This window comes from Xyrauchen texanus, chromosome 28, assembly GCF_025860055.1.
Source record: "Xyrauchen texanus isolate HMW12.3.18 chromosome 28, RBS_HiC_50CHRs, whole genome shotgun sequence".
In the NCBI taxonomy this organism is placed as follows: Eukaryota; Metazoa; Chordata; class Actinopteri; order Cypriniformes; family Catostomidae; genus Xyrauchen; species Xyrauchen texanus.
In genome coordinates this window covers 41,411,490-41,534,281 of record NC_068303.1, presented here as the reverse complement: position 1 = coordinate 41,534,281, position 122,792 = coordinate 41,411,490, and the positions used below count along the sequence as shown (strand labels likewise).

Genomic DNA, 122,792 nt, shown 5'->3' with positions numbered 1-122,792 from the left:
ACTATGTGAATGTGGAAATAGACAATTCTTCAAAAGTCTTGGGCAAGTATGGAAACAACAATGAAAGTTACAGTGACATTGGAGCTCAATTCACTGGATTTTCATTCCAGACTGATAACCATTACAGCATGGAACTGATATTTGCTCAAAAGCGCAAACCTGGGAGTGGACAGGCAAAATGCTTTTTGGAAATTGGCAAGAGAAAAGTAGTCAAGAGCAATAGTTGCCGAAACCGGGATCAAACCAGACACCTTTAGATCTTCAGTCTGACCCTCTCTTTTTTTTTTTTTTGTTTTTTTTTTTATTAATTTCTCTTCACATATACATTTGATTACATTAACAACCTCAATTACATGTTAAAAGTGCAATGTGGACAAAATACATATGTATCATTGGTAATTGCTTCCATGTTTAAGTTCTTGAAGCTTTTCTCATATGTACAAAACCAGTTCATCCTCTTTTGGCAGGTACAATTGCTTTTGTTTAAAAACACACATGACATTTTTGGTAAAAATTTTGTAAAATTCCCCCATCTTGTTCTCCAATTTAAAATAATTATGCAACATTTTCACATAATCTTCTACCATCTGTTTAAAAAGCACCCATAGATTTAGAGTAAAATCTCTGTTTCTTGCTACATTCCTTCTTTTCCATATTGCTTTTTTCGCCAGGATTAAAAACAAATTCACAAGCTTCCTATTTTCTTTGTTTTCTGTCATTCCCAGCATAAAAAATCTATTCCATTCATTGACCTCTTCATTTTCTCTTAATTCTTTGACAATTTCTTTCAGTTCATTAAAAAATGGGTTTAGCTTTTCACAGAATAAAAACAAATGTAAAATCCCTTCATCTTCTTTTTTGCAGACTTTACATTGGGCATTTATTTCTTTCTGCATTAAACACAATCTCATTTCTGTATAAATCACATTTTGTCTAATAAAATAATCTAAACATTCTAAATCCACATCCAACCATTTCCATGTTCTATTCTTCCAGATGTCTTTCTCTTCTATTCCATTAAAGTTCCTTAGCCAGACCTGGTTGGCCACAGGTTCTTTAAAAACTCTGCTTATAAAAAACTCATAAAACATTTTTACAGTGCACAAATTAAAATCCACCTTCTTATCTTTATATTTTAAAAACACCGTTATTTTCTTTTCTTTTTCTTCCTTCTTGTTAATCTCATCTAGCCATTGCCTCGGGATTGCTTTCTTGACATCTTCATACTGTTTCCTTAAAACCATCACATTAAAATCCTCCTTCTCCTCCTCCATCGCATCCATAATCACTTGGAGTGGCAAAAATCCCTCTTTCAACTCCCATAAAACATCCCTCACTTTTACAATCCCCACTTGTAGCCACTTCTTAAAATAGATATCTCGCTCATGTATCTTTATTTTGTCATTTAAAAACAGAGGCTGATTTAACCTGTTAACCTGCACCAGTGCGCAGTCGCACCGAAGAGTACCCCCCAGTTTAATGTTTATGAATAGATTTAACGTGAAAGAACATCATTAATCTTGGCAAACTATATATCATTTTAAAGGTGTAAGCCTCAAGCATCGATGATAGAGCTCTGTTTTTCGATGAAAAGCTTATAACGAATGTATTTCTTGCATTTATGTAAGCAATACAGATCAAACACTCGTAATCAAAAGCGGAGTACATACCAGTAGTGTCGTAATAACGAGCCACACACGCATCCACTGCTAAAAGTTCCAGATTGAATGGAAAGGTGAGGGTCCACTGAATAACATCCCATAGAGCATTTTTAGTCCAAAGAAACAATAACGTTGTAACATCGATGGTTATTCCTTTGTTTACATCGAGTTTCTTCAGGGTGAAGTATCATACTTGTCGGTTATGCAATACAATTATGCATAAAAACAGACTCCCGGTAGCCGAACGTTATATGGGTGTGTTGCTTAGAGTGTAATGAACAAATTAAGACCGCACACACACACACAAATACAAAGATAGGCAATATATAGGTCGAAATATCCAAACACTGCGGTCAGTTTTTTTGACGTCATGATATGCTGATCCTATTGTTTTGTCTTTACAATGAAAGCCAATGAAAGAACTGAAATGATATGACTGATAGAAAATGTAGCCAAGCAGTGCACGATTCCAACGATATCCGGGAAGTTTAAATTCCTCGCGAACAAGATGTTTTTTTATTTATTTGAATCAGCCACTAACCTGCGAATTAGGCTGTGACCACACCCCCGCCATTTGACAACAAACGAGCCATAGTAAAAAGACGGTTCCCCAGTCAACATCTGTTTTCGCGTCTTACTTACTGGACGGATTATCTCATCAAATGGATCGTCAAAAGAAGTTTTTTTCTGCTGAAGATGTTTTATTTGAGATCACTCGAAGCAGCGATGACGTAAATTGAGGAGTGAATACAGCGACGACGGTGATATGCTTGAGGACGGAAACATGGTCCAATTTTACATCGGTGAGTTGCTATGTAACATGCACACATTATACGTGTGTGTGTGTGAGAGAGAGAGAGAGAGAGAGAGAGAGAGAGAGAGTGTGTGTGTGTGTGTGTGTGTTTGTTTTCCCATTTGATTTATAAGGTAAATGCATTGTGGTCTGAAAAGATAAGGTACTGCACCTTATAAAACAATGGCTTGTCTGATGGCTGGCCATCAGTGTGATTGTTGATTCTATGTCTGACCATCCATATGAATGCTGTCTGTATCACTGGCCATCACCAGCCATTGAATGTTGAATGGGCGACTATCGGTATGAATAGTGTATATGATGACTAAAATAGCTTGCAGTACCCTTCATAACATTTGGTCATTAGGATGCTTTTTGAGGTATCCAAGGAGGCTTCTTGGTACCTGGACATAGTCTTGGAAAAAATATTGCAGAAATCTCATTTTTCATAATATCTTCCTCAAATGTGAAATATAAACTGATGAGACTTGTGGCTTTCAATCAATTGCCTAACTGGATTCCTCCAGGTTGGTTCATTTATTTTTTCATAAAATAATGAAATGTTACTTGCAGTACAAATTATCTTCAAGACACTTTAAATTCTATAAATGTTTGTCTGTGTAAGTTTTTTCAACTTTTACATTTGGGTAATAAACTCCAAAGTGTCTTCTTTTTAAATATGTCTAAATTGTGCATGTAGAGCAAATTGTTCAGTAACTACAATTATTTAATCCCTTCCCTCCCCTCTGGATTATAATCCACCTCTGTTAAAAAAAGCCTCCAAGCATTTAAAACCTCTTTATAAAACTGTGGAATCCCTTCTATCATCCAACTTTTCAACTTCATCCATAAAATGTTTTCCCCAAGGTTAAAATTCCCACATTTATTTAAATAAAAACCCATCAATTTCTTCCATTCAGCTCTATTCTTGTCCTCCAAATATTTCCTAACCACTTTTACTCTCATGCTTTTCATCTTTTGTTCCACATCAACTAAACCCATCCCTCCCTCTTCTGGTTTCCCTATCAGCGTATAATACGCTATCCTTGGAGGCTTTTTTTCCCATAAAAATTCCAAAATACTCTTTTTATTCTCTTAAAAACCCAGTTTGGTACTGACATCACATGTAACTTGTACCACGTCTTTGATAACATTAACATGTTTACAGTTAAGATTTTCCCTTTCAAACTTAAAAACCTATTTCTCCAAAAGATCAGTCTTCTTTCCATCCCTCCCAGCGTCTCTTCCCACATATTATCAACAGCTTCTTTCTCTTTCTTTGCTAAAATTGCTCCTAAAATCTTCATCTCTTGTACCTCTATGAACTTAACAACCCCGTTAAAACCTCTGTCCTTCCAAACTTCATGTATACTGTTTTTTCTTCGTTTATTTTTGCACCTGAGCCCTCGCAATAGCATTTAATTTTTTCCATCACTTCTTTAACACTTTCTCTATTTTCTACCACAATTGTCGTATCATCGGCATATTGGAATATTTTACTTAATTCTTCTTTTTCTCCGAATTGTATCCCCTTTATTCCATTTTCTCTGTTTATTAAAAGCCCTAGGGGTTCCGCCACCAAAGAATATAACTGCGCTGACAGTGGACACCCCTGTCTTATGGATCTTAAAACTTTAAAAGGTTGTGTTAAAAAACCATTACATTTTACTTTTGTTGACACATCACTGTATAAAGCTGAGATCCATTTTATAAAATTCCTTCCAAAACCAAATTGTTTTAAAACTCCCAATAAAAACCCCTGTTCCACTCTGTCAAAAGCCTTCTCAAAATCCATGCCTATTACGTATGCGCTCTTTCCTTTTTCTTTTATGTATCCCACTATATCTCTTATGCTGCTTGTGATGTCTGCTATGTCCCTCCCCTTTACTCCATAAGCCTGGTTAGTTTCTATTATGTTTGGCATGACATTTTTTAATCTGTTTGCTAAAACTTTGGCTAGAATTTTTAAATCTGTGTTTAACATTGTGATGGGCCTAAAATTCTTCAGTTCCTTTTTGTCTCCTTTTTTCTTATAGGTTATTTTCATTAAGCCTAGGCCCATTCTTGGATGTACCCTTTCTTTTTTGAAAACTTCTTCATAGATTTCTTTTAAAATTGTGCTTACTTTTTCTTTAAAAACCTTGTAAAACTCACTTCCAATACCATCTATTCCTGGGCTTTTCTTCACTCCTAACTGATTTATGGCCAGCATAATTTCTTCTGTTGATATTTCCCTTTCACAGTCCTTTTTATCACTCTCACTGACTTTTCTTGTTATCTGTTGTAATAAAATATTTCTTTTTCCATCATCTCCTCCTTCTGAGTTAAAGAGTTCTTCATAAAACGTGCTTATTTCCTTTAAAATCCCTTCTGTGCTTAAAATAACTTGGCCTTCTTTATTCTTAAGTTCTTTAATTCTTTCCGCCCTCCCCCTGCTTTTCTCAAAGTTAAAAAAAATCTGTTACATTTTTCCCCTTCCACCATATATTTGGCTTTACTTCTTAACATCGCCCCTTTGTATTTCTCTTCTTCTATTTTCTTTAACTTTTCTTCCACTTCGATTACTCTTTGCACGTTTACTTCATTTTTATTTAACTCCTCTCTTAACGTTCTTCTTATTTGTTCCTCCTTTGTTCTTTTCACCTTTTGTAACAATTTACAGTGGTTCATTGTATATTTCTTTATGTCATATTTCATGTTTTCCCACCATTGTCTTTTATCTTCTATGTACATCATGTCTTTTTTCCTTTCATCTAATATGTTTTCTATCTTTTCTTTAAAATGCTGGTCTTTTAAAACCTCAGTGTTTAATATCCATACCCCTGGTCCCTTCATTTCTTTTTAAAATCCATTCTCATTAATACCATTTTGTGATCACTTAAAGTCGTTTCTTTATAAAACACTCCCTCAATAAAACATTCCACATTCCTGGTGCTTAAAAAGTAGTCTATTCTAGTTTGACACATAAAATTCCCCACCAACTGTCTTCTTGAATATTCCTTCTTTTTTCCATTTCTCTCCCTCCACACATCAATCATGTTTTTCTCCTCCATCAATGACCTTAACTCCTTTCTACCCACATCCGATTTGAAAACAATTCCATTTGCCATGTCCATTTTACTAAAAACAGTGTTAAAATCCCCCGCAATCATTACCGTCTTCCATTTTTCCATTACTCCAGCTATAACATTAAAATATCTCTTCTTTTCAATTTGTTCATTTGGAGCATGTATGTTTACTAAAATAAAATCCTCTTCTTCCATCTTAATTTCTATTGCCATGCATTTCCCTTTTGTGTCATTATACATTAGTTTTGCCTTGATACCTCTGTCTTTTCTTATTAACACTGCCACTCCTCCTCCTATTTTCTCCTCTCCATTATTATAAAATAATTCCCCTTCCCATCGTCTTTTAAGATCCTCCATTGCATTTTCTTTCCAGTTTGTCTCTTGCAATAAAATCACATCTTCATCTCTGCACAGTTCCTTCACTTGTTCAAATTTCACATCATTCATTAACCCTCTAGCATTAAAAGTCACAATTTTCAGCACCATAAAATAAAGGATAAAAAAAAAAGCTTACAATCCCCATTTTATCAGTCTATGCCCTCGTCTTCCTTTTCACTTCCTCCACAGTCCTGTTTCTCCTCAGAGTTTTTTTTCCACACTTTATTTCTAGCTTTCTCTAAATTTGGTATTACCTTGTCTTTTCTTCTTCTTTTGTTGGTTGTTCCCGTAGTGTCGCCTTTGACAATGTTTTCATTTTCTTTGTCCCTTCTGTCCTCCTCACCAGTCTGTTCTTCCTCCTCTGGCTCTTCCATTTCCATTTGTCTAGTCTCATTTATATCCCTCTGTTCCTCGATTCCCTCGCTGTGCTGTGTTAGCTCAGTCTTTTCGATCTCGTTGTCATTGCCTATGCTTTCATTGTCCTCTCTTTGTGTCGCTCCAGCGTCCTCACTTTGCTCCTCTTTGTTGTCTGTCTCATGCATCTGCCCGCTCTCCCGCACTTCCTCCTGTTGTTGATTGCTGTACCAGCATTCACACTTGTCCAGTGCACGCTTGCAGTCCGGACACCTCACCACCTTGCAGTCCCTCGCGAAGTGGCCTGTTTCCTCACATTTAAAGCATTTGAAGTCCGGGCAGTCCTTCATCACATGCTCGGGGCTCATGCACAATCTGCAGGTTCTCACCTGTTGGCTATGAATCACCCTGAAGTATTGCAGACCCTCTCCCGTCTCGATCCTAGTGCTGTAGGGTAGGGAGACCACTTCTTTCGGGAACCGCACCTTCAGGAACCTCGTTCCATCCTCTATGTGGGTGCCATTGTAAACTCTTCACCTTATTTGCGAGATGGGAGTTACCCCCCATCCCTCCAGCTTCTGTAAAATTTCTCCGTCGTCCAGGTATGCGGGCAGATGCATGAAAGATACAACAAATTCTTTGTTATTTAGCTTTTTAATTTCACACATTTTTCCTTTAATCATCAATCCTTCATCCAGCTTTTCAATATCATCTTCCTTTTCAAATGTGATCTCATATTCTTTCATAATTTTGGGTCTTACCGCTAATATGCTTGTCACGTCCATCTTGTCTTTCAATGCTTGAATTATATCCTCTGCTTTACCTTCTTGCACCGCTGCCAAATCCATAACAACCGTTGCTTCTTTAGTGTAGGATCTTTTGTATCTCTTTTCAGGACCATCCTTTTCTCTTTGTTTTATTTCCAATCCTGTTTCCAGTTGACGCCCTGTTCCTCTTGCCAAGTCCATGTCTGTTGCCATTAATCCATCCATTTTTAAACAAAAATGGTAGAATAAACACAAAAAAAAAAAAAAAAAAAAAAAAACACACAATAACAGTGTTTCAACTCCCCCCAAACAGCATGTGCTGCTGGGAGGAATTACACAAACAAAAAAAGACTAAACACTGATTAAAATAAAACCTGATTTAAACACAAAACAAAAATAAACACACTGAGTGTTTGGTGACCCTCTCTCAACTGAGATATTTCGGCATTTCAGCTCGAATCTCATGGATTTACACCATGTCACTCTTTTTTACATAAGTGCATGGGGAAGTACTCATGGGCCTGGCGAGCAGGGTATTGCACATGACCCCCCCACGTACAGTATTTTTCTCTCATGCAAAGAATGTGAATGTGGAAATAGGCAATTCTTCAAAAGTCTTGGGCAAGTATGGAAACAACAATGAAAGTTACAGTGACATTGGAGCTCAATTCACTGGATTTACATTTCAGACTGAAAACCATTACAGCATGGAACTGATATTTGCTCAAAAGCGCAAACCTGGGAGTGGACAGGCAAATGCTTTTTGGAAATTGGTAAGAGAAAGGCACACTTTAGGACTTTTAATGGGAATTTCAACAGACAACCTCACAAGTGGGCACAAAAAGCAAAGGAGCTTCCTCTTAGATGTGAACTACAAGTTCTTCATTCCAAATGCATAGATCCCCTGTGACTAGAGAGCTTAATTGCTCTTTGGAAAGGAGTTGAAACAAAAGCAGTAAAGAGCGCTAGCTGCTGAAACTCAGGATCGTACCAGGGACTTTTGGACCTGCAGTCTAATGCTCTCCCAACTGAGCTATTTCGGCATATTCCTTAAAATCTCATGGATTTACACCATGTTCCTCTTTTTTACAGAAGTGCATGGGGAAGTACTCATGGGCCTGGCGAGCAGGGTATTGCAGCATGACCCACCCATGTACAGTATTTTTCTCTCATGCAACCTATGTGAAGGGGGAAATCGACAATTCTTCAAAAGTCTTGGGCAAGTATGGAAACAACAATGAAAGTTACAGTGACATTGGAGCTCAATTCACTGGATTTACATTCCAGACTGAAAACCATTACAGCATGGAACTGATATTTGCTCAAAAGCGCAAACCTGGGAGTGGACAGGCAAAATGCTTTTTGGAAATTGGTAAGAGAAAGGCACACTTTAGGACTTTTGATGGGAATTTCAACAGACAACCTAACAAGTGGGCACAAAAAGCAAAGGAGCTTCCTCTAAGATGTGAACTACAAGTTCTTCATTCCAAATGCATGGATCCCCTGTGACTAGAGAGTTTAATTGGTCTTTGGAAAGGAGTTGAAACAAAAGCAGTCAAGAGCGATAGCTGCCGAAACCCGGGATCGAAGCAGGGACCTTCAGTGTAAAGATCTCCAATCTGAGCTTTTTTGGCATCTTCACTTAAAATCTCATGGATTTACACTATGTCACTCTTTTTTTACATAAGTGCATGGGGAAGTACTCATGGACCTGGCGAGCAGGGTATTGCAGCATGACCCACCCACGTACAGTATTTTTCTCTCATGCAACCTATGTGAAGGGGGAAATCGACAATTCTTCAAAAGTCTTGGGCAAGTATGGAAACATCAATGAAGGTTACACTGACATTGGAGCTCAATTCACTGGATTTTCATTCCAGACTGATAACCATTACAGCATGGAACTGATATTTGCTCAAAAGCACAAACCTGGGAGTGGACAGACAAAATGCTTTTTGGAAATTGGCAAGAGAAAAGCAGTCAAGAGCTGCCGAAACCCGGGATCAAACCAGGGACCTTCAGATCTTTAGCCTAACACTCTCCCAATTGAGCTATTTCAGCATTTCCCTACAGAGCTCATGGATTTACACCATGTCACTCTTTTTTACAGAAGTGCATGGGGAAGTACTCATGGGCCTGGCGAGCAGGGTATTGCACATGACCCCCCCACGTACAGTATTTTTCTCTCATGCAAACTATGTGAATGTGGAAATAGACAATTCTTCAAAAGTCTTGGGCAAGTATGGAAACAACAATGAAAGTTACACTGACATTGGAGCTCAATTCATTGGATTTACATCCAAGACTGAAAACCATTACAGCATGGAACTGATATTTGCTCAAAAGCGCAAACCTGGGAGTGGACAGGCAAAATGCTTTTTGGAAATTGGTAAGAGAAAGGCACACTTTAGGACTTTTGATGGGAATTTCAACAGACAACCTAACAAGTGGGCACAAAAAGCAAAGGAGCTTCCTCTAAGATGCGAACTACAAGTTCTTCATTCCAAATGCATGGATCCCCTGTGACTAGAGAGTTTAATTGCTCTTTGGAAAGGAGTTGAAACAAAAGCAGTCAAGAGCGATAGCTGCCGAAACCCGGGATCAAACCAGGGACCTTCAGTGTAAAGATCTCCAATCTGAGCTTTTTTGGCATCTTCACTTAAAATCTCATGGATTTACACTATGTCACTCTTTTTTTACATAAGTGCATGGGGAAGTACTCATGGGCCTGGCGAGCAGGGTATTGCAGCATGACCCACCCACGTACAGTATTTTTCTCTCATGCAACCTATGTGAAGGGGGAAATCGACAATTCTTCAAATGTCTTGGGCAAGTATGGAAACAACAATGAAGGTTACACTGACATTGGAGCTCAATTCACTGGATTTTCATTCCAGACTGATAACCATTACAGCATGGAACTGATATTTGCTCAAAAGCACAAACCTGGGAGTGGATAGACAAAATGCTTTTTGGAAATTGGCAAGAGAAAAGTAGTCAAGAGCAATAGCTGCCAAAACCCAGGATCAAACCAGGGACCTTCAGATCTTCAGTCTAACGCTCTCCCAACTGAGCTATTTCGGAATTTCACTACAGAAGTTATGGATTTACACCATGTCACTCTTTTTTACAGAAGTTCATGGGGAAGTACTCATGGGCCTGGCGAGCAGGGTATTGCACATGACCCCCCACGTACAGTATTTTTCTCTCATGCAAACTATGTGAATGTGGAAATAGACAATTCTTCAAAAGTCTTGGGCAAGTATGGAAACAACAATGAAAGTTACAGTGACATTGGAGCTCAATTCACTGGATTTACATCCAAGACTGAAAACCATTACAGCATGGAACTGATATTTGCTCAAAAGCGCAAACCTGGGAGTGGACAGGCAAAATGCTTTTTGGAAATTGGTAAGAGAAAGGCACACTTTAGGACTTTTGATGGGAATTTCAACAGACAACCTCACAAGTGGGCACAAAAAGCAAAGGAGCTTCCTCTTAGATATGAACTACAAGTTCTTCATTCCAAATGCATAGATCCCCTGTGACTAGAGAGCTTAATTGCTCTTTGGAAAGGAGTTGAAACAAAAGCAGTAAAGAGCGATAGCTGCTGAAACCCGGGATCAAACCAGGGACCTTCTGATCTGCGGTTTAATGCTCTCCCAACTCAGCTATTTCGGCATCTTCGCTTAAAGTCTCATGGATTTACACCATGTCACTCTTTTTTACATAAGTGCATGGGGAAGTACTCATGGACCTGGCGAGCAGGGTATTGCAGCATGACCCACCCACGTACAGTCAAGTCAAGTCAAGTCAAGTGGTTTTTATTGTCGTTTCAACCATATACAGTTAGTACGGTACACAGCAAAACGAGACAACGTTCCTCCAGGACCATGGTGCTACATGAAAACAACAAAGGACCAACATAGGACCACATGAGACTACACAACGAAATAAAATACCTATATAAACTACCTATATATACCTATATAAAGTGCACGTGCAAACATGTGCAAAAAGTACAGGACAGTACAACAAATTACTGACAATGAACAGGACAATAGACAGTGCAGCGCCGACCAGTACTCAGTAGTGCAAAAAGATGACAGTTTCTAAAATGTAAACATAACATACTATGAGATAGTGTTCTATGCACATAGCAGTTATTGAGGTAGCAGACAGTTATAAAGTGACAGTAATTAAAGTGCAACTCAGGACACGTGTGTGTCAAACCAGTCTCTGAGTATTGAGGAGTCTGATGGCTTGGGGAAGAAGCTGTTACACAGTCTGGCCGTGAGGGCCCGAATGCTTCGGTACCTCTTGCCAGACGGGAGGAGGGTAAAGAGTTTGTGTGAGGGGTGTGTGGGGTCGTCCACAATGCTGGTTGCTTTATGGATACAGTGTTTTTTGTAAATGTCTTTGATGGAGGGAAGAGAGACCCCAATGATCTTCTCAGCTGTCCTCACTATCCTCTGCAGGGCTTTGCGGTCTGAAACGGTGCAAGTCCCAAACCAGGCAGTGATGCAGCTGCTCAGGATGCTCTCAATAGTCCCTCTATAGAATGTAGTGAGGATGGGGTTGGGAGATGTGCTTTCCTCAGCCTTCGAAGAAAGTAGAGACGCTGCTGGGCTTTCTTGGTGATAGAGCTGGTGTTGAGGGACCAGGTGAGGTTCTCCGCCAAGTGAACACCAAGGAATTTGGTGCTTTTGACGATCTCCACAGAGGAGCCGTCGATGTTCAGTGGAGTGTGTTCACCTTGTGCTCTCCTAAAGTCAACAACCATCTCTTTTGTTTTGTCGACATTCAGGGACAGGTTGTTGGCTCTACACCAGTTCGTCAGCCGCTGCACCTCCTCTCTGTATGCTGACTCGTTGTTCTTGCTGATGAGACCCACCACGGTCGTGTCATCGGCGAACTTGATGATGTGATTCGAGCTGTGCATTGCTGCACAGTCGTGAGTCAGCAGAGTGAACAGCAGTGGACTGAGCACACAGCCCTGGGGGCCCCAGTGCTCAGTGTGGTGGTGGTGGAGATGCTGTTCCCGATCCGGACTGACTGAGGTCTCCCAGTCAGGAAGTCCAGGATCCAGCTGCAGAGGGAGGTGTCCAGGCCCAGCAGGTTCAGCTTTCCAATCAGGTGCTGGGGAATGATTGTGTTGAATGCTGAGCTGAAATCTATGAACAGCATTCGAACGTATGAGTCCTTATTGTCTAGGTGGGTGAGGGCCAGATGGAGGGTTGTGGTGATGGCATCGTCCGTTGAACGGTTTGAACGATACGCAAACTGCAGTGGGTCTAGTGAGGGGGCAGCTGGGTCTTAATCTGCCTCATGACGAGCCTCTCGAAGCACTTCATGATGATGGGTGTAAGTGCGACGGGACGGTAGTCGTTGAGGCAGGACACTGAAGACTTCTTTGGCATGGGGATGATGGTGGTGGGCTTGAAGCACGTTGGAACAACGGCGCTGCTCAGAGAGATGTTGAAGATGTTGGTAAGAACATCTGCTAGCTGGTCTGCACATCCTCTGAGCACTCTGCCAGGAATGTTGTCTGGTCCAGCAGCCTTCCTTGGGTTGACTCTACGTAGAGTTTTCCTCACATCTGCCGTGGTAAGACAGAGCACCTGGTCGTTGGGAGGAGGGGTGGACTTCCTCGCCATCACGTCGTTCTGCACTTCAAACCGAGCGTAGAAGTCGTTCAGCGCATCTGGAAGGGAGGCATCTTTGTCACAGGCAACTGATGTTGTCCTGTAGTTGGTGATGGCCTGGATGCCCTGCCACATGCGCCGCGTGTCACCGCTGTCCTGGAAGTGACTGTGGATTCTCTGGGCGTGTGCGCGCTTTGCCTCTCTGATTGCCCGTGACAGTTTGGCCCTAGCTGTTCTTAGGGCTGCCTTATCACCTGCTCTGAAGGCGGAGTCTCGGACCTCAGCAGCGTGCGCACCTCCGCAGTCATCCACGGCTTCTGGTTGGGCGTGTGGTGATGGTCTTGAGAAAGTGACATCATCAATGCACTTGCTGATGTAGCTGGTCACTGCTGCTGTGTATTCCTCCAAGTTGGTAGAATCGCCATATGTTGCAGCCTCCCTGAACATGTGCCAGTCAGTACACTCAAAACAGTCCTGAAGAGCAGAGATGGCTCCTGCTGGCCAGGTTTTCACCTGCTTCTGAAGCGGTTTTGTGCGTCTGACGAGCGGTCTGTATGCTGGAATTAACATAACAGAGATGTGGTCTGAGTAGCCGAGGTGGGGGCGGGGCTCCGCTCGGCACGCGCCTGGGATGTTTGTGTAAACAAGATCAAGCCGTTCAGCCCTCTCGTTGCAAAGTCCACATACTGATGGAATTTAGGGAGCACTGTCTTGAGATTTGCATGGTTGAAATCTCCGGCGACAATAAACAGTCCGTCGGGGTGAGCGTTCTGCAGTTTGCTCATAGCCCCATACAGTTCACAGAGCTTCCTTAGCGTTAGCTTGGGGAATGTAAACTCGGTTATGCAAACAGTGGTGAATTCCCGTGGTAGATAAAAAGGTCTGCATCTAACAGTCACAAGCTCCAACAGCGATGAACAGTAACTAGAGACTAGCATAGAGTTCTTGCACCATTCCGTGTTGATATAAACACACAAGCCACCACCGCGAGTCTTACCGCAGAGAGCTGTATTTCTGTCGGCACGAAATGAGGCGAGCCCGTCTAGCTGAATGGCGGCATCCGGAACTCTGTCGCTGAGCCACGTCTCCGTGAAAACAAAGACGCAGCAGTCTCTAAACTCACGCTGCGTAGCCTGCTGGAGTCGGATATAGTCCAGTTTATTGTCCAGGAGCAAACATTTGAGAGCAGGATAGACGGGAGAGCCGGCCGGCTAGGGTTTGTTTTAGCCTAGCATAGACCCCGCCCTCTTTCCGCGCTTCGCTTTCGCGACACCGCTACGACGTCCTCTTCCCCGGCCACCGGCATCAGGCGACGCCGAGGGCTGGAGGCCTGGTCTCCGCAGCAAGCCGAGTACGCGTAGCGCCTCCTGCAGGTCATCATGCAGCTTGGTTTTTGCATGAGTCTTATATTTCAGTAGTGTCTGGCGATGGTAGACACGAACACCGGTTGCTCCGATGTCCATGTGTTGCAAAAGTCGGGCTTTTTTAACAAAAATAGCACCATTGTGGATCCGGAGTGGCCGCTGCGTGCTACCGCGCCGCCATCTTGGACCTAAGGTATTTAGGTCCAGTATTTTTCTCTCATGCAACCTATGTGAAGGGGGAAATCGACAATTCTTCAAAAGTCTTGGGCAAGTATGGAAACAACAATGAAGGTTAAACTGACATTGGAGCTCAATTCACTGGATTTTCATTCCAGACTGATAACCATTACAGCATGGAACTGATATTTGCTCAAAAGCGCAAACCTGGGAGTGGACAGGCAAAATGCTTTTTGGAAAATGGCAAGAGAAAGGCACACTTTAGGACTTTTGAAGGGAATTCAACAGACAACCTCTGTAGTTGGCACAAAAAGCAAAGGAGCTTCCTCTAAGATGTGAACTACAAGTTCTTCATTCCAAGACCAAAGTGCTAACATTGGATCCGCATGGATCCCCTTTGACTAGAGAGTTTAATTGCTCTTTGGAAAGGAGTTGAAACAAAAGCAGTCAAGAGCGATAGCGGCCGAAACCCGGGATCGAACCAGGGGCCTTCAGATCTTCAGATAGCACTCTTTTTTGCATAAGTGCATGGGGAAGTAATCATGGGCTTGGCGAGCAGGGTATTGCAGCATGACCCACCCACGTACAGTATTTTTCTCTCATGCAACCTATGTGAATGGGGAAATCGACAATTCTTCAAAAGTCTTGGGCAAGTATGGAAACAACAATGAAGGTTACACTGACATTGGAGCTCAATTCACTGGATTTTCATTCCAGACTGATAACCATTACAGCATGGAACTGATATTTGCTCAAAAGTGCAAACCTGGGAGTGGACAGGCAAAATGCTTTTGGAAAATGGCAAGAGAAAAGCAGTCAAGAGCAATAACTGCCGAAACCCGGAGCTCTAGATCTTCAGTCTAACGCTCTCCCAACTGAGCTATTTCAGCATTTCACTTAAAATCTCATGGATTTACACCATGTCACTCTTTTTGCATGAGTGCATGGGGACGTACTCATGGACCTGGCCAGCTGAGTATTGCAGCATGACCCATCCACGTACAGTATTTTTCTCTCATGCAACCTATGTGAATGGGGAAATAGACAATTCTTCAAAAGTCTTGGGCAAGTATGGAAACAACGATGAAGGTTACACTGACATTGGAGCTCAATTCACTGGATTTTCAGTCCAGACTGATAACCATTACAACATGGAACTGATATTTGCTCGAAAGCGCAAACCTGGGAGTGGACAGGCAAAATGCTTTTTGAAATTGGCAAGAGAAAGGCACACTTTAGGACTTTTGATGGGAATTTCAACAGACAACCTCACAAGTGGGCACAAAAAGAAAAGGAGCTTCTTCTAAGATGTGAACTACAAGTTCTTCATTCTAAGACCAAAGTGCTAACATTGCTCCATGGATCCCCTGTGACTAGAGAGTTTAATTGCTCTTTGGAAAGGAGTTGAAACAAAAGCAATCAAGAGCTGATAGCTGCCGAAAACGGGATCAAACCAGGGGCCTTCAGATCTTCAGGTGTCACTCTTTTTACATAAGTGCATGGGGAAGTACTCATGGGCCTGGCGAGCAGGGTATTGCACATGACCCCCATGTACAGTATTTTTCTCTCATGCAAACTATGTGAATGTGGAAATAGACAATTCTTCAAAAGTCTTGGGCAAGTATGGAAACAACAATGAAGGTTACACTGACATTGGAGCTCAATTCTCTGGATTTTCATTCCATTACAGCATGGAACTGATAGTTGCTCAAAAGCGCAAACCTGGGAGTGGACAGGCAAAATGCTTTTTGAAATTTCCAAGAGAAAAGTAGTCAAGAGCAATAGCTGCCAAAACGCAGGATTGAACCAGGGACCTTTAGATCTTCAGTCTAACGCGCTCCCAACTGAGTTATTTCGGCATTTAACTTCAGAACTCTTGGATTTACACCATGTCACTCTTTTTACATAAGTGCATGGGAAGTACTCATGGGCCTGGCGAGCAGGGTATTGCAGCATGACCCACCCACGTACAGTATTTTTCTCTCATGCAACCTATGTGAAGGGGAAATCGACAATTCTTCAAAAGTCTTGAGCAAGTATGGAAACAACAATGAAGGTTACAGTGACATTGGAGCTCAATTCACTGGATTTTCATTCCATTACAGCATGGAACTGATATTTGCTCAAAAGCGCAAACCTGGGAGTGGACAGGCAAAATGCTTTTTGAAATTGGCAAGAGAAAAGTAGTCAAGAGCAATAGCTGCCAAAACCCAGGATCTAACCAGGGACCTTTAGATCTTCAGTCTAACACTCTCCCAACTGAGCTATTTCAGCATTTCACTACAGAGGTCATGGATTTACACCATGTCACTCTTTTTTACAGAAGTGCATGGGGAAGTACTCATGGGCCTGGCGAGCAGGGTATTGCACATGACCCCCCCATGTACAGTATTTTTCTCTCATGCAAACTATGTGAATGTGGAAATAGACAATTCTTCAAAAGTCTTGGGCAAGTATGGAAACAACAATGAAGGTTACACTGACATTGGAGCTCAATTCTCTGGATTTTCATTCCATTACAGCATGGAACTGATAGTTGCTCAAAAGCGCAAACCTGGGAGTGGACAGGCAAAATGCTTTTTGGAAATTTCCAAGAGAAAAGTAGTCAAGAGCAATAGCTGCCAAAACGCAGGATTGAACCAGGGACCTTTAGATCTTCAGTCTAACGCTCTCCCAACTGAGTTATTTCGGCATTTAACTTCAGAACTCTTGGATTTACACCATGTCACTCTTTTTTACATAAGTGCATGGGAAGTACTCATGGGCCTGGCGAGGAGGGTATTGCAGCATGACCCACCCACGTACAGTATTTTTCTCTCATGCAACCTATGTGAAGGGGGAAATAGACAATTCTTCAAAAGTCTTGGGCAAGTATGGAAACAACAATGAAGGTTACAGCTGACATTGGAGCTCAATTCACTGGATTTTCATTCCAGACTGATAACCATTACAGCATGGAACTGATATTTGCTCAAAAGCGCAAACCTGGGAGTGGACAGGCAAAATGCTTTTTGAAATTGGCAAGAGAAAAGTAGTCAAGAGCAATAGCTGCCAAGAACCTGGATCTGAACCAGGGACCTTTAGATCTTCAATCTAACACTCTCCCAACTGAGCTATTTCAGCATTTCACTACAGAACTCATGGATTTACACCATGTCACTCTTTTTTACATAAGTGCATGGGGAAGTACTCGTGGGCCTGGCAGCAGGGTATTGCAGCATGACCCACCCACGTACAGTATTTTTCTCTCATGCAACCTATGTGAATGTGGAAATAGACAATTCTTCAAAAGTCTTGGGCAAGTATGGAAACAACAATGAAGGTTACAGTGACATTGGAGCTCAATTCACTGGATTTACATCAAGACTGAAAACCATTACAGCATGGAACTGATATTTGCTCAAAAGCACAAACCTGGGAGTGGACAGGCAAAATGCTTTTTGGAAATTGGCAAGAGAAAGGCACACTTTAGGACTTTTGATGGGAATTTCAACAGACAACCTAACAAGTGGGCACAAAAAGCAAAGGAGCTTCCTCTAAGATGTGAACTACAAGTTCTTCATTCCAAATGCATGGATCCCCTGTGACTAGAGAGTTTAATTGCTCTTTGGAAAGGAGTTGAAACAAAAGCAGTCAAGAGCAATAGCTGCCAAAACCCGGATTGAACCAGGGACCTTCAGATCTTAACAGATCTCCCAATCTGAGCTTTTTCGGCATCTTCACTTACAAATCTCATGGATTTACACTATGTCACTCTTTTTTTACATAAGTGCATGGGGAAGTACTCATGGACCTGGCAAGCAGGGTATTGCAGCATGACCCACCCACGTACAGTATTTTTCTCTCATGCAACCTATGTGAAGGGGGAAATCGACAATTCTTCAAAAGTCTTGGGCAAGTATGGAAACAACAATGAAAGTTACAGTGACATTGGAGCTCAATTCACTGGATTTACATCCAAGACTGAAAACCATTACAGCATGGAACTGATATTTGCTCAAAAGCGCAAACCTGGGAGTGGACAGGCAAAATGCTTTTTGGAAATTGGTAAGAGAAAGGCACACTTTAGGACTTTTGATGGGAATTTCAACAGACAACCTAACAAGTGGGCACAAAAAGCAAAGGAGCTTCCTCTAAGATGTGAACTACAAGTTCTTCATTCCAAATGCATGGATCCCCTGTGACTAGAGAGTTTAATTGCTCTTTGGAAAGGAGTTGAAACAAAAGCAGTCAAGAGCTGATAGCTGCTGAAAGCCAGGATTGAACCAGGGACCTTCAGATCTGTAGTCTAATGATCTCCAATCTGAGCTATTTCAGCATCTTCACTTAAAATCTCATGGATTTACACTATGTCACTCTTTTTTACATAAGTGCATGTGGAAGTACTCATGGACCTGGCAGGCAGGGTATTGCAGCATGACCCACCCACGTACAGTATTTTTCTCTCATGCAACCTATGTGAAGGGGGAAATAGACAATTCTTCAAAAGTCTTGGGCAAGTATGGAAACAACAATGAAGCGTTAAACCTGACAATGGACAGCTCAATTCACTGGATTTTCATTCCAGACTGATAACCATTACAGCATGGAACTGATATTTGCTCAAAGCGAAACCTGGGAGTGGACAGGCAAAATGCTTTTTGGAAATTGGCAAGAGAAAAGTAGTCAAGAGCAATAGCTGCCAAAACCCGGGAACGAACCAGGGACCTTCAGTGTAAAGATCTCCAATCTGAGCTTTTTTGGCATCTTCACTTAAAATCTCATGGATTTACACTATGTCACTCTTTTTTTACATAAGTGCATGGGGAAGTACTCATGGGCCTGGCGAGCAGGGTATTGCAGCATGACCCACCCACGTACAGTATTTTTCTCTCATGCAACCTATGTGAAGGGGGAAATCGACAATTCTTCAAAAGTCTTGGGCAAGTATGGAAACAACAATGAAGGTTACACTGACATTGGAGCTCAATTCACTGGATTTTCATTCCAGACTGATAACCATTACAGCATGGAACTGATATTTGCTCAAAAGCGCAAACCTAGGTGTGGACAGGCAAAATGCTTTTTGGAAATTGGCAAGAGAAAAGTAGTCAAGAGCAATAGTTGCCGTAACCCGGGATCGAACCAGGCACCTTTAGATCTTCAGTCTGACCCTCTCCCAACTGAGATACTTCGGCAGTCCATCTCAAAGCTCATGGATTTACACCATGTCACTCTTTTTTACAGAAGTGCATGGGGAAGTACTCATGGGCCTGGCGAGCAGGGTATTGCAGCATGACCCACCCACGTACAGTATTTTTCTCTCATGCAATCTATGTGAAGGGGGAAATCGACAATTCTTCAAAAGTCTTGGGCAAGTATGGAAACAACAATGAAGGTTACACTGACACTGGAGCTCAATTCTCTGGATTTTCATTCCATTACAGCATGGAACTGATAGTTGCTCAAAAGCGCAAACCTGTGAGTGGACAGGCAAAATGCTTTTTGGAAATTGGTAAGAGAAAGGCACACTTTAGGACTTTTGATGGGAATTTCAACAGACAACCTCACAAGTGGGCACAAAAAGCAAAGGAGCTTCCTCTAAGATGTGAACTACAAGTTCTTCATTCCAAATGCATGGATCCCCTGTGACTAGAGAGTTTAATTGCTCTTTGGAATGGAGTTGAAACAAAAGCAGTCAAGAGTGATAGCTTCTGAAACTCTGGATTGAACCAGGGACCTTCTGATCTGCAGTCTAATGCTCTCCCAACTCAGCTATTTCGGCATTTAACCTTGAAACTCATGGATTTACACCATGTCACTCTTTTTTACAGAAGTGCATGGGGAAGTACTCATGGGCCTGGCGAGCAGGGTATTGCACATGACCCCCCCATGTACAGTATTTTTCTCTCATGCAAACTATGTGAATGTGGAAATAGACAATTCTTCAAAAGTCTTGGGCAAGTATGGAAACAACAATGAAGGTTACACTGACATTGGAGCTCAATTCTCTGGATTTTCATTCCATTACAGCATGGAACTGATAGTTGCTCAAAAGCGCAAACCTGGGAGTGGACAGGCAAAATGCTTTTTGAAATTTCCAAGAGAAAAGTAGTCAAGATCAATAGCTGCCAAAACGCAGGATTGAACCAGGGACCTTTAGATCTTCAGTCTAACGCTCTCCCAACTGAGTTATTTCGGCATTTAACTTCAGAACTCTTGGATTTACACCATGTCACTCTTTTTTACATAAGTGCATGGGAAGTACTCATGGACCTGGCGAGCAGGGTATTGCAGCATGACCCACCCACGTACAGTATTTTTCTCTCATGCAACCTATGTGAAGGGGGAAATCGACAATTCTTCAAAAGTCTTGAGCAAGTATGGAAACAACAATGAAGGTTACAGTGACATTGGAGCTCAATTCACTGGATTTTCATTCCATTACAGCATGGAACTGATATTTGCTCAAAAGCGCAAACCTGGGAGTGGACAGGCAAAATGCTTTTGGAAATTGGCAAGAGAAAAGTAGTCAAGAGCAATAGCTGCCAAAACCCAGGATCTAACCAGGGACCTTTAGATCTTCAGTCTAACACTCTCCCAACTGAGCTATTTCAGCATTTCACTACAGAGGTCATGGATTTACACCATGTCACTCTTTTTTACATAAGTGCATGGGGAAGTACTCATGGGCCTGGCGAGCAGGGTATTGCAGCATGAGCCCCCCACGTACAGTATTTTTCTCTCATGCAAATTATGTGAATGTGGAAATAGACAATTCTTCAAAAGTCTTGGGCAAGTATGGAAACAACAATGAAAGTTACAGTGACATTGGAGCTCAATTCACTGGATTTACATCCAAGACTGAAAACCATTACAGCATGGAACTGATATTTGCTCAAAAGCGCAAACCTGGGAGTGGACAGGCAAAATGCTTTTTGGAAATTGGCAAGAGAAAGGCACACTTTAGGACTTTTGATGGGAATTTCAACAGACAACCTAACAAGTGGGCACAAAAAGCAAAGGAGCTTCCTCTAAGATGTGAACTACAAGTTCTTCATTCCAAATGCATGGATCCCCTGTGACTAGAGAGTTTAATTGCTCTTTGGAAAGGAGTTGAAACAAAAGCAGTCAAGAGCGATAGCTGCCGAAACCCGGGATTGAACCAGGGACCTTCAGTTTAAAGATCTCCAATCTGAGCTTTTTTGGCATCTTCACTTAAAATCTCATGGATTTACACTATGTCACTCTTTTTTTACATAAGTGCATGGGGAAGTACTCATGGACCTGGCAAGCAGGGTATTGCAGCATGACCCACCCACGTACAGTATTTTTCTCTCATGCAACCTATGTGAAGGGGGAAATCGACAATTCTTCAAAAGTCTTGGGCAAGTATGGAAACAACAATGAAAGTTACAGTGACATTGGAGCTCAATTCACTGGATTTACATCTAAGACTGAAAACCATTACAGCATGGAACTGATATTTGCTCAAAAGCGCAAACCTGGGAGTGGACAGGCAAAATGCTTTTTGGAAATTGGCAAGAGAAAGGCACACTTTAGGACTTTTGATGGGAATTTCAACAGACAACCTAACAAGTGGGCACAAAAAGCAAAGGAGCTTCCTCTAAGATGTGAACTACAAGTTCTTCATTCCAAATGCATGGATCCCCTGTGACTAGAGAGTTTAATTGCTCTTTGGAAAGGAGTTGAAACAAAAGCAGTCAAGAGCGATAGCTGCCAAAACCCGGGATTGAACCAGGGACCTTCAGTTTAAAGATCTCCAATCTGAGCTTTTTTGGCATCTTCACTTAAAATCTCATGGATTTACACTATGTCACTCTTTTTTTACATAAGTGCATGTGGAAGTACTCATGGACCTGGCAAGCAGGGTATTGCAGCATGACCCACCCACGTACAGTATTTTTCTCTCATGCAACCTATGTGAAGGGGGAAATCGACAATTCTTCAAAAGTCTTGGGCAAGTATGGAAACAACAATGAAGGTTACACTGACATTGGAGCTCAATTCACTGGATTTACATCCAAGACTGAAAACCATTACAGCATGGAACTGATATTTGCTCAAAAGCGCAAACCTGGGAGTGGACAGGCAAAATGCTTTTTGGAAATTGGTAAGAGAAAGGCACACTTTAGGACTTTTGATGGGAATTTCAACAGACAACCTCACAAGCGGGCACAAAAAGCAAAGGAGCTTCCTCTAAGATGTGAACTACAAGTTCTTCATTCCAAATGCATGGATCCCCTGTGACTAGAGAGTTTAATTGCTCTTTGGAAAGGAGGTGAAACAAAAGCAGTCAGAAGCGATAGCTGCTGAAAGTCAGGATCAAACCAGGGACCTTCAGATCTGCAGTCTAATGCTCTCCCAACTGAGCTATTTCAGCATTTCACTTAAAATCTCATGGATTTACACCATGTCACTCTTTTTTCATAAGTGCATGTGGAAGTACTCATGGGCCTGGCGAGCAGGGTATTGCAGCATGACCCACCCACGTACAGTATTTTTCTCTCATGCAACCTATGTGAATGTGGAAATAGACAATTCTTCAAAAGTCTTGGGCAAGTATGGAAACAACAATGAAGGTTAAACTGACATTGGAGCTCAATTCACTGGATTTTCATTCCAGACTGATAACCATTACAGCATGGAACTGATATTTGCTCAAAAGCGCAAAACTGGGAGTGGACAGGCAAAATGCTTTTTGGAAATTGGCAAGAGAAAGGCACACTTTAGGACTTTTGATGGGAATTTCAACAGATTCTTCAAAAGTCTTGGGCAAGTATGGAGGTCAACAACAATAAAGGTTCCACTGAGATTGGAGCTCAATTCACTGGATTTACATTCCAGATCGATAATCATTACAGCATGGAACTGATATTTGCTATAAAAGCGCAAACCTGGGGGGTTGTAAATAAAAGTGTGTTTGGACTATACTCATAGTGGGGCTGTCAAAAGGGCTGAGGAATTGTTATTTCTGTTACCCCTCCACATTATAAATCATCAAGTGTGACATACCTCCTACTGAAGAGAGCAAGATCTCAGTAAAAGTGTTGGGAAGCGTGACACTTTTGGCTAAATTAAGTTGTTTGTAGTCGGCTAGTGTGATGCCTGCTTTACAAAATAAGCTGCTATGTGGATGAGACTTTATGCCAGTTGTCAAAATCTGGCAAGATGTTGCTCTGCTAAAAACTGCATGATGGCTTTAAACAAGAAACAGAATCCCTGTCATCCCATTCAGCATGCAACAAATATATATATATAGTACTAATGTATTATATGGGTCATTCTCAAAATATAATGAGAAACATATACCTTGACTATTCAGCCATAAAAAAAACATTTCAAATACTCAAGAAACTCCATATAAATGGCATACTTTTTCTATAACCTTACATATATATTTTTTTAATTTTGTTTAGAAAATAGCAGTAAAAAAACCCACTCAATGAATTTCCTATTGGGATTTAACATTTTGTGCAACATTTTAAGTATCTTCACAGATTCCATGTTCACAGTGCGCAAAATCCTCACATTTGTCATTTTTACATGTTGGTGAAAATTTGTAATCCACACATTGGAACACAAGAAATCAACAGTTTTTTCTATAGGACTGAAAAACCATGTCTCTCTGTGTATATGTCTCATCATCATCATCTCTATCTGTGCAAAGTAGACTTGCTAACATGCATGTGCTCTTGTAAAGGGACAGAGTGCTAGTTTTATTCCCACTGTAACAAACACATTTTCTCTCAAGAATGATCTCTTTATCACTCACTAAGACGTAATAAACTTTGTTAAACCTCAGTTATACACGTGTCTGAAAATCACCAACTGCGCAATCTCCAAAATGTAAGTATACTTTTAATTAGGTAATGTTTCAAAACTTAAACATTAATTCGACATAATGCCATTTCATATGAGAAGCAAGATCACTATGGCTATTAGGCTGTTATTATCAGAGCTGTTCAGCTGCAGGTGAAGATGAGTATTTGAAACAGTCTACTTAATATCATCCTTATAAAACACCTGTTACGTGTCTCATGTTTTTGTTCTTTGTATATCAGTCAGTGTTGGTCTTGTTTGGGTTGTCTGATTTCATGTTATATACACATTGTTAATTCACAGATTAGGCCTAATATCTACCTAAACATTACACGTCACAACCGATTTAGTAGCAAGTCTGTTCTCTCAGCCAATAATCCAATCTTTAACTCAGTGAATAATCTTTGATCCTGTGTGTGAAAACACTACATATGGGCAAAAGTTGCATGACAGCATGACTAAACGGGTGACCCAAAACCCATCAACTCCTCCACAGAACTCTTGGCTTAAAAGCATGTGTGTAAATGGCAGGACGGCTGAGGTTAAAAACATTGTACTAAAAACAAAAGATATGTAAAAAAATATTTATCTTCTGACATATTTTAACATATTTCGGCTTTCATAAGCCATGATGGTAAAAACAGCTATTTGTCATTTTTGTGTCAGAGCCAGTAAAATCTGTAGAAAAAATCTTTAGCGTTGAGCCCTGTTTTATGGAGAAAATATTATTCACTATTGTTGTATATATACCAATATATTGGACTGCATTTGAATCCTCCACAAAGTGCATGCACATGTAAAGAATCAATGCCCATGTGCACTGAAAAGTGACAGCACATTATATTTTCACACGAGAACTTTCAACTGCAGTGCGATTCATAACAGACACATCATAATGACTAGTGAGACAAACTCAAAGGACGTGTGTCTTCATTTGCAAACATACCGTTACCAAACGCAAAGATGAAATGTATGTATCTCTGCAGCAAACATGCAGGTTTTTTATAGTTCCGTTCAGGCCTAGACAGAAGTGAAACTACAAAATGAACTAAAGAGAAAAGGCTTGTTATTCTCAAAACTTTATTAGGCGTTGATGACATTAAACCTTATGTGTTCCGTTCATTTTGACCTGGACAACTTTTTTTTCTTGCAGTATTGTATCTAATTGGAATAAAATTCCTTTGCTCACATCTAAAACACACAAAATTTGGACTACTTTCTTTACATTTTGTATTTTTATTTCACTTGTTGTCAAAAATGATAAGCCATTGGAAATGAATGGATTAGACTTCAATATAGAAATATTAAGTGTTCAGAAACATCCCAATCCTTTAGATGGAGTGGTGGTGGTCTAAAGCACATAACTGGTAATCAGGAGGTTGCTGGTTCATTCCACATTTATTCATTTGGCAGACGCTTTTATCCAAAGCGACTTACAAAAGAGGAAGAACATCAGCGAATCATCTTAGGGAGACAGTGGTACAAAAAGTGCCATACTACAAAGTTTCACTATCACCATAATAGTATACAAAACAGATTTAAGTGCAACAAGAAATGTAAATAATTTTTTTTTTTTAAGTGACCGGTTAAGTGCTTTTGGAAAAGATGTGTTTTTAGCCGTTTTTTGAAGATAGAGAGTGACTTAGCTTCCCGGATTGAGTTGGGAAGGTCATTCCCCACAGACACCACCATTGGGTCCTTGAGTAAGCCACTTAACTCCAGGTTGCTCTGTGGGGATTGTCCCTGTTATAAGTGCACTAAATTGCTTTGGAAAAAAAATGTCTGCCAAATGCATAAATGTAGATGAGCACATACTGTATGTGGAAGTCCTCTGACATGTGCACACACACACACACACACACACACACACACACAAATGTTCATTGTCTTTCCAGGTACACTCTTTGAAGAATATTTCAAGATCTATTTATCATGTTATGTTTTAGAAATAAATAAGGAAAAACATGACAAAAAGACATTCCAGTTCATTATATTTATGTGTGTCTGTGAGAATTTCATACACTAAAATTCACTGCAGTTTGACTTCAGTATGAAACACATTTGGTCATTGCATTCTGCAAATTCAGACTTTTCCAGTGATATATATAATACATGACAATCACATATTTTTTATGGTTTTTTTCAACTCTGCAATTTTATCACAATAATTATATTCAGATGAGAACAAAACAGTTTTTGTTTGTCAGCCAATTAAAGTGTTATTTAATAATTGGTAGGATCAGCTATATGCATTGTAAAGTCCAGATTCTAAACTTTAAAATGACAACTAACTTGTTCAGATCAAGCAAGTGGTTATTCATTTATGTGATTATTATTTATTGTTTTGTTTTATGTAGGACGTGGCCCCCACTAGCCCGGTATGAACACAGTTCAACACATTCTTCTATCAATAAAAATATATATTTAAAAAAAAATTCAAATAAGAAGTACAAAGTTGATAAAAAGGTCTAATGCAATATCTTGAGATAATATATGCAGAATAAGAGATTTATAAACAAAATGCGCCAAACACAATACAAAAGATAAATACTTTTGGAAAGTTGCCATGTAATGGGTTAGGGTTAAAGTCTGTCATTCTAGACTCAACATAAACTGGTTTAAAAAAGCTTTTCGCTAATTATTTTATGATGATTATTCATACAGCTTTTATGGCCTCATTAATTGACAGGCTACAAGGAAAATTTGTAATACTAAAAACATTTCACCAGAGGAGCATTTCAATTGAATGTGTGAAAGGTGATAAAAATTATATATATATATAAAAAAGAAATGTTTAAGGGGACCAAAGACATCCACTTTTACGCATTTGTATCTAAAATCAAAGTCAATGGACATGTTATGCATCAATCCCCCTTTACCAGACTAGTGTTTCCTACAGGAACTGTTCACAGTAAGTGTGCTTGTGATCCAACATGGTTTATAAAAAAAATCTACAAAAGATATAATTTTTTTTTTTTTTACAATTTAACAAAATAAAGAAATCCCCGTAAAATACAAATAGCGAAGAATTGACCCAGTAACTCTATGCTGACAAACACAGGCACCGTTCCACCTGCTAACAGCTCCCCTGTTTGTGAGAATATTGTTAAATTAACCTGTGTCCTTTTGAAGCATTTTGTCTTTTTTCTGCAAACTAAAACTTTCAAGCAGGAATTCAACGAGCCATTTCAGTCAGATGTGCGTTTATCTGCGCGAGGAGCGAGACTCCAGGATCTGGACCACCAGTCTGTTCTTAAGACTGCGGAGTTTGGTGCTGTAGTTCTCCTGCAGGACTGTGTTCAGACGCAGACGAAGACTGCGCAGACATGGTAAAGCATTGCAGTCCGGTACATTTAGAAGCACGTGGAAGAAGTCCTGCCAGAGATCGGCATGAACATTCCTGAGAGAGAGATGGATCAAAACATCTTTAGAACAGCAGGGGCAGTCTGTAATACTTGAACTTTTATATCAGCATGCGTATCGTGCATCTTATGTGCCTGTTCAAAGTTGTAACGGAAACTCAAGATAAAGTGACGCAGCATTAGCAAGCCATTGCACTTCGTTAATGTGCCATATTTCTACAATGCAAAAAGTGTAGGGCAAGACTTGATTTTAGCCATTGAGAATTGATTGTACTCTAAAAAGTGTTTTTACATGGCAGGTGGTTGAGGGGGAGGAGTTTCAGAGGTGAAGAAACTTTTGATCAAAGATTACAAAGACCACATGTGTTCCTGGAATCATGTACATCCCGGATGAATTGTTCACAATAACACAATAAGGAATGTGTATTTAGAAAGTACATGCCATTTATTTTTATTCACTTTAAAGTCAATATGGAAAGGTCAAATAATAATTCACTTACCTTTTGAAAACTCCATTTGTTTTCCAAACTCCTCCTTCATTTTTAACTTGCATGTACGTACCAAATATCATACAATAGACCGTTCCCGCAATGCCAAAGTAATCGGTCTGTTCGAAACAAAATAAAGAAAAATGACATTACAAAATTACATTTTAAACTGTTCAACCTCATTATGTGTATTGAGAATAAACGTGTACACACGGAGAAATGAGTTGTGGTAATCGTCTAATTTGTTTCAAGCATGTCACTTTTAATCAGTTAATTGGCAGCTCCGGTTTAAAGGCTTAACAATGTGAAATTATCGGTCTCAGTCACACTGCGCTATAAATGATCTGTTTTTCAAACTGACCTAAACATTCCATTTGGTGCATCCCTAAAAAGAATCCATTGTTAATATTCAGTGTTCGTTGTCTGGTGTGAAAGGGCTTTAACAGTATGTATCATCCAAGCAACAAACCTACACAAAAAGTGAACAAAATGGGCAAATAATTTCCACAATACACTGCATCCATCTCCAAATATTTGTTAAGGCTTAAAGGACGATGCATAATTTATTAGATTTTATGCCATTTGTGATTAAATACTGTTATGAACACAACTATACAAAGTGGCACAACATGTATGTACCATTGTACAAACTAGTATACAGTGAGTAAGCATGCTTGTGACGTGTGGTTGGGGATGATAGAATTGCTGCAGAGTTTGTTTTTTTTTTGTAGGTCAATGTTGGTGTTTATTAAAGCTGAAATGTGTAACTTCTTCTCTATTTTGTTGTTCAACTAACATTTTTTTATTGATTCATAGATATATAACAAAGAGAAACACAACATACTGTACATTGAATCAACATTTAACCCACACTATTACCCCTCTCCAATCACCAAACCCAAACCCGAGAGTCCCCCAATAATGCTAAATAACTGCCCCAATTCATATCAAACAAATCCCAAAACCACTGCCTTCTATATGACACCTCCTCGAAAGCTGCCACCCACTCCATCTCCGCACACCACTCTGGATATGAGGGCACTCCTGCTGACTTCCATTCCCTTAAAATAATTTGCTTGCCAATCAGAACACTGGTCAGAACCCAAACACAGTTTATCACCCATATTGATGACCGCCCCCTCGCCGAAATCACAGAGTCTGGGGGCAAAATTAAAATTGAGTCCCCAATACGTCAAACATGGATTGTGTCTCCATCTTCTGACTGGCAACGCCAACAGATGGGTGTGTCTTTAAAACTAAGCCTATACAGCCATGGCCAAAACTATTGGCAGTGACATAAATTTTGTGTTTTGCAAATTTTGCTGCTTCAGTATTTGTAGATAATTTTTTCACATGTTTCTATGGTATACTGGAAAACAATTATAAGTGTTTCATAAGTTTGAAAGGTTTTTATTGGCAAAAACACTCAATTTATGCAAAGACAATATTTACAGTGTTGATCCTTGTTTTTCATAACCTCTGCAATTCACTCTGGCATGCTGGATATCAGCTTCTGGGCCAAATCCTGACTGATGGCGATCCATTCTTGCCTTATAAGTACTCGGATTTGATCACAATATCTGGGCTTCTGTTTGTCCACTCGCCTTTTGTGGATTGACCACAGGTTCTCTATGGGATTAAGATCCGGGGATTTGCCTGGCCACGGATCCAAAATTTCAATGTAATGATCTCCGACCCACTTCATTATCACTCTTGCCTTGTGACATGGTGCTCCATCATGCTGGAAAATGCACGGGTCATCACCGAATTGCTCCTGGATCGTTGGGAGAAGTTGCTCTTGCAGGACGTTTGATACCATCCTTTATTCATGGCAGTGTTTTTGGGCAGAATTGTGAGAGAGCCCACTCCCTTGGATGAAAAGCAACCCCACACATGGATGGTCTCAGGATGCGTCACTGTTGGCTCGACACAGGACTCATGGTAGCGTTCACCTTTTCTTCTCTGGACTATCGATTTTCCAGATGTCCCAAACAGTCGGAAGGAGGCTTCAGAGAAAAAACTTTGCACCAGTCTTCTGCTGTCCAATCCTTGTACTTCCTACAGAATTTCAATCTCTCCTTGATGTTTTTCTTTGAGAGAAGTGGCTTCTTTGCTGGCCTTCTTGACACCAGGCCATTGTCCAAAAGTCCTCGCCTCACTGTGCGTGCAGATGCACTCACACAGACCTGCTGCCAATATTGAGCAAGTTCTGCACTGGTGGTGACACGGTTCAGTAGCTGTCTCCTCAGTAGGAGATGGTTTTGGCGCTTGCTGGACACTCTGGGATGTCCTGAAGCCTTCTTCACTGCAGTTGAACCTCTCTCCTTGAAGTTCTTGATGATCCGGTAAATGGTTCTTTCAGGTGCAATATTCTTTGCAGCAATATTCTTTTGCATGGAAGGCCATTTTGATAGAAATCGATAATGGCTGCACGTCTTTCTTTAGAGGTAACATTGCTAACAAGAACACAATGATTGGAAGCACTTCTTCTCTCTTTTATAGCAATCAGTCTGCTCTTTATTATCCCATCAGAATGATAGAGTGATTTCCTTCTCACTAGTACTCGTTCACACTTTCCCAAGTGCTGCTGATCTGATTAGTGAAATTATGTTAGCTGGTCATTTTGTGCCGGGACCAAAAAAACTGAAACAATGTGAATCAACACCACAACAACTGAAGCAGAAAACTTTGTGAAACACAATGTTTGTCACTGCCAATACTTTTGGCCATGGCTGTACAATCTAGAGGGGGACCAACAGAATCTATGTAAAATCTTGAATTGCATATGGTGCACCCTTGCATCTCTAGATGTAGACTTGATGTTTTTTTTTTAGAATCCTAGCCCACACTCCTTCCTCCAATATCAAATTTTAAATCTTTCTCCCATAATCTCTTGATAGAAGTTGAAGCTTCATCCCCCAGACTCTGAGGGGATGAAGCAGGGAGTAACACCTTTTCCAAAAGCAGTAATCACCACTCCCAGAGTATCTGCTGCTTTAGAGGGGTGTATGCTACTCCCAAAAATAGTACAGAGCAGCTGTTACTAGGCAGTACTCTGTCAGAGCCAAAGCTTCGGATTTAGACTAATTAACTCGATGAATGAATGAATAATTCTGTGGAGACAAGGCATAATGGGGTCGGAGACAAATAATTAAATATCATCAGCATAAAGCAAACTCTTATGTGCCATACCTCCTGCCAGCAGCCCTGGAAAATTATCTTCTCTTCTTATCACGGCTGCTGCTAATGGTCCCTGCCTGGTGCCCTTATCCAGAGTAAAATAATCTGAAATTAATCCATTTGTCTGTACTGCCGATAACGGGTGTCTATAAAGTATCTTAATCCATCCAATAAAAGTATTACCGAATCCGTACATTTCCAAAATCTTAAAAATATAATCCCATTCTACCATATCAAATGCCTTTTTGGCATTAGGTGAGATGGCAGCAACCGGAGTCTGATCATTCGCCACTGACCACATGATACTGATGAAAAGCCTAATGTTATCAGAAGAGCTGTGGCCTGAATAAACCCCACCTGATCTATATGTATAAGAGTTGTCATAACTTAATCAGTTATCCGCCATTTTTGACAATATTTTTACGTCTAGTTGGATCAGGAAAATTAGATGGTAACTCTTACACTCGCTTGAATCATTGTCCTTTTTAAGAATCAGTCTGATCCAGGCTCGTGTCATGGTTGGCGGAAGCTTTTCATTCTTTAATGATTCTTTATAAACTTCTAACAAAAGTGGAGCCAATTCTGTAGCATAAGATCTAAAAAATTCAGTGTCAAAACCATCAGGTCCCAGAGTCTTGCCTGTAGGTAGGGACTTAATTACCTCGCCAAGCACCTCCAATGTTATATCAGAATCAAGAGAATGTTTTTGTTCAGCTGACAGTTTAGGGAGTTCTAATGGTTCTGAAGATGTGGAACTATAGAACTCAGTATTTATTTAAAAGCCTTTTTAATATCAATGGCAGAGGTAAAAATTCCACCACCAGCAGATTTCACTGAGGGAATGGTAGAAAAAGACTCTCTCTGCTTTATATATCTAGCCAAAAGTGTCCCATCGTTGTCCCCCAACTCAAAGTATGACTGTCTTGCCCTGAATAGCCAAACCTTCTGTGACCAAAAAAGTATTATATCTGTATTTCAACCAGGTGAATTCTCTGAGGCCATCAGACCACATTCTGCAATTCAGCTCTGCCTCTGCACTTTTTAATATTCCCTTCCAACTCCACAAGTTCTCATGTTCTGGTAAATGAGGCACTGTATGATCTGACCCCTAAGAACCACCTTAAGTGCCTCCCAAGCCACGCCCACAGAGGATACTAAGGACCAGTTTGTCTCCATATGAACATTGATTTCTACCTTTAATATTCATTGGAATTCAGGATTTTGCAAAAGGCATACATTAAAAGGACAAACTATATGATCTATTTTTCTCCATATGTGAAAACAACTCTAAACTCAACAGACCGTGATCTGAGATTAATATGTTTCCAATTGAGCAATCAACAACAGATGAAATGAGGGACTTCGATAAAAAAAAAAACAATTATCATATATATACACATCTCCTACCCATCTCTCCAGCTTGCAAAAGACCCACTAGAGCCATATCATCAGCATATTTAAAAAGACTAAACACCTTATTTCAAATTGTAAACTCATTAATATACAAAGAAAAGAGTAACGGTGATAAAATTGCTCCTTGTGGGGCTCTTGTGTTTAAAATAATTGTTCCAGACTTGTTGCCATTAACAACCACTCTTTGTGGACGTTTAGAAAGATAATCTTTAATCCACCAAATAAATCCCCCGTTAATCCCCAAATCAATGAGGGCAAAAGGGACCTGCTCCCCACCAACTAATTCCTAATGTAGACAAGAACTGCTATAAATTCCTTCAGGACCTCCCGGATGCAAAGCAATGGAAGGCCACAGAGATCTATGAATACCTTAAGTTTGGAGGCCTTACATTAATATAAACTACAGCACATCCACTGCATTTCATGTAAAGTACAGTTTATGTTAATGTTGTTGACTGTTAAAACAGTCATCGATGACGTCGACGCGTTGTCCCAGCCTTAATCCCAACTCTGCACCCTTCACACTGCATGCTACCCACATCGCCAGTGGAAGACGTCTCTACTGCCGGACTGATGACCCGACTGTGTGGAACGTTACCTGTGGTCAGCTTGTGTCAAATAATATTATTTGTTTAATGATAAATAAGCATTATTTATCACAATTTTGCCAGAGCCATTAGGTGGTTCCCCATAAGCAGCATTCCCATACAATTTTCTCCCATTGCTATATTCAGTTCAACAGCATTGCATTTATTGGTTATTAGTTTATTATCCTTTAGCAGTGCATATTCATTATTAGCATTATTAATATGCATATCTATTGTTAATACATTTCATTAATTTTATTACAACTGTGTCTTCTTTGTGTTAATGACCAAAGACTCTACTAGTTGTCCAGACTCTCTCAAATCCTTCAGATAAATCAGCTGACCAACTCCCTCTAGTTTACATTCATTCTGAATTATTGAACAGCTCTTAAATTGTTAAGATAGTATTCTTAACTGGTGCCCCGTATTGCAAAGTGGGAGGGTTCTGATACATTCATAACCACACCTTAAGCGACACGTGATCAAAAATCATCACTGAACTGAGTAGCAACCACTAAAGTGCGCATTAACCCCGCACACGACAGCGCCAACAGGCGTCCATCCCTCTAAACTGAAACAGTCCATGAACAACTACGAGAGCCCCATGACAACTTTGCCGTGAAATTTCTTAAGTCCGGTGTTTCTATACATATTTTGTAAGACAGAATTGCACAACAGAAGATAATCTATAAAACAAACTCCAGCCAATTGGTGGAATAAACACGAAGAATGTGTAGATTAATCCACACTGTCCCAAAGGTGGGTTCCACCACAAAACAAACTCAAGCCTCTTGCAGAACCAGCACACACACACGCAAAAAAAAGCCCATTCCGATTCTTCAGACAGTCAAACGAATGTTCAGTGAGCCAGCCCATTCAACTGCTACATGAGTGCAACAAATTACCAATCACTCCAATGTCCTGCAAGAAATACTCCACAAAACAAACTACAACCAATAAGAGGCACAAGCACAAATAACGTGCAGATTCATCCACAACACTGTCCCGAAGGAGTGCTGCTACATAAAACAAACTCCAGCTGCTAGGCGGAACAAGCACAAAAAAAAAAAAAAGGCACTCAGCTTCCTCAGATATTCAAGTGGATGTTCAGTGAGACGGTTCACTTGGCTGCAACATGAGAACCACAAAATACTCCATTGACTTTATGAGGGATATTGCTTGCTGTGGACTTGTAAATCCTTTATGCCCTCCTTAGTATCTATTCTCAATTTGGCCAGGAACATCAGTGCAAAAGTGACCTTCCGTTAATGTAAGAGTTTCTCGCACTCCTTGAATCAATCACGTTTCTCTCGTCGAATTCGCAAAGTCTGGGAAAAAGAAAATACTGTGGTTCTTCCAAAAAAGGGTTCCTTCACTCCTCGCCTCATGTAACAAGATCTTTATTGGATAATCTCAGAACTTTGGCCAGAATTGATCGGGCCCGTCTCTGACACATGACTCTTGACTTTTTATAACCTTACATTTTGGGGAAACTGAATTTAAGACATTAAGACTTTAAAGATCCGAGGGAACCCTGGATGATTGTTACCTGATAGTTCCAAGGACGCACGCTCAGCATTTCCACACACTGGAAGCCTGATGTCATACATTTGGCAGTGAACACAGAGCCTTCTGGGAAGAGTGTCATATCAATGCTCTGACCCAGATCGATGAGAGCCAAACCATGCTGTAGATTATCCTGCTCAAAGCAGTCATTCTCCAGAAACCTGAATGTGAGAAGAACAGAAGAAAACTTGACTTTGTTGGAAATCATTTGGACTGCATCAGTCTGGGTCAAAGCAGACGTGCAATGATGGGCATATTCATATAATATAATCATAATGACCTGCAAAGGCAAAATGCAGTAGCTACATATTTTGTGATATTTGCCTTTGACTCTGAAATTGTGTCTCTTAGACTGTCTTCGATCTGTCCTGTGACAGGTAGATTAAGCTCATCTGTGCTCTGATTCAGAGAAACCGTGTGTGAAAACTGCAGCAACTACAGAATCTGCACTCTTAAAAATATGAGTTTGTAACACTCCACAAAATAATAAAGTAGAATATCACAAAATATGGGAACCAACGTCCCGTTACTATTAGGCTATGGAGTAGAAAAAAATATACTCAACACTGACGAATAAACAATCAACCCAAGTGTATTTACAAATCAAAATAATATTTACAATAATACAAGACAAGGTGTGTGTGTGTGTGTAAAAGTGGAATCCAGCGTGCACAGAGTTAATGACAGCGTTCAGATCAGCCTCACCGGGAATTTGTGTAGTCCGTGAGCAAGATCAAGTTAGAAGATGACTGGCTTATGTCCTCTGAAAAAAGTAATCCGGGCTGCGAGCCAAACGTAAATACTCCAAGAGGAACGGCGACCCCGCGCTTCCAGGTCAGTCAGCATCAATAATCCAATGAATGAATGAAAAGTTTTTTGTGAATGAGCGTACCCCTCCCGAAAACCGGCATACCGGTTCCTTAAATAGAAAGTCACAGTCTCTTCCTGTTTACGTGGCAGGTAATCACGTGACGCGAATACACGAGAAGTTCTCGCGTGAACAGCAATCGGAGACAAATACACAAGCGCTAAGGCAATAACAGAATACAGGGGAAAGCAATACCACTAATAGGCAATAATGACAAAACATAATTAGTTTTTTTGTCATAAACCTTATTTATAACTTCCCCTTATGTGGCCACGCTACAAGTTTAAACATAATTTTAAAGCCATTTTCCCTCAGTTTCAGTGTTGTGTTTTGCCCTCATGAGGCAGTATTACTGCATTAAATAGCATGTATATTGTGCACAGAATGTAATTTTTTTTTTATGTACAGAATACCCAGATGATCTACTACATTTGCCAATATGTGCATATACAACAGAATGTACTGCACATAATATAGGGCTGGGCCATATGGCTACAAATATAATATCTCAATATTTTTCAATATTTTCACATTGCTTCATTTTATATTGCCATCAAAATCATCGTGATAATTTGATATATGGCTCAGTCCTAACAGAATACTGTATACCACTAGCTTCGTTTCCATCCAACAAAGAAATCCTGAATGGAAACACTTGATATGCGAAATTTAATGCGCTAAGAGTAAGAGGAGAGTTTTGCATTAGTTAAAAAGTGCATTAAAGTGATTTAAACTGTTTATTCGCATGAGCGATGATGTTTCATGACATTTGTAAAGCGTGATGGCAATGTGCTCGTCAGATGGCATAGGTGGGCGAGAGCTCGATGTGACTGGCTCAACGAAAGCCCTGACCATAGCACAAAATTCTTTAAATGTAGCCCTGGTTAGTCGAAAGAGATTCACCCACTGATCGTCCGTAAAGTGGGTCCTCACAATCCACCAGAACTCTTTTGAGTTCAGGCGCTCCCAGGTATATGAAGGCTGTCGGCGAATGTGAATAGCCATTTGAGCCCTCATTATGTGAGCTATTGCACTTATTCTGCAAAGTCTCTTGGCAGCATTTAATATCGTAATGTACAATTTGTTTAATACAACTCTCCCCAAAGCAAAGGTCGTACAGATGCTCCATGACCAAAAGGCAAGCTCCCTCAAGATAATGCGCATTTACAGTTCATGGAATCGCGTGATGTTTAGCATTGTCTTGAACTTTCAGAAATGTGCATTAAAAATGCTAAACATGTTTACGGAAATGCAGCTACTAACTTGTCCTGGTTCATTTATCACACCGAAAAACAATTTTTAACATCTCTTCCATGACTGATTATTTGATCAAAGTACCTCTCTCCCAAAAGGAAATTGTCAGGTTTGATGTCAGCATGTATGATGTTTGCCTGGTGTAGCTGCTCGACCATGTGCAGTATGCAGACAGTGAAGTAGAGCACAAGGGGCTGAGGCATCACCTTTTCACTGCGGCTTTTATACAGATTAATAGCACTCTAGGAGGGGACGACAGGAAAACACATCAGTTTACTTTCACATTTACTTATTTTTTTCCAAAATATTATTTCAGAAAATTATTTGTCCATATCAAGTTTATTACTGCATAATAAAACTATTGATTAAATGTTTTTGTTGTTGTAAAAAGCAAAGTAAACTAAAATGAAACTAAAAACTAAAACGAGACAAAAAAAATATATATTTTTTTTAAAACTACCTAACGTAAATAACAAAACAAAATCCCATCTCAGAGGACTGGCATGCAAAGTCAGCATATATACAAATTCTGATTTTGATGCAGCTTTGGATTTGTGTTTCAAATTATGCATTATTGTCACGGTCCTGTCACTGTCAGTCTGGGTTTTGGTCTGACAGGACCGTGGCATTATCCGCCCATGTTTGCCTTTGTGTCGGTCTCATGTCCATGCGTTGTCTTGTGAGAACACGTGGCTTTGTTATCGTTTCTGTATCGCCGCGTGCTTCTCTGTCTTACATCACACCCCGCCTCATTGTTTGCTCATTATTGTTTCTTTGGTAACACCTGCCCTTTATTAACCTGCTTGATTTCTCTCCCTAGGCTCCTTTATGTTTGATGTCCAGTGCCAGTTCATCTTGTTATATAGTCGGCCCTGTATGTGTTTCCTGTAGTACAGTCGGTCATGATTTTCTGTTCCCTTCTGCCACAGCCTGGATAACCCTTTGTCCCCTTCGGGGTTGTTTATTTATTCTTCTCATGGGAGTTTTTTTTGGATAATGAAGTATTTTTGGTATTGAACTCTGCATTTGAGTCCTCATCTCTGCAACACCGTGACACATTGTAGCCACCTTAAACTTTGCTGTTAACATGAGTCAGACAGCTTGTTTTCGATCAGATGTGACCGAAAACTAGAGATGGGAGTCGCAAGGAATAGAACGATTCGGATTCTGAATTCTCTCAATGATTTTGATTCATGAACAGTTCTATTAACGATTCTTACTTTTGAGGAAGAAATATTTGGAAATAAGAAATGCAAGATTTATTGCATTTACTGCCCTCAACACTCTGATGCCAAACTAAGAGGTCATTTCAGATTTTGATAGAGCATACATAACAAATCAGAGATAAAATACAATCCTTGAAAAAGGCATGTTTAAACAGACATTTTAATTACTTTTCAAAAAGGCATAAATACAATCCAATAATTACTCTAGCTGTAACTATTAAAAATTCTAAACAAAACCAAAAAATTAAGAGACCTCTCCAAAAGCTTTCTTAAATCAGCATCTCTACATGTATGGCAGCCATTCCATTCAATCCCAGTGTCTGTTTAATTCAAACACAAGCACACCTCATTCTACTTAATGAGGTACTGATTATGTGATCACCTGAACCAAATCTTATTTAACGAGGAAAAGTATAAAAACCACTGCTGTGGTCTTCACTATCCTCTTGCAATAGGACCAGCTGGATGGCAAAAACAGTGCTAGCAGTACCTCCATATTAATAGGAATCAAAAAATAACTAAATCGACTATGCAAAAAAAAAAAAAAAAGTTCAATGAGGAAAAGAAGGGTTCAATACTGGCTTTACTAGCAGAGGGATACAGTGAGTGCAAGTTTGCTTCCATCCATAACATTTCAAAGACTCATAAGAACAAGATTAAGCAGCAGACATTGAGGACAACAAACCTAGAGACCGGCAGAGTGTGAAAACGACTCTCCACTGACAAGGATAAAGCATCAGTTAGCCGTGTATAAAGCAGGATAATGTACATTCAGACAGTTACAATCACACAAAAAAACCTTCACCCTGTCAGGGTTTATTGTGCGATAACAACCAACTGACTGTACATTATCCATCCATCCATGTTCTGTAGCCGCTTGTCCTATGTAGGGTCGGGGGAGGTGCTGGATCCTGTACATCATCACTTACCTTATATCAGTTACCAAACTAACTTTGGAAGCCCTAAAGTACTCAAACTAAATTAATTGAAAAACATCAACTAAAAGAAATATGATTTTTTTTTTTACTAAAACTAACATTCATAGTGAAAGCTTATGAAAATTAAACTGAAAATAAAATAGAAATAAAAACTAAATTAAAAACTAGTATAATGATGCCATAAACAGTAACTACAAAGTGGCACAATAAACACAGATTCCAAAATGAGTGATAAAAGAATACACTAGATGTAGACTCGATATTCTCACCAGTAGTGTGCCACAGTTGTGCAGCTCTCCGATGAGGACGCTGCCATTGGTGAAGAGGTGAGCAGTGAATATGGTGTTAAAGAGATGTCGTACACTGGGCTGCAGGCGGCCGTTCAACTGGCCGTCAATGTAAAACTCCCAAGGGTTCGCAGGCTTCTGCACCTGTGAAACACAAGAGGCCATTTAACGCATGTCATAATACAAAGCTGCTAGTATAGTATATTTTTCAATATTCTAGTATGTTTTTATATATCAAAATACTTATATGAGTTTCTAGGCCTTTGTGTGAGCCAGGAGAGAGCATATGAGGTTACTAAAAGTGTTGATGCTGCAGAGAACACAAAGAATGGTATACAACCTTGAAATACAGGATGTACTTATTTAATCAGTTATTATATGAATGGTGTCTTGTATTTTTGCAGCTGGTGTTTTGCTGTTTTTGTTAATTAGTAGTATTCTGACATATATCCTTGATGTATTTCCTTTATGCTGACACGTATCTCTAAAATATATGGTGTGTCTCATTAAAATACAGGATGCACTTCTTACGAAAACACTTTTAATAAGTTAGATATCTTTGGTATGATATGTTTCTGGCATGGTGTTTTACCTTGATGAGTTAAATATCTTTGGAGCTTGTATTTTCTTTCATTAATCAAATGATACTGTGTATGAACAAACAAGGCTGCCTCATTATGAGGGTACACTGAAATGTAGGGCAAAGGTAAAAGGTATGTGATGGGGACATGGCTGTTTGTATCATACACAGGTGTTTCTAAAATTGATGCACTCTTACCATGAACTATGACATATGTCAAAAATAAGTGGAGTTACCAGTTGATGTATGTTTTTTTAAAAAAATAATTAGATGGGGGATTTTCCACCAATATTTAATTAGTGAGGAAAATAGAACATATTGGTGGCGAAGGAAAGAGACAAGAGTAATTATTCTATTGGTCAGAGATAATGGGCAAGAAGATAACAAAAAGGTATATAACTGAGAACTCAGGAGGATAGAGTCAGAACAATCAGCTGACTGGTCTCATGTTTGTTGGTGATCAATAAACTACAACTTTGGCATCTGGAACTCAAGACTCTGAAAGTTTTCTTCAACTTAGAGAAACTCATCGCAATATTCCACGACACTAGTCACTCTGTTTTTACTTACACAGCAAGCATACGGTTTCTAGAACTAGAAAAAGCCCATGAAGTTAAAGGTGATGTTTGATCATTTTCAGTGTAAAAATACTTACTGATATCTCAGCTTCAGAGACAAATCCAAGTAAAGATATCATAGGTTAATTTCTCTAGAGGCTAACACTTTAGCTTAAGCCTAGTCACACCAAGCACACATTTTCACCACGACAAGCCATTCAACTGAAAGGCCTTGTTCACAATGTGTAAATTCACAGCAACAAATTGATGATCATTTTTGTTTCCTTGCTCGTCAACAAAAATGTACAGACATTTCATAAGTGAATTTCATTCACTTATGAAAACTTTTCGCAGTGCTGACAAAACGTCATGTCACGCTCGGTGTATAATGTTAAGAAACTTTGCACCTCACCTTCAGGAAGAGTTTTTGTGTGGTCATGAGGTTGGTGGCCTGGTATACTGTTGCAAAAGCCCCCTGTCCAAGCACAAAGTCCACTCGCAGTGACTCTCCCGCTGAGGGTGAAAGATGAAGATATAAAAATGATGAGGTATCATTCATGTCTGTGGCACAATCTGTGTGGGAGTTTAATACGAAGGGTTAGGGGTTTATCTCTAACGTTAAAGGAATAGTTCACCCAAACATGACAATTCTGTCATCATTATTTCACCTTAATGTCGTCTCAAACTCATGAAGACTTTATTTCTTCTGCAGAACACAAAGAAATGTTGATGGCAATATGTGGTGTTTATATCCATATAATGCAAGTCAATGGGGTCCGACATTTTCAAGCTCCAATAAAGACATCAAGGCATCATAAAATGAATCCATGTGACTCCAGTGGTTTAATTCATGTCTTCTGATGGGATTAGATCGGTTTTGGGTGAGAACAGTTCACAATAAATCTTACCATCTGCAGTCTTCTCTGCATGAACATGATTTAAATGCATGGGCAGATTGCTGTACACGCATCATGACATGGATTAAACCATTGCTAGGGATTACCTTTATGTGCTTTTTGGAGCATGAAAGTGCCCCCACACTCCCACACACCCCATTGACTTGCATTACATGGATATAAACACATTTAACATCTACAAAACGTCTTTGTTTGTGTTCCGCAGAAGACAGAAAGCCAAACGAGACGGCATAAAAGTGAATAAATAAATAAATAGAATTCATATTTTGGGTGAACTATTCCTAAGTGTGAGCAATAATTTGATGCTTGCCTTAAACAACACTTCTTATTGACCATAACAGACAGTCTTGTTTGGAAATTATGGCTAGTTTAGAATGACTCACCGATCTGTACTGTCATTTTAGGAGTGATGGTGGGCAGCCGACAGCTCCAGACAGTGAGGTTAGGGTCGGATGTGAGAGGAGGCTGCAGGTTCGACAGCAGAGAGACTATAAGGTCCTCATCCCACGGATCTGACACTAGATTCACATAGGCTGCAGAAATAATAAGATGATGATGATGATGATGATGATGATGATGATGAGCGCATACTAGACACAAGCCAAAGTCTGTATATATATAATGCTCCTTGAGAGCCCTCCAAGAAGGCCAAATAGCTGGTCATTTCCTATCAAATAAATTTGAGTTTCCCAGCCTTCTACATGAAATTTCCTCGAATGCCACCACCCTCCCCATCTCTGCCCACCACTCTTGAAATGAGGGCACTCCAGCCGACTTCCATCCCATAAGATCAATTTGCCTGCCAATCATAACACTTGTCAGAACCTAATTTTTTGTGTGTTTATCCCCCATATTGATGACCGTCCCCTCGCCCAAATCACAGTCTGGGACAAAATTGTATTTGAGTGCCCATTACGTCACACAAAAACTTTGAACCCTCAACCAAAATTCTTGGATATTAACACACAACAAAAAAAAAAAAAAAAAACATAGGTTGTGTCCCCATCCTCTGATTGGTATCGCCAGCAGGTGGGTGTCTCTTTCAGACCAAGCCTATAAAATATAGAGAGGGTCCAATAGAATCGACGTAAAATCTTAAATTGCATAAGACAATCCCTTGCAGCTCTATGATTGGGAAGGTTATATTAAAATTAATTGTGAATTCTACAACTAGAGAAATGCCAACCTGCCCACATCGCTCGAAAACCTTTTTTTTAAAGGGTCCAAATTAACTGACTAAATCACACAAATTTGCTGGGAATAAAATAGCCAAATACTTTATGCCCTGTTTGGGCCACTAGAAGGCGCCTGGCTGAAAAGAGGTTAACGGCAGTATGGATTAAGAGCCAAAGCTTTGGATTTAGACCAATTACCTCTGTATCCTGAGAAAAGGAATTAATAATTATGTGGAGGAAAGGTATAGATCTAGTGGAGTCCAACATGAATAATAAATTATAATCTGTGAAAAGCTTATGTGCCATGCCTCCCGCCACCACCCCATCAAAAGATTAAAGTCTCCTCCAAATATTACATCAAGAGGGGTGCCAGCGGCTTGCAACATCCCTTCAAGATCTATAAAAAAAAGCCCTGATCATCAATGTTACATGCATAATAATTAGCCAAAATAATACTTTGTCCCCAAATTACTGTTAAAACAATAAAGACTCTTCCTAATTTGTCTTGACTCTGCTTGATAATTTTGAAATGTAGATGTTTACTTATCAGTGTAATGACTCCCCTGCACTTGAGCCAGCACTAAAGAACAAATGTGCTCATTAATCCCATGCATGACAGCGCCAACTGGCATCCATCCCTCCAAACTCAAACAGTCCATGTACACCTATGACAGCCCCCGCAACAAACTTGCCATCGGATTGCTCAAGTCCGGTGCTTCTATACACATTTTGTGAGACAGAATTACACAGCAAAATATCATCTATAAAACACACTCCAGGCAATAGGCAGAATAAACACAAAAAGTGTGTAGCTTCATCCATAAAACTGTCTTGAAGGTGTGTTATTCTACAAAATGAACTCCAGCCGATAGGCGGAACCAGCACAAAAAGAGCACGCAGAATCTTCAAACAGTCTGTTTTACAGCCATCCTTAGAATCTATTCTCAATTTGTCCAGGAATATCAGTGCAAAAGCGACCTTCCATTGATGTAAAAGTTTCTTGCATTCTTAGAATTGATCACATTTCTCTCATCAAGTTCGCAAAGTCTGGGAACCAAAAAAATGCTGTGCTTCTTCCATGAAAGCCTTCCATTACTCCTCGCTTAACACAAGATCTTTATCGGATGAACTCAGAAATTTGGCCAGAGGTCTGTCTAGATTGCAACCCAGTGAGCTTGCTCGATTTCCAGCTTATGGCCTACAGATATTGATTCTAAAATCCCCATATTTTTCTCTATGTTTTCTCTTTTAATATCCTTTAAACTCAGTTTTTGATAAAAAATTAAAAAAAATAAAACATCTAGATAAGCCATTTGACTCCACACTCGTTAATATATGCCTAACCAAAACACTTCTGTGAGACACTTGCCAAAGTGCCGCTATTCTTTTTTTTTCCCCAATTTGGAATGCCCAGTTCCCAATGCGCTCCAAGTCCTCGGGGTGGCGTATTGACTAGCCTCAATCCAGGTGGCGGAGGACCAATCTCAATTGCCTCCATGTCTGAGACCGCCAATTAGTGCATCTTATCACGTGGCTTGAGCGCATTACCACGGAGACATAGCGTGTGTGGAGGCGTCACACTATTCTCTGCGGCATCCATACACAACACACAACGTGCCCCACAGAGAGAGAGAGAACCACATTATGGTGACCACGAGGAGATTACCCCATGTGACTCTACCCTCCCTAGCAACCAGGCCAATTTGGTTGCTTAAGAGACCTGGCTGGAGTCACTCAGCATGCTCTGGATTTGAACTCGGAACTCCAGGGGTGGTAATCAGCATCTTTAACTGTTGAGCTACCCAGGCCCCCTGCTGGTATTCTTAATGAGACATTTGTTTTAGCAAATGTTCTACTTTTGAAGCATCTTACTGTGGATGTGCCATGTCTCTCTAGTTTTCAGCGCCACGAGTCATAACACAGTGTCCTAAAAAAAAAAACAGTACTTAAGTTAAACGTAATTTGAAAAAATGGTTCTCGGGACCAATGCATTCTGTTATGTTCTGTCTTAGAGTGCAAAAGCACGTCTGTGGAAGGTGGTCTGTTTGATGAGGCATGTTGCCTGTACAGATGGCAAGCTGACTGCTGAGTTACCGCAGACTTTGTCAATTCAAACCAGTCTGGCCATTCTCTGTTGACCTCTCTCATCAACAAGACATTTCTGTCCACAGAACTGACGCTCACTGGATGTTATGTTTTTCGCACCATTCGGAGTAAATTCTAGAGACTGTTTGCACATGAAAATCCCAGAAATACTCAAACCAGCCTGCCTGGCACCAACAATCATCCATGTGATTATCTAATCAGCCTATCATGTGGCAGCAATGCATAAAATCACGCAGATACTGGTCAGGAGCTTCAATGTTCACATCAACCATCAGAATGGGGAAAAATGTGAGCTCAGTGATTTGGAGCGTGGCATGATTGTTGGTACCAGATGGGCTGGTTTGAGTATTTCTGGGATTTTCACACACAACAGTCTCTAGAATTTACTCAGAATGATGCCAAAAACAAAAACTTCCAGTGAGCGGCAGTTCTGTGGAGGGAAATGTCTTGTTGATGAGAGAGGTCAACAGAGAATGGCCAGTCTGGTTTGAACTGACAAAGTTTACATTAACTCAGATAACCACTTTGTACAATTGCAGTGTGCAGAATATCATCTCAGAATGGGTTGGCGCTGTTTTGGCGGCACAAGGGGGACCTATACAATATTAAACAGGTGCTTTTAATGTTGTGGCTGATCGGTATAAGCAGTTATATGTCAAATATTTACACCATTAAAGAGTATTATAATGCATTAAAATATGTAACGAACACCCAGTTTCAAGTGTTATTTTGTACTGCATGTATTGTGTGCATTGTTATGCACTTAATAAAAGATAGATAAATAGTTTAAATTCGTAAAATTATTAGGCCTAGTTATATGGTTACATTTATAAATAATAAGTTATTATTTATTACAATTATTAGAATGTTACAATGATTAATTTAAAGATGATAATGCATTACAATGGAACATGTTTTACAAGGCATTATGAATAGCTTTACAATGCCTTAAGAAAACAACACAAAAATACATGTTGTAACCTTTAAATTAATCATTGCAACATTCTAATAATTGTATTGCGAGAGAGAGAGTTTTACACATTTTGCATAACGAAAATTACTTCGTGACAGTATTTTCATGATAATTAAGCTTATTTCCCCATCAACATTATAATGCATATGGATGTTTTACATTTGAGCTGGTTTGCAGTACTCACTCCCAATGATGATTCGCATTAGATTCTCATTATAACTGTATTTCAGTAATTAAAATCATCCTGTCCACACACACAAAAAAAAAAATGCATATATGAAAGGGATAAAATCAAATACCACCATGATGTACAAATACTTAACGATTTAAATATACATTTAAACAAATATTTGTTTGCATTACAATAATAAGTAACACAATTTTAAATAATGGCAATGAGAATTGGTGGGAAAATGCAATTAATTGTCATGAAAATGTCACAATAACAAAAATAGTAATGGTCCTAAAAATAGACTTGATTTTCCCTATGCAAAAAAATTGTTTTGCTTTTGATGTTGGGATGAAATTTTACCCACACTTGTACTTTACAGGATAGGATATTATAATTTGTTATAACACAAGTAAAGCATTAGCAAGTTCATGCACAGACAGCAGTCAGTCACTTAAACAGCTCAGGAGTGCAGTGATGGCAATAATACCTTGTCTGGATGTGTCCATGGGGCTCGTAGGAACTTCCATTCCACTGACAGCCATCGGAGCAGGACTCGGTAGAAGCATTGTATTTGCTCTAGCAGGAAAAGAGATTTTCTTGGATCTCTGTGGTGGGGTGGCCATGACGTTCAGATCTGGTTCCGTTGACCGTTGTGGGCTGTTGGTGCAGAGCCAGTTTAGTCCTGGTGCTGGGTCTGGACTCATGGGCTCCTCCTGAGCTGGTTTAGATGCTTGCTTTGGACTAATCAAGAGAGACTCATGAAACGTCTGCAAAATCTTTGCCCCAGACTTCCGTTGCTGGAATGATTTCTTGGGATGGAGAACTTCTACTTCCTGTTGAGCTGTGAGCACATCTAAATCATGTTCTGCCAATGGTTCTTGATTCTTTGCCCACAGGAAGTCTGGTTCGGTTGCTTTCTCTGGACTCTGGTAGATGGTCCAGGTAGGCTTGGCGATGACGCTCCGTTCCGCTCCGGAGGTCAGACTCATCATAACATCAAGATCTGATTCTGCTGTGTGTGCAAAGTTGTCCACCTGTAACCAGTGCAGTCCCGGAGCAGGTTTTGGACTCATCAGGACATCTCGCTCACAGAGGGACCTGCTAACAACATCCTGACTCTCCAATGGCTTTTTCAAGGTCTTGTGCCTGTGAAAGGACCTCTTTGGCAAGAGAACATTAACTGAGTCTTGATGCACTGGGACATCTGGCTCTTTCTCTGGGCTCCGATAGATGCTCCAGCTGGGTCTGGTGCTCGTGTTGATTGACTTCATGGACTCGTCCTCTGCCCTCAGGGTTGTCTGGTCAGGGAAGGACAGAGCGGCCAGTGGATTCCTGCTGCTGCAGGTCATTTGGCTTTGTTGGACCAGAGAAAGCCCTTGACTCTGATGGGCCAAAGGCACACCCTCTCCAACAATAGTGCCATGAGCCTGCATGCTGCATTCTGCCACCTCAGGCGGCTTCTCATCTGCTGGACTCTGCTCCAAGATTGGACTGAAGGCAAATGAGAAACAGTCCAATCAATTGCAAGAAACATTAAGCACAATTCCACCTTTAGGCTGAATGGTTTTAAGCACGTCAAGTTAACGTTTGGTTAAATTACAAACTGCTCCCAGCCTGGAAAATAACAAATTAAAGCAAGTGAGATAAAAATTCCATATAAACTTTTTAGGCCTGGAAAACACCATATAAAAAGTCCCAGATAACTCCATGACCGAAGGAACCCTTTTTGCCATCCAGGTTGAGGAAATTCTAATTTGTGCATACTGCAAAAATACTATGGTAGTACGCCATTCCAAATATATCTACCATTTTTATATAAAACGCTGCCATTTACATAAAAAAAAAAGAATAAGATGTCACAGAGCATTCAGAAATCTAGTGAGCTGTCTACATAGGTAGAATTTGAATACATTATGGACTTCTGAGATCTCATGTTGGAAAAATTATTAATACATTAACAATTTTTCATTCAATACTTAAAATTATTTGTAAAAAAATATTCAACATAAATGATCTTTTTTTTAACCGAATATGTATGTGTGCTGTGTATTTTTGCGCTTGCAGTATAAAGTTGCTTGGTTAGCAATGTCTGACTCAACTGACAGTGGCATCTTTCGTGCGTTTCATGTGAGAAACACAATTTATGACACTGCTTGCTATATGAGATGCTGCTTGTGTAGAGTGTTTCAAATTAGTCACGTCGGACTGATTTTTATTTACAATGCTGCCCATGTAGACAGCAAGGCCGCTCACAAGTTTTTGGAAAATAAATCATCTCTACTGATCAGTTTATGTATTTAACAGGTAAACATTTAATCTTTGAGGGAAGAAACTGATAGAAATGGTTATAATGCTCCAGAATAATGATGATGTGTTTCATAAGGACAGTACCTGAGTTTAGTGGGCTGCCGCATGAATGGGTTTTCCTCAGGACAGCCAACAGTACTGACCGGCATGTTTTCCTCTGCGAGAAAACAATCATAACTATACTGCTTGATAAAGAGGGTTGGACTAATACATTATATTATTAAAAGCTCAATAATGATTCATGCTATCATGCAGTTCAATACCTTGCTCCTGCTCCATACCCCATGAGTGAGGAGCGTGAGGGTGAAGGGGTGTGGACACCAGATGAGCGGACAGGGTGAAATCACGGGTGTGGTTGGGACACGGGTCCACTGAAACGTTACGAGCGCCCCATACAGTACTCTCATCTGTTATAGACTCAGTGCTGATTGGCGTGTCCTGATAAACCGATATACAACAGCAAAAAGCAACATCAACAAAGCATCAAATATTTGTGGTTATTGTTTCGTTTCTTAATGAAGGCCTGGTCAGTGGCGAATATTAAAGGGCTCATACATGCCATTTAATTTTTTCAGGTTTCTGACGTCAATATTTGTTTCACCGCAAATATTTTTTTTTGTTTCAATAGAAGCTCTTTTTGGACTGGGAGGACGTTTTCATAGCACATCAAGCTCTTTTATATGGTAATTATAAATATTTTATATTCAATTTGATTCCTCATGATTCCTTTAAGCAAGTTGATAAATGCAGTTTTGTGCTGCTGGTTTATGGTCCTTACATTGGCTTTGGATACTGCGATTTCCATCAGTGCCCGGCTCACGGTTGGTTTTGTTATGCTCAGAGCCACATCAGCACTGCAGGACACACAGATAGAAGACAGTCAGAGAGCGAAACTGAAACCATTCATGTTAAAGAGTAGCTGAAGGCCTAATCTTACCCTCCATTCTCCTGATCATTTTTGTCCTGGAAAATCTTGAATGGAGTCATGCTAGGTGGTTTAACACATGAGGGGGCACTACCTTAAAAACACAAACGACAGAATCAGAATGTGAACCAGAACCAGGTGCAACACAACAAAATGCAATTTCTAAACTCAAGCGTCAAAAGTGAAATGCAGATAAATTGACAAAATCACAGCCAATCAGAACAGGTTTGATGTTCAATATACAGCTATGTGGGGTGGAATTTTGAGACAATGAGATTCCACAGTGTTATTCCAGCACCACCAGACAAAAACAGAATCTATGTGACTGACAGTCTGAAGTCACTTAGAGTAAAACCAGGGAAAAACAGGGACATTATAGCACACTCACTGCAATGTTTACCTTTCACAGTGTAGCCACAGATGGATCTGTTATTGACATTCTCTTGATTTCACTGCAATGGTAAAATAAACTGTAACCACGGACCAAACTGTGGCCCGGATTGACACGGAATGGTGCAGTTTTGCAATAAGAAATATTTGCCGCGATGGTGGAAAAGTGTCTTTTGATTACCCCCTCGACTCTATTGCCGTGTTCACAATACAATGTGACGAATAAAGCGTTTTAAGGGGATACAGCACCACTCACTGGAAATAGTAGCTTGTTACTGGAAAAGATACACTACTGCCGAATCACAAACAAATGACACTTTGACCAGTTTATTAAAAGGTCTTATGTAAGGGAGGGCTTCTTCAAAAGTCCTAAAAGAATCATTAGAGCAGTGATGATTCCAGGACGTACTAGTGATTCTGCAGCTCTTCTCAAAGCTGTCCTCAGGCTGGATGATGCTGTTGAACATGGTCTCCTGGAGGAGGGTGGGTGCCTGAAACATGTCCATGATCAAACCTACATGAAAAGACACAGATCAGTCAATTAAAAATGACAAAACACACCAGTAACACAACACAAGGGCAAATACAATGAAACACTATCTACAGATCAAAATATTATACCAAAGGTTTGCAGGCAAATTATGATGAATGACTATACGATCTCTAAAAAGTGACATCTGGCCTAAAAGCCTTAAATGAGGTGTGTTTGATCTTACCCAAAGCCTCTCGTGTGTTGACCGTGGGGGAAGGGAGAACACGGGAAGGTGTGGTGTGAAGGAAACCCATAGATGTGTTTGGAGTAACGTGAGAGAGATTGAAACCTCCACATGATGCTGAGAAAGAGAGAGAGACAGAATGAGCGAGTGCACATATAGCAGCTCTATAGGATGGTATATCCACAAAAAGGAATACTCACTGTCTGCGTTTCCATCTCCATCTGCCTCATCCGGTTTAAAGACCTCACTAAGTACAGAGAAGGACACAGCTCAGAAAAACAAAGTGATTTAGGAATCAAAAAAAATTCTTGCCAGGGTGATACTATAATATTCCTTGCTATCGGAGTCAAATGAGCCCATCTCATGTCCCTATGGCATTTAGATCTGGAGAGGAGCACTGGTTGTCAAATTTTACCAATCAAGCAAACATCAAACACTAGATCGCTTACAAAAGACATATCACACCTCTCCTCAATAAGCAGGTCAATTTGACACCTTATTCATGGCTATACTACAAACAGTACAGAATGAGTTAAATGCCGAATTTGTTTGAAAGCAGAAGAATTGGGTTAGGGATTTTTATTAATTCCTAAGCATCGTTCCTCTTACGTCACCTGTATCCACCTTTTTCCTGTACGCAGTAGTTCCATTAAAGGAAGCCTGTATTTTCACTAGCGCAGCTTATGTTCTTAGACGATAACGTGATGTTTAGCATATACATTTTTGTTTTTAATTGTCTAGAAAAAAAGCATGTGGCTCCATAGTGCTGATACTTTACAGTCACGATGATCATTTTTGAAGTGGTCAGATGACATGAAGCGATGGACAGAGGTTAGTCATGTTGATATCACTGCACAAGTGGCTGTTCTCTGTCAGGAACGCTCAATCGTATTGGTAGTTTTTACATTTTATGAGAAATCATAGAGCACCCATGTTGGTCAGGAAAACGGTGGATTGAAATTAATTGTGAGCAATTCTGAACGGACTTGCCTCTCATGTATAGTGCTCCAAATCACTCACTTATGAGATTTCATGGCCGTAAAGATGGTGGTTTAGAACGCAACTGCTTATGAAGCTACTAGAGTTTTTTTTTGTTTTTTTTAAACAGACCCAGTGAGTTGAACTTGGACAGTTGATATGATGTGTTTGATACTTACTGATCTCCTCTGCTTTCCTGGACTGAGCAGTGGTAGTTTATCATCAGGGATGTGCTGGCATTGCCATGTGATATGGTATGCGTTCCTGTCGTGTGCCCTGACACCATGTCAGCCTGTTCCTGCATGCTCTCTCTAGAGCCACTCACACACTGAGCCAGGGAGCCGTGTACTGCGTGGCTTGATTCTGACATGAGTCTGGAGGACGGAGTGCAGCCTAATTTAACCTTGTGTCCTGTAGATTGCTCGCTGCGGAGATGCAGTCCTGTATGAGGCGCTGACACTGACTCTGTGGTTTCAGCCATGTGCAGTGCTGCTATCTGCAGCTCCTGCATGTGACTCTACAGGGAATCAAAATGTTTGTTTTCATTATATTATATAAAAAAATAATGACTTTCTCTGCCACTGAAACAACTTTGCTGCAGATGTAAGCAGGGCTGTGTGGGCAGGGGAAAACTACCATTAATATTTACCAATTATTTGTATTATAATATACCAATGAGTGGGCTCATTTCTTTCACACCAATCAATCTCTGACTTAAACCGGTCCTAACAAACAGAGTGTTTGAAGAAGTCTGTACCTGGAGAGTGCGTGTCTCTGGGTTCCTCTGCTCTGCCTGATGTAGAGTCACATTCTTCTCCAGATCATTCAAGAGCTGCTTCATCTTCCTCACCTCCTCTTCCTCCTCCCAAACTCTGCGGTGCTCCTCCGCTGATCAAACAACTGTCGTTACAGCTCATATGTGATGGTGTGTTTCAAAAACAAGTCACATTTCCATGATGCAAGGCTTATTAGAATACTAACACAGCGAGCTCCAGTGAAGTCAGAGAAGATTTTGCTGCCCAAACAAACTGAAAACCCCATTTTATGACACACATGCAAAGTGGACTGGTTGTGACATCATCACAACAACATTCCGTATACCAGACCAGCTTCCAAGATTCAAAATAGAGTTTATCAACATATACATTAAAGGTTACAGGGAGGCAACTGTTGAGGAGAGACAGGGAGAATGAAACATGTGAGCACTTTAACATTATGAGCTCAAATGTGTCTGCCGCCTCTCTGATGTGCGGACTGTTTAAATGACACTGTGTTGCACACCGGTCTATTATTGTAATAACATGATGGCACGTAACAAGAAAACAAACCATGACTGGTCGTTTACATGTCTCGGCCGCTTCATATGCAAGCAGGCAATTTTTAGTGCCCGCAAGAAAAAAAATCGTCCAAACGGGAAAATGTATCGGCCGATGCTGATAATGAAAAAAGTCAGAATATTTGCGACATATCGGTTGACCACTAGGTCAACCGATATGTCGCAAATATTCTGACTTTTTGAAAATGTTGCGTCGAACACGTGTTCCACAACAACACTAGGCTGCCCACAGATGCGCCTGCCTAATAATAATGCGCAAATATTCTGACTTTTTGAAAATGTATCGGCCGATGCTGATAATGAAAAAAGCCGGCCGATTTTTTGCATTTTTTACATAATCGGCATCGGCCAATATCCACGCATATCAAGCCGATTATTAGGCAGGCGCATCTGTGGGCAGCCTAGTGTTGTTGTGGAACACGTGTTCGACGCACGCTGCCCCTAGAGTCATTTTCCAGCAGAGTGAGCAGACCTCATCCAGTGCCTAAGGAAGGAGCTAAATTCCTTGGAGAAAACAGTAAGGGTTAAATTGGTATAACTTCTTTAGATTTAATTAAAAACTTTTGATATGTTACTGCCAACTTCGAGAAAAAACGCGACATGACGTTTGGCTACTTTGGATATTGATAGCGTAGTTGAAGTTGCATTATCACAGCAGAAGGGTTGCTATCATGTCACAATAAGTAAGCAAGAATTTTGCAATTACAGACAGTGAATCTGAGACTTTTATTTGTTCTGTTTGTGTGTCTTATATTTGAGAAGGTTGTCACTCAATGCAGAGAAATAAGTAATAAAAAGATACCAACGCGCTGTAGGCTAGTGAAGACTGGCTTTGGTAAGCTCGGATGTTATCGGTTCTGCTGTCGGTACTTGAGAAATTAAGAAAATACATTCTTTATTGCTATAAAGAGAAAGTTATTTTATTTCAGCCAACCATTTCTATGTATAATAATATGAAACCATTTGTCTGTGATGCAATTTAGCTGTTCAGCAGTCAGAGAGAGAGAGAGAGAGAGAGATCTCTCACGCGGTTCTACAGCGAGCACAAAACGAGCCCTGCTTAATGAGTGACAGAACTAAATATTCAAACATAGCCTCGTTTAGATCTGTGATTATTAGTCTGATTTTATTTTAGATTTCACCTTCCAAAGATTATAAAAAGAATATTTATACATAAGCCGCATTCTGTCTAGCACAACTTCCTTCCCTTCACAGCGGTGCACTGACATTTCTCCCTAAAACTCAAACTTATTTCAGAATCAGCACGATCGGTGATTGTTGTAAAATGCAGTCTAGCTACTGTTGCTAAATTGCGGGACGCGTTTAATAATAAAAAGAGCGCAAGAGATACCGTTCCCAAGGCGTGGCGCTCCGATATGGACCACAACGAGACAAGCAAAGTATTGGCTATTTTGGGTTTCATGTGCGCGTCTAAACGATCAAATATACACAAAAATATGTCAAAACGACCGGCTTGGAGATTCACTTAAACACAGTATATGTCTTAAATGGACGTAGTTATGGAAATAGTTGGGAGAAAATATGCTGCATCAGGAGCCTATTAGATCTGAACTCGGTCTTAAAGGGGAAGCGGTCTATTAAACATGTGACGATTGAGCCATTACTGCGAATCAAACAACAAAAGGCAAAGAGAAAATCAATTACAGCTCTTGAATGAATAACTTCTGCATTAAGAAGCATTAATCTATCTATGATAAACTATGCAGTGTTATTTTATTGACTAATAAATATAAATTGATTACTTTATTAGATTTCTTTTAGACCACACCTGAACAGTAATGTTAGTAGACCTTCCTGAAATTAAATCACTCTGCCTATATAACGTTTATCTTTGTGTAATATATATATATATATATATAACAAAAAGAACCGTTAAGAATACCGTTGAAGTACCGGATCGATAAGCAGTATCGGTAAGATAGTAATACCATTAAAACCTTAACAATACCATCCCTAGTTATGCCTGTGCTTCTCTTGGATGCTCTGAATATTGGATAACGTGTCTGGATTGCCCCTTAATTAAAGCTGCATTTGGATCTCAACCTTCGTGTCTCGGAGCAGTTCAGTAACACCTGCTTTGTTTATTTAATATATTTGTTATACATTATTTATACAATATGTTTTTACATTATACATTTTTAATTTTAAGCGTACAAGTGCAGATTGGTCAAGTGTTCAATAAATGTATTTGTTGAGAAATGTTGTCTATCTTAAGTAATTATTTGTGTTACATTTTATCTTTCAAATAAAAGGTTCAAATAAGAGGTAAAAAAAAAAGCACATATTGACCAAAATAAATCGGCAGCATTAATCGGCCATCGGCCGACCCGGATTTCAAAAGATCGGCATCGGCCTGAAAAAAACAATATCGGTCGACCTCTAATCACATGTATTGACCAATGTGATGTATCCTTAGAAGCATTGAATCAAAATAAATTGTTTGTTTAGGTATCAAAGCTTAATGAAGCATGTTTCTTGTGCACCCATCACTTGTTTTGTCTAAAGTTTGCTGAAGCCTAATCTTTTTATGGCTTGAGTGAGACATCATTTTTATCATTATTTTCTATCAAGAATACGAAAGCAATGACTCAAAGCAGCTAGTAGTCAGTCTTTTTCAGTCAATTCTCATGCTATACTACGATTAATCCATTCGCCAGAAGTGTGCATATTTCTGGCACCCCTGGCCACTGCCATCAGGAAATACCAATGCCATGAAGGAGTGTACTTGGTCTGCAACGATGTTTAGGTCAAATTGACGTCCACATGAATGGCAATGAACGGACCCAGAGTTTCGCAGCAGAACATTGCCGAGAGCATCACACTCTCTCCACCGGCTTGTTGTCTTCCCACAGTGCATCCTGGTGCCAACACTTCCCCAGGTTAACAAGCATATGTACACATCCATCTACATGATGTAAAAGAATGTGGGACTCAGACCAGGCGACCAGGTTCCACTACACTTTGCTCGTCCACTGTAGGCACTTTCGATGGTGGACAGTGGTAATGGGTTCTCTGACCGGTCTGCGGCTATGTAGCATGGTGTGATGCACTGTGTGTTGTGACACATTCCTCCCGTAACCATCATTAACATTTTCTGTGAAGTGCCACAGTAGACTTCTGTCGGTTCAGACCAGACAGGATAGCCTTCATTGCCCTCACCCATCAATGATTTTGGGTGCCCAACACCCTGTGGCCGGTTTGTAGTTTGTCCCTTCTCGGACCACTGTCGGTAAGTACCCGGTAATCGCTACTAGGGTAATCGCCACTGCTGACCGGGAGCACCCCACAAGCCTTGTTGTTTCACAGATGTTCTGACCGTCATCTGGCCATAACAATTTAGTCCTGATCAAAGTCGCTCAGGTCTTTACTCCTGCCCATTTCTCCTGCATTCAACACGCTGACTATGAGAACTGATTGTTTGCTTACCATCTAATCTACCCAGACTTTTACATGTGACCTTGTTAGGAGCTGATCAACATTATTCACTTCACCTGTGAGTGGTCATAATGTTTTGGCTCATCAGTGTATATATGAAATAGGAGGTAGACTGATATATCGGTTTCACTGATTAATCTGTACCAACAGTTGATTTTTGGACCTATTGGTTTTCTGCAAAAATCTGTGCCGATATGGATGCAGATTTTATTTTTAATTCCTACATGGAGCTTTTCCGCTCCTCTGTGGAGGATTCTACAATTAGAATACTTGGTACTACAGTATAACAGTGGGCTCTGGAGGTGAAATAAAAAGAAACACTGATTGACAAAATTGATTCATATTTTTATCTTCATCCATCCATCCATCTTCAACCACTTATCCGAAGTCGGGTCGCGGGGGCAGCTGCTCCAGCAGGGGGCCCCAAACTTCCCTATCCCGAGCCACATTAACCAGCTCTGACTGGGCTGACCCCGAGCGTTCCCAGGCCAGTGTGGAGATGTAATCTCTCCACCTAGTCCTGGGTCTTCCCCGAGGCCTCCTCCCAGCTGGACGTGCCTGAAACACCTCCCTAGGGAGGCGGCCAGGGGCATCCTTACCAGATGCCCAAACCACCTCAACTGACTCCTTTCAATGCAAAGGAGCAGCGGCTCTACTCCGAGCTCCTCACGGATGACTGAGCTCCTCACCCTATCTCTAAGGGAGAAGCCCGCCACCCTTCTGAGGAATCCCATTTCGGCCGCTTGTACTCGCGACCTAGTTCTTTCGGTCATGACCCAACCTTCATGACCATAGGTGAGGGTAGGAACAAAAATTGACCGGTAGATCGAGAGCTTTGCCTTTCGGCTCAGCTCTCTTTTCGTGACAACGGTGCGATAGAGCGAGTGCAATACTGCCCCTGCTGCCCCGACTCTCCGGCCAACCTCCCGCTCCATTGTCCCCTCACTCGTGAACAAGACCCCGAGGTACTTGAACTCCTTCACTTGGGGCAAAACCTCATTCTTTTCTTTTCATTTTTATCTTCGGTTCAATTCAAATATGGTTATTTTGATTAGGTAAATCAAGTATTAAAGTGAGGGCATAAAAAAAACATGAATATATGAAAATGTGTCCTGTCTGTAACTTCACATCTCGTGAACAATAAGAATAATAAAAAAATATTTTGCCAAAATGTATACTTTTCCACCACCTTAGTTATCGGTAGGGCTGGGCGATATGTCTTAAATTATATCTCGATATTTTTCAGCCTATTGACAATATATATTTCAGTGATTATGTATTTGCTCTAAAATGGCTCAAAAGTGTTTTGGTTTGTTTTATCAGAGGATCCATCATTTAATCCATTGTAGCAAGATTCAATATTTGAAAGACATTAAATAAAAATCTAATAATTCATTTTGAATTAATAAACACAAGAGAGATTAAAATTCAAACATATTCATTGATTTGCTCTTTATATTTCACACACAATGATACAAAGTAGCTTAATTAAAAGCATTATTTACCTTTAAATGTTTTTACTGTGCAAAGCTACTTTTATAGGATTATTATTATAATATAATGCTGAATTATCAGTATTATTCTGATTATTAGATTTGTGTTATACTAAAGTAATATATTACCGTTCTGTTTGCTTCATCTACACCAATCGACCTTTTTTACACTGTCTTAAACCAAGGCCAAATAAATAATGCTCACTGTTCTTCCCTCTTGGCATGAGTGTTTGAAATGCATTGGTCATACAAGTTGTCATAATCCACATACAAATTCACCTATAGAAGTATTATTTCATATTTAAATTGGAATCATATAAAAAAAAAAAAAATTCCCTTTTAAGGCTTTAAAAACGTAAACAAAATATTTTTCCATATCCAGGGGTAAAATGACGCGAAAAATAATATTTTGAATATTAAAATATTTCCAAATAGTTCAATTATGTCTCTTTTTGTTCAACATTAGTCTAAATCCATTTTACATTTTACAAACCAGCCAAGCTGAATAGCTGTTATATTATCTCTTTCCCGCCAGCGTTTTTAAAAAAAAGTTGCCAGCCACCACCAGGGTTTTTGACGATTTTCGCTAAACTTTAATGGCCCGCAGAATATTTTCTTCCATGAATATATGAAGATGCTATATATCACAATAAAGATCTGGGCCTCTGCTTTTAGGCAAAAAAAACGATTTTATTTTATCTTCATTTGTTCTTTTTTTATTGCGACTTGAACAGAGGTAGGTTTTGTCAAAAACAACATTTCAGACAAAAAGCTGATAAAAAGGCATGTTTATGTCTGATATTTTGAGCTTCTCAATACTCCACTTCATGTTTGAGACGATCGCAGTCTGTTTCTTTGATCAAAGAGTTGCGTACTCTTTCAAAACATGCGGAGGGGTCTTCCTTACCGTATAACACCTAAAACACGGAAACCCGGAAAATTCCGTGTTTGACGGGGAAGCGTTTTTTCATAAAACACGGAAAATTCTGTGTTTGGCGGGGAAAGGGTTATAATGTATTGTCTAAAATGAGATTTAATTATGCCCAAATTCTTCTCTCGCACATCATTTTAAGTCTCTCCAATTAAACCCTCCATTTCTCATGAAGGAAACCTTTGCGATTCTGTGTGTATTTGCATTTTTTTAATGACCTTTTTGGACAGTAAAATGTGACTGGATTTGAAGTGCACAATAATTGCAGTTAGATCAAATAATTATCAGGCAGTTATTTCCAGTATAATGTTCCTCACACTGTCTACATCTGTCTATCCTTCCATCCGCCTGTGATCTCAAGCAATGTAAAGTGAGTATGTCAGAGAACGGTGATCAGTTTGTATAGTGGGATTGTTCTCTCACCCAGACTGCGCTGTTCCTCCTGCTGTTTACATTTAGTGAAGTAGCGTCTGGCTCGGAGCTCTTCAAAAGACATCTCTGATCCCTCACACTTCAGCTCATCCACACAGTACATGGACACACACTGCACAGCGTTACTGCTGCTAGTCCGGCTCGGGTTATTCTCTGATCGAGAGATTCTGACCACAGAGGAAACACTTAATAACAATGACATTTTCACTAACTGGTGCTGCAGGACTCCGATTTTACACTGGATATCAAGTGCCGACTCAACACTGTCCCGAAACTGTTTATCATATAAAAGTAAACCAGAACGTTTCCTTAATTCTTTACTTTAAATTGGGTTGACAACCCAAAAATGGGTTAAAGGTCTTTTCAGATAGGGTCGTGGACAGCTTGAAAAAACAAAAACAATCCTAAATGAAAATGGGTTTTTCTTCAATTTTGGGTACCTTCAGACTTCTAAAATGTTGAAAGACTTGTTAACAAATTTCACACTGTTACTATTTTTTTCATATTATTTGTCTACTAACAATGTTTGAACATGCATAAAAGGAGATTATTTTTGATCATTTTTTATTTTATTTGATAAAAGCCATACACAAAAGGACACAAATGGAAATGACATTATTAGCATTTTTGAAATGAGGCCACAACTTTGGGACAGTCATCATTTTTGGAAAGCTGATAGTATTCATATTCAAACAATAAATATTGAAATGGTTTATTTCACTCTTTGCTTCGATAATCACAAATTTAAGCATGTTATAAGTTGTATTTTGTAAATGAATTTTCATTGTTTAACATGGAATGCCTGGTAAAAAAAACTTTCTAATTGAAATGCAACTAATCAACTTATGGTATAGCAAAATAAATAGGCTCACAAACTTTTAAATGGAGTGAAAGAAGCTTCCCTTTTCTATGCGTCCAATCACTACGGTATATTGCTGCTAATTCATGTCTCTTTGTACAATAGCTAATTGTAATAACAATTATAGCCATGTGTTGTTTATGCATTAAAAATGTCACTTTGCCTATTCAGCCTATATTAGGTTAATACTTTTGCAGTCAAAATGTTTGATTTAATGATATTGATGTTGCTTTTACACGATAAACATTTTAGTACCGTGTTGAGTCACCACTCGATGGCTTGACTTAGTTGCAAAATCTGGTCCAGAAGCAAAACCAGTTGAAAACCACTGGTTTAAACCACAGCTATTACTCGAAACAGCAGTAAAGTCATCAAAACAATCTTATTGAAGAACATGAAGCGATGATAATAAACACTTACATGCGCACTGTTCTAGGAGCAGGAGAGCTCTCTTCTGGCTCCTGCAAAACAAGTTTGTTGCATTTAACTTTGATGTGTATGAATTAGAAATCAAGATGAAGCTACACTCCTTATAAAGAGTGAAGTGAAACACACACACAGATTATCAGCGTGTGGCTTTACCTTGCACTGCGGTTGAACAGCATCTCTCTGTCTGAGATTCTGATTGACAAGATGTGAGTTTTGAAGTGGCTGCCGCACATTATCTGTGTCAGAAGAGGCAGTAATCTGTATTCATTATTGTCCTCAGTAACGGCCACAGGAAAAGGACCAATGTACCACAAGCTTTACCTGGTTGTGCTGTCTGAGTATTTGCAGATATTCTCCCCTGAAAGAGCCTGAAAACACATCACAATTAAGTGAATGAGAGGGAATGGAGTCAGTATTTGTATTTAGAAGGTATGAAAAAGCTGAGAAAGTCATAGCATAGTTGTTCCTTGGGTATGTTTTGTGTGTTGTATATAAAGCTTTTTATAACGTTTAAGCTTAATAGGACTACATATACAAAATTCAATATTTAGATGGATGTTTGATTTTAAATCTCTGTATCCTCACGTATGAATGAAGATTTTGTTTCCTTTAGAGTGAAATTCTGTGTTCTTTTGATGTCTTTAACTTTTAATATCATTCCAGAAGATTACAGGTCTCTACCAGAATCCTGAAAACATTTTGCACTTTGCACATTTTTTCTCTGTTGGGGCCTCTAAATAAATACATTTATGAGAGATTTTTCCTGCTTGAGTACAAGCTCTATACTTTATATTAGATTATTCAAGTGCAACAGTTGGTGAAAATCTTTTATGACAGCCAGTGAGAGATATATAAAGTGCAGTGCTGATATATATCGAGTGTATATAGAGTGGTGGTGGCGTAGTGGGCTAAAGCACATAACTGTTAATCAGAAGGTTGCTGGTTCGATCCCCATGGCCACCACCTGCTAGGCACTTAACTCCAGGTTGCTCCGGGGGGATTGTCCCTGTAGTAAGTGCACTGTAAGTCTGCCAAATGCATAAATGTAATTGTATATTGATCATGAGAGATCAAGAGTTCAAAGGGGCTGATTGCTTGGGGAAGAAGCTGTCATGAAGTCGGCTGATGCGGGTCCTGATGCTGCGATACCGCCTGCCTGATGGTAGCAGTGAGAGGCATAACTGGTTTATGCTCCTCCATGTTCCCGGAATTAACACACAGGTTCACACACACAAGTGCCACATAACCATTGCTATTAATCCTAGCTTATCTAATGATCTATACATCTGATTATCTTGTGTGTGGACTCGTTTGAAAGATAATCACCTCCAAGTAATGATATTATATTTTCCATTTATTTTCACATGAAAATGTGGCATTTAAGCAACACCAACATAATTGTCAATGTCAATGACATATACTTCTCTAGTACTCACTATATTTCTGTCTGAGAGTAAAACAAATAGGCTGGTTATATTCTACTCTTTAAGAGCTTTCCAATAAGATATGACACATGACTATATGATGTGTTTTGTGTTAAATATGTATATATATATATAATAAAATGTACAGTGCACTGTTGGTGTGACCAGTGGTGGTGGCGTAGTGGCTAAAGCACAGGGCTGTTAATCAGAAGGTCACAGGTTCTAACCCCACGGCCACCACCATTGTGCCCTTGAGTAAGACACTTAACTCCAGGTTGCTCCGGGGGGATTGTCCCTGTAATAATTGCACTGTAAGTCACTTTGGATAAAAGTGTCTGCCAAATGCATAAATGTAAAATGTAAATTTATTGCCTGCATGCATTAGAAAGTAGAGCGTCTGAGCTTTAAAACATTACTTATTTGTGTTGTTCAAGACTGTATTTATTATTTCGACCAAAAAACATTTGGGGGCCTGCCGGGTTAAACAACAAAATACAGAATTTGAGATGTGCTGAAAATGATACTTCATGGCTTTCAAAAAAATTCTAGAAATCTAGAGGACTTCCTAAAAGTGGCCAAAGTTGAAGAAACTCCCATATATGACTTGAGTCCATCCATCATTGTAAATCTATGGAATTTTTTAGCCACACAATTTGAGTAACTCATGTCTGTAGCACAAATTGTGTGGTTTAATCGTTAAGGTTAGGGGTTTATACAGATATCTAAACTCAAATAACAGTGATGCTCATCTTAGCTCAATGAATACCTATGAGCTATCCTCAGAGTGGTTTTGCTTTCACTCACTTGTACTGTTGAAGCACACTGTCTTGTGGTTGAGCCTTGTTCTCTAGAGCTCTCTGGTAAACTGTCTCAGCCTGTGCAAGCAGCCCTTTCTTCTCAAACTGATGGGCCCATTCCACATACAGTACTGCAGCTTGTGTTCCAATGCCCTGGAAGTGCAGATGACTGTACACCTCAATCGGATCGCTGTAGAAACTCGCCTGGAGAAAGTGGTTAAAGTGTGCAAGTTCATACAAAAAGGAAAGTTCTAAGTCATTGTGTATTTCACAAAAAAAGACTATGCAGCTCTTGAGAGCTACAGTGGAAATACAACTTGAATTTGGGACTGACATTAGTCAAAAGCTTCTCATGTTCTTCTCATCTTCGCAATCAGTTCAAAGCTTCTCATCCGCACTTTCTCACGTGCAACGAGCTCGCGATCATTTCTCTGACACGTGCGTGCAACAACCGGGCTTTCCTCGATTGTGGAGTGCAGACCTCAAAACTGATGTGACCAATTTCAATTCTAGTGAGACATTTCAAGGTGCGTTTAAGCTAGTATTTATTTTTCATAAATACATTAATTTATTATTCTTATTACTATTATTTAAGACTAGCTACACTGACCTAACCATGGTCATGGTCTTTCCTCCTGTGTAATATGTATGTTCTGTTTGAAATGAGGAAACAAATGGGATAATAATAGGCTCATAAGTAAATATGCTCTTCCATTTTTAAAAGGGGAGAAAAAACTTCCTGTCGGTAATAATGTCACTTGACACATGTCCTTGTATTGGAAAACCATGAACAAAACTATGCAACATAAAAGGAAATGCGACCCAGGATACATTAAATACAGGTTATGTTTTTACTATGATGGGTCGCCACTTGATTTCTAATGTAAAATCCGTCCTGAAGCAGAACCAGTTGAGAATCACCAAGTTAAAGGTACAGACAGGAGCAGTCGCGCACATACAGTATATGTTTCAATTATAATAAAGCATTTGTTCAACCAAAAAAATTATAATAATTGTGTAATACTGTGAAACCGTCATATTTTCTGAGACGGTTATCGTACCGTGAAAATCTCATACCATTGCAACTAGGGATGCACCGATGTATCGGCCAAACATCGGTATCAGCCGAAATTCGCCTTGACTGACATCAGCCTATCGGCAAATACGATGTCTTTCACCAATGGCAGTGGCCGATGTTCATCCATTTAAATATCTTGATTATTTGCGGTGGACTTGGACAACAGTTGCCTACCTAGCTGCAGTTTCAGAGTAGATCCAACAGGTGGTACTATAATACCAGACTCTGTCATGTGGCAAGAGGGCAACAGATGCAGTGGGCATCTGTGGTTTGTTTTCAAATAAGCACAAGAAAATGTCAGTGGTGTGGAAGTGTTTAACAGACAGTTAAACACTTCCACAGACAGGTCTGTGATCTAGTGAAAAATTCTGTTGTATAGCAGGCTAAAAAGGCTCTTGAAAAAGTTATTTTTCACAAAAAGAGTCTTTGTTATTTGAAAGAAGGTTATATCAAACGTTGTTTCATACAGTTGTATGATTGAATTTGTGCTCATTCAAAGATAGCGTGATGCAGGGCTGAAAGACTTAGAAGCAGCTCATTTCTTTTTTAGAATGAAGATTTCTTTGTTTTACTGGCACAAAAGGGGGATTAAATAACAAAAAAATGAATAAATGGGTATGACTAAATGGTTATTTTAAACATCGGTGTATCCCTAGTTGCAACCCTAACTTGGAATATAGAGCACGAGTCATATGTAATCTTAACTTGCATGGTGTTTATTTATTTGTCCTTTTTGGAGCTTGAAAAGACACTATAGGCTGTCATTGTATGGAAAACAGCTGTGATTTTGCCCAAACTATCCTTAAATATAGTATTAACATATATTACAGTAGGTTTGCAACAACATGAGTGCGAGTACATTTCCAAAATGTGTTCATTGGCCAAACTAATCATTCAGTCTCAAAGAGTAAGACACTGACTTCAGAACAGTGACTGTGCAAGGGTGAACTTACACATTTGATGCAGTGAGTGACGTATCGCAGGTCATTATGGTATCGCTCGTCTTGAATGAAGGTTTGAATGAGGCGGTCCAGCACTACATACATGTCCTTCCTCTCCTCTGGGGACAGCTTGCACTCGAGAAACTGTACAAACCTGCCACAGCACAAAACACATTTGTAACACGCAGAAAAGGTGATCGAATTAAATAACTAGAATAAAGACAAGCCATTGATAAAAAGATTAATTAAAGACTTACTTGTCCCAAGGATCTAAGGGGTCATCTCCAACATAACCACTCACACTTGACTCAAAGGCCCTGTCGTGATCATTAGAGACAGTTAGGAAATGTGCAGCTAAAAGCATGAATACACTTGAACCGTGATTAATATAACTGTCATAGTGTCTTAAGGTGCAAAGCATATGGTGAATCTTTACATTGCATAAACACCTTATAAACACTTTAGTGGGGGGAATGAGTTTAGAAAGACAACAGGTCTGAATAGTCTTGGGCTGTTTGTACATTCCGTCAACGGAAGTCTATGGGATCCGCTAAAGGAAAAAGCAGTGGAATGACATAGTCAGGACAGTCTGGAGAACTGTACGGAGTCTGTGGATGTAGTTTAAAAGTTACAGCCATTTTGGCCTTGGTTTAGAGATTTTGACAAAACAACAAACCCTAGTCAAGACAACATAATGATGCCATCAAACAATTATATAATCCAAATAAACGTTTCGGTATTGCAGGAAATCAGATAAAACAAACAACTGAAGGCGATCTGACATATAGAAACATAGTGTCTGTCACATGCTACTTACTGAAAATAAGAGTTAACGTCCATCGTGTCTTCCCGATTAACCCAGAAAGACCGACTGTTAAGGTTTACAGTTAAACACGGTTCATTTAGAACTTTTTAATACAAATGATAAATTCCGAATATCTTAAATAATACTTTATTAGTAGACAACTAGCCCCGCTCTGGTAACTTATTTGCGAAAACGGAATGTTTTCAAATTCACCGCTTCACCAATCACAGCCCTCCAGGATGAGAATTGCCAATCACAACCCTTCAGGATGCAGAATAGCCAATTACAGCCCTTCAAGATGAGAATAGCCAATCATAGCCCTTCGGGATGAGCCAATAATTGTCCACCAAATCGTACGTCATCAAGGCCCCCCACCCAACCAACGCAAAACGTCGGCAAAATAGTCTCAATCGTTTGTGCTGCTCGGTTTTTTAGATATTAAAATAATATATATTGCCCCCCCCCCTCCATGCTCTAAATTCGCCCAAAATAAGCTCAATCGTTTGTGCTTCGTTTGTGCCGGTGTTGTGCCTATTGTTATCTTGCATAATTTATTTGTATCATCCCCTCCCATATACAAAATGAAATAGATGGCAACATAATATGTCATATTTGGACCCGCTTCTAGTGTGTTCAGGTCTTCCTAGAATTCTAGTTTCATGAGATATTTACTAGTTGATCATCAGTTATCTGTGTTACCTTGTACCCTGATTTAATCTGTGGGTTTTTCTCTTCTGATTTGTGCAATAAACTGCATCTGGGTTCAACTCCTTGTCTCGGCTTTGTAAAACTTTCTGACCCAAACGTAACTTAGAAAATAAACCATGTTTTTCACATTATAAATCAGAATTCTGATCAATTTTAAATGAACCAAGATATATATATTCCAGTGCAGAAATCCTACAAGAGTCCCTTCTCTGTGAAGAACAAGCTAGGCTTAGCAGCAGTGAGGCGGTGTGTGAGTGTATATATATATATATATATATATATATATATATATATATATATATATATATATATATATATATATATATCTTAACATATAATACATTTATATGTCACATTTATAAAGTCACATTTTCATTTAATATTCTGTAATGAAGGAGCTCCCAATAATCCGGCACATGAAAGAAGCTGTGAAATGGCTCCATTCCAACAGCCATCTGCTCAGGGGTCCAGTGGAAGAGCCTCTTTTCATTCGAATGAATGAAGACCACAAGGAAAAGGCCCGCAACAATCTCCTGGAACAGTCAGAAGCTTCCAGAGAGCCCTTTCTATTTCATTTTGTGTTCAGGGATGACAAGGAGTTATTTTAGCAAGAATGTAAGGACAAAATGGGCCTGAGAGCGAATTCCTCATTTGATACATTTTAAGTTTAATTTATACAGGATTGTCATGATAAAATGGGCCTAGGGATGAATTGGTCATTTGTTGTATACATTTTTATTGTTTCTTTTAAAATTATGCTGAATTTTCTTTCTTTTTTAGTTTTTTGACATGTTTTAATTTACATAAAGAAAAATGCATGCTGCACATGTTCTTGTGAAATAAAGTATATTTTATATAAAATGCCCATAAGTTTCAAGCATTATTTTTCACCATCATGATCAGGAATTAACTCTCATAATACAATGAAACGGATAACTATACACAATTATATTACACAAGATCAATGTTTTAAAATGCTTATTGTACTGTACCTTAATGTATCATTATAACATACATATAAAGTATACGCAAACTACGCTCCAAAACGTTAGGTGGCGCTACTCGGTTTTGAACGTAAGCTCCGCCCCTCGCTTCCGGTTCTGGCGCTGGAGTTAGAACTTAAGCTCAGCCCCTCACTTCCGGTTCTGGCGCTCGGGTTCTGAAACTGGTGGTGCTGCAGGTCTGCAGCTGGATACTATTGAAACTCGCTGCACCACTGTCTCGCCAACTGACATCATGCGCGTGCTCGCGAGGGGCACTCAGATTCTGGCAGGGATTCCAATTTCGGCACAACACCTGTAAAAGATTAATTTGTGCTGCTTTAGTATTTAAAATATTAGACATTGAATTACAGGTGAATTATAAATGCTGATATTTATTGAATACAATACTGACAGAACAAAACAGATCACTTAATAGTCACAAAAATCAAATATAGGTTAATAGCAGTCTCGGTCATTCTGATTACTATATATTAGGCTACTTAATTATATATTTCTAAAATAGGTCTATCTTGTTTTGTGTGTAGTCAGTACGATTTATGAGCAGTGTACATTTTATTTTGGGTTTGTCATTTAAATCTCTTGCCAAAATGTTGGATGAAGATGTTTTAATACAACAACAACTCCTTATCGATGTTTTTGTAGTTCCTATGGTGTTTATTTAAAACGTATTGGTATTCAGACAGCAGCAGCTCAATATTCATCTGGTGTCTGTCGGACTCTTTTTCTGTCACTCACTTTCTATCAGCTCTGGGCACGAAAACAAAAGCGCAAATCTCCTCGATGTGAACACACTTTTAGAGACGAATTGCCTAAGAATTTCTGTCAAGACTAATCATCACATCATTTGTTCAATAAACAATTATCTTTACTTCATTCACTGGTGTTTGCTGATTTACATGGAGTATCATCTATTACACTTCACTGCCACCACTATAGGCTCTATAGGTGACACTTCTGTTCATGCTCTTGTTGAAATTAGTGTAGAGTTAGTAGAGAAAAAGTTGTCTAAATTACATTTCTGGCCAATGTAAGTACAATGTTTTAACACTGCCAGTTACAATAGTATCTGTTAACTTCAAGAATAATTGTACACCATTCAAGAGAGCAAAGATTGTCAATGTTTATTGAACATAATACTCATTGCTAATACTAATACATGCTAATTACAGTTTTACATGTGAACCATGTTAGTTCTTTGAATACATTGTGCATCTAGGGGTCAACATTACCATATTGGTCCTAATATAAGATACATTATCCTTATATATTATTACTATATTATCCTTACATTCAGACCAATACAGTAATTGTATTGTATACAGTAACAAAAGATTGCTGGACTTTTGATCTTGAAGTTCCATTTCAGAAATGGAATTAATTCATGCCTGAATCAGTTAAATACAACAAGTTCTCTAAAACACCAAAAAAGGTCCATCCATCCATCCATCTTCAACCGCTTATCCGAAGTCGGGTCGCGGGGGCAGCTGCTCCAGCAGGGGGCCCCAAACTTCCCTATCCCAAGCCACATTAACCAGCTCTGACTGGGGGACCCCGAGGCGTTCCCAGGCCAGTGTGAAGATGTAATCTCTCCACCTAGTCCTGGGTCTTCCCCGAGGCCTCCTCCCAGCTGGACGTGCCTGAAACACCTCCCTCCATGGGGGCATCCTTACCAGATGCCCAAACCACCTCAACTGGCTCCTTTCGACGCAAAGGAGCAGTGGCTCTACTCCGAGCTCCTCACGGATGACTGAGCTCTTCACCCTATCTCTAAGGGAGAAGCCCGCCACCCTTCTGAGGAAGCCCATTTCGGCCGCTTGTACTCGTGACCTAGTTCTTTCGGTCATGACCCAACCTTCATGACCATAGGTGAGGGTAGGAACAAAAATTGACCGGTAGATCGAGAGCTTTGCCTTTCGGCTCAGCTCTCTTTTCGTGACAACGGTGCGATAGAGCGAGTGCAATACCGCCCCCGCTGCCCCGATTCTCTGGCCAACCTCCCGCTCCATTGTCCCCTCACTCGTGAACAAGACCCCGAGGTACTTGAACTCCTTCACTTGGGGCAAAACCTCATTCCCTACGTGGAGTACGCACTCCATCGGTTTCCTGCTGAGAACCATGGCCTCAGATTTAGAGGTGCTAATCCTCATCCCAGCTGCTTCACACTCGACTGCCAAGCGATCCAGTGAGAGCTGAAGGTCACGGACTGATGATGACATGAAGACAACATCATCTGCCAAAAGCAGCGATGAGATCCCCAGCCCACCGAACCGCACACCTTCCCCACCCCGACTATGCCTCGATATCCTGTCCATGAATATCACAAACAGGATTGGTGACAAAGCACAGCCTTGGCGGAGACCAACCCCCACATGGAATGAACTCGACTTCGTGCCGAGGACCCGGACACAGCTCTCGCTTTGGACGTACAGGGATTGGATCGCCCTAAGAAGGGACCCCCCCACCCTGTACTCCCGCAGCACCTCCCACAGTCTCTCCCGGGGGACCCGGTCATATGCCTTCTCCAGATCCACAAAACACATGTAGCATGTAGATGGGCATACTCCCAGGCCCCCTCCAGGATCCTTGCGAGAGTAAAGATCTGGTCTGTTGTTCCACGGCCAGGACGAAAACCGCATTGTTCCTATTCAATCCGAGGTTCGACAATCAGCCGAACCCTCCTCTCCAGCACCTTGGAGTAAACTTTACCAGGGAGGCTGAGAATTGTGATACCCTTGTAGTTGGCACACACTCTCTGATCCCCCTTTTTGAAGAGGGGAACCACCACCCCGTTCTGCCACTCCTTAGGCACTGTCCCAGATTTCCACGCAATGTTGAAGAGGCGTGTCATCCATGACACCCCCTCCACATCCAAAGCTTTCAGCATTTCTGGTCGGATCTCATCAACCCCCGGGGCTTTGCCACTGTGGAGTTGTTTGACTACCTCAGTGACCTCCCCCAGGGAAATAGAATCTGATCCCCCATCAGCCTCCGGCTCTGCCTCTACCATAGAGGGCGTGTTGGGATTTAGGAGTTCTTCAAAGTGTTCCTTCCACCGCCCAATAACCTCCTCGGTTGAGGTCAACAGCGTCCCATCTTTGCTGTATACAGCTTGGATGGTTCCCCGTTTCCCCCTCCTAAGGTGGCGGACGGTTTTCCAGAAGCACTTTGGTGCGGACCGAAAGTCCTTCTCCATGGCTTCTCTGAATTTTTCCCACACCCACTGCTTTGCCTCCCTCATGGCCGAGGCCGCAGCCCTTCGGGCCTGTTGGTCCCTTGCAAATGCCTCCGGAGACCTCCGGAACAACAAATCCCAGAAGGCCTCTTTCTTCAGTCGGACGGCTTCCCTGACCACCAGTGTCCACCACGGTGTTCGAGGGTTACCACCCCTTGCGGCACCTAAAACCTTGACGCCGCAGCTCTCCACCGTGGCTTCGGCAATGGAAGCTTTGAACATTGCCCACTCCGGTTCAATGTCCCCAACCTCCACAGGGATGCCTGAAAAGCTCCGCCGGAGGTGTGAGTTGAAGATCTCGCGGACAGGGACCTCCTCCAAACGTTCCCGGTTCACCCGCACTACTCGCTTGGGCTTCCCAGGTCTGTCCAGAGTCTTTCCCCACCCCTTGACCCAACTCACCACCAGATGGTGATCGGTTGACAGCTCTGCCCCTCTCTTCACCCGAGTGTCCAAAACATATAGCCTCAGATCCGACGACACGATTACAAAATCTGTCATCGACCTTCGGCCTAGGGTGCTCTGGTACCACGTACACTTATGAGCATCCTTATGTTCGAACATGGTGTTTGTTATAGATAATCCATGACTAGCACAGAAGTCTAATAACAAACATCCACTTGAGTTCAGATCAGGGAGGCCGTTCCTCCCAATCACGCCTTTCCAGGTGTCCCTGTCATTTCCCACGTATGCGTTGAAGTCACCCAGCATCACTATGGAGTCCCCTACTGGGGCCCTATTCAGAACTCCATTCAGGGTCTCCAAGAAGGCCGAATACTCTGAACTGCTGTTCGGTGCATATGCACAGACAATAGTCAGAGTTTTCACCCCCACAACCCGTAGGCGTAGGGAGGCGACCCTCTCGTCCACCGTGGTAAACTCCAACGTAGTGGCGCTCAGCCGGGGACTCGTGAGTATCCCCACACCCGCCCGTCGCCTCACACCCTGGGAAACTCCAGAGAAGAATAGAGTCCATCCCCTATCCAGGAGTACGGATCCAGAGCCAAAAATGTGCGTCGATGTAAGCCCCACCAGATCCAACTGGTAACGCTCCACCTCCCTCACTAGTTCCGGCTCCTTCCCCCCCAGTGAGGTGACATTCCACGTCCCCAGAGCAAGCCTTTGCCGCCCGGGTCTGGTCCGTCGAGGCCCACGGCCTTCACTGCCACCCATATGGAAGCGCACCCGACTCCTGCGGTTTCTCCAATGGGTGGTGGGCCCAAGGGATGTAGAGGGGGGTTTCACGTCGCTTCTTCGGGCTGTGCCCGGCCGGGCTCCGTGAGAAGCCCGGCCACCAGGCGCTCGCCGACGAGCCCTCCATCTGGGCCTGGCTCCAGGCAGGGTATCTCCTCTTTCCGTTTTTTCCATGGAGTCATTGTGAACCATTCTTAGTCTGGCCCTTCACCTGAGACCACTTTGCCTTGGGAGACCCTACCAGGAGCACATGTGACCAAAAAAGGTAATACACAATTTTGAAGCCTGGCATCTGGACAAATGTGATAAATAATCACATATTGCAAGAAGTGAAATGCCCCTGCGCATTTGCCTTTAAAAGAGCCAAGGTCTATCCATCAGCCACAGAGAAATACATAGAAATCAGAGGCAACTGTAAGGAGAGTCGTGGCCACATTCACAGAAAATGTGACGGAGCACCTGAAATGTGCTCAAGTGTTCAAGTGTTTAATTAAAAACACTGATGACTCCCTGCACACTAGCTGTTCCAAGTGTGCGATGTCTGGTAACTTGCATGTGCAGATAGCCAAAGAACTGTGTGAGGGTAGAACAACAGAGGCAACAAAGCTGATGGATTTTGGAGATCCTGAGCCAAGTCGTCTGCCTAATTTGGCCACCCTGCACAAAGCAAAGTGTGGAGCGGAGGGGAGCAGGGCTGCGCGACGGTCCCCAATCGGCCTGATGAGTCGTGCGAGGGATAAAGGCGGCCAGTGACGATGGTTCGAGAGAGAGAGAATTACGGGCATGTCCGTCATGTGTGTGTTTATGTTTGTGTGTTTTGGTTTTGAGTTTAATTAAATATGATTTATATTGACAAGGTGGTTCTCGTCTCCTCCATGCCCATCCTTAAACCGTGTTACATTGGTGCCGAAGCCCGGGAAGGAGGAGGGATACCCGTCGCAGAGTCCTCGACACAGCCATCCACCCTGGGGAGCGCTGCTGCCATCTGCCGGGTGACAGAATAGCCTGACCGCCCGGATGCGGTGAACGGCTGCCGTCCGAGGGGCGAGTGGAGTCTGGATTCCCCGACCTACTGGAGCAATGGAGCCGCAGCCAGGGGCGGAGGAGTGCCCTTCCGTCCCCCAGAAACACGGAGGGTTCGAGTGAAGACCGCCGTCCGCAAGGGGAGGAGGGAAGTAACTCCCCGATCGCCTGGAGCGGTAGGGCCGCTGCCAGGGGCGGAGGAATGTCCCCAGGTGCCGCCAGAAGGCATTCTGTCCGCTGGGGGTCGGAGATTTGACTCCGGTTCACCTGGAGAGGAGCGGCTGTCGTCCGCCAGAGAGTGTGGAGGAGTGATTGAGGACCACGTGACGGAACATCAGAGAACCGGTGAGTGAGCTTTTTCTCTCTCTCCTCTCTCTCTCTCTTTCCACAAAACTTCCACATATAAAATGTTCAGCACGGAGTTCTCTTGCGCCAGTCTCTCTGACTCCCGGAGGCTTTGTGGCCGCTTTTAAACCGCTCTCCCCGTGCTCACTGAAATTAGAGACAGGTGTTAAACATAATTTAGCTCAGGTGCAAGCGCCCTTACCGCTCTCTCCCAGACGTATATATATATATATATATATATATATATATATATATATATATATATATATATATTCATATATTCTTATATCAGGGCATTCTGGAAGGGGATGAGAGCTCAAGTGTCCCAGAGGTGCAAATACTGTCAGAGTGACACAATGTTAATGCAATAACACATTGGCTGACAGAATGGATACGTGCAGGTGCACCAACTCCAAAAGAGGTTGTGAGTGACTTTTCTCTGGCTTTGCTCGGAGCTCTGGTCAAGGCTTTAACTCCTCATCCTGATCTAAATACCTACATCATGTACATGTTGTGGTGTCTTACTCGGTAAACATTCAGCAAAAGTGCCCCCTTGTTTGATCTGCCAGTGGGACTGCTTGAAGAAAAAAACACAATCGTATTAAAGATTTCTTTGTGAGGTCAATGGCACAGCTTCTCATGTCACATTCCATGGACGATGCAAAAGACCTACTACGCAGTATTACTGTTGTGGCTCTCAGCGAAGCAGAGGGCAATGACAGTTCTGGAGCCCCCCTCATATCAGAAAGGTGCAAGAAATACCTGAAAGCCAGAATTGCAGAAGAGTGTCTTCATTCCAGATGTAGAGGGTGAGAACCTGGAGGTGGATCCATGTGACCAAACACAGACAGACCTGCGACATTGGATAACAGACATATGTGAGGAGAGCAGGTCACTTGCCGTAGGTAATGGGGATCATGATACTATGCACTTCCTCCCTGAGATTATTCCCAATATAATCTGGTTTGCAAGTTACATACCACTCTGGACAGGGGTAATGATCCCTCACAATTTCGAAGCACCAACATCACCGCAAGTTCAGCCAATGTTGAAACAGAGTTCAAAAACATCAAACGTGCCCTTTTCCAAGCATGAAAACTTGCCTATTTGGGTGGATGGATTCATTGCAACATGCAAATTTGTTCTACAAAACAAAAAGGTGAAGAGGATGCAGCAGTTGCAACAGTGATCATCACAGGAGCCAATCTCTTCACAGATTTACCGATGTCTCTTCACAGATTTACAGATGTCTCTCCACAGATTTACAATGTCTCTTCACAGATTTACCAATGACATATTTACCGATGTCTCTTCACAGATTTACCAATGACAAATTTACCGATGTCTCTTCACAGATTTACCGATGTCTCTCCACAGATTTACTGATGTCTCTTCACAGATGTCTCTCCACAGATTTCCCGATGTCTCTTCACAGATTTCCCGATGTCTCTTCACAGATGTCTCCACAGATTTACCGATGTCTCTTCACAGATGTCTCTCCACAGATTTCCCGATGTCTCTTCACATATTTACCGATGTCTCTTCACAGATGTCTCTCCACAGATTTACCAATGTCTCTTCACAGATTTACCGATGTCTCTTCACAGATGTCTCGTCACAGATGTCTCTCCACAAATTTCCCGATGTCTCTTCACAGATTTGCAATGTCTCTCCACAAATTTCCCGATGTCTCTTCACAGATTTACAATGTCTCTCCACAGATTTCCCGATGTCTCTCCACAGATTTACCGATGTCTCTTCACAGATGTCTCTTCACAGATTTAACGATGTCTTCACAGATTTACTGATGTCTCTTCACAGATGTCTCTCCACAGATTTACCGATGTCTCTTCACATATGTCTCTTCACAGATGTCTCTCCACAGATTTCCCGATGTCTCTCCACAGATTTACAGATGTCTCTTCACAGTTGTCTCTCCACAGATTTCCCGATGTCTCTTCACAGATGTCTCTCCACAGATTTAACGATGTCTCTTCACAGATGTCTCTCCACAGATTTACCGATGTCTCTTCACAGATTTACCGATGTCTCTTCACAGATGTCTCTCCACAAATTTACCGATGTCTCTTCACAGATTTACAATGTCTCTCCACAGATTTCCCGATGTCTCTTCACAGATGTCTCTCCACAGATTTACTGATGTCTCTTCACAGATGTCTCTTCACAAATTTACCAATGTCTCTTCACAGATTTACAATGTCTCTCCACAAATTTACCGATGTCTCTTCACAGATTTACCAATAACATATTTACAGATGTCTCTTCACAGATTTTTAGATGTCTCTTCACAGATTTTCAGATGTCTCTTCACAGATTTACAGATGTCTCTTCACAGATTTACCAATGACAGATGTACAGATGTCTCTCCACAGATTTCCCGATGTCTCTTCACAGATTTACAGATGTCTCCAAAGATTTCCCGATGTCTCTTCACAGATTTAGTATGTCTCCCCACAAATTTACCGATGTCTCTTCACAGATTTACACAATGTCTCTCCACAAATTTACTGATGTCTCTCCACAGATTTACCAATGACATATTTACCGATGTCTCTTCACAGATCTAGTTCTTCCACATTCACTCCAAAAGTTTGTTAAACTGACATAAATTATGCCCTTTTTCTCCGTGCTATGGCACCAAAAAATGCCTCAGGCATTACTAATTAAAGTTTACATGTAGTTCGGGTATGGTAAATGGTCTGCACTTATATAGCACCTTTTTAACCTCAGCAGTATTCAAAGCACTTCACACTGTGTCTCATTCACCCATTCACACACCAATGATGGCAGAGCTGCCATGCAACTCACTAGCAACTTGAGGTTCAGTGTCCTGCCCAAGGGCACTTCAGCATGTGAAGTTGTGTGGACCAGGAATCAAACCACCAACGCTGCGGTTAGTGGCCAACCCACTCTACCACCTGAGCCACATTACAGATCTATTGTTGTAGGAAATCAGAATTGAATAATAAAAAAAAAGGTTTCTAGAGCATCATCACAGTAGCTTGTGCATCAGGGCCATCTTGGCCTGCCCCTAGAATAGTTTATTTGACCATACAAACTGGAACGTAATTTTGTCCATGTAACAAAAAATGTTTTCTTTCAAATAAGGTAGAAGAAATATCTTTTCAGCTAATCCATAATATTTACCCTGTCAAACTATTTTTAGGGAAAATATTTTTTTGCTTGATATTGACACCAATTGCTTATTTTATTAAGTTGATGTTTAGACTCCTCTTCATTTATTTTGGTCTTGCAATTATACAGTGCAATTTTGGGAAGACATAAGTTCTTTTATTTCCAATAATATTTAACAAGGCATTGTGATGTCACCACGAAATTAGATTTTTTGATATTTTAATGCTGATCCAAATACTTGCTTTATTATAAATGTAATTGGTATTCTTAAAATAATTTAAACATTATTTTAATACTAGATCATTTTAGGTTAACAAAAAGCAATCAGAATATATGTAATTTGTCTAGGATTTAATTTATCTGCTCTCTTTTTGTTTTTCTCTTCTCTGTCTTTTCTTTTTCTTTCTTTTGTTAGTTAAGTTATGATGTTAATTACTGTTATATATTTCAAACCACATCGGGAGGTGGTTTCAAATGGAAATGAAATCGGATTTCTTTTTTCAGATGCGTCTCAGTCCGGACTGAACTTTTATTGACCAGTAAGAAAGGTACATTACAAACATAAATGACCTGGTACAACAGCAAACATTTCTTATCCAGACAACAGACAAGCATAAAGGATGAGAAACTAAAGTACATAACATAAATAAATAATAAAAAAAGAAATATTAAAAAATAAAAATAAAGAAAGAAAAAGGGGGGTGACAGGGTCTAGGGGTTTTCTGCAAGTTTAAGTTCTTCTATAGAGTTACAAAGTTCCAAGGCAACCTTCTTCTTCATTGACCTCAGTGATAAGAAATAACGACATAGCTCCTTGTGAAATGTGTAAAAGTTCGGTACTGTTTTAATGAATCTACTTTTATGTAAAAAGATTTTTTGTTGTTGAAGAAAACGGATATAATTCATTAACAAAAGCGTTCCGGATTGTGTTTGGCAATTTCAGGTTAGTAAGAGCTATACTCCATTCAGCAAGAGTTTAGGAAGATAAGGAGTTACATCACTTTGACATAAACTATAAAACATTTGAATTCTAGATTGTGGGATTGCTTTGATAACAATATCATACTGTTTTCGGTCATTTATCTTACATTTTAAACAAAAAGTCTCAAAAGGTATAATGATTCCTGTATTTTCCAAAAGGTGCATCACAGGCCATATTCCTCTCTCATACCAATTGTTGTAGAATAAAGATTTGTTCCTACACACCACATATCTACAATTCCATAACAGCATGTTATGAGGGATAAAATTGTGCTTGTAAATCAATTTCCAATATAATAATACCTGTTGATGAAAATCTGATAACTTGACAGGGAGTTTTTTTTAGGTCATAATCACATCTAAGAAGGAGGTTGATGCCCCTAGTTTCATAAGAATGTTGCTAGGGATCTGAAGCAAAGGCGGTTTTCATTTTTTACAAAGGATCTAAGCTTTGATAGTATCATTAATACACTCAATATCAATGGCATTCAGACCTCCTTCATCAAGCTCTTTCATCATAATACCTTTCCTAAAGTAGCGTGTTTCTCTTTTCCAAATGTAATTAAAGTTTGCCTGGTTTATCGCTTTTATTGCATTTTTGGGGAGTGACATTGTGTATGCTGGGGAGATAAATCTTGAAATACATTCCATTTGTGTAAGATAAATACGGCCAATAATAGAGATATCGCTTTGAGACCACAAATTCAAATAAGATTTACATTTATCTAAATTATTCCAAATGTTTAGATAATTTAACGCGTTTTTATCCTTTGTAATGTGTATGTCTAGGTATTTAATGGTTGACTTAAGAGGAATATTATGAATTGTCAACAGAGGGGAGTTATGAATTGGAAGTAATTCACATTTGTTTAGGTTTAATTTGAAGCCAGATGCCTATTGTTTTGAGGATTTTTGGAACTTGGTTACTATTTTTCATAAATATAGTTGTGTCGTCTGATTACCAGCTGTTTGCCTAACACAGTTAAGAGTTTTTATAAGAATAAAGAGCATTTCCGCAGCAGTAATAAATAGTAAAGGACATATAGGACACCCTTGTTTAATTCCTTTGTCAATTGAAAATCTTGGAGACGTTCCATGTGGTAATAAGACTGTGCTATTAGTGTCCTTGTAAATTAGTTTAACTAATCTAAATTAGTTAAATTAAAAAAATCTAAAAATAAAATAAAACCACCTTCTTCAATTAAATAATGATAATTTACGAGTCGTATATTGTTATGAATTGACCGACCTTTTAAATAACCTGACTGTGTATCTGAGATCATTTGGCATAAATATGAGTCAAGATTTTATAGTCATTATTAAGTAGTGTTATGGGTCTAAGATTGTCTATTAATTTTGGATCTTTTCTTTGGGGATGAGAGTGATGATCCCTTGCTTCATAGTAGTTGGAAGAATATGGGTTTCAGATATTTCTTGCAGCATATGGAAAATTAGGTCTTTGAGAAATTCCCAAAAATGCCTATAGAAATAGCTTGTTAGGCTATCTGACCCCAGATATTTGTCTAAAGATAAGCATATCATGGCTTTTTCCACTTCATCCATACTGATGTCTGCATCGCACACGTTTAAAACTCTCATCCACTTTAGGGATCCGTTCCTTGATGTGCTCGAAAAAAGCTTCAGCATCATGTATGAATAAGAGGAGTGTTTACTGTAGAAATTGAAGATTTCCTTAGAAATCATATCAGGGTTCGTACATTCTTGATTATTAATCCGCAATGTCTTTACAGCATTCCGCTCTGGTCTCTTTTTTTCCAATCTACAAGAATATGCTGAACATCTTTTGCCCTCCTCTATCCACTTCGCCCTTGATCTTATACATGCTCCTTTAGCTTTATTAATATAAATGTTATCTAGTGAGGATTGCAGATGAAAAAGTTTTTGTTTGTTTTTTAATTTATTGATGATTTAATACAAATACTGTTTATTTCTTCAATGATTTCCATTTCTATTTTTTACTAGTTCTGCTTAATATTTTATCCTTTGATATAGAAATCTGACATACCTTATATTTTAAATATTCTCATTTATCTCTATAAGTTTTCAAATTTGAATCTTCAATTATATCGTTGATTGATGCTATAATTTCTTGACAAAAGGGTTAATCATTTAGGAGGTTTGAGTTAAATTTCCTTAAATAAGTGTTTGTAGGTTTATAAATAAGTTTAACCATACAGTGATCTGTTAGAGGTGCTGCAGAAATGATAGCGCTTGACTCCAGATTAGGCCTATCTTCAGATACAAACCAAAAATCTATTCTGGATTGATTGAACCATCCGGTTTAAACCGGGTACCAGGGTTTTTTTGTGCGCCATGCATTTTTCAATTTAAATACAGTACAAAAATCAAGCAATCCATGATTGTAACAGTATCTCTGATATTTTGAAAGATATCTATCAAGCCATTCATCCACCACCATGTTAAAATTACCTCCAAATATACAATTATGAGTAGGATATCTTTGACATAGATCCTTTACTGCTTCAGAAATTTCGGGATACATAGTTTTGTTTTGGTTAAGGTTGTTATACCCATATATATTTCCTAAAATCAGAAAATTATCATCTACTTCGAATACGCAAACAATCCAATGGCCACCAGTATCACGGATAGTAGTTAACATTTTCCCAGGAAAATTGTTTATCAGTATAGCAACACCCGCTGACCTGTTCGTGCCATGACAATATCATATTTTGTCTCCCAATTGTTTAGACCAGAATGGGTTTCTTGAAGAAGGAAACATTGTACTTTTTCATTTTTTACAAAAAAGAAAAATTGATTTTCTTTGAACAGAATCTCTTAGACCCCTGGGGCCGGTTTTTCAAAAGGTTTAATCCGGATAAAATTGATCCAGATTTAGTAATCCTTTTTTTTTGCGATCCGTGATCATGTAATCCATCTTACTTTTGAGCCAGTTTTTCAAAGCAACATCGGATTGGATCAATCTGATCCGGATAGGAACTTTTCAGGATCACCAAATCTGGATAACCAGTGCTCAAACAGGATAGGAAATCACAATGTAGAACTATAGATATGTAAAGAGCAACAAGTAGAATAGCCAGTGTGGGGTCAATATAAGTTTATTTTTATTTGAAATGAAAACACACACATTTAAAAAAAACTAAAAACAAGAAAAACCCCACCCCATCCTCTTCCAGCAGTCCGCTCATCTGAGACCTACAACAAAAACACTGTACATTGAGGATATTTATAACAAGTTTCAAATATAGATGTATTGAATTAAAAAAAAGACTTAATGTCAAATACTCCACAATAATTTCAGACTTCCTCATCTGATGTGGAGAGACCAGCTTGTCTGAGCGTAGCCTTTAGGAGGCGGATCTCAAGTCTGGCCTTGGTTTGCTGCAGTTTGGTCAGAGTCAGTTGTTCCTCTGCCAGACGAAGCTGTGCTTCTGCCCTTTCAGTGTCTTTTTGCAGAAGTGCCTTGTAATCATCATCTTTGTTTGATGAAGGGCGCTTCAAACCTTTCCTCTGAGATCCTGTGGCAACTACCACTGGCTCAACCAATGAGGATCCAACTTCTTCCACAGGAACAGAGCTGAGATTCAATATAAATACGCTCTCTGGATCAGCCTCAGGAGGAACTGGCAGATTCTCCTCCTCCTCCACAATCCAAGGCTCGCCATCCCCTACAACACCTTAAATACCATGGAGAGCTTGCGACTTCTCACCTCCAATGATGTCGAGGACCACATCTGTGTAATCTCCCCTCTTAAATGGCTTGTTGCCTGTTTGTGGGTTTTTGGCTTCAGCATGGTCCTTTGTTGCCCTGGCCTTAAGATTCTTCCACCGCAATTTGATTTGGTCTGTGGTCCTCCTCTGGCCAGACCCTATGGCATTCACATTTTCTGTTATTAAAATCCAAACATCATTTTTGTTTTTGTTGGTATCCTTAGCAGAATTAAAACTTCCCACTATTGTTCCATAATGGCACCATGGTTCCGTTGCTTTACTACATGGTTCCGTTGCTTTACATTGTTCATCAATTATAGGCCTTGGGTCCAATTGCCTCAATTGAACACAAGCCAAAACTAATCAGTTGTAATAGGTGTGTTTGAAAAGACCAACTACACAGCCATATAAATCAGCCTATCTCAGAGGATTCACAGAGAGACAGTGAAATGGCAGGTGTTGTCCACCGCCACCACCACTTTGCCAGGAAAGGATACCGTCAAAGGGTGTATGTTGAACGTACCAAGCCACTGGAGCAATACACCACTGAGGAGCAGTATGTCCGGTTTCGCTTTGGGAAGGCTGATATAGAGTACCTTGTGAACCTTCTCAGGCCAAAACTTCAACACAGAACCCAAAGGAGTCACGGTCTGTCTGTGGAAGACCAGATCCTCATTGCTCTCCGATTTTATGCATGTGGGACTTTCTATCAAGTTGTTGGTGACTATATGGGAGTGGTGAAATCAGCTGTGTGTGATGTGGTGAGAGATGTGTCAATCGCACTGGCCAGCCTGGTCAATGAATTTGTTTATTTTCCAAAGGACAACCAGATTGCCCAGGCCAAGCGCAGCTTTTTTCTTTTGGGGAATATGCCCAATACTGTTGGAGCAATCGACTGCACACATATGCATATACAAGCACCTCGTGAGAATGAATGGGAGTTTATAAACAGAAAGGGGAGGCACAGCATCAATGTCCAACTTGTGTGTGATGCTGACCTCATCATCACCAACTGCGTTGTCAAGTGGCCTGGGTCTGTCCATGATGCACGCATCCTGAGGGAAAGCGCTCTATATAGAGACCTCCAAACCAACCGACCGGATGGCAAAATATTAGGAGACAGTGCCTACCCACTCCTACCATGGCTGATGACTCCTTTTCTAACAGCAAATACACCGGCACAGGCACGCTTCAACACTGCTCATTGCAGAGCAAGATGTGCAATTGAGCGTTTAAATGGAGTTCTTAAGAGGTGCTTTGCATGCCTTAACTACCTGAGAGCGGAACCACAGAAAGCATGCAACATAACCCTTGCCTGTATTGTCCTGCACAACATCGCTACTAAGCGCAATGTCCCTCTCTGTGCTGACAATGATGCACCTGAGCCCCTTGGAGACCCTAACCAACCTCCTGCATTCTGCCAGAACGAGAAACAGGACGTGCAACAAGGGAAGCAATAGTTAGACACTATTTCTGATTTGGATTTGTTTTGGATTTCAAAAATCAGTGATTGCCATTCTTTGCATTTTTTTGGTTATTCTGTAATCATTGCATGCATCACTAATAAATATTCTAAAAACAAAAATATTTTCGATTGTGATGAATATATATATCAATTAGTGACAGAATAAAATTTATTGTTTTTGGTCAATTTTGACAGCTGTTTGGGGGATTATTTTATGAGGCCAAACTCTTTCTATTTTGCTGTAGGCCTATACTGAAAGGCTGAATACGTTAAAGCCTACCTAATCACTGTAGCCTGACGGATGAACAAATAAAATTCAAACCTTATGAATAAATAGGATATCTTGTAAGATACTGCATGATCCAAATATAGTATTATTTGATACATTTTTAAAGTTTTCATGACATTTTGGGCATGAAATCCACGCTGAATCCACCCTTCTGATGGGATCAGTTTAATCCAGATTTTTTGGATCAAAGTGATCCAAATCCTACAAAAAAGTTCTGAAAAACCCAAACTAAAGGTTTGATCCGGATCAAAACCAAGATTGGATTACGTGATCTAATCCGATTATGTAAACCGTTTTTTCTTTTGAAAAACCCATTTTCAAGATTTTATCCAATCCGTTATCCAAAATCCTAGTGGATTACTTTTGAAAAACCGGGCCCTGGTGTTAAGTGAAACAAATGAAAACATAGGATTAAAGGGAGAAATAGAAAAGGAAGTGAAAAAGGGAATATAAACTAAAAAAAGGATTTTAGGTTGTTTTTTCCCCCTTTGAGTCATAGGGGTAAGAGCCCCTATCTGGTATTAATGAGTACAATAAGATTAATTATAAAATAAACATTCTTGTTCTCATATTAAAAATTATATATATAAGTAAACATATATTATTATACCTTAATTTCACCTTGTTCTATCTGTTAGATGCATAAAACAAAAGCTCCAGTACCGCATTTTAAAACTCATTTTTTTTTTACAAAAAAGCAAGCATTTCAATGAACTAATGTAAACTTAGCATGACCTGAAACTTGACATTTTCCTGTTTCTTGACCTTCATACTGAGGCTTTTTTTCCATTTAAAGAAATAATAATTTATATAACAATATTTTCTTTAAATTGCTTACACTAAAGAATAACATTAGAACAGTAACTGGTGTAGAGGAGAGTCTCTAAAAATGAGTTTTAACATAAAACCTCTGAGGTATGACTCTCAAACGCCTGACATTATGGACGAAGTAACCTGTTGTCGTGCATTTCATCCGGAATAACCCGGTTAGCATTGATGAAGCCCACATGTCCTCTGTAATATTCTTTCCTGCCGCCCTTGATTGCTCCATCTTTGGCCATGCAGCTGCGCGAGCCTCTCTTTCGGCTTTGCAAAAACCTTGCTTGAAGTGTATGCCCAAGTCTTTGCACATCTTGGAGTTTTTGGGCAGCTTTCAGATGGTATCTCAGTAATATCTCACGGATGATGACCTGACGTTGTCTCTCCTCATCTTTTCTCCCGATGCGGTGAACAGTATCCACAGATGTATTCCACTGCGGCGCTATTTTGGACAGGATATTCATGACAGGGTGTTTTCGTCGTCTTTTTCTTTTAAAGGGGTCATGACATGAGAAACCAAATTTGCCTTGATCTTTTGGTATATAAGAGGTCTTTGTATCATTAAAACGTCCTGCAAGTTTAATATTTTAAGACGTCCTCCCCATTCTAAACGAATCATTTATTTAATCAAGCTCAAAATACAGCTCGTTCTGGATTCATGGTTAGAAGTGACGTGTCGGTTAGAAGTGACGTAACAGCGTTTGCATATGACCGCCTCCAGCACAAGATAACTACGCTTTAAGCGCAAGACAGCTACGCCATTTCAGTATCGCCGTCGCCTCACAAGTGTTCAGTCGATGGACAGCGAGCTCTGACAGAGACTACTTGTGCACAGGAAAATTACGATGCCACACAGATGTGCTGTTCCTGGCTGTGGTCAAACAAAACCTCTGAATAAGCTGCCGAAAGATCCAGACGCCAGGGAAAAATGGATGCAGTTTATTTTTTGCGGACGCTCCAGTCACGGCAGTGTTAACTTAAGCGCTTGTTCTGTACATTTTAAGGATGACTGTTTTGAGAACAAATCTCAATATGATGCTGGCTTTGCCAGAAAACTGTTGCTCAAAGATAAGTCCGTGCCGACTATTCTGGGAACAACGACGACGCAAACTGTAAGTAATCTATTTTAAACTTTAAACTACTTTTTAAAGCGCAATTTCATTCATTATGAATAATCACAGTGTTTTTACTTAGTTTACTTGCATATTGTTCTGGCTGGGGGCGTCAATAATTGATACATAGGCACTGACGTTAGCCAATCATAACAGTGGGCGTTAACACTGAAGTCTTAAATGGAAAACGCCCCCAAAACAGACTGTTTGAATCAGAGGATGAGAAACAGGGTGGGAAAAGGTCATAAATCACTAGATTTTAAAAGTTTTTCTTAAAAAAAATATATATTAATACTATAATTGCACCTAAGGGAACATAATAATACAATAAAAAAAAACATGTCATGACCCCTTTAAACCATGTATTTCGAGGTTCTAGCGTCTCTTGTATCGCCTCAAATCCATTACATTTTCTTTCAGCTCCTCTTTTCCTTGATGTGACGGGGTGTCTCTTTTTCTATAGCTTGTATCTTGACTTTGCAGTCTTTAATCTCAGCGGCATTCATCTCTACTAGTCTGGTGATATTAGCCACCATGACTGAGTTTTCTCTCAACTGATTACCGAAGTTGTCAATTTTTAATGTTAGCTTTTCTAAAGCTTCAACAATAATCGCATTTGAGACTTCAGTCGATCATTGTGATGTTATTAAGGAAGGTGGTGCCGACATCTTCGATGGAGTAACGGGAAGTTTTCTTTTCATACCGCTGCTTGTAACATCCATCTGCGAATAATCGTGATCCTTCATGGTTCTTGGCCTGAGGTTGCAGCTGGCCTGGGATCAGTCTTTCCTTTCGGCATGTCAGCTTCAAAGTATTTTTAGGTTCTAATTAATTATTTGAGATGTGCCAATCACTTCGTTTAATGTTCACTTTATCGTTTTTAATCTTGTGTAAACAATAAAACTGCATTTTTAAAGTAAATTTCGGGGCAGTTAAGGGAGAGCTCAAGGACGGCTGATAGTCTGGTCCGCCATCTTGCCCGAAACCGACTGTAGCACGGAACATCACAATATTCACAATCCTTAGCAGAGTTTTGTTTTTGTGCGATGGAGGAGTTCTGCACCGCGACTGGACAGGGTGCTTAACAGCGAGATGATGCACCTCCATTTTCCCCGCATCTGTTTTGAAAGCATCGTCACGTGGGTACGCCTGGGTCGTTACCAACGCAAACCATGTAGATAGGTTGGTTATGTCTGAAAGCGCAAATCTGATTTGACTACTTGCTATTAATAGCGCGGACAGTCTACCTTAAAAGATCTGATTTGATTAAAAAAAAATCTAATTTGCCTGCAGTCTGAACATAGTATATTGGCTACTCTAACCTGAACTGCATCAGCTCATTTTGTGAGGAGTCAGTTTCCGCTTGTAGTGATGTAAAATTGAGACAAATACATACATGTCCCATTCGATGAGGTGAAAATGGGAACTGGAGGCCCATAACAAACCCAGTAGTATTAATGTAAGGTTTCAGGAATGCCTAGCTGGGCCCTTGGTATTATGCATGTAATAGTAGGCAAATAAAACATCTAATTTATATTGGATGTCAAATGTCACCAACATTGCCTCAATAAATATCTATTTTCATTACACATTATTTATAGACAAATATAACAGTCATTAGGGTAACGCGTTATATACAATTGATTAACTAGGCTAATTATAGTTACTGATTCATCTAACTGTCCATTTAAAGTCTCAGTGACTTTAGTGTGTTTATGTCATCCTGGACTCACACTGACACCTAGCGTCTTGATGCAGCATCATTTAACGTCAATAGATTTCAGTTTCACATTGTAGAAATGTATTATTCACAGTCAGTCATGTTTATTTTAATCAGTGAGTGAAAGTGTCCAATAACAGGATGTTACTGAGATTAAGGGAGTAGTATTCAGCTGGTCATGTGACTGTAATATGTACAATAAAACCGCTTTTATACTGTTACTGATATGAGTCTTCATTTTAATGTGAGTGCTCGTGATTTTATACATACAGTATGTTTCAAAATTACAATTCATGTCTTTAGATGTTATACTTTTATAATGAGAAACAAATCACTGAGTGCACCTGCTAAACAATACACAAAGACTGCTTTAGGCCATAATCACTCTGGAGGGCTAAACGATAAAACACAAGTCCACACAACTTCCTTTTACAAAATTTATTTGCAGGAATGCAAAAACACTTATGCACCAGTAATGTGTTTAAAACAAACCATTTGTTTTCATAAAAAAAAAAATTGCCAGTGATACAGAAATAATGGCGGAGTCAATCATGTTCAAAATTCAGTCGATATTTTCAAAGAGGCTAAAAAGAAAATGGAAACAAATTTGCAGAATCCCTTAAAAAAGAAAAAAAAAGTATAAACTGTACAGAAGACCGAATTGAAGTTACCGATAACATGCCCACAATGATGCATATCTTAACCCATCACATTAAAAGTGATGACAAGGCAACTACGGTGTGCCCAGTTAAATGATATCATGATCCCGGTCCTTCCTCCCAGAGCACAACTGAACCACTCTCACCAATCCAGTCACAGTGCCATGGATGGAGCAAAATTATAATGAGCCTGATCCCATCTCAATTACTCCTTCACTGAGAGAAGAACTAGGAAGCACAAGTCATTTCAGTTCTCTTAGATCTGATAGGTCATCTAGAAGAACACTGATGTGCATGTCATAATTCTGAACTTACCTTTACAAACTGTGGCGAATAGTGCATGTTTAGGTGACCGTATACGAATGGGGTGAGGTTGGTTTCAAATGGATAAAAGCAGCCATCAGCATGGACTACATATTCTTGAAACTTTTAAAGTGTGGTTCAATTGGAGGGGGTTGGTGAAACATGGCTAAAGCTTCAAGTTCAAGCCTTTATAAAAAAATGTAACATCCTCCTAACAGGTCTTCAAACCAGTAACAACATCCTCAGAAGCACATGGCTCGCTTAGCTCAGACTGGATGAAGCCAAGGCTTCTTTAGACTCATCATTGAGTGTCATTCACATGCCCAGTCTGACTGTTTAGCATCAGTACAAAAGGACTATAATACACTAAGTACATTGGCTCTGCTGTTGTCCTTGTGCATAAGTTTAATATAAAAAGCCCTGCTTGCATTAAAATTCTCAGTATGTACAGTAAAAATAGGGCAGTTTCAGCCTCCACGATGAGGTAGTTAACCAACCCTATAAAAACAAAAATAAAAAAGGTTAAATCCCCCCCAAAAAAGGTTCCAAAAAAGAACCACTTTACCTGGAATGCCTGGCTGATCATGCCAGGTTGAAACAACTAAACACGAACAAAATAAAACCGCAAGACTTGATACAAGCTTAACATGTTCATCCCATGATACGTTGCACTTAAAATGCACAAAAATAAAACAACAGCATCAAGCTCCTCCAAGCCACTTCAAACATCTACAAAGTGCAAAATACATTTAATGTTAGGGTTAACATCCTTTGGGCTCTCTCAATCTCCTGAAGTAACTGCAAATGGCAAGTATGTTCTCACAACATATGGGGTTCTGGGAAATTTAAAAAAACTAAAAGAAATGAAATGCAAAACAGAAAACACAGAGTGCAAACGTGTCTAATGGTAACTTTGCGTTGATGGCAAACTTGGGAGGCAGACAGGGAGAGGAGATGCGTCTGTAAGGCAGGAACATAGGTGGACCGTTGAACAGACTTTGCCACCATCACATCCACTGGCAGCACCTGGCGTGGCCCCACTGAGCTAGTCAGTCTTCACTGGTACATGTCAGGACCAGCCTCGACCCCTTTCCCCTGCTAGCCAGGTAACAAAAGGAACACAAATTAGAGGAGTGTTACCAACAAATACAACAGAAAAGGAAAATCACAGAAGTACACAAATGACAGAAAAGACAGCAATAGGTTAAGACAAAATAAGTGAAGTCTAAAGGCATTCACTAGAAACTATCCTACGGTTTGGCATGCACAAGTTTAAGAAGCTCGTGAGAGAAACAAGCACAACTGATTAGGCTCAAGGTGACAGGAATTGGGTGCTTTGAAAGGGTGGGAAAAGGTTACGATCGTTTACAGAAATACAAAACAGAAAGTTTGCCACAAGCAAAAAAGATATTAAAAAGACAAATTCATGCATGGTAGTATTTCCCAACATTGCTTAAATTTGTAACAAACGTGAAAGTGTAGAGAGTTAGAACCTCCAGCGACAAAAACGCCTCATCTGGACACGCTGCTTTGGTCAAATTGTGCTTTCAGTGGCTATTATTGCGTTCAGACTCTGTCTGGTGGAGTTTTTCTAACGAAACCCCAGTAAATCCAAAACAGGGTCACGGGACAGAAGGTTCCCAAAAATGTAAATGGCAGTACATTGTTAAAGAGAAAAGCCTCTCAATTGGAGGCGATTGTGTGAAATGGGATATGCATTTACACAAAGCTTGAGTGGTGAGAAGATGTGGACTTGAACTTGGTGATATAAATCTGAAGGCATGCAGTGAGGTAGCAGCACATGTCTAACAGGCAAACCTTTAGTCCTTTTCTTCCACAAGGAGCCATAAATTTGTAGGCAATTTGAAGAGAGAATTTGCCGAAACATGAATTTGAAACACAATTTGAGTTTTTGTACACTGGTGCGTGTATGTTTATTAAAGCAGACAAACAGCAAAGAATACAAGCCAAAATGTAAAGCCAAAAATAAGGATCAAATGTCCTTTTTTTTTTTTTTTTTTTAAATGATTTTATCCAAAAACAAGACAAGCTATTTTACTAGCATTATCTTTTGTTACATACAAATAGCAATTTCTTCTTTTATTTTGCTGTATACAGTTTTTATTTTTTGTACTTTTTCGTCCTTATGTTGCCGTTACCTACTTAAGACATGAAGAGCAAAATTCCTATAAACATACAAGGTACTATAGAGCCAAATAGACAGAGGTTGAGCACAGAGATGCAAATTTAAAAATGTCAATCCCGATTTTTAAAAAGAAACGACTTCCAAACAAAACAAAATATAATCAGTTTGGCAGAAGCAGGTGGGGGTGTGACTACTGATCGAGTCCAGGCGGATTCTTAAAATATATACAAAAAACCCACCAGGAAAAGAAGTGAGGCAACCATTAATGGATTTTTAGGGCCAATCAGTCTCTATAAAAAGGCTTTTATTAAAAAAGAAAAAAGAAAATTCTCTATTCGTTCTCTATTTCCACTGTTGCCCAAAAGAATCCTGATAAAACTCCTGGTTGTCAGATTTGTAACCATAGTTACCAGAATGATCGCCACCTTGCAAGGGTTGCTGTGCAATAGGTTGCGAGCCCCAGTTCTGATTAATGGTCTGGCGCCGTTTGGAATCTGGCTGGTTGTAGCCATCGGCTTTGCGTTTGCCTCCTACATTTCCACCGCGTCCACCCCGAGCACCACGTACCCCGCGCCCTCTTGGCAGAACCCCGCCTCTGGCTCCTCCACGTGGGCCTCTGCTCGCTCCCGGACCGCCGCGCTGCAGGAAGCCCGCTCTGCCCCGTGGATTGCTGGCCCCTCGGCCTCGTGCGGGAGACGTGCCTCCTCTGGCCCCACCATGCCCCCCTCGTCCTCGAGCAGGGGCCTGGAAATCATCGTAGCCAAAGTACGGGTCATCATAGCCACCCCTGTAGTTATGGTAATCGTAGCCATAGTAATCATAGTAATCTTCATAGGCGTAATAGTCGGGCGGGTACGAATAACCCCCCCGACTGGCACCCCTACCACGGCCCCTGGCGGGAGGAGGCATTTGAGGGGGGCTATAATAGTAGTAATCATCGTACCTGGAAGAAAGGAGCATAGGCATGTTGCTTAACCCTGATGAAATAAAGACACTACACATTGAACTGCAACAAGAAATCCATTCATGTCCAGCACAGTTGCATGCCTAAAACTCACATTTGAGTCTTCGCTGCTTGACGCTGCGCCTTCCTCTCTTTTCGTTTCTGGTCGGGTGGCTTGGCAAACACAATGTCAATGTGCTCTCCCTCCAAATCTTTACCATTCATTTCAGCCAACGCCTGTGAACATCCATAACACACTATGGCCATCATCATTCTAAAAAATGATTTATTATTTGTTTCAAAGTAAAATAAATCTCACCTTAACAGCACCATCTCTTTCATCAAAGTGAATGAAGGCATAATCTTTCAGTTTCTTCACTCGCTCCAGTTTGCCAAACTGACCAAATGCTTTTTCAAGTATTTCATCCGTTACACTGTTGGCCAGGTTTCTGACAAACAACACTTTCACCTAAGTGCACAGATGAAGATGAGAATGTGATCTCCGTGCACATTTAGAAACCCAATATAACCAATAACAAAAGTACAATAGCTAGGAGACCAAAGCTAGTGTTGGCTATGAACAATCTAGGAGAGCCTGTCGAGTCAGATCGTAGCGGTAAACTGTCAGCGTAACGAAGTTACTCTAGAAGAGTGGACAAAATTCATAATTTGGACAACCTGGTTGCTGTGTGATTTAATCATGTGACAATTTAGATTTTTGTTTAATTCATTGTCTTAATTATAAGAGAATGAATTCAACATATCAATTATTGCATCCTAAATTCAAGTACCCATTGTTCTAGTTCAACATGACAGAAAAATTACTAATAAAAGGTCTCATAATCCAGAGATTGAAAAATTCAGTAAAACTGGCCTAAGAACAGACAAAAAAAATTAAAGTTTGTTTGAGTTGTGGGTGGTTAACATCCTGACCTTTGCCATGACCTCTGGGTCAGGGTCCTCGATTGGGTCGGCCCACTCGACAGTGACCACATTCCCCCAGACTTTAACCTTCCCACTCATGAGCCTACGGCGAGCCTGCGCTGCCGCTTTGTGGTCCTCGTACTCCAGAAAACAGAAGCCCCGGTTCTTTTTCTTATCATCCGGCTGATGGTAAAGTATTACATCCGTAAGACCCTCTGATGATTAGAAGAGATATTAAAGACCACTTACTAATCATTTCGCACATCTTTAAAAAAAAACAAAAAAAAAAAAAAACACACACACACTGAAATATGCAGCCCAGAGCAAGGAATTTCAAGGCAAAGCTCACCTGTGACTTTGGAAAACTCTTCAACAATTTGTTCTTTTGTCTTGCTCTTGGGAATGGAGCCCACAAAGAGTCTGTTGTTTGCAACTGAAATACACACGCCAATATGTTTGCCGGGGCGAATTTCATGATTGTTACACTAGGGGAGAAAAAAAAAGGTTGATTTGAACAATGAATTTGCAGTGCCTCACTTATTCTGTAGAATATGCAATGCTGTATCAACAAAAGGAATTCAAAATGACAAAATTTCAAGACAAAAAATCACGATGGTTTTCTGAAAAGTATTTAAGATGTCTTGTTCTTTTAGTCTTGTACTGAAGTAGAAATAATGTAAATCAAAAACAGAAGAATAAAGTGCCACACATGTACTTACTAGCTTGACAGCCTCCTGTGCAGCTTCTTTAGTGCAGAAAGTGAGGAAGGCATAACCCCTGTTCAGGCCACTCAATGGATCCATCATCAGACGCAGGTCCCAGATGGGCCCCGCTTTCTCAAACAGAGGCACCAACTCATCCTCAAACAAGTCCCTTGGGATCTTCCCAACAAAGATCTGCAGGACAGAGTGGAAACGTCAATAATAGTGCCTGACAGATAAGTGTATTTACACCAGGTGCTGCATTATGAATTTCAGAACTTTCTTTATCCTCAATTTCTCAATGTAAACAGATGGCTAAAGAGCTGACGCTTCAAAGTATGGCCATAAATGACTAAATGTAGCTAGGATCACTACTTTATTGTAAGAATGTGAAATGTCAGAATAATACAGAGCATTATTTATTTTAGCTTTTATTTCTTACATCACATTCCCAATGGGTCGGAAGTTTATATACAGAAGAGTAGGCCTCCTAGCTCACAATTTTCAGTTCGGTCAACAAATTTTCAGATTGAGGTCAGGGCTTTCTGACGGCCACTCCAATACCTTGACTTTATTGTCCATTAGCAATTTTGCCACAACTTTGGAGGCATGCTTGTAGTCATTGTCCATTTGGAAGACCCATTTGTGATCGAGCTTTAACTTCAGGCAGATGTCTTGAGACATCTTGCTTCAATATTTCCACATAATTGTCCTTCCATAAATGATGCTTCCACCACATGCGTCACTGTTGGGATGATGTTCGTTGGCTTGCAAGACTCATCCTTTTTCCACCAAACATAACGATGGACATTAAGGCCAAACAGTTCGATTTTTGTTTCATCAGAACAGAGGACATTTCTCCAAAATTAAGATCTTTGACCCATGTGCACATGCAAACTGTAGTCTGGCTTTATGACAGTTTTGGAGCAATGGCTTCTTCCTTGCTGAGCAGCCTTTCAGGTTATGTCGATATAGGACTCATTTTACTGTGGATATAGATACTTGTCTACCTGTTTCCTCCAGCATGTTCACAAGGTCCTTTGCTGTTGTTCTGGGATTGATTTGCACTTCTTGCACCAAACCACGTTCATCTATAGGAGACAGAATGCGTCTACTTCCTGAGCGGTATGATGTCTGCGTGGGCCCATGATGTTTATACTTGCATACTATTGTTTGTACAGATGCACGTGGTACCTTCAGGCATTTGGAAATGTCTCCCAAGGAAAAACCAAACTTGTGGAGGTCCACAATTTTTTTCCTGAGGTCTTGGCTGATTTATTTTGATTTTCACATTATGTCAAGCAAAGAGGCACTGAGTTTGAAGTTAGACCTTAAAATACATCCACAGGTACACCTCTAATTATCCTGTTAGAAGTTAATTGGCTAATTACCTAAAGACTTGACATAATTTTCTAGAATTTTTCAATCTGCTTAAAAGGCACAATTAACTTCGTGTATGTAAACTTCTGACCCACTGGAATTGTGATAGTCAATTAAAAGTGAAACAATATGCATGTAAACAATTGTTGGAAAAAATACTTATGCACAAAGTAGGTGTCCTAAACAACCTGCCAAAACTATAGTTTTCCAATCTGTGGAGTGGTTAAAAATGAGTTAATGACTTTAACCCAAGTGTATGCAAATTTCTGACTTCAACAGTACATGCAATCACATATTTTAGTGGACTTTCTAAAATCTGAGCAGCAATGTTTGGCTTTTACAGTATCAAGGTGGTTTCCAAATGTGCAACATTGGTAAGGCTGTCGGGTCAGATCTTAGCGGTAAACTGTCAGCGTAACAAAGTTACTCCAGATCAGTGTTCATAATTAATCATTTGGACAACCTGATTGTCCACCACAAAGAAAGTGGCAACAATCTGTAGAAGACATCTGATCGAACATTTGAAACTGTAATGACTCAACTTCATTCAGTGTTGTATTGTATGTGGGAGAATGTTCTGATGTGAATTACCTCCGTTCCAATTGATGGCTGAACACCAGTGTAAACGGACTCTGGTGGAGGACCACCGTATTTGCGTTGACCTGTAGTGACATCTAGGGTGTAGCCGGTTCTATCAAGCAAGGTCTGTAAGAAAAAAAACAGGGAAGCTACCAAAACAGTTGCCAACATTGTAAATAAATGGAATAAATCAACTGCGTTTCAGCTAATTATACAAACCACACGAACAGGTTTAGAGGGAAAATACAAATCTTTCAAGAACAACTTCTCGATTGAACGCACTTTCATTTTTGCCTCATCTGGTCCTTTAGTGGAGTCTAGAACTTTGGTCCCCTGTTTCTCTCTCTGTCTGTAGGTCTTCATCACGCCACAGAGAAAGGCACTTTTATTCTGGGTTACAAGGGAGCGTGCGCGTGTTAGTAAAACATCTCTCGCATTTCACTGGAATCACTCATACACAACACTGCGAGTGCACTTACTTGCACATGGGATAAATCACTCTCTTTGAACTGAACAAGAACTTGTAGTGCACCTTCCTCATTGAACTCTTTCAGCGCTTCTAGGGCCCTCTCATCCAGGTCACTGTGAGCTACAAGGCCTGCAGGGAGGAAATCAAAGAGACCTCAGCGTGGATTAATCACCTCATGACATCGCAATATGCAGGGATGCATCATAACCTGTATCCAATCAGACACTTTTGCTGTACATCAGAGTAACTGAAGTTACTCAGAGAGAGAGTTCAAGTGTATCATCATTTGGACAAGGTATAAAACAGTATTCATAGATTACATCTGCTTTGAAACAAAAAAGTAACTTTGATCAACAAATGTACACGTTTATTAATGATTACTTGATTATCACAAGAAAAACTTGTCGAGAAAATGTCCTGGTCCTATTTTACGCCAAATCAAAAGAAACAAGATATTTCACATTTATTTTTAGGGCAATTAAGATTTGTATAAAATCGATTTTTGGTAAAATTTGGGCAGTAACACATTTTACCCTCCAATTCTGATTACCGCAGTAGAAGATTTATTTATTTATTTAAATTGCAACGATTTATACATTATAGTGGTACTGCCTTGGTACTAGGGATGTGCATGAGTAATCAATTAATCGCGTACTCATTCTGCACCAGCTAGTCGGTTTTAAAAACACTACGCAAACAGATTTTTCTTTACGCATTGGCCTGCCGAATCTCTTACCAAATCTCTAAGTCACAACAGAGACCACTTGTAATACTTTAAATATTTAGATTTTTTTTTAAACCCGGGCAGAGTAAATTTTTATAAAAAGCCAACTTTCACCAATAATTTACAGAACAATAACAAGTGAAATGATGAAAACGTGATAGCATTTATATGTGGACTCAAAGTTTGTGCATTGCCCTAATTCCAGAAGAATTGGTTTCTATGCAAGAATGATTTTTAAATGTATTAATACACATTGTTCATTTCTCCCCCAAATGAAAAGCATAGTTTGTTGAAATTCTTATCTTGAAACCAATTCTTGGAAACGTTTGTGAATAAAACCAAATATACATTTGTGTCACTTGTTAATTTTAACTTACATTTTAATTTACGCATAATTGATAACTCGTTTTTTGTGAGTTAGTCAACTACACAATTACTGAAAACACCCATCCCAACTTGGTACTGCCTTCAAGTATCGCTAATTGCAATAAATAATTTGACCACATTTAAACATTTTCAACAAAAAAAAAATTTAACTTGCGACAATAAATTGAATCATTCATTGAATCAACAACGGAATATTGTCTGGACAAGCTATGGGAATGGTGAGCTTGAGTGTCCTGTAAAATGTAGGCTAAATTTTCTTGATGCAAAAATAATTTCAGACTTTAGTTTGTATTGATTTGGAGTCAAATATGGCATAGACATTTTCTTGAAAGGTTTTGTGAGAAATCTCCCGTTTGTACTCACAAAGAGCAATTTTTAGCTAATTAAGTATTTGAGTGGAGCAAAACTAGAAAACTTGATACTTAGTAATTATCATAGTATAAACATAAGTATACATCACAATTTTAAACCATTATAAGGTGATATTTGTTTCTAATCATAGTGTCATGCATTTCAAGCACTTTACTAAAACAAAACATATATTTTAACATCTGCACTTATACCAGTAAAATAAACTAATTTTATGCAATATCTCTAGTACAGGTATAGTATATATTAGCAGTTCGGTTATAAGGAATCCATTTAAAGAGTATATTTTGCCCCCAGTTCTGCCCTGGTTAAATTTCACTTTCACCACCTGCAAAATGACAAAGAATGAAATAAAACCTGTAATCACTGGAATGAATCTTTATGATAAGCCTAACTAATGCACTGCCTAAATCCAGTCAATCTCACAGCCTTATCCCTACAGTAAAATAATGATGGTTATATTAGTGCCCCACCCCTCTTTATAACAAGCATCTGTTAGTGATAAGCCGTGGGGGGCATCACCTGTCTCTGCTCCAGACAGCTGCATCTATTGTCCCGGCATATGCCCAGCTGGCCCGTGCTGCCCCCTCCCCATACCCCTTTAACAACGGAGAGCTAATCCCCCTGAATGGCTCTTCTCTCCGGATCGGACCAGTCGCGCTCAATTCAGCCTTTAATTTTGTGCGCCGTTACAGAAATTCAGCATTGTTTAATGCTGCAGTACCCATTATGTGAACCCACATAAAGTTGCTAATTGCGTTCCAATTCCCTACTCAAGAAACACAAAAATGACACATACAGTTCAACATACATAGAATGGGACACACAGGAATCACTTTGGAGGGTCCAAGTTTTGGCTTACCTGCTAGGTAAATTTCATCTAGCTTTTCAGCAACTTTTTGTGGTAAACCAGCTTCTAATAAAGTGTTGAAGTGTTCAGAATGGGTAACTGCAGCAGACGTGTCCATTGGTTCTTCAGTACCATTCCCATTAATATGTTCTGTGGCCATGTCTCCAGAAATCTATTCAAATGCAATGAGACAAATTAATCCAGCTTTGATTAGAGACAGCAGACAATGACTTGGGTGTTCAGTTTTATCTATAGGGTTTCATTAATCAGCACTGTAACCTCAATTCTCCACAATCATACTGAATAAGCGATAATAAATACAGTTTGACTGATGTTATCGACTATTTCTCTATATTAAACGCTCAAACCATAATAGCAATCGCACAACACATACAGACACAAAACCAATCGACGGGTGTGTTTTTAACGTGATTTGACCCCGTAACTCGAGTCCATGTGTAATCCAGACTATTACCCTTCATAGACACAGTGCATGCTACAGCGCCTTAATGTTTCAGATACAAAAGAGACAGGTGCTATGCGTTTCTGCATACACACTAATGCCCATAAAACACACATTTAACTGGTTTTGATGTTTGAAACGAGCTGGAGGCCTGTTCTCACCGCGCTAATGTTCTGAACGTGTCCGGTGCACCCCTCCCCCGCGCGCCCCTCGCATTGTTCCCAAACAACGATCAAATAAAGCCCTTCGCCGTTAAAGTCACCCCAGAGTGGGCGCAGACTTACCTGACGATGTTTTGCTGGTTTGTTTGGATCGGTTAGTGTAGAATTAATGTACGGGGGGCGGCGGATAAATGACTCCCCGGCAGAGCTCCGCTTGATTCCCAATAACGTAAAATGGCGGGCAGCGCTACTCACGCGCGGTCTCTCTATCTACTGTATCGCGCACGCGCAGTCTCTCTATCTACTGTGTCGCGCACGCGCGCATCGATGGGGTTTCTGGCGCAGTTGATCACGGGCTGACTCATACAACCCTGATAACAAGCATTACTGTACTGGTCACGCTTGTACACGCATAATAGGTGTTTTATTTGGAACAATGGTAATATTACTTATAACAACAAGTCATTTTACATGGAGAATTGGTTCCGGCATAACATATTAATTGTAAATCAACTTATTGACAAGAATGGGCCATTCTACACTTACCCCAATTTTATTTTTAAATATGGTTCTTTTGTAAATGAAAAATAATTAAAAATAAATAAATAAGGCTATCCCCAGTAGCATATTAACCTTAACCAAACCCTCAATTGTATATATTAATGATACAACCTTACAAACTCCCCAACTTTTAGTAAATGGTCTTTCTATTTTTGATCGACGTTTTAATAATAATTTTATAAGAAACGGACCCAATCCCTCATGTAAATCCAAATGTCTTAAACCTCACCATTTATCATGGCACATTACGATGTAGGCTACTGTGCCACTTGACTTACCCCCTGGTAGTCAAGTGGCCCTGGGCATTGCCCCGTTGGCCCGGTCGGTAATCCGTCCCTGACTTTGGCTGGTTTCAAAGTTTTGTTTGTACCTTTCTTTAATAAAGCGTTAACATCCATAGCACTAAGGGACTCTCCGCTGCACAGAGCACAAATAACACTCTGTACCTTAAATATATGAAATAAATAAATGGTATTTTTTAAATAGATTTATATTTTGCGGGAGTCACGCGGGTCATTTCTTTCTCCCATTTCCGCGCACATATCATCCCACCCGCACCTCAACTCAGCAATCAAAACTTGTCCCGCACTGCACTGTTGCGGGACGTGTCCTTCTGTTTCCCCTGTTGTTAATTCGGTGTCGATGAGAGATTCTGTCTGTCTCCACATGTCTTACTTCTATTTACAGTGCTGTGATAGTTTTTTGTTTATTGTTGTCATTGCTTTTTAAACTACACTATTTTTGCCACGAAAATAACCTTTGGTGTTTACATGGCAAAACGTTTCATCCATCCATCCAAATTCCTGTGTTGATGACTTTACACATAGTTTCACTGGTAAAAAATATCAATATCCTTTGCTACCCTACAAAGGCCATACTCATGAACTAACATTGAAACTGAGAAAAATGGCTTGAATTATTTTGATGTGGATTTTGTTGTTACTGCATTTTCACACAATGGTTTCTCTGAATTTCAGAATATGAGACTCGTCGGTCACCGGACAAATCATAAGAGACCATTGCTTATTACATTTCTGTCAAACAGAAAGAATCGTCATCATTTAATATTATTTAGTTACTTCTTTAAGCAGTTCCCATCTGTGTCAAATTTTAGGATCTTAATCTTATATGTTATAGATCTCTCCATCTATATATTTCCTTTCACTCCATCCTTATTTTCCTCCTTGATGTTATTTCTCTCCACTCCATCCTTGCATTCGTGGGGACTCTATTTTGTCTTTGTAATTTGCTTTAAGGCTGTAATTCTAATTTATCTAAAAGTGTATTACGTTATTTTGTTTCTTAATAATGGAGGTAGTACACTACCATTACTTCAATCTTATGAGTCGTGTCAGATGTATTTGTATAGCACTTTTCACAACAGCCATCGTTTCAAAGCAGTTGAACATGAAATCATGCTATAAGAGAAAAGTAATGAATATAATGCTAATATTATGTTATTAGAACTATTAGTGGTTAAAATGAATAAAATAAGTGCATGTGTATGAATATATACAATGTTTATCAGTTTATTTATTTCAATATATTTTTTTAATATGGGGAAAAGTGTCAAATATAGTTATATTGGGTCTTATGATCTTGACAATTATGCCATGTTATGCCAATTAAATACATTAAATTAGTAGTCTGTGTAACCCCTCCCTCATCTCAAATGCCCACCTATGATGTCTCTCAGCCCACCCTAGCATAGCTGTCAGAAGCCGGGCCTGATCAATGTTATTCCTATGCAGCTATAGATATATCCATACTGTGTAAAAAATGTACTTTCTGCAACACATCAGTTGAAGTTATTTAACTTTCTTTTTTTGTATTGCCCTTTAATTAGTTTGGATTGACATTAAATTGGACAATTAAAACAAATCTTTAAATTTAAAACCACATGATATTTTACTTAATTTACAAATCCCAATTTAAAAAAGAATTACATAATTCATCTTTTAATTATTTTAGCAAAGTTTTACATTCACAAGACAAGAGTAACTCAGAAAATATATTGCCTTCTGTAACACTGATCTTAACATGTATTTTGAAACCCTTTCAAACATGAGAACACAAAACCAGAAATGTATGAAAACAATACAAATTATAAAGCTTTTCAAATTCATGCTCAACCATTCATTTTTATTTATGTGTTTTTTATTATTATTGATGTTATTTTTGTTCCTTATTTGTAATTGTTCTATATATATATATATATATATATATATATATATATATATATATATATATATATATATATATATATATATATATATATATATATATATATATATATATATATATATTTATAAAACCCGGATCATGCAATGTTTATGTTTCCAATTACACCCAACACTGGTCGGAAACCACTATGGCTTTATATGTATAAATGTAATTTTAGACCATAACACAATTTTGACTGTTTTGTGTTTAATGGTATTTTTATTTTCAGTTTTCGAACCATCCGTTAATAAATGTTATTTTATGAACAATCATTTCATTGTTGTATTAAACAAGACAACATCATGAGATAATCCTTTTTGTTCAGCCCTGAAAAATGTGAAAAGTTTAATGCGCTAGTAATCGAGTACACACACACACACACACACACACACACACACACACACACACACACTAAATTAATTATATCCAAATAGTATCTTTACCATTATAAATTATTTGTTAAATTTCACATTTGGAGGGCAGTGGTGGGAAACACTATTGTAAGTAAATGACAAAACCTTATGAGGCAAATCATGTTAATGTTATAAAATAGTGAAATAGGGTGTTAAAGATTGTGATATATTTTGAAATGGGATCATAATCAGATTTATTTGTTCTAATGCTAATTTTTATTAATAATTTTTTACCCAGTTTACAGAACATTGCATTGGTGTTTGATTGATAAAATGGGACAGCCTTTAAACATTTTTGGGCGGCTGCCCACAATTTTTTACATTCAAATGTAAAAAAGCTCACCATTCAGACATTCTGTGGACTTATTGCAAAAAAATAAATGTATATATTTATAATTTATTTTATTTTTTTGTCCTGAATTTGTAAACATGTAATTCTGGTTCTGTTCACTCTACCTCACTTTGAAAAGTCTTGTTTTATTCCACATTCCATCACAATACACATATATGAAATGTAGGGGGCGCTCTAACACATTTTAGCCCTCACAGATGTGCTTGTCCATAGACATTCAGTCTAATTTTCAGTTCAAGCACCACCCTTGATGTTTCTGTGAATATCTCGGCCTCTGAGTGGACTAGATGCTCAATCTAAGTGTCATTAGAAACCGGAGATGCAACAGTATATAACATTTATCATCAATAGTCGAAAATATATTTTCTAATGATTTGTTTTGCATGCTTTTCCTTCAGGATGGCATATTTTGTTCTGGACATATAAGATATATAATTGAATTATTCAGCCAGTCAAGCTCACAGGCAAGTAAACTATTGCTCACGTCTTAGAAAACTGCCTAAGGTAAAAGCAGATCTAATGTTTTTGGCTATTTGGGTCTTACAGAAACTGTTAACAGAGCATAAAAGTAAGATTTGTATTTAATGAATTACAGAAATAAAATTTCAATTTGTGATGCTTTTGAAAATCTTTCCAATTGTGGTATAACTCTAAGAATGAGAGCTTTCGTTTGATATATGACTTGTCCATTTACGTGCTATGTGAAGGAATTTTATTTTAATATAAATATTTCTACACCATTACCTCTGGGGGGCACTAATTTTCAACTCAAATGTTTTGAGGCCTTATTGTATTATCTTAAGTAATATAAATGCAGAAGTGATGTTATTTATGAAAAGTTCAGATTCTAAGATTTCAAATGATTGCTCACATACCTGACTTACATATATAGAGACTTTAATGTTTTAAGCATACACTTTTTTTTTGTGATACAGTGCCCTCTGGGCCAGCCAGAGGGTTTACATTTTAAGGGGTTAAAATCATTTTATGGGGAGTACTTCGTACTTGATTCAATCAAATTCATCAGAATATTAATCATTGTGCACTGACATACCAGTTTAGAAACACACACAAAAAAACTTCCAATGCATGCTTTTAACTTGCCATTCTAGTATATACATGATGCCATCCAAGGAGCAGACGTGTGAGCGACAGCTCTGCGCACTTTGCTAATTTTTTTTATTATTTTCATGTCAGAATCTGGTGAAATTCGGTACACCCAGTGACATATTTACTCTTTGAGTTAAACATGGCAAAGAAGTCAAAATTCTCGTGCTCTGGAGATATTAAAAGACACTTACGTGTTCAAGATGAAAGCGCTGACTGGGGACTCGATTTGGGTGGTGCGGCCGGAGAAATTCAGCATCAACTGTCCAACGTGTTTGTGATGCTAATGAAGGTTGTTGCTGACTTGGAGGATCTCGCTGTAATACATTGATCGATTACAGCGAGTTGGTTACAAGAGTGTCAGATGTTGAGAAATTAATAGATTATCTGGAGTCATCAGAGAGGGAATTATCCACTAAACTGCCCATGGCCAAAGTTGATTTGGAAGGAATTTTTGAAAAATTGGAAGATTTGGAAAATAGGAATCGCAGGAATAACATCAGAATTGTTGAAATTCCTGAACTTGAGGAGGGCAGAGATATGGTGAAATTCCTAGATGAGCTCTTCCTGAGTCTGCTCAACATAACAGGCCATAAGCTGGAAATTGAGTGAGCTCACAGGGTCCCGGTTCAGAGATCCGCTGAGGGAGACAGGCCAAATCAATTCTGGCCAAATTTCTGAGATCTTCCAATAAAGATCTTGTGTTACGCAAGACGAGGAGTAAAGGAAAGATTTCTTGGAAGAACCACAACATTTTCTTGTTCCCAGACTTTGCGAATTCGAAAAGAGAGAAAAGTGATCGATTCAAGGAATGCAAGAATCACTTACATCAACCTAAGATTGCTTTTGTTCTGATGTTTCTGGCCAAACTGAGAATAGATACTAAGGATGGCCGCAAAATATTTACATGCCCACAGCAAGCACTGTCCTACATAAAACCATTGGAGTGAGGAAGCCATTTGGTGATTTTCATGCTGACGCCTAGTGGACCGACTCAATGAACATACACTTGACTGCCTGAGGAAACTGGGTGCCTTTTTCATTTCGCTTTGTGCTGGTTCCACCTAGTGGCTTGAGTTTGTGTAATATAATTTCTTCGGGACAGCTTGTGGATGCATCTGCTAGTTTTGGGTGGTTATGCCTCCCATTTTGTTTTTTGTGTTTTTGTGCTGGTTCCGCTAGCGCCTGGAGTTTGTTTTGTGGAGGAACACACCTTCTTTTACAACAATTAATTGGATGAATCTACACAATTTTGTTTTGGTGTTTATTCCTCTTATGGGCTGGAGTTTGTTTTATAGATTATCTGTTGTGTAATAGACAAATGTGTATAGAAACACCAGACTTGAGCAATCTGACGACAAAGTTGCGCGGGACTCTCGGGATGGACGCTGGTTGGTGCTGCCGTGCACAGGGTTAATGTGCATGTTGATCTTTTTTCTGTTTGTTTTGTTCTGGGGAAAGTTCGGGGGTTGTTTGTTGCACTTATGGGGAATGTGGTCTTTATAATTGTATTTTTTAAACACAATATATATTTTTCTAATATGTCAAAATTTCAAATGTTAATATGAGCAGATTGTCTCTCTCCAAGTGGAATGTGAATGGGTTGGGGCACCCCATAAAAAGAAGGAAGGTTATTTATTTTCTTAAATTAAAGAAATATGATATAGTGTTTCTTATATAAACATAAATATACATTGTATTAAACTCCTCTCACTTTCAACTGCTTGTATTTTCAGCAAACTTAACATGAACATAAAAAGATTCAACAACTAAGACATAAACTGAACAAGTTTCACAGACATGTGACTAACGAATGTGGAATAATGTGTCCCTGAACAAGGGGGGGCAAATTCTATCTGGTGTGGCCACCAGCTGCATTAAGTACTGCTTAAGATTTGCCAGTTCTTGCTGCGAGATGTTACCCCACTCTTCAACCAAAGCACTTTCAAGTTCCCTGGGGAGAATGTCTCTAGCCCTCACCCTCCGATCCAACAGGTCCCAGACGTGCTCAATGGGATTGAGATGCAGGCTCTTCGCTGGCCATGGCAGAACACTGACATTCATGTCTTCCAGGAAGTCACGCACAGAACTAGCAGTATGGCTGGTGGCATTGTCACGCTGGAGGGTCATGTCAGGATGAGCCTGCAGGAAGGGTACCACATGAGGGAGGAGGATGTCTTCCCTGTAACGCACAGCGTTGAGATTGCCTGCAGTGACAACAAGCTCAGTCCGATGATACTGTGACACACCGCCCGAGACAATGATGGACCCTCCATCTCCAAATCTATCCCGCTCCAGAGTACAGGCCTCAGTGTAACGCTCATTCCTTCTATGATAAACGCTAGTCCGACACTTACCCCTGGTGAGACAAACTCTTGACTCGTCAGTGAAGAGTACTTTATGCCAGTCCTGCCTAGTCCAGTGAAGGTGGGTTTGTGCCCATAGGTGACGTTTTTGCCGGTGACGTCTGGTAAGGACCCGCCTTACAACAGGCCTAGAAGCCCTCAGTCCAGCCTCTCTCAGCCTACTGCAGACAGTCTGAGCACTGATGGAGGGATTGTGCGTTCCTGGTGTAACTCGGGTAGTTGTTGTTGCACCCTATACCTGTCCTGCAGGTGGGATATTCGGATGTACCGATCCTGTGCAGGTGTTGTACACGTGGTCTGCTGGAGCCGTTTCGCTTGGCTGTTGATGCTGTTCTTCTCCAGGTTGTTCCTGATGGGGTTGAACATCCAGTTTGTTATTTTTCAAGTTCAACCTACAACAAATGGTATATATGGTATATACACAAGTTAATGTGTTTGAAGTTAAAGTGTTTGGAAATGGAAACGGGAACAGTGAGACAGGTAAGGCTCTTTATTTTCTGCCTTCAGTTCAAAACCTTAGCTTAATAAAACACTTCAGCTTCACAAACACTTTAACTTCAAACACATTAACTTCTCCAACAGAGATGGTGCACTCTAGTCTGGCACTCTCTCTCCTCTGGGAGTGGCATGGCCATTTATATGCCGCTCTCCCCATGCTCACTGGAATTAGAGACAGGTGTTAGACATAATTTAGCTCAGGTGCAGGCGTTCTTACCGCCGTTCCCTCTCCGGACAGCCACCTGACCACGCCCCCCACACCACAAGGATGATGTGTCATCGGCTTGGAATGTGCATCTCTTTGCCTAAAGCGGCTTTGCCTTTGCAGTATGCAGTATGTTTATCACTGTTCATTGTGAGCATGACACTTGAAACTGCTTACTCTTGGCTTGCAATCTGGGAAAGCTGACAATGGACAAATTCAGGATAATTGGTCTCCATCTCAAGTGGCTTCCCCTGTCCAGTATGCCCATGGTCATTTGTAGTTTGCTCCGGTGCAATGAGATCGCTCACGTTCGGCGGTGGTGATGTGGGGATATTTTGTTGCTGGGCTTCTTTAGTGTGACAAGTACACACTCAGCTGGGACGTTTACTGTAATTTCCACTGCGGGCAGGAAAACGGGAAAAGCAGCCTCTGAGACTGAGTTGCATGAAGTTCTCCCTTGAGCATCATAAAAAATAAAACATTTAAAAAGAGGATGAATAGTATTCACCATTTTGGTGCACCACCGAGTTTTGCTGACTGTGCTATTCTTTCAAGAGCTACATGAGCAGCTTACTATGAATTGCTGCTCTCCTTGTTCAGTAAGAGCTCAGGTCTCTGATGCTGCCACCTTGTTAAAGGTGCTGGGACGTATTAATGCCTTGACGAAGGTCACTTTCAGTGCCTGTTTTATTATTGTTGGCTACGTGTCAGAATACTGCTATGTTACACCATGGGGAATTGGTGAAACACACAACACTTCTTTTGGGCCTCAAGAAGATCCTGCAAAATGGCCCTTTTACTTTTTCCCACCACTGACGATCAGGGAACAAGAACAGAAGTGGCAGTGTGTTCACTGTTTGTGTTGCTGTTGGCTCTGTGCCAAGATTTTCACATTCCAACAAGGTTTTCGAACCCCATTGTGGTTGCTCAAGGCACAAGTCTGCTCTTGGCTATGTACTTCAGTTCTTGAGGTGTTCTGTCCTCCACCGTAGCGATGTGAGATGTGCCTGATTTATGCTCAGTGGTAAAAAGCCTCCTTGCCAAGGATGCACTATAACTTGTACCGACTTGTATGACACACAGAAAGGCTTTTTTAACAGTTATTTTCAGGTCGCAAAGAAAGGTGGCGGGCTACGGCCCATTTTGGACTTAAGACTCTTGAATCTGACTCTCCTGAAGTCTCTGTTTAAGATGATCACTCAGAGAAGGAGCTTGTCTCATATCCGTCCTCTGGACTGGTTTGTGTCAACCGGCCACTCTTGAGATCCACTTTCGAGGGGACTACATACCAGTTAAAAGTCCTGCCCTTTGGCTTGTCCCTAGCTTCCCGCACTTTCACGAAACCAAGTGGTGTCTGTGTTTTGAATTATCTTGTTGAATGGTTGCTATAATCACAGTCAGAGGTGCAAGTTTGTCAGCAGCATTGGCATTTACATTTTACATTTATGCATTTTATCCAAAGCGACTTACAGTGCAATTATTACAGGGACAATAAGACAATCCCCCCAGAGCAACCTGGAGTTAAGTGCCTTGCTCAAGGACACAATGGTGGTGGCCATGGAGTTAGAACCTGTGACCTTCTGATTAACAGCCCTGTGCTTTAGCCACTACACCACCACCACTCCAACATCATTACACAATTTGGAGACTGCTTCCAGTTGGCCTTTTTGCTTCTGTTTGGTATCTGTTTTTTTATTAGGATTTTTATTTCTTGCATTGTGTTAGTGTTACTTCTCCAAGAAAGTTATAAAAAAAAATGTGAGTGTTTGCTGCCATGTAGTGGAATGATCTTATACTAAGAGTAGGGAGATCGAACAAAGCCTTTATTATAAGCTTTTTTAAATTGAACATAAAAAAGGGTCAATTTGACTCTTAAGGACATTTACATTTTACATTTAGTATTTTGGAACCGCTTTTATCCAAAGCGGCCAAGGACAACGTTTGGTATAAATAGGGGAGACCGGGTATGGTTGCAACACTTTTTGCTTCAGCACCTTTAATTTTTTGAATTTTTGAGCTACAGTTCTCAATTTTATACAAAGTGCTTACATTTATTTACTAGAAATGTCACCAATTCAAACCTCTGCGAGAACATCACAGACCTCATGAACTGATGTTGAATACATGGTGTTCTTTTGTTACAACCTAACCCACTATCGGGGTATGTTGTAACACATGCTGGGGTAAGTTGTAACAATTAGACAAAAGAAGCAAAAACAGAGGCCACACCATGCAATATGTTTCAAAAACTTAATTAAATAAAATAACATTTCAGAACAATGTCTCTCTCTCTCTCTCTCTCTCTCTCTCTCTCTGTGACTGACCATAAGTCAAATCCACTTTTTGTTTGACTCAGGAATGTGTGTGTAAATTAGTCTACTAGAACAAACTTTCTTTATGGTGTGTATGCTTAATGAACCCTCTACTACAATTAACCTGTGTAAAGAACATGTAGGTCTATTAAAAAAACAATGTCAATGTATCTGTGTGTGTTTATTCTTAATCAGAGTCACAATGGTGACAAATTAATGTTGGTAAATCTGGAGTGCAGGCTTGGTGGGCCCAGAGACAGCACAGGGCACATTTTACTCACACTTTGTTTGGCTTTGAGTTGCCAAATGGCTCCATACAGACAACACAAAGGTTTTCATCATCTGAGGTATCAGAATCCTCAGCTTCGGCTTTCAACCTTTTCTTGGCGGGCTTTCTCTCCTTTTTCTTTTGCTTGCCTTTATTCTTTTCTAAGATTCACTTTCTTACATTTTTGGTTCCTCTTCTTTGTTCTTCTGAAATCAATGATTGCTTTACTGGTGTATCAGTAAGTATTTCAGACTTCTTCCTAGTCCTGACAGTTGTTTTCCTTGGCCCTGTGGAAGTGGCCATATAGCTGAAGGAGAGTGTGGCAAGGCAGAGGGCGGGGCCGGGTCATGATTATACACACCTGGTCCCTTATCAGGCTAATCAAGCCTCCGAGAGGGATAAAGGTCGACTGCAGAGGATTGTGCGGGAGAGAGAGATCGTTTACGGACATGTCCGTCGTGTGTGTTTGTGTCTGTTTAAGTTTATTATAAAAATATTATTTACATCGTCAAGCCGGTTCTCGCCTCCTCCTTTCCATGGAACTGCTTTACACTGGTGCCGAAATCTGGGAAGGAGGAGGGATACGTAGTAGAGTTCTCGCCACTACCGTCCACCCCAACGGAGCAGCCACGGCCATCTGCCGGGGGACGAGGAGCCCAGCCGCCTGGAAGCGGACGACGGCCGCCGACCGCGAGCGAGGAGGGGCTCACTGCCGACCGCCTTAACCGTTGCCAGGGGCGGGGGAGACCCCTTCTGTTCCCCATGAACGCGGCGGGGCGTTCCGTCCGTAAGGGGCTCGAGGTCTGCCTCCAATATGCCCGGAGAGGTGCGGCTGTCGTCCGTTAGAGGGTGGAGGAGTGGCTGAGGAACAAGCTACGGCGTCTCGGAGAACTGGCGAGTAAATGTTTTGGGTTTTTTTATCTCTCACTGCCGCTCCGCGTTGGCCTTTTCCCTCTTTTTTAAAGTCAAAGTCAAAGTTTATTTATAAAGCGCTTTTAAAAACAGCCAGTGTTTGACAAAGTGCTGTACACTTAAAACCCATATTACTGCAAAAAAACAAATAAAAACAATTAAACAAAAGCAATAAAACAACTCTCACATAGCGTCAAATGCCAAACTATAATAATAGGTTTTAAGACTAGATATAAAAGCAGCAAGTGTCTGAGCCTGCCTGATGTACAAGGGCAAATTGTTCCAAAGCTTTGGTCCCGCTACTGCAAATGCTCGTTTGCCCCTGCTCTTCATCTTAACCCGAGGGACAACTAAAAGCAAATGGTCAGCAGACCTAAGCGCTCTTGGCGGCGCATACTGCTTGATCAGTTCAGACAGATACTTTGGTGCAAGACCATTAAGAGATTTGAAAACAAACATCAAAATCTTAAAATTAATCCTAAAATGGACAGGCAACCAGTGAAGAGAGGAGAGAATAGGGGTAATGTGCTCCCGCTTTCGTGTACCCGTCAACAGGCGAGCTGCTGCATTCTGGACCCTCTGCAGTCTGGAGAGAGAGGCCTGACTAATACCTACATAGAGGCCATTACAATAGTCCAGACGTAAAAGATAAAAATATGAAGCAGTCTTTGAAAGTCTATAAAAGACAGGAAAGATTTAACCTTGGTGAGTTGTCTCAATTGGAAAAAACTAGACTTAACTACTAAGTTAATCTGTTTATCCAATTTAAAATCACAGTCCATAATCACACCCAAATTCTTAACATATGGTTTCACTAGTGGATTCAATTCCCCAAGATCCACCTGTAAGGATTCATAAGTGCCACCCGACGTGAACAGCATGACTTCTGTTTTTCTTTCATTAAAACTTAGGAAATTCAGTGCCATCCAGGCCTTAATTTCCTCAAGACATTGTAATAGAGGCTTAACGTATGAGTGTCTCTCCTTTTCAAAGGCAGATAAATTTGCGTATCATCTGCATAAAAATGAAAAGAGATGCCAAACTTCCTGAAAATGTGTCCCAGGGGGAGCAAATACAAGGCAAACAAAATAGGCCCCAAAATGGAGCCTTGGGGGACCCCACACGTAAAAGAAGCCGTTGAGGATGCAAATTCTCCTAGGCGAACTGAGATAGTTCTTTCAGTCAAATATGATTTAAACCATGCCAATGCAGTACCCTCAATACCAGCACATTTTTCTAAGCGTGTAACCAAGATCTTATGGTCTATGGTATCAAATGCAGCGGACAGATCCAGTAAAATTAGAATTGCACAGTTCCCCGAGTCAGTAGTAAGTGACAAATCGTTAGAAACCTTCAACAGTGCAGATTCCGTACTATGCTGGGACTTAAAACCAGACTGAAACACTTCATGGATACCATGTAGATCTAGGAAAGCATTCAATTGTCCAAATACAACCTTCTCCAGTAATTTCGACAGAAACGAAAGTTTCGAGATAGGTCTAAAATTAGCAAAGACTGTGGGATCCAGGTTAGATTTCTTGATTACTGGTTCCACTGATGCATGTTTAAAAGACTTAGGTACGACTCCCGAGGCCAGGCTGGTATTAATAATCGCAAGTACAATAGGACCAATAGCATCCAGTGAGTCTTTTAGAAGACGTGGAGGAACAATATCCATACAACATGAGGATAATTTCATTTCAACAAAAAACTCCCTCAGAGAGACAAGAGACACCGGCACAAACTGATCAAAAACAGCAGTGCACTCAGAGGAAACGGATAAAAAAGTCAAAGGGGGGGATATATTAGATCTAATAGCCTCAATCTTATCAATAAAAAAGTGTAAAAAATGTTCACACAACTCAGCAGAAGGCTCTAAACAAATAGCTTGAGGAGTGTTCAGAATAGCATTAATAGTACTGAACAGCACAGCTGGCTTATGGGAATTGTTACAGATAACATTAGAGAGATACTTTGATTTCTCTAATCTAACAGTTTTTTGATATTTAGACAAATTGTACTGTAAAATATCAAATGAGATCTGTAATTTATCCTTCTTCCAGCGGCGTTCCGCCCTTCTGCATTCCAGCCTTATGGCTCGAGTAGCCGCATTCAGCCACGGTTGAACTCTAATTTTTTCACGAATCGTCCTGAAAGGGGCAACTGTATCCAAGATATTTTGGCAAGTTAAAAAGAACGATGTAGTTAGTTCTTTGGTATTAAGCCCACATGCGGGCATTGAGTAATCAACTTCATTTGCATTAAAAGCTTCAGAAAATAATTGAGCAGTTGAAGGGTTAATCGCCCGACAGCGACGTTATGGAACAGTCACTTTGGAATCACGAGAAATACATATTTCAAATAAAACAGGCAAATGATCAGAAAAAGTGGCATCACAGACTTCAATGTTACTAATAGGCAAGCCATATGTCAAAATGTTACAGTGTTTTTTGGGGGGGTACTACACTGTTACAGGAAGTACAAGGAAGTGTTTGTGTCTTCTGTTTAAGTTTTATATTAAACTATTATTTATATTGAAAAGCTGGTTCTTGCCTCCTCCTTTCCATTGACTTCTTTACAGAGTGAACGCTTGATCTGGAGAAAACCCTGAGGTGCCTGGATCATCTGAAGCACAGGACATGGTGACATCATGAACTGCAGAGGAGCCTGAAGTAACCAGGTGAGCTGGAGGAGAGGATGCTTTCCCAGATATACTGTATGTGAACAGTGGTTAACCAGCAAAAGCAAAACCTCTCTATCTAAACATTGTTGCAGATCACGTCACCCCTTCGTGGCAATGGTATTCCCTGATGGCAGTGGACTCTTTCAGCAGAATAATGGGCCCTGCCACACTGCACACATTGTTCAGGAATGGTTTGAGGAACATGATGAAGAGTTCAAGGTGTTGCCCTGGCCTCTAAATTCTCCAGATCTCAATATGATAGATCATCTTTGGGATGTGCTGGACCAATAAGTCTGATACACAGCGGCTCCATCTCACAACTTACAGGACCTGAAGGATCTGCTGCTAATGTCTTGGTGCCAGATACCACAGAACACTTTCAGGGGTCTTGTAGAGTTCATGCCTCAGCAGTTCAGTGCTGTTTTGGCAGCACGCAGAGGACCAGCAGCATATTAGGCATGTTTTGGCTCATAAGTGATATTTGAGACAATGAAGTATTACATTTTTTGTTGATTGTGTTCGCACAGGTGATATGTGTTTAAACATTATCTCACTTATTTTTGTTTGTTTGACTCCCGGTGACAATTCTTCTATTATCCATCCACCTTTCCATCTCCACCTGTGTATTTCATTATGCCTATATCAATTATACTCTAGAGGGGGGCTCTCAGAACTCAAGACTAGCCTTGTGCTCGAGCCCCTCCATTATGAAAAGCACGGCAAATTAGTTTAACTTAATACACTCCAGGACTATATGAACCAGTGAACTTGTGAAATATAATTTACATTACAAACAGCAACTAACACATTGTTCTCTATGATATGGTACAATGGGGCTAAAGGCTCTTGGATGTCATTTTTCTCCTCAATCACCATACGTGACAACAAAAAACATTTAGAACTTTTCTAAACACCTGTAGTCCTGCTACACATTTTGCATTAAAGGGTTTAAAATTGTCAATTTTTTGTAGGACAAACTTGCCAAGTACATCAAAAAGGGCAGAATTTCTGAAATTGAGGAAATGGATGAGGGGATTCATTTTGCATCAAAACACTCTACACCATTAATGATAAGTTTGCATTCCTTTTTTGTCCCTTTGTTTTTTCTAACTTAGAAATAGGTGTTTCCTCCCCTTTTCCATTCATTGATCTAATGTATGCTTCTCTAACTTTTCTCATATACATGTCATAACTGACTGTAAAGATAACACTGTTGTTTATAATTTTTTTCTTTTATCTCTTATCTATATTTATTATGTAACCCAAAAAGTACTTTATTACTTCTGTGGAACACAAAAGGAGATGTTGACCAGAATGTTAACCTCTAGTCTATTTGAGACTTGCTGGAGAATCTGGTATGAACAGAGAAACCTTCCTTAGTTACGCTTAGATTCTCAAAAGGGATCTGACAAAACTCTTAAAAAAATAAATAAAATATCTCTCAAAAATGTTTTTTTTTTCTTTTTTCTCCATAAGAGGCAACACATTTGAGGTGTTTTTTGCTTGCTATCTGACAATTAGCATGCAGTACCAGTATCGGCCACCAGGTGCCACTATCAGTAAGCATGAAATCCTACGTTTACAAGGCGACAGATGACAGCTGTGGTTTTGATCTGTTTATTTGAATTGTTGTTTAATACATCAGGAATGTGTTGCCAATCTTAATAAAGGAAAGAAACATATATAATGTTTGAGAGCCTACTAATATGTGAGATCAACAATTAAATTACTACATATGGTTTTTATGTGGCATTCATTAAAAAATGAGAAAAAGGAATGTTTTTTGAGAGAGAAAAAATATTTTGAGACAGAATTTTTTTTTGAGAGAGAACAGAAATAGAAAAAAATATTTTGAGATAGAAATCTTTTTTTTTGAGAGAAAACAAATGTTGACAGAAATCATATTTTGTTTTGAGAAAAAAACATTTTGGAGAGAGAGAGAGAGAAAAAATTTTTTTGTTGCCGTTTGCCTTTTTTCAGGGCTTCCGTAGCAGGAGATATTTCGGTGCTTTTTTCAAATCCACAAAAAATCCAAAACCACCAATGGGCGATTTAAATCGGGAAAAATGAGAGCAATGTGTTGTGGGTTATGTAGGTCTCATGGCCGCTCTTGACGGTAATCCGGATTGAGAAAGCGTTTTACATGAACTACAAGTACCTGCTTCCACTGAATAAAGCTGCGCATGTGCAGAGAAGCAGCTTCGTCAAATGTTTTGTTTGTACTCCATAGATTTGTTAGACGGCTAGCGCTTACTGGCGGAAATCAAGCGGAGTAGGCGCGATCTTAGCACAATCCGAAATCATCGGTGCCTTTATAAAGATTATCGAATCCACCACTGCGCTCCTCAGTTCTTTTAAGTGTTCATTTTTCTTAGCCAATGTTTTGGGTGGAAATCGACGCAGGATTTAAATAATAACGAAGCGATTAAGTCGTGTTCCCTTGAGATCCGGGCAAAACTGTCGCTATCTGTGTGCGTGCGCGCGGATCATTTCTCTTTATCTCATTAACAGGCACAATCTGTAGTTAAAATGGCTTGTGGGGCCACGCTGAAAAGGACTATGGATTTTGATCCTTTGATGAACCAAGCGTCTCCCAAGAGGAGGAGATGTGCGCCCATGTCCCCGTCCTCCTCCAGCGCCTCCCCGCAGAAGTACCTGCGCATGGAGCCCTCGCCCTTCGGCAGAGTGTCTTCAGCCCTCACCACAGGTCTGTAAGGATCTAAGATGACAAACACTCACTGAATTATCAGTATTTATGTGAGCATTCCTGTAGAAAACTCCCTCTAGCAACGTTTAGATATGATTATTTCACTAATACTCTTTATTACAGCATCACCGAACACTTCAGACATTTTCAGATGCTGCTGGAATCAGTAAATGGGGACAGATGTGTCACGATCTCATTAATAAACTCAAGGATATGGTCGGGTTTGGGTTTCTCACCTTATTTGTATTTACGAAGATAAGCGACAAACGCGTTTATTCTAACGATCTGATTTGAAAAGGTGATTATTATTGTTATTAGTGTAAATTGTCTGTTTAGGTAGTTCCTTTATAGACTGGTGATTTTTAATACGGCTCATTGAGGTTTGTATCTCTTTATTAACATGGCTCTCCACTATACACCCCACTCAAACACATTTAAAATGTGCTTGTACCTGACAGATATTAGTGAAAGACGTGTTGTGAGAAATCACACCTGTTCTGTGATAGTCCTAGGGTCACCGTGTCAGGGAGCGGCCCACACTTTTTCAGCCAATCAGAAACGCTCTCTGCCCGTCATTTATATTGTGAGTTCGGCTTTGCTGCCATCGGGTTGGCTGACATCTTTGGAGGGCGGGGGTTTGGAGAAATTGGCGTGTGGTTGGGGTGAACAAAATGGCTGAAAATGTTGACCACAAACTTAAAGTTCACCGAGAAAATTCACCGTTTTTGCGAAAAGAAGCCATTCTGAAACACTGAACTGCCGCTGTTCTTTAAGACACAGTAGCTGTTTAGCGTGTTTTGTACATATCAATGTAAACATGTATAATATGCAGTATATGACCAATAAATGCAATTTCAAGGTATCTTTAATTTATTAAAAAGCTAAATTGTGACAAATGATAAAATTAGTAGAATGAATGTTTTCATAATATACTGTGTTAGAAGTTTCCCTGTATTATCAGCAGCATTAGCTGAGATCATTTCTGTCAAAGTGGACATTTATAAATGAAGTGTACCCAAATGAATCAGAATCAAATCTGTATCAATACCAGTCCTAAGAAGGCTAGATAAGAAACTTCCTTTTGCAATGGGAAATATTTCAAGGCTGGAGAGACAATTGTATTATCATGTTAACAAAGTCACTGTGGAGTTAAAGTGCCCTGCAACTGCATTTCTGAGTTAACATCTGTCCATCAAACCACAAAGCCTGTTTTAAAATGATGCTTCCCTCTTCCAGAGCAAATTTTGTGCAACATAAAGCAGGAGTACAAGCGCATGCAGAAGAGAAGACATCTGGAGAACAGCTTCCAGCAGACAGATGTTTGTTCCCCCATCGACTCGCAGCCACACACCTCCATCAGCAGCACAGCCACACTGCCAGGTACTGCGGATCATCTGCTAGAATGATTTTGGCCTAGATTTTTAGGATTATCCCTCAATATCCTGAAACATGCATGTGATTTTGTATTTTTGGATTTCACTCTGTGGGAGCAACCCTTTGACCACCCACCGGAGCTGTGTATTTTCATTGACATAGGGTGATTTGTTTTGATTTTATTCTCTGTAAGGAGCCTCTGGATCAGTGTCACCCTCCAGACGGGAGCAACCGTTATTCACGCTGAAGCAGGTGGGCATGATCTGCGAGCGTCTGCTGAAGGAGCGTGAGGAGAAGGTTCGGGAAGAGTATGACGAGATCTTGACAACCAAACTTGCAGGTATTTGCAGTTGCTATTGTCATTAGGGGTTTAAGCACCTATTATACCGTATGTCGCAGTCGCAAGTGCCACCGGAACCAAAGCAGTACAGAAAGATTCTCAAGAGTCTATCAGTAATAACCAAAAACGTAATAATTTAATACTTGTAGGACTTTCGATTCATTGTCGCCAAATTGTAAGAAGTGGGTGTGGCCACATTTCTACTCAAAGGATTATGTGACACTTTTTTTTATGTTAGCAGGTATGTATGTCTTGCACACAAGGGCAGAGAATGTCAACATTTATTATTTTTAATTTCAAAAGGAAAAGGGTTCATTTAGGGATTCATCGAGCTATTTACATTTTCATGTTCCAAATGAACATCGAGTCAATGCCGCAGGTCGTGACGTACGTGGTTTAGGCTTTCCATTGAATTTCAACCAATCCATATCAAGTGTGTTATCAGCATTATTTGAGAAGGCATGGCCTTTACATTTGACAATTTAGTCATTGCCATGCACGTGACCAGCACTTCAGACTCTCAAGCGGCATCAGTTTGTTGAGAGACTTGATAGTACTGTGACGCAAGTCCCCTGCACTGCTGACAGAAGGACAGGACAGGCTTTCATTCAAAGGCAACACCGTTTAAATGTTTGCGCAGTACGCATTTATTTACGAGAGTGTTTTGAGATATGCAGTGATGTGTGGTGTTCTTGACGGACTCGTTAGAGACGCGGATTACATTGATTGACCCAGACACAGATATGATCCATCCATCCCTAATGTAAATGTATTGACCGATCTAAGCACTTCTATTAGTCTCAAAATAAGTCCCAAAAGTTTTTGAAGTGTAAAAAAAACATTAACGTATTTTCTTTACAGAGTACATGGCTTGATATTTATTTGCGTATTACATTTCAGATATAAATGACCATTGTGAGTAAAGTATTGTGAGCTGACAAAACATGTATCATTTATTTGCGCATTCTGTTACAAGCAATTATGAGAATCTTTGATGCTGTTAATGGCATTATCAAAATAAAGCTGTGTGATTTGATCAGACAGTGGTTGTGTTCACTACCCCTTCTCCCTTCACTCCGCTGCTGATCACGCCCACTTTGAGTGCATCTTTTAAAAATGTGGTGAGTGCTCAACTGTACTGAAACGGGGGTGTTGTGACCCTTTAAATAGTTATAACTTGAATGGAATGAGATATTTTCACCAAATTTGGCACATCTATGTAAGGGGTCAATCTGAGAACATGTTTAAAAACGTGCCACTTGGTGGTGTTATACCGATGACATTTTAAAAAATAGCTGTAACTAAGGCACCATTGCTCCAGTCGACTTGAAATTGTGCGTGCAGTGTCTATGTCCAAGGTGTCATCAAGGTCAATGAGGACATTTGCATATGCTGAAAAACATGACCGTCATTGACCAATGAACTTTCACCAGCTGGTAAGACAAAGTTAACAAAGGCCGCTTGCAACAAGACATGGTGGGGCTATTGCTCTCTTGGCCCATGGGGTCTGGGAGACGCTATCACATTTTACATGTGTGTAAACGGTTGTGTGTTCTGCAATGTTTTACACAGACACACGTTATTCATATCATATGATGGATCTCCTCATTCTGAACAAATTTGCCTCAAGAACCAAAGTGATTCTGAATGAGCATGAAAGATTGGACAATAGGTGGCACTGCAACAGTCAAGATTGTTAAAATGGTTAGATCTCCTTGGTCCTCTACCTAAAGGTCCTGTTAATAGAGCGCAACAGTGCCCACCCGCTGTGCCGGTTCCATAACTGCTTTTCCGCATTGACTTTTCATAAAATCATTCATAAGAGTTCTAATCCATGAACTTAACCAACCAGCTCCGAGGTCAATCACAACAGTACAAACTTTTTGAAGCAAAAGTATTTGAAATTCAGACAAAATGACAAAGCCTGTGTACTTACCATCTTTCATGAGGGAATGAACTACAATCCCATGAAGCATTGCGAATGATGTAATCACATAAAAAGGATGGGAATATATAAAACTATTGATTTATACTATTGAGAACTATTGACAATATATTTTGTTTATTGCCAAATGTTCTGAGATAGATAGATATATATATATATATAACTAAATAAGTAGTTTGAGGGGTGAAGCAAGGCCGAATCTGTGTCATGCTGAAAGTGGGCGGTCTCTTCAGGGCTTTTTTTTTCAGTTCTCTGATTGGTGCATCTTTCTCTGCTGTATCATGGGTAATGTAGTTGTACACCATGAATTCCACTATCGAACGGCATTTTTAAACGATGAAGTTGAAATAAGGCAGACGGATGGCTTCAACGGAAGCATTTACCATCAATGACCACACTCGGCGCTCACAGTAGGCCTGTCTTTAAAGGTTTATATGTTTTCGTTAAAATCATTTATACTACAGGGCTGTTGAATGCTTGATTCTGATTGGTTGAGAACGTTCTAAGGTGTGCAATTATTTTCAGGGAAACGCACGGCTAAAGTAGTTCCAGGCAGGTCTTGACCGCATTACAGTTCCATATCACTTCGCGTAGTCAAAAGAATGATGATGGAAAGAATGAACCGGATTTCTTCATCCGGAGCCAGACTGATGTGCTCTATTATGGCACTTCATCTCTATTTTATGTTCTTATTAATACATAATATCTTTAAAAGCAAGCATTTAAAGGTCCTAAAGTGCTTGACCCCGTTAATTGCTGCTTGCAGTTTTGTCCTGAAACAGCTGTCATCACAACATGTATGAACCAAATATGATCTCCAGTGGAGCTCAAAATTAAAGTAAGGGTCTATTTTTTAAAATTAAAGTAAGGGTCTCCTAACATTATAAGTGCTTAATAAGGTGAATCTTTTTCTCTCCAGAACAATATGATGCATTTGTGAAGTTCACCCATGACCAGTTGATGAGGCGATTTGGGGAGCAGCCTGCCAGCTGTAAGTCATTCCTTTCAAAATATTGTGATATCATGTATAAATATTATAATATTGTGATTTAATATTACTTAAAGCTGAAGTGTGTAACCTTTTCAGTGTTTTAATACTTCTATCCCAGCTAAATATGCAGAAACAGTCATCATAAGCCATTCATAGGTTCATTTTCTTGAAAACGGTAAACACTGTCTCTGTGGTGTTATGAAAATTGCTCTGTTTTGAGCGACCATCTCAAGAGAGACCATAACATTGACTCGACCAATTGCGTGAGTTGGGGACGGGACTATCTGTTTGTTTATTCAACAGTGTTTATTTCTGCAATTCCGTTTGGTGGCGAATAAATGACATACTTCAGCTTTAAAGGGATGGGTAACCAAAAAAATAAATAATCTAAGAATAACAAGTACACTTTTCCATATAACGTAAGGAAATTAGCACTTTTGGTTTTCATGATCTTATTCTCTGTCCGTCATGCTCACTTTTTGTTGTTGTTTTTCTACAGATGTGTCCTGAGTGGGCTCGTGCCGTGACTCATCCTGTTCTTCTGTGGTCGTTGCCATGCTCCAGTGGATCTCTTTGCCTGTGTGAGCTCTAGACACACAGAATAGGTTCAGCTGGGTTCCCCGCAGTGCCAATCTGCATCCTTTTCTCACTGGGCACAGAGTATATGTCAGGCTTCTGTCAGTGCGTAAACCACTCTCTCAATCTCTCTCTCTTCAGCAGCCGAGTGCTTCCTGCCAACAATGACCATATGTGGACCTCTGCAAAACTATTATTCAAATCAGTGGCTCTTGTGTCTCTCTTACTGAAACCTGGATATTTATTAGGCTTTACCGTTGCCTTTTATACAGTCACCTCTTATTTCATCCTAGCGTTTTTTTATGTTTAATTTCATTAAATGCCTTTATTGACAGCAAATGATGTTGATTGCCATGATACATGTGATGTTGAGAAATGGCCATGTATCTTCGAGACTGTTTATAGCTTTGTGTAAATACATCCTCTCATTCATGTGAAGTTTTCATGTACAATCATATACAGCATTTATTTGGTTTGGAGTCTGTTTTCATGGTTTGAATTTATTTTGGTTTATTTTTTTCCCTTTTCCCCTCTGCATTATAGTTTTACTGCTCCTGTAGTTTAAATGACTTTCTGTTGGGAAAAGTATACCAATAAACTGTTTACATAACTTGTGTTCTTGCAGTTGTTTATGTGCAATGGGTTAAGCAGTGAATGCCGCAGAAGAGATTACTATTAAATGTTTAAAATCCTATAAATCAAGATTACTGATTAAATGTCGTGAACACTAGTTAAACAGTACTATTGACATAACTCTCTGGTAATTCATTGGATTGGTGGTTGTGGCGATGACCACATATTTCAAGATGTCTATTGAATTTAAAAGGGGCCAAGGAAATATTAGGCCAAGGTGTGTATAAATGGAATACGTGAACTATTACTTTCCACATGAAGATATGAACAAATATAATTTGAGATGATTAAAAAAACCTGGTGACACTTCACAATAAGGTTGTAGTTGTAAACATTTGTTATGCATTGTTGAACTACATTAGGTAACTTGTGCTAGCATGTAGTAATCTTGGTTCATATTATAATAATTACATCTCGACATACACATTTAAAAAATGTATATATGTTAACATGCATTATATGAACTAAACATGAACAATTGTAAATTAATACATTATAAACCTAGATTAATAAATGTTGTAATAACATTATAGTGCATTTACTAATGTTAATAGAACCTTATTGTAAATTGTTAACAAAAACAACAACAATGCACTCTCCTTTTGCCCTCCTTTATTTATATTTTCTTAAATATGTCTATAAATCAGCCAGGAAACTGTGACAATATATGTATCGTTTCCTAGAATAACCGTTTACCCCACTCTCCCCTACATGTCATTGCACAACTTTGATTTTTCATTTAATTCTGTGGACAAAGTCTACCAGGATTCACTGCTGTTAAGAAGATTTAGATGTCAGGTCAGCGTGCACTAATATTGCCTTTTCCGTATTACCTTACTTAATTATTTTTAGGCTAAAAGAAGATGCACCAGCTTCCGATATTTATCAGCACATTTTCGACCAAATTAAAGCCATCTGCATATCAGTTTATATATATATATATGAGCATGAAAACGCCTAAATAAAAATTGATTGTTTAGACTTTATAATTAATTAATTAATTAGTAACACACTTTTTTAAAAACTCAATGCACAATCCAGAAAGAATTTTTAGCCTCAATATGTGGAAGAGTTGGCTACTGCAAAGAACATGTAATATTCATTTGTATTCTTTCTCGTTCTTATGTTAATGTATAAAAAATGGCATAAATGGACGTGTGAGTTGTGAAAACGGCACTTACTTAAAGGCCACATGATGAGAGAAACCATTCAAACCCCCTTGAAACCAGCAGACTTTGACTTCTGAGATATCCATTAATGCTGCACGATTGATTGAATTAAGATTGAAATCACAATATGGCTTTGTGTGATTACTAAACAAGGATGAGTTTTTTTAAGTCCAAAAATGTTTTGCAAGTACAAAACAACCTATTTTCATATCAATCATCACGTAAAAATATTTTGTATGTATCTTTTACTGTGCCGCTTTAAAATTTTGGCCCGTCATGTTCAGTAGAAATTATTTATTGTTAAAACAGTGAAAAGGCTTTTGTACCGCTTTGTACATTTTTAAAGCATAATATCCATGTAATACAGTGATCTGATGACAAAGTAAGGTAAGTGGCAAAATATCGCTGTCTTTTTTTGTTGTTGTTAAAATCGGTATCGGCCAAAAACATATTTCCTGCTGCCAGCCAAATATGTTATGGGTCAAATATTGACAGTGAAATATTTTCCCCACCAGACTTTACGCGAAATCCTTCTGAATAACCTGTAATCATTATAACATCTCACACAATGGAAAGTGTAGAACGGCATGGTGACTTTTATTTTGAAGACTTCAAGATTACAGTAGCTGGTTTAATAGGAATATACAGGTAAGAGTAGGTGCAGAATTATCTGAGGTATATATAGTTGAGAATGGAACTCCACAAGGTAGTGTATGTAGCCCATTATTATTCAATATTATGATTAATGATATATTCTCAAATACTGACCAGAAAATTGGGAAATCCTTGTATGCTGATGATGGAGCATTATGGTTTAGAGGTCGTAATGAATTGTATGTTAAATCAAAAATGCAAGATGCAATTAAGGAAGTGGAAAAATGGACAAATAAATGGGGATTTAGATTATCAGTGTCTAAAACACAAGTCATATGTTTTTCAAAAAGCATAAGATCACACCTGTATCCTTAAAATTGTACACTCAGCCTCTTGAGCAAGTGAAAGTTATTAGATTTCTTGGGATATGGTTTGATGAAAAGTTGACATGGAAGATTCATTTGGAAAAAATGGTTAATAAATGTAAAAAGATTGTTAATATCCTACGATGTCTATCAGGACAAGCATGGGGAGCAAGCAGGGCATCATTACAAAATATATATTGGGCACTAATGAGGTCTGTCTTTGATTATGGGTGTATAGTATATATGTCATCAGCAGAGTCTAATGTCAAAGCATTGGATGTCATGCAAGCTCAGGCTCTAAGGATATGTAGTGGATCTTTTAAAACATCCCCAGTGTCTTCTATGCAAGTGGAAATGGGTGAGATGCCTTTGAGGATCAGAAGGATACAACTGATGTTGGCATACTGGGTTAATGTGAGGGGACAAGTTGATAGCCACCCAGCTAAAGCTATCTTAAAAGACTGCTGGGAACACAGTAAGTCCAATTACAGAAGTTTTGGGTGGATTGGTGATGTGAAAGCTGAGAATATAGGGTTATATAAGTTACAGTACTGTTCAACGGTTTCAGTCCCTCCTATTCCTCCATGGTTTTTCCCTATACCAGATGTAGATTTAGGCATTCATAAGGAAATCAAAAATAAATCAAAGGAAGTAGCAGTGAAGGATATTGTTAATTGTTATCTGGATATGCATTTTTCTGAATATACATTTATATTTACAGATGGTTCCAAGGATCCAAAGACAGGACGTGCTGGGTCAGCAGTATATATTCCAAAGAATGGGGTAATATGTCAGGAAAGAATAACAGATGATTTATCAGTATACACAACAGAGCTGGTTGCAATTTTGTTGGCCCTGGAATGGGTAGAGGGAAATGATTTAAATAACTCCGTGATTATATCTGATAGTTATTCAGCTTTAGAAAGCATGAAATCTGGGAAATCTATAAGAAATGATATAATTCATAAAATATGTATGGTTTTACATAAGTTAAATGTAAAGGATTTAAAAATTAGGTTTCTTTGGGTACCTGCACATGTTGGAGTGAAAGGGAATGAGGAGGTTGAAAAACTTGCAAAACAAACACTAAAACATAATAGAATATTACAAGTTCCATATAGCAAAACTGAAGCTAAAATATTAATTAAAGCATATGCAAGATCAAAATGGCAGGAGTATTGGGTGGATCAGGATAAAGGGAGACATTTATATAATATACAACCAGAAGTGGGTATAGGAAGGATAGAGTGTAGGAGTAGAAGAGAGGAAAGTATAATTACACGGTTAAGAATAGGACACACAGGGCTCAATTCTTCATTGAAATTAATAGGGAAACATCCAACAGGGAAATGCCAACATTGTACTCATTCAGAAACTGTGGAGCATATTTTATTTCAGTGCAC

The 122,792-nt window shown here is 39.8% G+C and overlaps 3 protein-coding genes and 4 non-coding genes across 13 annotated transcripts; 1 reads left to right on the top strand and 6 right to left on the bottom strand.

The window, feature by feature from the left end:
- Window positions 1-9,009: 9,009 nt before the first annotated feature.
- On the bottom strand, window positions 9,010-9,082 carry trnaf-aaa (transfer RNA phenylalanine (anticodon AAA)). The gene has a single exon. It is a non-coding gene; the product is annotated as a tRNA-Phe (tRNA).
- A 7,326-nt stretch (window positions 9,083-16,408) lies between these two features.
- trnaf-gaa (transfer RNA phenylalanine (anticodon GAA)) lies at window positions 16,409-16,481 on the bottom strand. Its single transcript has one exon. It is a non-coding gene; the product is annotated as a tRNA-Phe (tRNA).
- Window positions 16,482-20,732: 4,251 nt separating this feature from the next.
- trnaf-gaa (transfer RNA phenylalanine (anticodon GAA)) lies at window positions 20,733-20,805 on the bottom strand. The gene has a single exon. It is a non-coding gene; the product is annotated as a tRNA-Phe (tRNA).
- Window positions 20,806-22,517: 1,712 nt separating this feature from the next.
- trnac-gca (transfer RNA cysteine (anticodon GCA)) lies at window positions 22,518-22,590 on the bottom strand. The gene has a single exon. It is a non-coding gene; the product is annotated as a tRNA-Cys (tRNA).
- Window positions 22,591-24,678: 2,088 nt separating this feature from the next.
- On the bottom strand, window positions 24,679-65,073 carry LOC127622207 (mitotic checkpoint serine/threonine-protein kinase BUB1-like). Its single transcript, XM_052096215.1, has 25 exons — window positions 64,988-65,073; window positions 64,428-64,487; window positions 64,183-64,324; window positions 62,159-62,355; window positions 60,252-60,298; window positions 60,084-60,166; window positions 59,922-59,962; window positions 58,634-58,809; window positions 51,752-51,882; window positions 51,174-51,511; window positions 50,217-50,263; window positions 50,017-50,133; window positions 49,710-49,814; window positions 48,923-49,004; window positions 48,764-48,839; window positions 48,249-48,423; window positions 48,070-48,142; window positions 46,166-47,169; window positions 41,636-41,785; window positions 40,748-40,848; window positions 39,181-39,342; window positions 36,832-36,989; window positions 34,609-34,786; window positions 27,892-27,998; window positions 24,679-27,429 (listed from the first exon to the last, which is right to left on the bottom strand). The coding sequence occupies exons 1-25, from the start codon at window positions 65,008-65,010 to the stop codon at window positions 27,234-27,236; spliced, it is 3,969 nt and encodes a 1,322-aa protein (XP_051952175.1). The 5' UTR covers window positions 65,011-65,073; the 3' UTR covers window positions 24,679-27,233.
- Window positions 65,074-86,134: 21,061 nt separating this feature from the next.
- On the bottom strand, window positions 86,135-97,049 carry syncrip (synaptotagmin binding, cytoplasmic RNA interacting protein). 7 transcript variants are annotated; one of them, XM_052095953.1, is made up of 12 exons: window positions 96,919-97,049; window positions 96,184-96,343; window positions 93,852-93,970; window positions 93,655-93,762; window positions 93,385-93,498; window positions 91,432-91,608; window positions 91,062-91,197; window positions 90,722-90,927; window positions 90,108-90,257; window positions 89,904-90,025; window positions 89,256-89,788; window positions 86,135-87,797 (listed from the first exon to the last, which is right to left on the bottom strand). In XM_052095953.1, exons 2-12 carry the CDS (start codon window positions 96,329-96,331, stop codon window positions 87,769-87,771), a joined length of 1,842 nt encoding a protein of 613 aa, XP_051951913.1. In that variant the 5' UTR covers window positions 96,332-96,343; window positions 96,919-97,049; the 3' UTR covers window positions 86,135-87,768. The 7 variants fall into 7 exon arrangements, with proteins under 7 accessions (XP_051951913.1, XP_051951914.1, XP_051951915.1 ...); XM_052095954.1 differs by having other exon boundaries at window positions 86,135-87,794; XM_052095955.1 differs by having other exon boundaries at window positions 89,271-89,788.
- A 15,864-nt stretch (window positions 97,050-112,913) lies between these two features.
- Window positions 112,914-119,231, top strand: akirin2 (akirin 2). The gene is made up of 5 exons (XM_052096472.1): window positions 112,914-113,402; window positions 114,639-114,782; window positions 114,970-115,116; window positions 117,981-118,052; window positions 118,552-119,231. The coding sequence occupies exons 1-5, from the start codon at window positions 113,225-113,227 to the stop codon at window positions 118,560-118,562; spliced, it is 552 nt and encodes a 183-aa protein (XP_051952432.1). The 5' UTR covers window positions 112,914-113,224; the 3' UTR covers window positions 118,563-119,231.
- Window positions 119,232-122,792: the final 3,561 nt, after the last annotated feature.

What these genes read in the sequence shown, in the direction of transcription:
- LOC127622207 (XM_052096215.1), bottom strand. Translation starts at nt 65,010, where the DNA reads ATGGACGTTAACTCTTATTTTCA. An exon ending in TGGAGATGGAAACGCAGACA is followed by an intron (nt 50,134 to 50,216) that starts GTGAGTATTCCT and finishes TCTCTTTCTCAG; the next exon opens with CATCATGTGGAGGTTTCAAT. An exon ending in ACAAATGGAGTTTTCAAAAG is followed by an intron (nt 27,430 to 27,891) that starts GTAAGTGAATTA and finishes TCTCTCTCTCAG; the next exon opens with GAATGTTCATGCCGATCTCT.
- syncrip (XM_052095952.1), bottom strand. Translation starts at nt 96,331, where the DNA reads ATGGCCACAGAACATATTAATGGGAATGGTACTGAAGAACCAATGGAC. An exon ending in ACCCAGAGGTCATGGCAAAG is followed by an intron (nt 90,258 to 90,721) that starts GTCAGGATGTTA and finishes CTGTGCACTTAG; the next exon opens with GTGAAAGTGTTGTTTGTCAG. An exon ending in CAAGCAGCGAAGACTCAAAT is followed by an intron (nt 89,789 to 89,903) that starts GTGAGTTTTAGG and finishes CCTTTCTTCCAG; the next exon opens with GTACGATGATTACTACTATT.
- akirin2 (XM_052096472.1), top strand. Translation starts at nt 113,225, where the DNA reads ATGGCTTGTGGGGCCACGCTGAAAAGGACTATGGATTTTGATCCTTTG. An exon ending in GTCTTCAGCCCTCACCACAG is followed by an intron (nt 113,403 to 114,638) that starts GTCTGTAAGGAT and finishes TCCCTCTTCCAG; the next exon opens with AGCAAATTTTGTGCAACATA. An exon ending in CAGCACAGCCACACTGCCAG is followed by an intron (nt 114,783 to 114,969) that starts GTACTGCGGATC and finishes ATTCTCTGTAAG; the next exon opens with GAGCCTCTGGATCAGTGTCA.